Here is a 101,214-nt window from a genome sequence, read left to right on the forward strand (position 1 = left end):
AACACCCATGGTCCCCAAAGCCCCATCACATGGCCCCGCCCCAGGAGGGACCCTTGGCTGAGCTCTGCTGGGGGTCCAGACTGGAGGTGCAACCCTGGGGCCTCCAGGAAGGGCCAGCTTGACCAGAAGGTCTCCTGCTGTCTGAGCTCACGTGGCGCAAAGCTCCAACCCCCAAATACATTGGGGGACCAGGCGAGGCCCATGGCACCCCCACCCAGCCCTCAGACCCCACGGAGGAAGAAGCCGGCCTCAGTGGGTATAGATAGCTTTAATCTTCGGTGAGAGCGTCCTGGCCTTGCCCTCTAGTGTCCAGGTCACCACTGCTCTGCCTGAAAAGTCTTTCTCAAGGGGAAGGAAAGAGGGTCACTGTGCAAGTCCACACCTGGGTGTGTGCATGAAACATCTCCCTGCAACTCATATTTACAGCTACGGTACCGTTGGGTGATGGACAGAAACAGATCCAAGTCTGTGTCACGGGGGCAGGGCTGGGCACGGAAAGCAGAGTTCCAGTATTTATTATCATACATATATATATATATATTTCATGTGTATACACAGATAGTTTTCTCTCTTGGAAGTATTAAAAAATTGATCAACCTTCAATCTATAAAAAATACCTACTCTACATGATAGAAAAATCTCTCCTCCAAGTTTACACTGATTTACACCCAAGGCTTTCCCCAAAATGTACAATACGAGGCAACATCTTAAATCTTAGTGTAGAAGGTGGGCCACACGGAGGATGGAGGGACACAGGGCAACGCGCGCGCGCACACGCACACACACACACACACACACACACACACGCACGCCCTCACATACGCACTTGCACGCAGCAGTGGCCAGTCTGTGTGTGGGGTCTTGACCCACCTGGAGCACCCAGAGGCTCCTGGACAGTGCTCAGGCGCAGGGTGGGGGCAGGCCCAGCAGCCCCCATGGTGGTGCAGTGCCTGGTGGTGGTGGCACAGAGCCAGGCAATGGCTTCCTTGAAGGAACCCACAAGCTGCCAGGAGGGCCTTGCTCTCTGCTCCAGATCTATGTACTTAGAGAACCCGCACCACCCAGCCTCCTCCAAAATGCAGCTCAGGGAAGGATGGCCACTTCAGCGACTTCAAACTCCCAGAGGAAACGTGGTGCCAGACATGTGGACTCTGGCCTGGGAGACCGGGACTTCACCCAGAGCAGCTGAGACGTGCTCAGGGAGGGGAGGGCTCCAGGAGGCCGGGGACCACACCCATGGGGAAGCAGTTTCTCACCACGATGCTGCCACACCTGGAGTCAGAGGGGCCCTGAGACCCACCCTGTGCAGGGAGCATGCTCCATGTGGTGGGACTCTCAAGTCCTGATTTTGGAGCAGAGGCTCGGCCCCAGCCCCGTTACCGCAGCAAGGGTTTGGGGCATGGGGACAGCTGCGTGGCCAGCTGCAGAGCCCCTGGGTCTGAAGCTGGACTGCGGTGCCCTCTCTGGATGGGTGGCTGGGCGGAGCAGCTCAAGAGTCACAGCCCCAGGAAAGCCGGGGTCCTGCAGCTCCCGGCCAGAGCCTGATGTGCACCACCTTGCCTGGCAGTCCTTCCCACGCCACCACGTCTGGTGAGAGGGTCCTGGGGCCTCTGTGCCATCCAGGTGAAGGCCCCTGAGCAGATGCAGATGGCAGTGTCCCGGTGGGGACGAGTCCTTCCTTTCTTCCCTGACAAGTAGGGCAGCAGAGAGGTGTGCCACATGAGAGGGAGCTCGCAGAGGGGTTCGCCTGAGCTGTGCTCCCCACATCTCTGCAGAGAGCAGGCCCAGCCCCACCCTCTCCTGCGTGGGCCCTGGCCCCGGAGCTCCTGTTCCTCTTCCCTGTGCAGACCCTTCTATGCACCCCAGCCTAGCTGCTTGTCTCGGCTGTGTGTGCGCCGTGGCCATCTCCTGGGTGCGGGTGGGGTCCTGGGCCCACCGAGCTGGGCCTTCTTGCCTCTACTTGACCTCCAGGATGGATGGGTTGGTCTCCATGATGGCCACGATGATCCGGTCAATGTAGTCCTGCAGGCGGAAGTTGATCTCCTCCTGCTTCTGAATCGCATCCATGAGCTGTGGGAAGAGCAGCGGTCAGTGCTGGGTTGGTGCACAGACTGTGGCACATCCCGGTGGCCGGGCCTGGATGGGCCTTACCTCATCTCGGGAAACGGAGCTGATCTCCGCAGCCAGGGACTCTGAGAAGGACGTGGAGAAGAGGTTCTTGGCACCCTGGATGCTCAGGTTGATGATCTGCCCATTGAGCTCATCATTCTGCTCCTTCAGGTTACGGTTATCCTGAATAGGGGACACGACAGGGTCACTCCCGGGGCGGGGGGCCCCCACTAGTGGCTGAGCCCGTACGGGGAGTGGCTGGAGCGGCCTCTGGCTCGGGCACCAGCTCCCTGCGTGCCCCCTGCCCCATGCCGGGCTCCTGGAAGCTTCTGCAGGGATACAGGGGTGTGGCTGCCCGCACCTGCTTCAACCTGCGGACCTCCTGCTCCAGCTCGCTCTCGCGGGTGCGGCTGTTGTACTCCTGCAGACCCATGCTGCTGCCCCGGCCCCTCCTCTGCTCGGCCTCCAGCTTGAAGAGCTGCAGGTGCTCCAGCTGCTTGCGCAGGTCCTCGATCAACTGCAGGCAACCACAGGGTGAGCAGGCCTTCGGGCACCCGAGGCAGCAAGTGCCAGCTCAGCCCTCAGCTTCAGAACCTCTGAGTCAGTCCGAGCGCCACGTCCGCGTGGGAAGACAATGCCAGCCACGCTTCCCAAACACCATCTCACGCCCAGCACCACGTGGCCGCCGGCTGCAGGTCTCAGGATGTGGAGGGCACAGGCACGGACCCCACGCAGGGACGCAGGTCCCACCCCTACCGGGTGCCACGCTCACCTCCTGGGTTGCCTCCTTGTCCCTCTGGAACTGGTGCCTCTCGTGGCTCAGCCTGTCCCCCAGCTTCCTCCTGTTCTCCTGCTCATCACTGAGCCGCAGGGATAACTCTTCCATCTCATCCAGCAACTTCTGCTTCTCCTGTGGAAATAAGCCTGCCTGCTGCCCCAACCACACAGCTTTCCCGAGTCTTCTGTGGCCCCCGGGCTCAGCCCACAATGGCTGCGTCTCAGCCATCCCATCACCCGGGCATGGTGCTCCCGGGGCAGTGCTGACCCCGAGCACCGCGCCTGCAGGTGCGCCTGGGGTGCTCTTGGCGCAGGGTGTCTGCACAGGCCACAGACACTGTTCCTCAGGCGAGGCAGGGCAGAAAGGATCCATGCAAGAGCAGGATCTGACCCACGGCTGCCCAGAGGGAATAGTTCAGGGGAAGTCAGAGCCCAGGTGGTCTTAGATGTTCTCCGGGTTCGGAGCTTCCCAGGGGACATGTGACCGGGAGGGGAGAGGAGGGGAGGAGAGGCTTCTCGAGTGAACAGCTGCAGGACAGGGCACGAGGGGTCCAGCTGGAGTCAGCCCCTGGAGGACATCATCCCTGGATTCGGACCATGGGTTCATCTAAACTGAACTCTTGGATCCGTGAGAAAGCTGGGAAGCCAGGCGGGGACCGAGCTGTCCTTGTCCTCATCATATGGGGCCGGTGGGCCCAGGGTAACAGCTTGCGCTACAGAGCAGCATAGCTTCCTGGCCTCTGGTCACACCCCGTGGCTGGCCATGTGGCTGCCTCGCTTCAGAGGACCCATGAGGTGCAGAGGGTGGCAGGCCCGTGAGCCGGCCTGGCTGACCGCGTATCCACGTGTGACAGGGCTGGGCTCCGCCCACTCTGTGCTCCCCACTGACCGCTCACCTCTTCCAAGCGCTCAATGTTGGCCTTCAGACACGGCGTGCAGGACCTTAGCTCTCCGTTCTCCTCATCTAGCTGCTGCAGCCTGGGACACAAGAACAAAGCTGGGACTTCAACCCAGGAAACGTGGCTCCTTGGGGCAAGGGAGACCCAGTGTCTTGGCAGCCCTGCCAGGAGCTGCCTAGGGAGCCACAGAGGCCTCCTCAGATGCTCCGACCCTACGTACCACTCAAGTGCTCTGGGCCCAAGCTTTCCCTTACGCTGGGATAGTTATTAAATACACTTGGGGGGTCAGGGGCTCAGTCGGTGGAGCACCCGAATTTGGGTCATCATCTCACAGTTCACGAGTTCAAGCTCCCATGTCTGGCTCTGTGCTGACAGCTCAGAGCCTGGAGCCTGCTTCTGATTCTGTGTCTCCCTCTCTCTCTGCCCCTCCCCCACTTGTGCTCTGCCTCTCTCTCTCTCAAAATTAAACAAACATTAAAAAAAATACCCTTGGGGTTGGGGATACTTTGGGGTTTACAGAAAAGTTGCAGACATGGCGTGGAGTCCCTGTGGGCCTGGCCAGTACTGCTTCCTGCATGGCATCTGCCCGTCATGTGGTCACGTGGCGCCTTTACCACAGCCCTGCGGGGTATACTAGTCATCAAACCATGGACTTCATGTCATCTCCCAATCGTGCCCTCCAGTCTCTGGGCCACACTGCACACGCTGCCTCGTCTGCTTTGTCCCCTGGGGTCTGTGGCAGTCTCCCAGCCTTTCCTGACTTTTCGTGGCCTTGACCGTTCTGAGCAGTTCTGGTCACTTATTTGGTAGTGTCCCTCACGCTGGGCCGATCTGGTGTTTCTCGTGATGAGACGGGTCATTGGGGGGGAGGTGCCCTTCTCGTCACCAGATCGGGTGTCTGAGTCCTCACGACTCCCCGCAGGTGATGCTGACCTGGATCGCCTGGTGAAGGTGTGTTTCCGGGTGTGTCCTGTGTCGGGTGCATTTTCCCGTCCCTTCTCTGTCCTCTGGAAGCTGGAATCTGGGCCCGGCTGAACCCAGAGCAGCACCCCACTGTGTCTACATGCCAGGGGGCCTCGTGTCCAGGTGGCTGGCACAGCCCTGCACGCAGCCCCTCCTGCACCCCTACTCTTAAAAACGCACAGGAGCTCTTCTCCAGTAAAGTCCAATGCACCCCAGCATTAGGAGTGGGGGAGGGACACTCGGGCTGCAGAGCCTGGAAACCCACTCATCTAGTTACACCTGCTGTGTCCCGAATTCGGGAAGTGGCTCCGGCTCAGCTATGAAATGAGCCATCAGATGCCCTCGCTCTCTCTGACCTTGGGGAGGACCTCTGGGGAGCTCTCAGACGGCCTGTTCAAGCATTTCTCCGCTGACGGACACGCGGGCTCTCTCTCCCCAACGCTGTAAGACCCCCGCTCACAGAGACAACCATACGCATGTGCCGCATGTCCGGCCTACACCCCGCGTGGTGGCTGCTGCTGCTCCCGGGCCTTGACAGGCTGTCTCATGCAGGGCGTGCAAACCCACGCTGTTTTCCCCACTTTTCCTGACTCTTCAAAGGTTCCTACCTCCGGAGCAGCACAAAGGCACTGCGTCAAGTTGTCTGCAAGAGGCCTGGAGTTCTGACTAGGAGAACCCCAACTAGAGACGGACTCAGAAGGACATCCACGTAGGGTCAGTCTTTGAATTGTGACACTGAGCACTTTTACAGCTTTCCTCGCGCGGGCTTTCCCTTTCTCTAACATCGGCTTTATTCTAAGACACCGGATGTGCTGGGAGGGGCAGCCACCGGGGCTGCACGCCCCACCTGGCCTGCAGGCTCTCCACCTCGATGCTGCGCTCCCGCTCCATCCTGCACACGAGCTCCCGGTGCCTCCGCGCCTCCTCCAGCGCCATCTCACAGGCTCTCAGCTCCTGCTCCTTCAGCTGCTCCTCAAGGGCATTGGCTCTGTGAAGGCGAAGGGAAGGAGGGGCAGCAGAGAAAGAGAGACGACCCCACCCCCCCAACAGCTCTGGTCAAGGATGGATCTGAAGGAGGGGTCGTATCCCCCAGACAGCCTCGGCCTCCCATGCCCGCACCCGGGGCCTCGAGATGGTGGCAAAGTTGTGACAGCAGGGACGGTCTCCAGCGCTCTCGGGAAGCTCACTCGGCGTGTGGCCGGGAGACCCTCCCAGGGGCACGAGCCCACCAGGTGTCCGCCCCCGGGAGCACCCTGCACGGACACTGTAGGCTGAGCACCCAGGTCACCCATGGGAGAGGCACGGGTGGGTGTTAGCAGTAACCTGAGACAAAGGAAACGTGCACATGGGGGCCCTGACCCCGGCACCTTCCCAGACCACCACGCCCACGTGCAGGAAGCAGGGAATGCCCATCCCAGAGAGAAGGGCTCGGGGCCCTGCTCATGGAGCCCACATCCACAAGCTGTCGATGCACACAGGGCTTCTCAACCTCCTCGGGGTGCCTCACACGTAAGAGTGAACGGAGAGCCCAAGATCACCAGACACCATGGGAAAGGTGTTGACACAAAGTGGCCAAAGCAAACAGAGAAAAAGGACCTCACGCAGGAGAAAGCCCTGTAACCCAGGCCTCAGAGCAAAGACACTGCTTCCGGGAAACAGGAACAGGACACCAGAAGGGAATTTACAAAGTGATTCTCAGAAATTAAAAACATGAGAAGAAAAAATTTTAAATTCAACAGGAGAGCTGAAGAAGAAGAACAAGGATATTAGAATTTTAAAAGACGGAAATGACAAAGAGAATAGAAAAGTAAAGAAAATGAGAAAGTCCAGAAGGTCTAACGTTAGATTAACAGAAGTTCAGACAAATAAGAAAATGGAACAAGCCGTGCAGAGAAATAATTCTAGAAACCTTCCCAAAGCGGAGGCACAGCTTCCAGATTTAAAGGTTGGAAACCACGTGCCAGCACAGGAAACGAGACCCTTCCGGCATCCAGGCAGAGAACTCAGACCCCACAGAGGGCAGGAAGAACAGGAGCGCCAGGCTTGCAAGTCACAGTGTGGTCAGAAGGCCCAGAGCCTGCCTGCCAGGTCCCGGACAACCCTGCTTTGGAACAACTCCAGACCCAGTCACACTGGCAGCGGACACGCACGTTGCAGACACACGAGGCCTCACAGAACCTGCTTCTCTCCGCCCGCCCCAGGTGATCATCCGGGGTGGTGATCCAGAAAGTACGAAGCTGAGCACCAGAACCTGCGTGGGGTGGGGTCGCTGGGACAGCGGGAAAGGCAGCAGAAGCATGCTGTTTTTAGGAGAGCTCAGGCAACACCTAAAGAAATACCACGGGTTTGGACGTGGCAAGCCCCGGGGCACAGCACGTGGACTTTCCACTCCATACGTGGATAACTGATAAGTGTCATCAGATCAAATGAAGCCTCACCGGTCAGCTTGAGAAATGAGTGCAGTGGCCCATCCACGTCCCTCTGGACGCGAACAAGGAGGGAGAACACGCGCCTCCAGAGATGTGGCAGATGCTCTGTGCAGCACTGGAACCAAGCCCCTCCACGAGCGTGCCGACCCCACCCAGCTCTGCGGCAAGGCCACGGGCAGACCCTCCCGTGAGAGCCTGGAGGGCGTGCAGCTGCCCAGCCCAGGCCCTCGACTACGTAGGGAACCTGTTTCTACTGTTAAAGTGACATACGGAGTACGTGTGCAGTAACACGACTCGTTCTAATTCTCAGCATCCAAAGAGGAGACCGGAGGACGGGTGGGGAAGGTCGGTGCCTTCCAGGATGAACATATCACGGCAGGGGCCAAGCATCCCCTGGAGCCGTGAGTGCACGTGGGCCCGTGTCCTGCCATTGGGGGCACTCACAACACCTACTCAGAGGAGCCTGAGATCACAGAGTGTGTGGCAGAGCCAGGCTCAGGCCCGGGCCCAGGTCCAGGCCGCCCGGTGAGGAAAGAGCCTCCAGCCTTCCCCCCGCCTCCAGGGCCCCCCCACACTGTCTCGTCCCCACAATGCTGTTTGTGTCCCCGTGACACCCAGCTGCATGCAGGCACAGCCCAGGAAGCCGACGCTCCTGAGCCAAACTCCTATGCTGCAGGAGACGCGTCTTCCCTTGTACTGGGCGTGAGGCTACATGGCAGGAGTGGCTCCCAAATGCAGACAAAACAACGGTGGGGGAGCTCGGCGCGGATGCCCAGCTGAGCCAGACTGTGCATCCCGTCTGCCGGTGGCTCCCGCTCTCCTCCCGTCCCCGCTAGAGCCCGCGTGCTCCAGGGTGGGTCCAGCTCCCCGGTGCAGGAGCTCTGGAGGCCCTACCCTTCCTGGCCCCGCTGGCCGGCTCTGACGACGGCCTGTGCCTCAGTGTCCTCGCCTGCGAGATGGCACATTAGGTGGCATCTGCCTCACAGGACACGGCAGAGGGGACGATACGGGTGCACCAAGCACAGCAACAGTCACAGAGCAGCAAGCCCATCTCCAGGCATATCTGGGCCAGGACAGGTTCTCGGAAGCGGGGACACACATCGGGGACCCTACCAGAGAGTTCCATGACTCTCCACATGCAACCTCCGCCTCTGCCAGCCTCTCCCGGACACTCTGCGCAGGCAGCTTGGGTGCTGGCCGCCATACTTCTGAGACGTGAGCTGGTGCCTCCCTTTGGTCTCCCCTGGGGCCGGCCACACGCCGGGGGGCGGGGGCAGCACTAAGTGGGAACCGCGCTCGGGAGGCCGCTGGCACCATCCCCTGACCGGGCTCCCGGTGGCTGGTGGAGGGGCACTTCCACGTGTGAGCCACGTCGTGGCAGCAAGGGGGTTGCGGGGGCACACGCGGACAGGCAGCCAGGGCCACGGACGCCCTCCTCACCTGTGCACGAGCTGGAGGTTCTCCTGCCGCAGCCGGCTGTGCTGCTCCCCGCTGGCAGCCGTGTCCTTCTCCAGCTCCGACACCCGTTTCTCCAGGAAGACGACCTCGAGAGTGACACAGGGGCTTCAGAATCAGGAGGCGGTGTCCACTGGGTGGGACCGAGGTCCGTCCAGCTCACGGAGGAAGCAAGCAGGGACCCGGGAAGAGCTGCGGGTATTGTGCCACTCCTCCTCATTTCTGGCTGAGCTGGCCCTTGAGAAACTTGGGGTCGCTTCCACAGCATGGCTGTCCTGCCCCAAGGAACCCCCCACACGGACTCTCTGGGAACTCTGACTCCACACGTTGTCTGGCTCTGTGGTCACCACCCTGAAACCTCGAGCACCCCCAGATTCTGCCTCCAGGAGTCAGGCGAACAGAGTCCCTGCGCGTCGGTGCAGCCAGATGGGCCCACAGACAGATACGGCTGACAACCGGCCTCTCCATGCACAACGGGAAACGCTCCTTCCACTGCACAGTCACTGGGGCCTCTGATGAGGCTGGCACCCCCCCACCCCAGCATGGCCTGCATCCTAAGGCGGCAGCACCGTCGCATGTCCTCAGACCTGGCTGTGCCATCTGCAGGTGGTCCAGGGCCTACCTTATCAGCAATGTCCTCTTCCATGCCCTCCACGGGGTCTGGGGCAGGGTCCTGTAGGGCCTCCACGGTCAGGGCCCCTGACTGGTGCAGGTACCTGTGGAGAAGAAACAATAGCCCAGTCCAGAAAAGGTCCTTCAGCAGAGTACAGCAAGGAAAAGTCACTAGCTCTATAAACATGAGCATCTGTTGGGCTGAACACCAGAAGCCAGCACCACGGGCCCAGGCTTCCACCAAAGGGGGTCCCGGCAGGACACAGCCACCCAAGGGCCACAGGATAGCCCCGCTGCTCTTTGGAACCTGACGTCCTGGCCACCTTCCTGGGAAGCTAATGGATGAGGGTACTTTGTCCTCGGGTAATAAAACACGACTTCATTCCTCTCTCTGATATGAACTAATCTCCTCTCGGCCACAGGCCCGTGAAACATTAATTCGGGATCATACCTTCTGCATGCGGCATCACCCACATGCACTCTTGCTACCTGGTTTTCAAACACACTCCTTACGTGGCAGTAACAGCAAGAGACCAGGGGTCTCTTTCAGGGCCACGCGTGGAGTTTCTCCTGGGGTCAAGCTTGGGAAGACGCGCAGACGCAAGCACCCCTGCGGCCACAGCCCCGCACTGTGGACCACGCCAGGTGGACCTGCAGAAGTGCCCTCAGTACCCTCAGAGCCCCTCCTTCGTTCCCCAGCCACTGGCGCCCTAGCAGGTGCTCAGCAAACTATGTTCACAGTCACCCCAGAGGCAGTCTCACTGGCTACGGTGACACCGTATCAGCTTAATTTACCTGCACTTAAAACTCTCACACCATTTGCACAGAGTCCCGGCAGCAAGTCTACCCACGCTGACCCAGGCTCCAGACTCAGTAGCCTGATGCTCAGAGCTGTGTGGCCTTGAGAAAGCCACTTACCTCTCTGAGCCTTACTCTCCTATAAAATGGGGATCACGAGCTATTATGAGGTGTAAATGAGGCTGTATAAATAAACAGCTCCTTTTAAGGACACAACACAGGATAAGAATTCAATAAAATGCTATTAAAAACTACACTGAAGATTTCTACGTTATCAAAGGCATGAAATTCTATTTCGTTTTTAGCACTGACTGAGCTGATACATTCCTTAAATCTTTTTCCAGATATGTTCTAAGGGGAACAAAAAAGGAGGACATCTTCACCCCTGGGGATCAGAAGTCCAGCGGAGGTGTCCTGGGTGGGACACTGGGCACCTTTCTGTGGATTTCATCTGATTCCCTGAAGGGTGCTAAACCCAAAGGGCCATGCTGTTTTTGTCCAACTGCTGTGTTTAAATACCTCTCCATGGCTTTGGCCCCAACATGGGTTCCTAATATGTGGCCTCACCGTGTGGCCCCTTTAGGCCTTGTTTATCTAAATCCACCACCACGCAGGAGACCCACCAGGAGAGGGGGCTGTGGGAGATGCCTGATGCACCCCAAGGGTGCCTTCTGTGCATGGCAGCCGTCAGCCCTATGGCCATCCCGCTGGTGCTGCCCCGTCCTGAGGTCGGCTGTGCTGTGTGCGGGTTCCTCCGGGTCCTTGTACGCACACTGACCCCAGAACCACTTCCATCTAGGCCAGGCACACAGCCAGGTCTCAGAGGCCAGAGCTGGAGGTTCCAAACCACACGGTCCAGTGCCACATGCAAAGGGTTGAGACAATGTGAACAGCGAAAGCACCTGCGTCTGAGTTTTCCTTTGAATTCTAGTGGTGGTTTGAAGCGTAAAATGGCAGATTAAAATTGTGTGTGCGTGTGTGCGTCTGCGTGTGTAGACTGTAAATATGCTGTTTGTGAACCAAACTATAAACAGTCGCAGACTAGACCTTTTCATACCAAATGGTATCTGTGAAGGAAAGATCAAATTCTCAGAGGGTATTTCAAAGGAGCAGGCAGAGAGAGACTAAGAGCTGAGGTAGCACGGGCCCAGGGACCCCAGGGCCTGTCCACATCCTGGATGCAGGAGGCTGGGGGGAGAGCTTTTACCTTCTTTCCTGTCACCATCTGTAGGCCGTCTGGGGTGGAACATGGTGGGGAGGAGGAAAGCAATGTCAAACTTGTAACAAACGTGTAGTTTGGACTACACGTTATGTTCCCTGGAGTCTCGATGCTCCTCTACAAGGGGGTTGGTGAGAACAAGTGCAGAAAAGGGTTGACAACCTTCACCTCTGCTTCCACTAAACCCCTAAGACACTAGAAAAAGAAACACAGGAGGTTCCCACACCAAGGGCAAAGAAGAGACTAGGCCGTACCAGAGAAAAGGTGCCCACGCTGGAAGTGGGTAGGAGGGCTGCGGCCGGCCAGGGAGGCGCTGGCAGCCAGCCCGTCGCTCTGGAGAACCCAGGGAGGCCCAGCACCTGAGACCACACAGGAGTGGCTCCAAACCACACCCTTACAGAGGAGGAGAGCCGCACACACGGGCCCAACACAGATCCCCTTCCGGGACACCAGCCGGCCCGAGGCCTATCCACACCACACGTGGGCCAGAGGCCACCTGCCAGCTGTAAGCAACCACAGCAGCACGGACAGCAGCAGCCCCAGTTGTGAGGGAAAAGTCTCTAGAAAGATGGCCCGGACCAGGACGTGGGGAAGAGACACGGAGAAAACGCTGTGGCTGTCACAGGAGGAACCAGAGCAGAGGCACACAGGGCAGCAAGGAGGTTCCAGAGGGAGGATGGGGGATGGATGAAGCTATCCAACAGCCTAAGAAAGGTCCACGGGACCAAGGGGTGGAGACTCCCAGACCTAAACGGTCTATCATTCTGTCCAGCATAATTAATAGGAAGGACTCATGAGACTTATCACAAAGTTTCTAAACTTCAGGGATAGAGAAAACACCTGAAAATTCAGCTTCCAGGGAGAAAGCTGCGAAGAAAACGTGAAAGCCTCAGGGCCCTGGCAGCAGCCCTAGCGCTGGGAGGTACTGCATGGTGTGTGCACAGCTCCTCAGAGGAGGGGCTCCCAACCTCAAATTCTGTATGAAGTCACACACGGGAGTCAAGTATCCAGCAAGGTCTCAAAAATGTATCTCCTGGACACCTCTTTTCTCAAGAAGCTACAAGATATGCTGAACAAAAAACATGTAGATAAAAGAAGGGAGACGGGTTCAGGGAGCAGCATGACCCCAGCCCTGAAACACACACTTAGCGCAGGCTGGGGACCACAGTGCTACTGCCCACAGCCGTGGTGCCCATGCAGAGGGCAGAGGCCCTAGCTGGGCAGGGGAGGCAGGGGTGCGGCGAGAAGGTGAGGCAAGTGGCAATATCACAGCCATCACTGAGTCCAGAAGCGGCGACTTGTCGGAGAAAGGAAGTAAATGAGCATTCCATGGCTTCCTGTGAGAAACGCTGGCATCAGACAAGCCCGGTGAAAACTGGTGAGCCAGCCCTGGGGGGCACAGGGTACTTGTGCGTGCTGCCACCTCTTACGCAGGAAGCCGACAGGCAGACCCAAAGCTGGGAGGTGGAGAAATGGCCACAAGAGTGTGTTCTTCAGAAACTCGGCATTTGGCTCGCCTCCACCCTCTTCTCACCTTGGAGAGCCAGCGTGGGCGTGAAGGGCAGAGCATCTGAAGGAGGCCGACCCGGACCAGGACTCCGCCATGACCCTCGCGGATAACACCGTGGGCTACCTTACAGCAGACATGACATGTGGGGATGCCAAGGGCCGCCTGAGGACATTTCTGCGAAGACTTGGTAAGATGGGCACAATGCCGGAAGCTTTCAGCACAAACCTCCCTGTCACAAACCAGGGTCTGATCGTGGCGTGGCGGTGGAAACTGGTTTCACAACCCATCCCCAAGAATTATGTTCAGTCCCAAACCATGAGAGGTGACTTCCAAAAGTTTTAAAAACTTATCTTGGAAGATACTATTTTCTAAACACGTTTTAAAGAGCTATGATTAATGATACATTTCTGAACATCTCCGTAAATAACCAAGGGTCTCCTACCTTGCCACCTTCCTGCTGGAGAGCCGCTTCGCTGGACTGTGCAAAATCAAAATAAACAGGAAAATCGTGTCAGAGAACAGGGAGGAAGGGGAGGAAACAGGAAATTCAGGCTGAAGAGATACGGGGATGGGGCATGTTCACAAGCATGCAGCACCCGCCGAGACCAGCGCCATACACAGAAAGGCCTGCTCAGCAAAACATTCAGGGACACAGGGGACAGTCCCAGGGCCTCGCCAAGTCACGTTTTCCCACTCCCAGAGGTCCCAGATGGAGCCGCGACCAGACCTTAGCTCCGAGGCCGAGCCCAGCACCACACCCACCGGTGGGCTGCACGAGTGCCACGTGCCAAACGCTTACCCTCCAATCACTTGGCCGTCAGAGGCCCCACATGAAATGTGACGTAAGCCTGTTTGTGACAGGAAAGTTCGGACTCGAACTTTAACTCAGGCACTGAAACCTCATGCGCCTGGGCAGTGATCTGGAAGCCCTTTCCATTGCCGCCTTGGGACCCATCGTCCGGCTGACAGAATCCTCTGAGGTGGCAAAAAAGGCCAAACTTACCTTACCTCTCATTTCTGAAGTCCGAGTTTTATTTTCAAATGTAACTGCTAAGCTACCGGCCTCAGCCCACGAGAAGACACACGCCCTCTTCCAACACAAGGACAACCCTCGTCTCCCACACCAGGAACCAGACCCATGGCGTCTCCCTTCAGCTTGCTCATCTGAGACACACCTGCGATTCCCGCAGAGTTCGGGCAGAAAAACCTACACTGTGTCAGTTACCAATTTACGGCCGCCCACTTCCAGACTCTTCCTCCCCACTTATTCTGTGGAAAAGGATCGGGGCGGTTTTCCCAGTCTTCCTTTGCCGTGCTCTGCCAGCAGAGGGTGCTGGAGAGGGCCCTCGTGGGAGGGTCCCCATGTGTCCTCGGCTACACCTAGCTTCTGAGAGACACTGGTGGGGCTCACCCCAGATCCTGCCTGACAGCTTCCCCAGGGGCCAGCGCCTCCCCGGGCAGTTCTGTCATGGAGCGCCTCCGGTACAGGCCGGAGGGCAGATTTCCATCAACTTCTAGAAGGTAAATTCCCAGCAAATTCCACTGGTGTGCTGTCAGGCTGACACCCGCCGCCTGGCCTCTTCACAGCTGCTGTTCCCGCGGGGCCCTCATCGCTCCGTCCCTTTGGGGCTACTCACTCATCACACTCCTCACGCCCACTCCTGTGTGTCCCCTCTCCTGGCAGGGCCCCGACTCACACCACGTATGTCACCCTAATATCCTGGGGACTCCCTGAGGCTGATGGGACAAGACAGACTCGGTTTACTTATTCAGGGGCTGCACTGCCAGTCCAGTTTTGAGGTTTATAATTTGTAAACAGACCTTATTACTCTTAACTTCTTCTTAGTATTCTTCCTAATTTCTACAAAATGAATTGTTTTCATACAGGCTGTAAGTACCTGGAAAGTATGATCACTGTGGGCACATTCCGAGGTTCACTGGGTAGAAAATATAAATGACATCAAAGCTTCCAAACACAGTTGGGACTAAATCACCTTTCACCATCCACAAACCATAACCAAATACATTTATTTTGAGACAATTTCTTGGAAACCAACAAGCAAGATTTAGATCTCCTTAACTTCAGTGTTCAGGACAACTTTCCTGACAGTTGCGTCTTGATGAGAATAACAATTTTAATGGCACATGAACCCACCGTGGTAGGGTCTTTCTCAGGGAATGGCTCAGACTGGACAGAAGGCCCCACTGGACTTGCCGGCCACACTTAGCCACATCCCAGACTCCCCCTCTCAAAAGTGGACCCTAAGAGAGGCGACCCTGGCCGTTATGCGGCAGGTTCTCAACACGGCAAAAGATCACTTCTGCATCAAAAGTCTTGAGAAATGAGAGATGAGACACGTCTTCATGCTTACTCTCAAGAACAGAGATGGCATTCCTGTACTCAAACCCACTTAGCAGGACAGCAGTCTCCATTTGGGAAAGACAGGTGACCCCACACCAGTCGGGTGGAGGGACCTTCCCGGAGCACTGAACACCCAGCTAACCACATACAAGAAAAGAAGACTAGTTTTCCCTACGGAAGAGCCCAGTGGGTCTTTGAAATCCCTAGTTGCCACAGTTCCCCCAAGTCTCCCTGGAAGGCTAGGTTCTCATCGGTAATGCTGGGACCTCCTCCCAGACTCCCCTCTGAGGCTTCCGACTGGCCACAAAGAATCTTCTCCACCCAACTGGGCATTTGCTGGATTGCAGTCTGTGTGGTGAGTACTGCACAGAACGTAAGAAAAAGGGGTGAAGACATCAGATGTCCTGAGCTGGAACTGGAGGCCGGTCGGGAGCACAGCAGGGCTCTCAGCCACGGGGACCCACCAGGAAGACCGAGCTGCCCTGGGCTGAGGCCCTAAGGGGGCAGGCTCCTCAAGACAGAGGAGGAATTTTTAGAAGACTACTCCAGGGGCGCCTGGGTGGCTCAGTCGGTTAAGTGTCCGACTTCAGCTCAGGTCATGATCTCGCGGTCCGTGAGTTCAAGCCCTGCGTCAGGCTCTGGGCTGATGGCTCAGAGCCTGGAGCCTGCTTCCGATTCTGTGTCTCCCTCTCTCTCTGCCCCTCCCCCATTCATGCTCTGTCTCTCTCTGTCTCAAAAATAAATTTAAAAAACGTTGAAAGGGGCGCCTGGGTGGCGCAGTCGGTTAAGCGTCCGACTTCAGCCAGGTCACGATCTCGCGGTCCGTGAGTTCGAGCCCCGCGTCGGGCTCTGGGCTGATGGCTCAGAGCCTGGAGCCTGTTTCTGATTCTGTGTCTCCCTCTCTCTCTGCCCCTCCCCCATTCATGCTCTGTCTCTCTCTGTCCCAAAAAAATAAATAAACGTTAAAAAAAAAAAATAAAAAAAAAAATATAAAAAACGTTGAAAAAAAAAAAAAAAAGACCACTCTAAACAGGCTGAAGCTGTCAGGATGGCTTGCCCTTCTGCCACATTCTATGTAACCTCCCACCAGCCATGTCCCCTCTTTTTCAGACAGCCACTTGAGATTGCTGCCTGGGAGCCCACACCACTGACCAGCACAAACCATCCCTTCCTGCCCAGTGTGAGAGCTCTTTGTGGGTCACTCACCAACTCTGCTGGCCTGGGGCCTAAATCAACAATATGCTCCATGGACGTCAATATGGGCAAGCTACTCAAACATGTTTTCTTTAACTGGAGGGTGTGAAGTTGTGGGGATCCAGCAAAAGGAACGGTCTCCTTCTGGAGCTCCAACCTGAGTAGGGCTGGGTACAGATGGCTGAGAGGGAGGCTAACACTCTGACACAAACCAGAACTGGGAGACGGGGAGGAGGGACAGACTGGGGATGACCAAGGCCAGGGAGCAGCAGGCACATGCTGGGTCCCGGTTGCTTATTTTAAAAACAGGGTAGCAAAGTTGGCACCCTGAGTGTAGAGATTACTTAAAAATAAAAATCTTAAGGGCACTTGGGTGGCTCGGTCGGTTCAGCATCTGACTCGTGACTTCAGCTCAGGTCATGATCTCATGGTTTGTGGGTTCAAGCCCCACACGGGCTCTGTGCTGGCAGTGTGGAGCCTGCTTGGGATTCTCTCTCCCCCTCTCTCTGCCTCTCTCCTGCTTGAGTGCATGTGCTCACTCTCTCTCACAATAAACTAACAAACATTTTAAAAAATATATTTAAAAAAATAAAAAAACTTTAAAGAAACAACATATAGAGGGAAAAAAAACCCAACAACAGAAAATAATAAGTTCAAGGAAGAGCTCACTGGATGTAAACATATACTCCTGAAAGCTGTTACGAATTTGTTTTTTTTAAAGACCAAATCTCACTTTAAATTTCCCAAAGCTCTTTCATGTGACTCCCAGTTAAAGAAACCTTTTAGTAAAATGAAACATGTATCTCTTTCCGGGTGCAGACTCTCTTTCCTAAGTTGGGTTCCCTCTCCCAGGACACACAGCATGGGAAGGGAGTCTCCTCCCCTGGGAACAGAAGCAGTGGCTCAGGCTGCAGCACACACCCAGGGTGGCACATGCACAGGGCGAGGAGGGCAGACGCTCAGCACATGCAGGGTTGGGGTGGGGGTGGGGGCAGGGGAGGGGTCCTGCCTCTGGGCTGCGGTTCAGCCCAGCCGAGAGAGCAGCGCCTCCAGCCAGACCCACTGGCAGGAGCTGTGGGTAACTGCAGTCTCCCTCCCACTTGAACAGAGCAAGGCCAGGCACTAGTCAGTTACCTATTCTTTTCAAGATCGTTCAGGCGAGCAGAAAGATCCTCAAGGCGGTTGATTTGTTTGTGGCACTGGCTACAGTAAAACTCAAAAGCCTCATCAGTGAGGATGCTGTGCAGCTTTGCGGCAAGCGGATCAGTGCTAGAAAGACGAGAAGTGTCAGTTCAGAAGACAGCGAGGACCCGTCAGGTTATCTGTGACCCCACAGAGGGGCTGGACAAAAGCACTGTGTCAGGCTATGGAACATTCTGGCTCTTGCTTTTAGACTGCTGTGAGCCCACCTCCCTCAAGCGTCACCTCTAGGACCGGTGGTGACACACACCAGCTGGCCACACATCTGCTCCTTCCTGGTCAGGTGCTCAGAGGAAATAGGTAGCCCATGGGCTTCATTGTAAAACACAAACTCTTCTTTAACAAGAAGCGAAATGACTGGAGATGCTGCTGCCTGGTCCTTTGTCAAAAACACACCAGTGTGAGAGCAAAGCACACGTCTCCAGGTGGGGCTTAACTTACTGTACTGCAGCTCCTTTACTCGCTGCTCTAAAGCCCACCAGTGTCAGAATTATGCATGGATGATGATCACCAACAATTCTGTCATTTTTAAGGCCTTCATTAAAAACTCAGGATTCAGGGGCACCTAGGTAGCTCCAGTAGGTTGAGCGTCTGAGTCTTGACTTTGGCTCAGGTCATGATGCCACGGCCCTAAGACTGAGCGTCGGGCTCTGTGCTGAGCACGGAGACTGCTTGGGGTTCTCTCTCCCTCTCTCTGTGCTCCCGCCCTGTACATGCACCCACTCTCTTTCTCAAAAATAAATTAATTGGCTAAATAAAATAACTTAAGATTCTGTTTTCCTCCCTGTGATCTAATTTAAATGGACTTTCACAGCACTGGCGGGACACCCACTACAGGAAGATGAAAGCAGGAAGGCAGTGATGTCCTTGAGACATTAGGACCTGCTGGCTTTTGGAAGCTGGTTTGGAAGTTCCACGTGAAGACAGGTTGAAGGGAAATATTAGCGGTAGCGCAGAAGTTACACCTGAGACAGAAAATAGTGAAAAGGCTGGCTGGGAGGCACAGACGAGCAGACCAGAAAGACTCCCCAACTAGACAGACACGGGGTTAGCAGCGTCCAGTCCTTGGCCTCTGCCTCACACCACCACGAACACGCACGTGGAAAGAAAAGCTGCTAAAACCACGCACATATTTCGCTCACACCAACTCCCAGAGGCTCGGCACAGAGGCCCTCTCCCGGGCCGCAGGTCCTCTGGGCCAGGGCAACGGTCTCGGCAAAAGAAGGGCCTCACGGTTGCAGGTTCAGAGATACTCGGCTTCCGCTGTCGGCAAATAGAGAGGGTTTGAGGAACCTGGCGCCAAGCGGATCCGCGACTGGCGCAGAGCAGCCTCTGAGCCAGGCGGGACCTCGCCGGCACAGGCAGGCACGTCCTCAGATGGGCCAGTCACCAGCAGGCCCAGAGGCCCCTTGTTTGGACACACGCGGAGCCCTAAGAGAAAGGTGGGCTGGAGAGGCTCTACTCCATGAGCGAAGGTCTCACCCTTTAGACCTAGCACCTCGGCCTACTCATGCAGAACGTTCCAGACAATTTGGGCATGAATCCAAAGAATCACTTGCGATGTTAAAGCCCCCGCAGAGGCTGATCAAAGGGTACAAACGTGCAGCTGCAAGAGGAGTAAGGTCTAAGGCTCGAACATAGAACATGGTAACTACACGGTATCATGTACTTGAAATCGCTGAGTAGACTGTAAATGTTCTCTCTCACACACACGTGTACGCACGGATACATACACGTATGTTCTCACACACATGTACACGTGGACACACAGGTGTTTTCTCTCACACGCACACACACACACGTTCTCTCACACGTGCACACAGGTATATGATGTACATGTGGTCTCTCTCACATGTGTACATACATGTGCATGTTCCCACACATGTACACGCGATGGTCTTCCGCACGTGTGTACACATGGACACACACATACATGCTCTCTCACACGTGTATGCCGATACACGCATACATGTTCTCTCACACACGCACACGTGGTCTCACACATGTGTGCACGGAAACACACACATGGTCTCTCATGTGTTCATACGGATAGTCACACATTCATGTTCTCCCACATATGTGCATACATGCACACATGTTCTCTGACATACATACATGCACACGTTTCCTCACACGCGTGCACGCACACACACATGCCAGGGCAGTGCAGGGCTGCATTACCTGGGGGTGAGGAAAGCGGGGTCTCTGCAGTCATGCTCCCCATTGCAGAGGGTCTCCAGGGACAGCTCTGCCTCACTGCCCTCACCATAGTCCTCAAAATGCTCCTCGCCACCTATCACCGTGACGACGGACTGGCTGTGCAGGTGGGATCTGCAAAGGCAACACAAAAGCAGCGCACTGTGACTGGTGGCTCCAGAACCGATGTTGTGATGGCACCTTCCAGCAGAGATGTGCTACTAGCCACAGGCTTGGGTTCAAACATTGTAGTAGCCACATTAGAAAGAAATAAATGAACAGGTGAGATTGATTTTAACAATATATTTTAACATATCCCAAATATCATTTCAGAAGCAAGACTCTTTATTCTTTATTCTGTAACAAGTATTCGAAACCGGGAGTTCACCGTACACTTCAGCGCGTCTCCTGCAAATGCACCTGTGCCCCTACCAGCAGCTGCTGTCTTCACACAACTGCTGGAGAGTGTGCGTGCAGACGTCTGCTGGGATGTGGAGTTCAGAACAGCAGGATTCCAAGCAGGGAAGGTGAAGGGTTTGCTAGCACCCATCCTTCTGAGAGAGAGGTCACTCCTGCACACCCGCTTTCCAGAGCTTCCAGAGCACTAGGTGCCCCGGCACCGCCGGAGGCTGGCAGAAGCGGAGCCAGTGCTGGGAGGCCCAGCGCTTCACCAGGGACGACAGGAAACAGCTGTGGCTCCACCAGCACCTCCACCAGGGCTGGATTAAGCTCATCACCACTAACGGGCACACGAATCTAAGAGCTGCCCCTTTCCAAAGGGGAAAGGGGCCTCGGGGAACCAAGTGAGGGTCTCACAGGCAGAGTCAGGGACAGAAATGGGTCCCTGTGCACGCCCCCAAGACCATCACGGCTGCTCAACCCTCGGAGCACGCGCCCACTGCCCACCCAGAAATGCACGTGCCCACAGAGCAGTCCTGAAGCCACTCAGGACAAATCCCGTGGTCTTACACACACTCGCTTTCAGGAACAAGGAAACCTGAGTAAACGGAGATGGGGATGATCTCACTTCTCATCATCCTGAGGCATATACATAAATGCATTGAAATTCAGATACGTGGACAGAGATACTATATTCAAAGACTGAAGATCTGACAATGTGAAGATGTTGATTCTCCCCAAATTCATCTATAATGAACACAACCCTAACCCAAATCCCAGCGAATGCCTCTGTCCTGAAACCAACAAGCTGATTCTAAAACCCACATGGAAAGGCCAAAGGGCCAAAAGGCACCAACACAGCCTTGCAGCCTTGAAGAACAAGGCTGGAGGACTTACACAGACAGTACAATCTACAACACGCTGAAGTCCAAGACTATGTGGTACTGATCTGAGAATGGACAGAACAGAGTGCACAGTCCAAACACAGCTCCACACACTCAGCCACCTCACCTCGCAGGACCAAGGTGACACCAGACAGTGAGGGAAGGAGGAATCTTTTCAAAACTGAGGCTGAATTGAATGGATACCCATTTGGGAGATGACCCCTATCTCACACCACACACAAAAAGTCAGTTATGGGGAGATTACAGATCTGAACACAGAGGTGAAACAAAGTAAACATCATAGTTGTGTGAAATAAGCAAAGATTTCTTTTTTTTTTTTAAATGTTTGTTTTGAGAGAGAGACAGAGAACGAGCACGAATGGGGGAGGGGCAGAGAGGGAGACACAGACTCCAAAGCAGGCTCCAGGCTCCGAGCTGTCAGCAAGAACCCAACGTGGAGCTTAAATCCAGGAACCATGAGATCATGACCCGAGCCAAAGTCAGACACTTAACTGACTGAACCACCAGGCGCCTCAGTAAGCAAAGGTTTTTAGAACAATACAGAGGTGCTAGCCACAAAATAGGAATGGATGAACCGGGCCACAGTAAGATTAAAAACACATGTTCCTCAAAGACACTAGCAGGAAAGTGCAAAGGCAACCTACAGAGTAGGAAACACATCCCTGTTATACATATCCCAGAGAAAGCACTCATATCTAAAATATATACAGAATTCCTACAAATCAGTAAGAAAAAGACAACCCAACAGATCAGGAGAAGCCAAATCCCATCCATGGCCTGTTTCGGGAAAGTAGGAATGGGACACAGACACGAGCTGTGCCACTTTCCACTTCACAGCAGAACTTGGCTGCTGAGACTATACAGCTTGCAAACCAGAAAGTATTTATTATCTGGCCTTTTACAGAAAAAGTTTGCAGATCCCTGCAATAAATAAGTGGGGCAAAAGACTTGAACGAGCACTTCACAAAAAAGGATCTTCACCAAATGGGCATTAAACGCAAGAAAAGGCACTCACCAAGGAAACGCGACTAAGAATATCCCACACCAACACTGAGCTCCATGCCCTCTGGAGAAGGAACATGAGAAAGCAGCGCAGCCCAGGCGCTGTGGAGGACGGGGAGTGACCAGAGCCCCGCAGGGGGCTGGCAGGCAAGCAACTACGAGAAGCCCCATCCGTACCTGTGAGGACTGCAGTTGGTGGGGCAGCCTCACAGCCCAACACGCACATGCAGCACTGTCCCACTCCTGGGTACAAACAGGCCACGAGACACGTGGTGTTTATAGGAACTTTGCTCACAGAACCAAAGCTGTAAACCCGACCCAAATGGCCACCAACAATGAATTAAAATAAAAAGCTGCAGCACATTCATACAGCGGAAAACTCTAGTAATAATGAAAACAAGTAACTGACAACTATACAAAAATTTGGATGAACCGCAACAGCCACAACATGAAGCAAAAGCAGCCAGGTGTAACAAGGCTACAATCCTGTGTGGTTACTTTTTTAAGTTTATTTATTTATTTTGAGAGAGAGTGTGTGCACACATGAGTAGGAGAGGGGAAGAGAGAGAGGGAGAGAGAAAATCCCCAGCAGGCTCTGCACGGTCAGCATGGAGCCCAATGCGGGGCTTGACCCCATGGACTGTGAGAGTAAGACCTGAGCAGAAATCAAGAATGAGCCACCCAGGCGCCACTGGGTAGTTACTCTTCCTAAGCGCCAGGCAGAGGGCGCCTGTGAGGCTGCTGGCGGGTCCGTATACCTATGACGGCTGCACTCACAGGCCAGTATGCCATACTTCAGTTAAAGAGAAAAAAAACAAAAACTCTGTGAGGGCCAAACAAAAAGTGAAATCAAATAAAACAGGCAAAACAAAATAAAACCAAACCACTTCCAAAGCAGCTAAGTATGATGGCTTCCCACGCAGCAGAGGCAAACTGCCACCCAGAACCTGTCAGACCCTGCCCTCTCCCCTCGCTGGTCTTCAATCACAGGGGGAAGCCTGGAGCAGGGGCGGGGAGGGCGGAAAACAGATCTGGGCAGGGGTGCAATAAAGACAAGTGGGTTCTAAGATCCTGCTGGGAGATGTGCCCTGAATATGGTGTCCTGCCCTGGTTTCTAAGAACTTCGGTGAGAAATCCAGGATCAGGTTTCTCTCTACAGCCAAGGAAGTTGTGCAACAGGTCTAGCCAGGGTCATCTGCGGCCAGCAGGAGGAGCACCTCCAGGCAGGGAGGTCCGTGGGGGCTGGGAGCCGGCTCAGGGCCACACCGAGCATGGGCTCATCCCACAATGACTGCATAGCTCTCTGACACCAACCCGTCCACAAACCCAATCTGCCCTTCGGGCACAGCCACTCGGTTGGTGTCTTGCAACCAATGCTCGTGCTGTGCAGGGGCAGGGTACTGACCTCCCTGGGAGCAGTAGCAAGGCGCCGTGGCCAGGCTCCTCCATGGCGTCCAGGCACTCGGAGGGCACAGCTGAGCCACCGGCGCTGTCGGCATCCCCTTCGGCTTGCAGCTCAGGGTGCACCAGGGTGCTTGTGTCCTCGTCGGTGAAGGTCTCACACTCACTGTAGGTGCTCTCGGAACCCATGTATGCGCTGTCTGTCACCTCGTTGGCCTAGGAGAGAGCGCCAAGGGTCAGTCCCACACCCTGAAGTGGTCACATGTCAGTAAACCCCGACGCTCCACACAGTGCTCTGCTGCAGGCATCGAAGAGACAGCGTGGAGAGGCAGCCTCAGGCAGGGCCCCCAAAGCACCTCTGAGCAGAAACGTTAGCTTACAAAACAATCCAATATTTTTGAAAACTGAAACATAGCACATGTTCCAAAGCAGAGTAAGTACTAAAGCAATTTTGAAAGTTAGTTGTAGAGGTTACCCAAAACAGGAGGTATCCAACACCACAGGATTAAATGTGAGTGGAACCACCCATATGGCTACCAGCACTGAAATTATTTCTATCCAAAGAACAGTATAAGAACATACGTTTTTCAATTAAAAAGTCACCATCAATATGTGTTATGTATGTTCAGGTTACTGCTTTGAAATTCAAGTACGTGGTCTAACCTCAAAATTCTAACCCATCAATTATTTAACCAACCCACTGTGTTCACTGGTTAAAGATCTTTCCACAGAACCTACCTTTATTTCCACTCTTATGGACCCAGCACCCAGCACAGGGTCCGGCAGCGCAAATGACTTAAATCCAAAGAACTATTCAACAGGCCATTTTCAATTTATAACCTCAGTTGTAATTCCAATGCAAGTGCACTGGCTAGGGAAAGGAGCCAACATTTCAGGCTCAAAAGAATCTGAGGTTAACCACTTGCAAACAAGTGAGATTCGAGAAAAGGAGTTGGAAGAAAGTGCATTCTGTCCAGTTGCTCTGGTGTCACAAGGGGACAGTGTGCTCAGATGTGCCTGGTAACAAAAAGCCCCCCACCCTCCGCTAGCTTTGAGGGCCTCTCCTGGCTGCATTCCCGGGGTGCCTTGTCCCATCGAAGAGGCGTGAAGGGCCCAGGTCGAGCTGGCAAGAGCCGAGCACGCCAATGACAGACCAGGGTCCATCCGTGGCCAGCCCATCCACCAGCCCAATGCCCCTGCACTGGGGTCCCAACCACTCTGAGTCCTGTCAAGTGGGACTGGGATTAAGAGACCACACAGGCAGGTACAGAAACTTGGAGGACTGTGGGGCCCGCGAGTCCCTGGGGAGGCAGAATCCCTGCCCAATGTCTGTAAGGCCAGAATGAAACAGAATGATGTGAGAGCAGGCACTCATTGACGTTACCTCGTTACCTATGTTTCCAAAGGAAAATCAAAACTTCCTTGGAATCTAAGGCAACTAAGGAACTCCTAAAAAGCACTCACTTCAAAACCTGAAACCAGGAAATCCTTTTCAGAGGCATGGCCTCTAATACTGTTTAACATCACCATCAATGAGCAGGTACCACTTTCTGCCAGGCTCAGGACTGGCTCTTTGCTCCACGGATGGGCAGCATGGGCAGAGACGGGCAGGGTGAGCTAGGCAGGCTCCTCAAAGTCGGGGCTGGCCCGCAGGGTAGGCACAACAGAGCAGGCACAAAATTCACAGCCAATTCCTGGCTTCTGCTGAGGGGTGGCTGCTGGTTTACTGCCCAGGTGACACCGCACACTCACAAAGGGGGGGCTGCCCGAGAATCACCCAATGGCGGGAGGAAGACCTCCCCCACCCCCTAGACTTCAAACAACAAAGACCAGTGTTGGCTATTAGTATCCAGACGAAAACTCCTAAAAGAAAACACTTCCTCATCTGCAAAACAGTCCCATGCAGCCCTGCTCACCTTGACTACTTAGTCCTCACACCTGGGAAGCCAGCAAGACCCACACCCTCCAATCCCCACCAAACAGGTCCATCAAGGGGCCCCCAGACACTGACTGGGGACCCTGAGATGATTTCCTAGACGGAACAGGAAACAGGACTTAACTCCTGAGGTCAGCTTTTAAAAAAAACAACGAACCAGCACCTCTGAAAAGCATGACGCTCCTCTCTGGCCCTCATTGACTCCATGCCCTCGATGGGCAGCTTAGCGTGTGCCAGGGGGCTGAGCGCCCTTTCCCCACAATGCTCCTCTCTGGCCCACATGGACCCCGAGCCCTCAATGGGCAGCTCAGCGTGAGCTGAGGACCCCCAGGAAGGGAAGGAGGGTCCAGGCACTCGGGCTTGTCTCTTCTGTGTGCAAGGAGCCCACCCGAATCGCACAAGTGAGGCTGGGGCTGTGGCCTAAACCCTCCCTGGGGCTTGGCCAGGACAGTTGTGGGTGCAAGTCCCTGTCCACGGACACAGAAACAAGGAGGCAAAGGCGTCACAAAGCGGCCTGCCGCAGGCTGGGCATGGAACTCTGCTCTAGGGAACTCACTCACCTTTTAAACAGGTAGGGTAGGGCAGGGCAGGGTGAATGTTCCCCTCCACCCTCCACTCCTTGTTCCTCAAGCAAAGCCATTCCTCCGACACAGAAGGAGAGTCAAAGAGATGAGCCCTGTTTCCCATTTCACTGAAGGCTTCATGTCTGCACTTACACTCCAAATTATAAATAAGAGGAGGTCGGGTCCTGGAGTGTCAGGCACCAGCTGGGGGTGCTGAGCTGCAAATAGCCTCTCACCTGGCAGTCAGAGCCCCAGGGCACAGGAGCTGCGTGTTCTACACCTCCCTCCTCACCCCCTGAGGGTCAACTTTTATGATTCAAGAATGCCCTGAAAAAAATCCCAGCAAGCCAGGCAGTTTTCCAGAGTAGCAAGGTAAGCATCTGTCTTTTCAGAGAAGCAGGCAGAGCTCACCTCGGGGCGGGGGGCAGTCTAAAGACATGGGACAAGCTCACAGACTTGCCCCATCAGCTCAAATTTGCTACCACAAGGGACCCAACTTTGCCCGGAAGCACACAAATCTATGCTACCCACTTTCAGAGTACTTATAAACTCACAGGCTGGGACGAACTCACTTGAAAATCAAGTGCACCTGGACAGCTGTGCCACACGCTAGCAATGATGTCACCAGTTACAAGGAAGCAGGGTTCAGAGCCACCGGCGAGGGGCTCCCATGTGGCCAACATTGCCCAGGGTCTTCACTGTCCAGGTCATGGCCCCTCTGTGGGACGGTGACTGTTTGTTTCTGTGACCTGCGGGCGCTAGCCCGGGCAGCCTCAGTGGGCTCCACGCACCAGCCCCAGGAAGGGCGTGCTCTCCGAAACAGATGCCCTCCCCCCAGAAAATACTCAGAATTCCTCCCACGGAAATACTGGGGACATCTGTCCAGATCAGTCACTAGTTTCGTTCGACTAACCTTGCGGCCTTCCTATCTGCAAGTGGTGCTGGCGTTTCAGCAAAACCTTCGTGCTCCCCTGAAGGTAACGATGAAGCCTCGGAAAAAAGTTTAACCTGCTCCCAGACACGCTCCATTAAGCGTCCTGCTGTGCTAACTGACTGGGGGAAGGGGGACAAAGTTCAGGAAGTGTCCTTGTTGGGTTTTTAACAGTCACTCCTCAAAACAGTGGCTTTTGTTCTTGACTTTCAAACCTCTGTTGTAACAGTTTACAGAAAAGGCACGGTCGCCATCATTTTATTAAGGCAGCTCTTTCCTCTAGGGGCCTTGGTAGGAGGAGGGAGGGACAGAGAAGGCACAGCAGGGACAGTTCTTATCATTACTGTTTGTGCCAGTTCTCTGACCCTCCCATGGTCATGGCCCTTCCAGAAACCCTGGGGGCAGAGCTCCACCACCCCCCCCCCCCCAGCACGCTGCAGGGCCTGGGGCACTCCTCCCTGCATGCCTGCCTCGTCCCCTCCCCTCCCCTCACTGCTGCCCTCACCCCTCCCCCACTCCTCCGGGAGGCCACGTCGGGAGGCCACGTCGTAACTCTCCTAGGGGTGACTCGAGCTCGAGCAAGGAGCCCACAGGAAGCGGGGGGGGGGGGGGGGGGGAGGGGGGGGAGACCCCGGAGCAGCCCACCAGTGGACTGCAAAGCACCCCTGCCCCCACACTGTTGCGTGCTGGGCCAGAAGTCATTACAAAGCTTATTTATCTCTGAAGGTCACCAGAAGAGGGTAAGATTTGCAAGTAATGCCCATATTTTCCACCCATATTTTTACCAAAATTTTTTCTTTTAAATGTTTGTTTTTGAGACAAAAAGTGTGTACGTGCACACGAGGGGGTGGAGGAGGAAGGGCAGAGAGAGACAGGGACAGAGGATCCAAAGCAGGCTCTACACTTACAGCAGCGAGCCCAACATGGGCCCGAACCCGTGAACCACGAGATCACGACCCTAGCTGAAGTCAGAGGCTCAATGATGGAGCCACCCAGGCGCCCTTGAACTTGGAAGATTATATGACATGCAAGCTTTTTTAAAAGAACATCTTTCTAGAAGTTTCACAGTACCTGGTTCCAGTCCCCTGAAAGTTACACCTAAAGATCATAAAAAGACACGGAAGAGCCTTTTTTTTGGGGGTGGGGGGGGGCTTAAATGCACATTACTAAGCAAGAGAAGCCAGGCAGCAAAGGCCACACACTGGATTCCAACTCTGTGACATTCTGGAAAAGGCAGAACTATGCATACAGCATAAGGTCAGTTGCTGCCAGGTGCTATCGGGGAAGGAAGGGTGAGTCCAGGAAGCAGAGCGTGCGGAAGGCAGTGAAACTCCTTGGCAGGATACTACACAGGGCACACATGACCTTGTCCACTTGTTAAAACCACCATGAGGGAGCCCTAGTGTACACAGTGGGCTTTTGTTAACAGCAACAGATCTGTACTGGATCATCAGTTATAACAAATGCACCACACTAATTAATGCAAGACATTCATGATGAAGGAAACTCTGTGTGTATGTGTGTGTGTGTGTGTGTGTGTGCGCGCGCACGCGCGTGTGTGTACAGGGGAGAATGGGGACTCTCCGTACTATTTGCTTCATTTTCTGAAAAGCTAAAACTGCTAAAATACAAAGTGTATTAATTTTTTTTAAGTAACAAAACATAACCTTATCCTCCTTTCTGAAAAACAAATTAGCATCCTTTGAAATTTGCATTCTTTGAAACATCAGGTTCCCACCATGCCTTCCAAAGGTGACAAGCGAGCACAAGGCGGGAGCTGGTACCCCCAAGGGTACCACACTCCTGTGGGCCTCGGGGATCCACCTGCACAAGGACGGGAAGATGCAGAGTTGGACAGGACCCCCGGGTCTGCTCTGCTCAGGGTTCAAGAGGCAGCCCCAACATCAGAGGCTCCCACACTTCTGGACCAAATGAACTCTTGGAAGTACAAAATGTGTTGATGCCTCCTACTACCCTGAGTGACCCTGTATCAGTGTCCTGGGGCAGCCACATCAAATGACCACAAACCGGGCAGCTTCAAACAACAGGAATGTATTCCGGCCAGCAAGGGTAAGCTCTTCCTGAGATTCCAAGGGAGGCTCCCTCCTGCCTCGTCCAGCTCCTGGTGGCCCCGACTGCATCTTTCCAGCGTCTGCTGCATCAGCACACTGCCCCTGTGTGTCTTCTCCTGGCTTCTAAGGACACCAGTCATTGGATTCAGGGCCCAGCCTACTACCCAGAATGATATCATCTCGAAACCCTCAACTTATTACATCCACAAAGACCCTATCTCCGGGGCGCCTGGGTGGCGCAGTCGGTTAAGCGTCCGACTTCAGCTCAGGTCACGATCTCGCGGCCCGTGGGTTCGAGCCCCGCGTCAGGCTCTGGGCTGATGGCTCAGAGCCTGGAGCCTGTTTCCGATTCTGTGTCTCCCTCTCTCTCTGCCCCTCCCCCGTTCATGCTCTGTCTCTCTCTGTCTCAAAAATAAATAAACGTTAAAAAAAAAAAAAATTAAAAAAAAAAAAAAGACCCTATCTCCAAATAAGGTCACGTTCACAGGTTCTGAGTGATCGTACCTTTCAGGAGACTACTATTCAACCCACTGCACCCACTATGATGATCCAGCAGAAACCTGAGACAAGGATAGAGCAGAAGATCCTGATGTAGGTGCTCAGGCTCCGCTGGGAGGGGGACAGAGGTCTGATGGTCACTGACTGCAGAAGTGTTGTGACCCCTCAGATGCTCTAAACAAGGAAAGAAAGACTCCCCTGACCTTAGGTACATTCCTGGAAAATTCAAGGTGTGTCAAACTGCAAAGAGGCTTCTCCACCTTGCTGGAAAGGGAGCCAGCCCCGCTCCAGTCATGAGAGCAGCCACCCTACATCACAGGGTCTGGCAGCCCATCTGAAATGTGATGCATCAGAATCCTGCCCTCCTGCAGCCCCTACTTGGCCACACATGCCCCATGTGACATCTGGTGCCCAATGCCAGGACCGGGCCTGACACCCCACAAAGTCACACGCAAAATGAACACACCAACCTCACCAAACAGGATGCAAGGTGGGGTGGTCCCTGCCCTCGGGAGGCTCACACTTGGCTGGTACTCTGGGACAAAGCTGTGGTGAATGCTCCCAGTTGGCCCAGAGGTCTATGCCAGCAGAAGAGATGGTCAGAAAGTGAACCTAGAGGCGCCTGGGTGGCGCAGTCGGTTAAGCGTCCGACTTCGGCCAGGTCACGATCTCGCGGTCCGTGGGTTCGAGCCCCGCGTCAGGCTCTGGGCTGATGGCTCAGAGCCTGGAGCCTGTTTCCGATTCTGTGTCTCCCTCTCTCTCTGCCCCTCCCCCGTTCATGCTCTGTCTCTCTCTGTCCCAAAAATGGATAAACGTTGAAAAAAAAATTAAAAAAAAAAAAAAAAAAAAGAAAGTGAACCTATGTTATCTGAGGTCTGACCAATACCTGGAGCAGCCTCTCAGAGCCAGGACACAAGACCCCAAAGGAAAGTAGTGAGTCCCTGTGGACTGTGAGAAGCCACTCTGTGCAACTCCCTCATTTTACCAAGGCACCAAGGCTCACAGCCACCGGGTCACAGCCTGGCCCTGTTCCCTGCACCCCTCTGAGCAACAGAGGACTGAGGGGCTGGTGGCTACCATCACCACCTTCCCCACAGCTCTTCAGGCGCTCAGGAGTTTCAAATGTATTTTTTTAATAAGAAAAAACTGCAGGTCCAGCCACATGGGCTGTCCCAGCATCTACTCACCCCTCCAACCGGGGGGGGTGGGGGGGACGGACGGACAAAACTGTGGTAGCCTCCTGTGACTGTGCTCACAGACCTCTGCCCTGCCATGCAGAGAACAAAACACCCACAATTACAGGTGACACCATGTAACCATAGCAACCCTAGAGGCAGGTGGCAAAGGAGCACGAGGTGTTACAAGTCCCTAAACCCCAAAAACGACTTGAAATTCGGTAACATGAAAACCTTACACAAGACCTCTGCTCTGGCCTTGCTTGGCAGCCTGGCAGAAGGTGACAGCAATAGCACTGGAGAGCCCTACCAGCCCAGCCCAGCTCTCTGCTGACAACAGGCCCCAAGGGGACCGCCGTCAATGATCTCAGGTGAGCAGTGGTGGAGCAGACACCTGCCGACCCTCTGCCGCAACCAGGAGCCCCCTCCAGAACCCCTGGCCGCGGACACAGGGCTGCAGAGTGAGCCCTGCCCTGCCCTCCCTTCCACTTCCTGCAGAAATATCCCCGGTACCACTAAGTGGAGCGGGATTCAGAGGGCAGAAAGGAAGACGTGTCACATCAAACTCCCTCTCAGCCCCTCAGTGAGAACCACTTGCCTCAAAGGTAACGAAGTCGTCGAACTCATCGGGGCAGGCGGGCGGCTCCTCGTCCTGGGCAGGTGCAACCCCGCACAGCTGGCCATCAGACTCTGCAGGAGAGAAGACCCAGTACTCAGCAGGAAGCCTAGACCAGCCCCAGAGGCCATGGGGGAAGGCGCCATAGGGGTGAAGGCGAGCCCTGCTTGGGACAGCCAGTGAGAAGCCCAGGGGAGAAAGCAGCATGGTTACGACGGGGAAGCACATGCCCCCTCCCCCCAGAGAGGTGGTGTAGAGGCAGAATGATAAAACGTTTGTTTCTTTAGACCCCCAACAGCACTGCAAAAGAGAAGGAGCAAGATCTCAAGCCCATGACACTGTTCACGGGCTTTAAAAAGTATCAGGTACCAGATTTAAATTTTTTAAAACTGTGTGTGTGTTTGGGGCCATGTAGGTGTGATGGAACTATACCAAAATAGCATCTTGCACTCGGTGTTGGGCTCGCTGGCAGTTTTTATTGCCTTCATTTTCGCTGAACTTTTTTTTTTTTAATTTTTTTTTCAACGTTTTTTATTTATTTTTGGGACAGAGAGAGACAGAGCATGAACGGGGGAGGGGCAGAGAGAGAGGGAGACACAGAATCGGAAACAGGCTCCAGGCTCCGAGCCATCAGCCCAGAGCCCGACACGGGGCTCGAACTCACGGACCGCGAGATCGTGACCTGGCGGAAGTCGGCTGCTTAACCGACTGCGCCACCCAGGCGCCCCTCTGAACTTTATCTTTAGCAATAAATGTCTTATCTCATAATAAGGAAAATTTTAAATCCAAAATAAAGGGGTGAGTGGACACACCAACATACCGGGAGGTGAGCGCAAACTCCATGGGGTAGAATCCCCTGCGTTCCAGACCCTTGCACACCTCACCCCATATACCTCTTCATCTAGCTGTTCCTTTGTAACCTTGTGAGTAAACTGCTAATGGTAAGTAAAGTGTTTCCCTGGGTTCTATGAGCCATTATAGCAAATTATCACACCTGGGGGAGGGGTACTGAGGACCCCGGATTCATTGTCAGGTCAGAGAGAAGTGTGGGTGGCCCAGGAGGGTGAAGTGGGGTCTTCACGAACTCTGACAGTTGGTGTCAGAGCAAATTAAATTGTGGGACACCCAGCTGGTGTCCCTAGAGAACTGGAGATCTCAGAGAACTGGAGAATCACTTAGTGAGGAAATCCCACATACTTGGTGTCAGTGTTATGAACAGAACACAGATCATAATAGGAATTACTTATTTAAAATACATCACTTAGGAGCGCCTGGGTGGCTCAGTTGGTTAAGTGTCCGACTCTTGATTCTGGCTCAGGTCATGATCTCACGATCTGTGAGATTGAGCCCCGTGTCAGGCTCTGTGCTGATAGCGCGGAGCCTGCTTGGGATTCATATTCTCTCTCTCTCTCTCTCTCTCTCTCAAAATACATAAGTAAACTTAAAAAAAATATTTTAAGTACATAAGTTATTTAATATATCTCACATGATCTAACGTAACATCAGTCCCTTATTTATCTTTTGAAGTAAGCTCTATGCCCAGCATGGGGCTCAAACTTGCAACCCCAAGATCAAGAGTCACAAGCCCTTCCAACAGAGCCAGCCAGTCGCCCCCAGAGGACAACTTTGCCAATGGGACCACATGGAGAGAATGCTGCTAGCCATCCCCATGTCCTCCAGCCGGGCTCTGAAGACTCAGTGGTTTGACGTTACCGCAAGAGCCCTGGTAAGCAGGGAAGGGAGAACAGATACTGAAGGGCCCTTCACCACACGGCAACGGCAGGACCCACAGCCATTCTGTCCTGTCTCTAAATGACTCTCTTGGGTTGCTTGAGTAGCTCAGTCAGTTAAGCATCCGACTTCAGCTCACATCATGATGTCACAGTTCGTGGGTTCGAGCCCCGCGTCCAGCTCTGTGCTGACAGCTCAGAGCCTGGAGCCTGCTTAGGATTCTATGTCGTCCTCTCTCTCGGCCCATCCCCTGCTCACGCTCTGTCTCCCTCCCTCTCTCTCTCTCTCTCTCTCTGTCTCTGTCTCAAAAATAAACATTAATTTTTTTTAATAAAGGACTCTCAATTTAAACAGAATAATGCTTTCCCTTAACAACAGTGTAAATTGAAATATTTATGTATCACGCAATTATGAGATGCCTTTGTCAACTCAAAGCTACTTTGCAGTACTGATCAAAGCCCTTATGCCAAAAAAAAACTCCTATGTGGCCTTTAAGAATCACGGGCACTTTTGTTGCTGTTGTTTCGCACCATTTTCCCCAGCAGTGTGGTTAAGTATCCCAGCGGGGCGGATGGCAGCAGGCAAGGAGGCGCAAGGGAGCCCACACGCCGGGGCCCCTGTACTGGGAGGTGGGGTCTCTGGTGCAGGTGACGCGGTGAAGGTAGCTGTGGACACAAGTTTGGGGTTTCTGGGGCAGGGGGTGGAGGGCCCCAATCACCCCCGTGCACGTGTCTTTGTAAAAAGCTACGCTGTCTTTGGCCTATGTCCCCTCTCAGATGTTAAGTCTTCCCTGCCCTCCGAAGCCTGAAACCCAAAATTCAAAGCTCTCAAAACACAACCGATGGTTCTAGATGTGGTGGATTGTGCTCAGCCTCCAGAGGTGGACAAATGGTCTTGCCCCACACTGTGGAGAGGGGGCGTGGGGACAAAGCTAGTGCTGCCATATTCCTCATGGGAACTAAGTATGATTGTTCTGTAAGTTTTCTCCATGTGAATTCAAACAATTTTCAGTTAAGTGGACATTTTTAATGTGCATTCATCCTACTCTTCCAGAGCTTGGGGGAGGGCGTAGCCAGTGTAATGGCCTATTTGTAGCAATCTGCAGCGCCCCACCCCCCCGCCCCGACTCATTCTATTCCTGAAATAAGGCAGGTCTGTGGTATGACAGTGAAAATCTCCCTGTGCTTCACTGCAAACTGGGTCAACACACCGTGTCCCTTGCTGTGTCGCCCCTGGGTGCAGAAGAGGCCCGCCGGCCAAGTCAGGCCACCCGCACGCTGGAGGAGCACCGGAGACAGCTCCATGGAATGTGGGTCTGTGATCACATGCTGCACCCTCCCAAATGCTATCACGTCACAACTTCAAAATCAGCTTTGACTTGCTTTCATTATGATTTTATTTTCAGTCTTCTTTCCTAATGAAACTTAAAAGATGAAGTCAAACTACAGAGAAAAGAAAAACAAAGCCTGAGTCCCTGATACCACCTGGCAGTACGTCCGATGCAGGTGGGGCATCCCCACCAACACGGCCTCCCCTGAGCCCACATGGGCTGTGGACACCTGGAGGCCCAGCGCCTCACGCCCACTCTAGGATGTGGTCCCCGTGAGCTGGCACTGAGCCCAGGGGCCAGTCACTCACCCACCCACCCTGTGGGGAAGTCCAAGTCCTCCCTCGTCGCCCACAGCCTGGCCGTGTCCCCAGTGCCTTCACCTCCACCTTTTGACCCCGCCTGCCCAACCTGGCCACGGTGGCCTCCCTGCAGCCCCCAAACACGCCAACGCGCCGTACTCAGGCACCCCCACCCCTGCTTCACCCTCCTCCTGTAGCTGCTGTGCCTCGCTGTCTGCGGGCTGTCCTCTGCTGGAAAGCCAGCTCCCAGGGGCAGGGGACACTGTTCTTCCACGTGGGCTGTGTCCCTGGAGCCTAGATCAGTCCGGCTCGATGATATCTGTACCCGCACTCCTCACGGGCCTCAGCCGTGCCTCCCTTGGCTGTGGCCCTCACGCCGCCCGCTTCAAGCTCTCGTCGCCACAATTCCCCTCAGCCCAGCCTCTGGCCAGAGCCCCTCTGCCATGCACCCTGGCAGCAGAATGCGCCCCCACGGCCCACCACCTCACTTCGGGAGCAGGGGTCTGCTCTGTGCAGGCTAAATTCCAGGCAGGGGGACATCACCTGCAATGTGGCATCGCATTGAGACCAAGCCTCGCCCTCTGGGGACGCTTCTATTCCAGAATGTTCTCGCCAAAGGAAAACACACAGCACTATATTTCCTGGAGCATGCATGCTAACTCTGGGACTGACTGGGAGGTTTTTGTTTTTAATTAAACCAAAGTGGAACTATTACCAGCAAGAATGAGAAAATACTGAGACTCAAACAATTCCTGTGGGTGCTCTGTGTGGTGCGTGGGCCGGCCTGAGGCAGGACTTCGCTGTGGTATCCTGACTTAGAAGCTCAGAGCAGCGAGGCACTGCTCCTAGGTTCAAAAGGCAGTGCAGCTGCAGCACTGGACACACAGAACACAGCTGGCCAGGTCCCATGAGGGTGGGGAGGGACCAGGTATCCCTGGTCAGGGGAGCCAAGAGAGGGGGCCCCAGGGGAGAGCGGGCTAGAGCAACTCCAGCCAGCTCCTCTCAGGCACAGCCCAGGACCCTCCCAGGGCCTCACCTCAGGCTCCCCTCTGCCAGCTCCTGTGACAGACACAGGGGGACAGCCCACACAAAGGCAAGCAGGAGGGAGGAGGGGTGGCAGGTGCAGGCAGAGGCCCTGTCTCAATGAGTCAGGGTGAGGTCAGGACTCAAGGACACAGGCCACTTCTCACACCACACTGATACCCATGTGCTCCTTGAGTCACTCAACTTCAAGACACATGCAACCCACGAGACGGCCCCACGGGGCAATAGCCAGCAGCCCCTCCTTCTCTGCAGATAAAGAATCAGCCTGTGCAGGGATGGCTCTTCTCCCCTGCCAGGCGTCAGCGGGTCACAAGTTTTCCAGGAGCGCTTGCTGACTCCCAGGTCATGACCCTCCAGGAACTCCTCCAGCCAAGCTCCATTTTGCATGAACTGTGCCTATTAGAGCAGACCAGCCACCATGCCCACAGAATCCTGGACTGTGGCTGAGAGAGGGCCTCAGAGCCACACGGACAGCACCGGCCACCTGGCTGGCTGCCACACTGGGTTCTTTCCTGCCCAGACCCACGGGACCAGCTGCCACTGCTGTTCCCAGCCCTGACTCTTCAGAGGAATCTGTGTTGCTCAATCCCCTAGACCCAAGGAAGCCCATGGATGCTGCTGTGGCTGTGCCATCAGTAAGCCCACACATCAAGCTTCCCACCTGACAGGCGTGACCAGCACGCTGTGCATCTGCGGTCACCCAGGGAGATGGGTTCCTGTCTGTGACGGACAGTGGTCACGACAAACCTAGGGGGCACACGTCATCACTCCTGGGGCCGGAGAACGGAACGGCGCTGACAGGCTGAGGCAGCACAAGGCAGTCCTCACACCCTTAGCCTGTCATCCTTGTCCCTCTACACAGTGTTTCTAAGTAGTTCCTGTGAATTCCTGGATTCTAGAATTTTCTTCCAACATCCTGCATAGTACTTGAGGATTTTAGCATTAGCTTCTCCACCTTCCCTCTCCTAACCTTCCAAAATGGTTAAGTCCCAGTCATTGGTTACATAAACGGTTAATCTGTTTAATTACTATGACTGTGTAAAACGGCATTCATTGCCCAGCCACGCAGTATTCTAGAAGCACGTTTTCCATCTTTTTAGGCTTCTTGGTTTTCCCGGCAATGTTAACTGCTTTCTGGGGACTTAGGCTTGGCCTCTGTACATCTGTCGCCTTCTTACCCCCAAACCATCAGGCAAAGCAGTGAAGCCTTCTCCACTGACCTACCGGTTCTGAGCTCCTCAGACTCCATCACCATCAAACCAGCACGAGGGTGAAATAAAGCCATCTAAAACTAATGATGCCACCACGTTTGTGAGACGTGCGTCTCCTCCCTGTGACACCGAGATCAAACAGACAAACACAGGAAGTCTCAACTGTACACGCATGAGCCCGTGTACTCTGGTCAGAGGGTAAGTATTCCACCAAGCACACACACAACACGTGTGAGACCCGGCTGTGTGGCACACCACGAGATAAACTCAACAAGGAACAGAGTGAAGAGAGAAGCACGCCTGGATGGCTCAGTCGGTTAAGCACCCGACTTTGGCTCAGGTCATGATCCTGTGGTTTGTGGGTTCGAGCCCCGCGTCGGGCTCTGTGCTGGCAGCTCAGAGCCCGGAGCCTGCTTGGGATTCTGTGTCTCCCTCTCTCTCTGCCCCTCCCCCAACTCCCTCCCTCTCTCTCTCTCTCAAAAATAAATAAACGTAAAAAAAAGTGAACACAGAGATCCCATTCTCTATCACACACAATTAGGTTTAAAACTAATGACAAGATTTTTTTCAAGTTTTCTTCTTTTTTTAATGTTTATTTATTTATTTTTGAGAGAGAGAACACGAGCAGCGGAGGGGCAGAGACAGAGACAGGGAGACAGAGAATACAAAGTAGGCTCGGGGCTGACAGCGCAAAGCCCAACACGGGGCCAGAACTCATGAATCTGACATCACGACCTGAACCACAAAGTCTGATGCTTAACCAACGTAAGCCACCTGAATGCCCCTAATGACCAGATTTTTATTTGTTTGTTTAGCGTTTACTTATTTTTGAGGGAAAGAGAGAGCATGAGCAGGGGAGGGGCAGAGAGAGGCAGAGACACAGAATTCGAAGCAGGCTCCAGGCTGTGAGATTTTAAAATACCTTTTGAAACCAGGATGCCTGGGTGGCTCATTCAGTTGAGCATCTGAGCATCCGACTTCAGCTCAGGTCATGATCTCATGGCTCACAAGTTCAAGCCCCACATCGAACTCTGTACTGACAGCTCGGAGCCTGGAGCCTACTTCGAATTCTGTTGTCTCCCTCTCTCTCTTTGCCCTTCTCCCACTCATGTTCTGTCTGTCTCTCTCTCTCAAAAATAAACATTAAAAAAAATACACTTAGAAATTAAAATAACTTTTAAATAATTGATGAGTCAGGGAAATCATACTGGATTTTAAAACACAGAGGAAAAAGCATATACTTGGATTTCCCCCAAAGGTTACCGAAAGTTGTTGGAGCACAAAGCCATTCCAAGGGTCCTGGGCACAGGTGCACTGGCCCAGGGAGGTCCTGAGGAGCATGGCTGGGGGCAAGTGAATGTGCTCCATTCAGGAAGCCTTCAAAGGCACTGGAGGTGGAGCAGAGGCCAAAATGTGCATGAAACCACCATCAAACTTTTTGTGCAAAAGGGTGAAGGCTTAAACAACTTCCTGTTTTAACTACATGTCTAGCCTCAGAAAATCACCTAAGGATTACAACATACTGGTTACAAGGGGAGAGACATAGGCATGTGGTGCTAAGCCTAAACACTCCAAGTTCATCTGAGGGCTCTCTTCTTCCTCCCTCTGCCCGCATGGCGTTACCCACGTCATCCATCCCCTGCTAGTACCACCTCCCAGAGGGTCTCCTGCCTCACACTTGCTCTACATGTCTCTCCCCAGGCCCCATCTGCCCAGGAGATGGTGGCATCCTCACCACGGCCCCAGGGCCTGCAGACTTTCCATCAGTGGGCTCAGCCAACCTCATCACAGGCCTCAGGACAGCTCCGCCACCTGGACCAGACCTCACTCCAGCCACCCTTACCTGGCTCCTCTCCGGCCCTCCTCACGGAGGGCTCCTACCTAGAGCCAGGCTGTATGGTTCTATGGCATGGCCCCCTGCCACCATACGGACCATTCCCTCTCTCGATATGTGCTCTGGACCCAAAGGACCACAGGGCCCCCAGACTATGGTAGTATTCACACAGGTCCCGAGACACAGAGCACATCTCAGAACCACCTGGGCTCAGCATCACAGGAAACCCAGTTTCTATAGGACACCGTTGGGCAATACAGTAGACAGACAGAGGACAGACAAGATAGGTGACTCTGCCAACAACTGCTGATAAGACTTGGAGTCCAAGGGCCTCCCCTGACCCAGCCACTGCAGGTCCTGCCCCTGTTCTCCCTCTTCCTTCTCTGACAAGTGCAGGAAGAAGGGAAGGGCCTGCTTGCAACCAGTGCCTTTCGGCCACCATCACCCCCACACACCTGGCTGAAGCTGGGGCATGAAAAAAAAGAGGGCTCTCCAGAGCTCCAGAATTCGACATGAAGGGACAGCATACGGGCAACTTGAGTGCACGTGAGATCCTAAGCTCACACCCAGAAGGCCAGCCATCCCACTCCTGTGTACAGGCCCCAAAGGCATGAAAACATGTGCCCACACAAAGAATTATACACAAATGTCACTAGGACCTTTACTCATAACAGCCCCAAACTGGAAACATACTAGCCCCAAAACAAGTGTCCACCCCTAGGCAGAGAGAAACGACACATGGTACAAGAATACAATGGAACTGCTCTGCCATCGAAACACAGACCCCAACCGTGCAACATACGTGCGTCTCAAAAACGTCACACGCAGGGAGACACCAGACGCAGAGCACATACTGATCATTTCCTTTGTGTCAACAAAGCCCCTACGAGGCAAAACTGACCTAGGGTGATGAAAATCAGCCAAGACGGTGCTGAGAGGGCAGAGAGGCCACGTGGAGGCCATGAGGAAGAGGTCTGCAGGGATGGTAACACTTGGTAGAGATTTGCATTATTAGACATAAGAATTTGTCAAAATTCAGACTGGCTTAAGATTTACTTAAGATTTGTGCATTTCACTGTAAATTTTTACTCAAGGTAAGACTGCAAACAAATATTGAACTGTAGGTAATGACTGGCACACATGCTGAAGTGTTTAGGGTGAAATGTACAGGAGTATGCAACTTGTTAGGGTGAGTGTACGTACGGGAGTATGTGATTTGAAACGCATCCCATTAAAAACAGGATGGCTTGTCGGCCAGACAGAGGAGGGACTGATACACAACAATGTAAATACAGCAACATGCGGCCTGTAGGGCACCAACGGCAAGGATGCACGTGGGTGCTCACATGTAAGCCTTTCGATATTCTGGTATGTCTGGGGAAAGGGGCAGTAGCTTTCTAACATTATGGATAAGAGACCGAGTTAGACAGTTCTCTAAGATAGGATGTGTGAGGAGCAAAGAACAGTGAGAGAGCACCCTGAAACCGGAGTATTTTAGGGGCTTTGAGGAGAAGGGAAGATGTTAAGCCCAGCCAAAGGAGCCTGAGGAGTGAGGGGTATTCCTAAGGTTGGCTGAGGGCACAGCAGGGCAAGGGCTGGAAGAGAGAATGCGAGAAGGAAGCACAAGGTGGGGTAGACTGACCTCCATTCCTGATTGCGGTGATCCCTCGGTAGAAGTCCTCAAAACTGATCACGCCAAGCCCGCCGGGGTCCAAGTATTTCGTTAAGTCCTTCACCTGCAATTGTCAAGTGAGAGTATGTTACCCAAGCCGTACAAAATCAGAGGGAGAGTACACCAGGTGTCGGACCCCTTCACCACATTCAGAGGAGCAGCCTTCTTGCAAGGTGCGGTACTGAAAATAAGAGCCATTTATTCCTCTGATCCGAAGGCCACCCACAGCTCCAGCCAAACACAAGTGGCCTCCCAGCAGAAAGCTGCCAAAGGCACCTGGGACCATGAATCGTGGAAGTGAAGGCTATGCTCTCAAAGGTCAATAGTCATGCTTCTTGGGCACCTGGGGGGCTCAATCGGTTAAGCGTCTGACTCTTGACTCAGGTCATGATCTCACAGTTTGTGGGATCCAGCCCTGCATTGGGCTCTGCGCTGACAGCCTGCTTGGGATTCATTCATTCATATCCACCCACCTTCCCCCTGCCCCTCCCCCACTTGCGCTCACCTGCTCTCCCCCCACTCCAAATAAAAATAAACTTTGAAAAAGAAATTAGTCATGCTTCCTAATTGTGAAGATTGGAAGTGTCGAAGTTTTAGATATTCTAGCCAGTATCTAGATTATTACTACAGCACAGTCCCACCTATCCATTCTGACATGCCTTTCCAACTGTGCAGAGTCCTTAGTAAAAATAACTTAGGCAAGAAGATGCTGGATATCAAAAATCTTAAGTAAGATGATTCACACATGGATGTTAGAGAATGAAACTCTTCAGAAAAAAGATATATTTATACTTTCAAGTATAAACTGTGTTTCATCAAAATTTAAAACTTCTGCGCTTCAAAAGACACCATTAGTAAAACTAAAAGACCAGACCTAGACTAGAAGATATTTGCAAATCATATATCTGGATAAAGGACTTGTATCCAGAATGTATAAAGAAAACTTACAATTCAACAATACCACAATTTTTTTTTTTTTAATGGGCAAAACATTTAAACAAACATTCTACCAAACAAGATAGACAAATGGCTGGGGCGCCTGGGTGGCTCAGTCAGTTAAGCATCCAACTTGCAGCTCGGGTCGTGATCTCACAAGCAGGTGGGGTGGGTTTGAGCCCGCATCGGGCTTTGTGCTGACAGCTCAGAGCCTGCAGCCTGCTTCGGATTCTGTGTCTCCATCTCTCTCTGCCCCTCCCCTGTTTATGCTCTGTTTTTCTCTCAAAAATAAACATTAAAAAATAAAATAAAAATAAATAAATAAGATAGACAAATGGCTGATAAGCACATGAAAAGATGCTCAAGATTGTGAGTCCTCAGGGAAATGCAGATTAAAACCGAGACATCACTCACCAGAATGACTGTATCCAAAAAAACCAACGACAACAGGTGCTGGGGAGGGTGTGGGGACCTGGAACCTCACACAATGCCAGGAGGAAGGTAAGACGGTCTGGTCAGTGGGGAACACCATTTAGCAGCTGAAAAGTCAAACACAACTACACCACACAACACAGCAACTCCGCTCTCAGGGATGTCCCACCACACATACAAAGGTGTGCATGCACATGTTCGCAGCAAGCAGCATCACTCCCGCCAGGTAAGAGGAGAAGGAACCCACTGTCCATCACGTTACGGGAGGAATGGGTAAACAAGGGTCTAGCCATATCATGGGCCACTATCTGGCCCTAAAAAGAAATGAAATAGTGACACATACAACATGGATGGAATCTCAAAACCATTCCGCCAAATTAAAAACCAGACACAAAAGACCACAAATTATATTCTTTCATTTATAGAATGCTTTCGGAAAAGACGACTCTACTGACATAAAAAGCACATCAGCGGTTGCCTGGAACCGTGTGGGGTGGCGGAGACGGGCTGCAGGCAGCATGAGGGACCTTTTGGGGTGTGGAAACACTGAAGTAGGTTGTGGGAGCTGCACGATCCTATACGCTTACTAAAATTCACTCAATCATATACTTACAATGGGTGAATTTTATGGCATGTAAACTATACATCGACAGGGGCACCTATGCGGCTCAGTCGGCTGAGCGTCCGACTTCGGCTCAGGTCATGATCTCACAGTTCGTGGGTTCGAGCCCCGCAACAGGCTTTGTGCTGACCTCTTGCTCAGAGCCTGGAGGCTGCTTCGGATTCTGTGTCTCCTTCGCTCTCTGCCCCTCCCCCGCTCATGTTTTGTCTCACTCTGTTTAAAAAATAAATGAATGTAAAAAAATTTCAAAAATATTACACATTGACAAAGCTTTTAAAAATAAATGGATAAAGGGGCGCCTGGGTGGCGCAGTCGGTTAAGCGGCCGACTTCAGCCAGGTCACGATCTCGCGGTCCGTGAGTTCGAGCCCCGCGTCGGGCTCTGGGCTGATGGCTCAGAGCCTGGAGCCTGTTTCCAATTCTGTGTCTCCCTCTCTCTCTGCCCCTCCCCCGTTCATGCTCTGTCTCTCTCTATCCCAAAAATAAATAAACGTTGGAAAAAAAAAATGGATAAAAAGATAAAAAGGATTCAAGAGAAAGTGACAAATATTGAAGACAAAGACAATTTACTATATTGTGAGAAGTGAGATGATTCATTTTCAGAAATACCAAATAAAAGCTGTGCTGTTTAGTTAACAATAGGTTTACAACCTACTGGAAATATGTATGAACCCCCCCCCCCCAAGCCCCCGACAGTGAAGTCCCAAACCCTTACACACCTGACTTCCTGGTTCTTCGTCCCCTCTCCATTTCGCGGGCTTTGCAATGAGCATGTGCCACCAAACTGATGTCTCTGCGTCACCTCAAGGAATGTACACTTGTTCCATTCAGACTACTTTTTGGCCTTCCGTGGGCACAGGCGACATCCGGGTAAGGCCATAACCTCTGTAGCACTCAGCCAATAAGGAACCAGGGGAGGGACTTATGTGCTAGGAGATAAGTTGTCTGCTATAACCACTGAGTGTCCCTGTCTGTCAGACACCTGCTCTTGCAAGAACGTCAACTAAAGCCTCACTTCACTGTGCTCCGAGTCTCCTTGTCCCCCTTTAATTGGGGTGGAGGGCTTATTTCTCACAATATGAATAAAAGAAGCCCCAGAAAAGAAAAATCAAAGGGACAGAATATTAAAACTATATTTAAGAAAACTTCTTTAAAATAAAAAAGTAATTTTAACTACATATTGAAAGAGTACATTGGGTATTGAGTATCCAATCTCACTCACTCTGGTGAGTTTCTTGGACTTTAAAGGACAGAAAATCCTCTAAAAAGCTATGTAAAATTCAAGTGACTATAAAAGAAAATTTGATTATCATTAAACTTTTCAGCAGCAATACCCAGTAATAAGGAATATGACAATTCTCTCATTTCAAGCGTGGTTCAGAACAGGCACCCTCACGTGACTGACAAAGAAGCAAAAGATGTCAGAGTGAAAGTATTAAGCAAACACCTCATAATAATGAATTTGAATCTGAACTACCACTGTGAAGTATCACTCACGATGTACGAAAACAAAGTGAAGACTTTCCAATTCTGTCCAATTAAAAGTAAGCTGCCCTAGAATCCAGACTGTTATATTCAAACCCCACTTCCCATTCAAAGGAACCAGGACCCACAGAGACGTGTCAGGAAGTGTGCAAGCGGAGCCTAGAACCCAGTCATACCTGAGAGCAAAGAAGCTATCAGAGACTCACTGGGTCACATCCAGTAACTCAGAGGCCAGCCTGAAGACGCTTTCACAGCCCAAAACGAGACAACACGGGCATGGGTGAGCGTGCTGGCTCAGTGGAATGAAACACAAACATACCTCAAACTGTGCAGGCATAATTATGGTAAAACAAAACAAACAAACAAACAAAACCAACTGGTCATCAATGAAGGACACAAGTGAACCAGGTTATTACTGTGAAAACAAATAAATAAAGGGAAAGAATCAAGTAGTTACAGAGCATCCAGCTAGTAAATGGGGGAAGGAAAGAGACCAAACGTCACGCCTGCAATCCTCAGTGAAGTAATGCACAGTCAATGACCCTCAGTGCTTCCTGAGGCCACAGAAAGACAGATGGCCAGACACCACACGCCTCCTGACCGAACCCTGCAGCACCACCTAAATGAAGCCTGAACCCAACTACCAATTTGCAGGAAAACACAATGATCAAAGCAACACGTTTCAACAACATTGCACGGATGCAACTGACAAATCCAGTCCGTGAGGCCCCAACAGACACAGATGAGTGACCTTCTGCTTCCAAAGCATAAAGGACAGACAGGAAGCCCTCACTAAGGGACTCAGAACACACAGCACTCTGTGACCTGGAGGGGCTTTCTGGATCTTGATTCAAATAAATTGCTTTTTAAAATCATGTTTAGAGGTGCCTGGGTGGCTAGTCAGTTAAGTGTCTGAGTCCTGACTTCGACTCGGGTCATGATCTCACAGTTTGTGGGTTCCAGCTCCACATCGGGCTTTGGGCCGACAGTGTGGAGCCTGCTCAGATTCTTTATCCCCCTCCCCCACCCCTAACCCCGCTCACATGCACCACTCTCTCTCTCAAAAATAAACAGTCAAACAATTTATACAAAGGTGGAAAACCAGGGCTAAGACTTAGGCAGGCACGAACCACGGCTGAGGGCAAACCCACTAATCCACGACATCCACAAACGTCCCCAGGGCCTCCTCGGCACGGGGCAGGCTGGAGGCCACCATGTTCAGCCCCCTCACCACTATTCAGGTAACATAAAGTCAGAGTGGAATAGGCCTGGCTCAAGCTGACTGATCCTGAGGGTGTGGGGCCCTCAAGCCACACACTGAGTCCTGCCTTCTCCCTCTGCTACCTGGAGAAGGCGAGGGCCACCGACCCTCCAGGGCAGGGCCTTTGGGCCACTGAGATACAGGTCTTGGAAGTCCATGCATCCACTGACTTCTTCAAACAGCTGAATGGGAATTATTTATAAAAGGCCTCCTTCCTTATCACACAAAAAACTTCATTCCTAAAGCACATGATGTCTAGTGAGAATCTTGCTGGATACATGAACGGGGATCTAACCTGGAATCCATACTGACAAATCTGTCCTTAAGATTCCTAAAAATTTGGGGGCACCTGGCTGGCTCAGTCAGTAGAGCATGTGACTCTTGATCTCAGAGTCGTGAGTTCAAGAGTTCAAGCCTCACATTGGACATGGAGCTTACTTTAAAAAAAAAAAAGATTCCAAGAATTTCAACAACAAAGCAACTAACGAATTGAACACAAAGTACCAAGCTGCTCATTCTGAAACATTAACCCAATGCCTTTTAAACAAATCATTAACAAGGAGTAGAATTTTTGACATGTTACCATGTCAGTATGAGCAAAGAGGAATCAAAGTATACATTTTTTTTCAATGTTTATTTATTTTTGAGACAGAAGGAGACAAAGCGCCAGTGGGGGAGGGGCAGAGAGAGAGGGAAACACAGAATCCGAAACAGGCTCCAGGCTCTCAACTGTCAGAACAGAGCCCGATGCGGGGCTTGAACCCACGAACTGTGAGATCATGACCTGAGCCAAAGACAGACACTTAACCGACTGAGCCACCCAGGTGCCCCAAAGTATACATTTTTGAAGCCCACTTTAACTATGCTTTCTTTATAGTTTGGAGAATAAATCAATTTCCATGTGGCTGATGATTTGGGGATGATTCTAATTCTCTAAGCCCAAAGTACTCCATTCAGAAGCTTTCAGAAAAAATAAGGTGACTGTGAAAAATAAGAACATGCCCTTTCTTGCACAATCCAGCAGGGCCAAAAAACAAGCCAAGGGACATGCACTTGAGTGGTCAAAGCCAGCCCGTACCCTCTGCAGGATATGGATTCAGTAAGTTACAGAAACACCAGGGGAGAGAAAACCACCCTGCAAGCAGCTTCAGACAGATACCGCTGGTCCCTCCCTACAGGGTTCCTCTGAGAAACTAACAAATCATACTATTTCTACTACAGATGCGGACACACAACGTGGGAGGAGAAGCCAGAGCAACTTTGCTGACCACAGTCAGCACCAGCTGAAGAGGCAGCTCTCCCAGCAATCACGCTGAAAGCACTGCACGAGGACAGGACAGACGACCCTCATTTCTGCACCTTCTTGTTACTACCATACCTAGCTGGTAATATTCTCAATCAACAAAGCTCTTCTTATGGAAAGTCACCTCCAACTCACACTTCTAGAACACTCCAGACGAAAGGAGTGCAGAGTAACATACCTCTAGAGCCCACAGTCTGAAAACAGAAAACGAGTTCCAATACATTTAAGATGATTCAAACCAACATCGTTAGTCATTAGGGAAAGGCAAATTAAAACTTCAGTGACGTGCATATCTATTTGATGGGCTAAAGTTAAAAAGACTGGCCAAACCACGCACCCCAAGGGTTTGGGAGGATGCAGAGGAATTGGAACTCTCAGGCACTGTTGTGAATGTAAAATTACACAACCACTTTGGAGAACCATTTGGGAATCCCTTTCATACATGAATGATCAGAGAAGCTTTAGTTGCAATGGTCAAAAGAATGGTAACAACCTAAATGTCCATCAACATACAATGCATGAACAAACTGTGGTTTTTGGCGGGGGGGGGGGGGGGGGGGGGGGGGGAAGCCATGAAAATAAGTACAAGGTTCCTGGGGCTCCCTCTAGCTATTCATAAACTTCAGGTCAGCTGTGTGAGTGGGCAGGAGGGGCTAGGGAGGGAAGCAACTCCCAAAAGCCTGATTACACATCATTTCTGAACCTCACCCACCTTCTGGCATCTGCACTTCTTCCAATAAAGCACATATACTCTGGGTTTTCCCTGCTGCTTTGAAGAAGCCCTTCTTGCTGTCCTGAGATGCACCAGCCGGGGCACCCCCACCGGCGCCCACCTGCAGGGGACAGCCAGTGCCCCAGGCACCCAGAGCTCTCTGCCACAGACAGCCCCACTGGCCTCTGCACCCGGAGGTGTGAGTCACAGCAAGCACCAACACTCAAGACGCCATTTCCAACTTTCCTTACTTAGGGATGAGCAAAAATTAAGTCATTTTGATAAAATGAGAAATACCAAATGTCATATAATTTTCAAAGTTTATAAATAGGCATCAGGAAAGATGTTTATGTTTTGCTTCTTTACTGACATCTGTGGAAATAAGCCTGGCATATTTTAAGTAGACAGAGCTAGGATTCTCAGTAGACATTTAAGGTTGTGGTTCTTCTGGGGGAAATGGAGACAAACAGGTGAGGAGGGAAAAACGCTGCATGAGGCTGCAACCATGTGTGTAGGGTGCTCTGTTTTTGTTTTTTTTTTTAATTTTTTTTCAACGTTTACTTATTTTTGGGACAGAGAGAGACAGAGCATGAACGGGGGAGGGGCAGAGAGAGAGGGAGACACAGAATCGGAAACCGGCTCCAGGCTCTGAGCCATCAGCCCAGAGGCCGACGCGGGGCTCGAACTCACGGACCGCGAGATCGTGACCTGGCTGAAGTCGGATGCTTAACCGACTGCGCCACCCAGGCGCCCCTAGGGTGCTCTGTTAAAAAAGAAACCCCAAAACAGCGAGATGGTAGCATCTATTTACCTTTGGGTGGTGCTGACAAAAGAACTGATAACACCAAGGAATTATTTTATTTTTTATTTTTATTTTTTAGGTAAACTCTACCCGCAACGTGGGGCTTCAATTCACACTGTAACATCAGGAGTCACATGCTCTACCAACCAAACCCAGCCAGACCTCCCAAAGAATTATTTTAATTATTTAGATGTGATACTTGTATGTGATTTTTTAAAAAAAGAATCCTGGGGCGCCTGGGTGGCGCAGTCGGTTAAGCGTCCGACTTCAGCCAGGTCACGATCTCGCGGTCCGTGAGTTCGAGCCCCGCGTCGGGCTCTGGGCTGATGGCTCAGAGCCTGGAGCCTGTTTCCGATTCTGTGTCTCCCTCTCTCTCTGCCCCTCCCCCGTTCACGCTCTGTCTCTCTCTGTCCCAAAAATAAATAAAAACGTTGAAAAAAAATTTTTAAAAAACAATCCTTATTTTTTTGGAGGTACCCTAACCCTAACCCTAACCTAAATAATCATATTTAGTATGATATTAGTATCATGATAAAGTATTTAGTATGATATTAGATATTAGTATTTAGTATTTAGTATGATATGAGGTCTAGGATTTCCTTGAAAACACTGATGGCGGGGGGACAAGACTTTCGGGAACTGACAGTTTTGCAGAGCAATGGGCACACACAAGTTTATTACACGATTGTCTTTATTTTTGTATATGTTGAAAATTTCCGTAACAGTAAGATTTTTTTTTAAGTGCAGAATTACATACCTTAATAAAGCAAAAAAGGAGGAGGGAGAGGCACAAAAAAGCAAAAACTGGGTGTGGAAGTTCAAATTTGCCAAGCATTTGCCATTTTCTATTAGATTATTAAAATGATGGAAATTTTCACGTCAGGTAAGTTCTTTCCTGCAGAACAAGTTTGAATTGAGAGGACATTTTAACTGACTTAAATTGTTCAAAAAAAAAGCCCCAGCTATATAAATCTAAACCTTTTGATTATCATAATCCCAGATCTATTGTTACTTTGCAGTCTCCACTCCCCTCCTGCAACTTATTAATAATCAGCTTTTTGGCAGAGTAAAAACTTCATCCAAGGAAGGAAACAACTTCTGATGTGGGATAAGAAGAATCCTTTATTAAATTCAGGCAGGCAGCAGGAAAGAGCCGTGGACGGGACATTCCCACTTGCCACTTTTCCAGGAATCCCTCCCATTCTAAAGAGCCCACCAGAGGCCATCACCCAACCTTCAGGTTCACTCCCAACCGTGGGCTCCTGAGGACCCCGGCATTCCTCGCCAGAAGTCTCTCTCCACACCTAAGGGAGCCGACAGGATAGGTACAGGTCCTAGGAGTCACATCTCTTAAGCATTAAACGAAAGAAAAGAAAAGAATAGTAGTGAATTTTCCATGTCTGGGAGAGGCAGTAGGAGTATAATCCAAACTTTTCAGCACTACGTTGGTTTCCTTACTGAACAGTATTTCTTACAGGAATCTTACTGATCACACAGTAATTATGTCAGATACAATGACCCTTAGAAAATCTAAGTACCAGAGATGGGTTAAGAATTCATACGATCTCACGGTTTGGGAGTTCAAGTCCTACAGTGGGCTTCATGCTGAGCTACTTAAGATTCTCTCTCCCTCTCCCTCTGCCCCTCCCTCCGACTCTCAAAATAACTTGGAAAAAAAAAAAAAGAATTCACGTGATGCAGTAACACAGACCCCTCAGGGGGTACCTGGGTGGCTCAGTAAGTTGAGCACACGACTTCGGCTCAGGTCATGATCTCTCAGTTCGTGGGTTCAAGCCCCACATTGGGCTCTGTGCCAACAGCTCAGGGACTGGAGCCTGCTTTGGATTCTGTCTCCCTCTCTGTCTGCCCCTCCCCTGCTCACACTCTGTCTCTCTCTGAAAAATAAATAAAAATTTAAAGACAGACCCATTCTCAAGGCTTATTGCTCTAAACAACTGAGGAAGAAACTACAAATTCTATTTAGTAGGAAACATGGTGCTTTCTGCTACATTTGGATAAGAGTGAATATGCATCTCCTGTCTATCCACAATTTCATGTGCCTCTGCTGACTGACTCATCAAGGCAGGCAGTCAGGGGTGAAATACCAAAAGCCCTCCAAGTCCCAGTTTGACAAGGAATGTAATATTAAAAATTTTATAAGGAATTCTTTCTAAATCCTGTGAAACCTAATTCCACCTTTCTAAATTTTATGTATTTATTTTTCTGACTTCAATAAATTGTTAACTATCTTCAGATTTTTAATAAATGTATATATCTTTTTAAAAAATAAAGACAGACCCATGAGAAGAGTTGTGGACAGATGCACAGAGCAGGCACAAGCAGACAGTGCCCATACACAGTAACACTGTTCCCTGTTCCCCTCCAGCACAGAAAACAACTTCTACTGATAGATTCAGGTATGCCACACACAGCCAAATCACTAGTAAAAATTCTTTCTGTAACATCCCCCTGAAAATAAGTTTCAAATCCCACAAGCACCAGGAATCAATGAGTCATTTATTCTAGCTTAAACTCCGAAGAAGCTAAAACTCTTGATATCGGTAATCATGAAGAGTACAGATATGCACTTGAGTAGGGGGATTTTGCTGGTTGGTTCATTTTACTGGAGATAACTGAAGGAATCTCAGAAGTGTAAAGATGCTTGATAAATCATTACAGTGACACACTTAATACAATAAAAGCTGAAAAAGCTGTGTGCTCAACCAGAGTGGGCACTGGTTTGAGTTCTTAGACCAGAAAAATAAATAAATAAATAAGAAGAAATGTCACAACTTTGTTCACAGAGCCTTTGAAAGCGAGGCATAAATAACAGATGATTCCAGCTTCCTTCTCTTCCTCCTTGTCTAGAGAACCAACAAAATGAGAGAGAGCTTCCCATATGTTACACTCCCTAAGCCTACAGGACAGTGTCACATCAGGGCTCTGAGATCTTGGATGCAGAGCACCACAGAGGACTTTTTAACCCTAGTAGGTCTGCTTTGCACCAACTATTATATCAAGTAACTTTTTCAGGGATCATGCTTGACAATTTATACTTGAAGACCCTGTTCACAGATTTCTCCAGGTGAGAAGGAACACTTACTTTTTAAAAAAATCGGCCAGGTGTGTGAACATAAGATAAAGACGTGCTGTCGCCCTAATACCTAAATCACTTTGGAATTACTGTGTCCGGCTGGGGAAAAATGAAGTCATTTCAGTAAATCGAATGTCTAATTTGGGGCAACTTAAAAGGCAACGTAGGTTTACTTCTAAACTTAAATTTGAAATTAAGACAGTTTGAATACGATAAATTTTCCAACACTGAATGTGCTCATTTGGAGCTCAGTTTTTCTTTTTCTTTATTTTTTAAAAGATTTTATTGGGGCGCCTGGGTGGCGCAGTCGGTTAAGCGTCCGACTTCAGCCAGGTCACGATCTCGCGGTCTGTGAGTTCGAGCCCCGCGTCAGGCTCTGGGCTGATGGCTCGGAGCCCGGAGCCTGTTTCCGATTCTGTGTCTCCCTCTCTCTCTGCCCCTCCCCCGTTCATGCTCTGTCTCTCTCTGTCCCAAAAATAAATAAACGTTGAAAAAAAAAAAAAAAAAGATTTTATTTATTTATTTTTTTAAGATTTTACTGTTAAGTAATCTCCACACCCAGCCAGGAGCCCTGGAGCCCAGTTTTTCTGCTTGAAGTAAAAGAACACCTTCCTAGATCTGTGATGATGGGCATATTAATCATCCCTAGTTTCATGGGGGAAGGCTTAGAAAATTCTACAATAAAGGCATCATGTTGGTCTTACATGTTAAAGGTCATTCTATATGTCCCCCAAGAGGCGTGTATCACATTCAGGAATCCCTGTCTTTCAGAAGTAGGTGCCAAAAGGTCACCAGCCGTGCCCCTCATCAACAGGAGCTTGCCTGCACCCAGCTGTAGCCATGACTGGCTCACTCCTCCTGACATGCTTTGGGTCAGGGGCGTGGGCTGTCTCAAGCACCCAGAAGCTGCCTTCTCCTTACATCTGTCATCACTGGGATTTTGGCAGATCGCAACTCTCCTAACAAGTTCATCATCCACTCTGAAGCTTTCCCTGGTGTGGGAGGGGAGGCGAGGCAGGGAGGCCGGCAGGAGGCCCAGGTCTGGGGCAGACTCCCAATGCTCAGGGGCGCGCCAGTTCTGACTCTGTGTTATTTCTGTTAATAGCTTTATGGAGACACAGTTAACATACCATACAATTCACACATTTACAGAGCACAGCTCAGTGTTTTCTAGTATATTCACAGAGTTATCTCCGTGTTATTTTAAAGACAATAAAATCTCAAAATGTACATGAGAATACTCCAAAAACAGTCAAGTGCATACATTCAAGTTTTATGCAAACATATTGAGGAAATAACACAGACTTCATAAAAATAACTAAAGAACACATACATGTGACTTGTACATAACCACATTAATCAGAGGAAAGAGCAAGGCATATCTGCATTTCAGGTCTGTCGTCAGAAGTGTCAGGGGGACCAGAGAAATGGAAGGAAGTAGCTCTTGCTAGGACTCTCCTGGCCCTGAGGCCCCCTCCAAGGGGCTGGGAAAAGGTCCCCTCCATGGCTCTTCTCTGGAAAGCTACCCAAGTTCAGATCACAGAACACTGCTCCAGCCTCCAACCGACCCCCTCACCTCGCTGCACTCAACAGAGAACCCAGACATCCCTCAACTCATGGCCCAACAGAGACCCGAGAAAAAGTTCAGTTATCAAATACCGGCACACGGTGCAAAATGTTACAGCACAGTAAGGCCTGGAACACGCTCGCCCACCCCCACCCTGCTCCCTGAAGCCCTTCTTTCTATCTGCTGTCTAACTTTGGGTAGTTTGGGAGGGATCATTGCCTCCATATCTAATTAATATGCTTCTGGTGCTATTTCTTGGCTTTTCAAAATTTACATGCTGTGTTTTGGCCTCCTATGGAAAAATATGAGAATTCAGTGTCCCCGCTTCCAAGCTTGCCTAGGTCTTCTGCCGTGTTTACATCATTGACTACATAAATGTTTTTTGCTGTTGATCATTTAAACTACACGGCCACCTTTCTTGTACACTTTTTCCATACTTAAGAATTCTCTTGCTTTTTGTTGCCTTTACTTTCTGCATCCCTATTGCTCTAACCCCCCACAGGACTGCACACCCCTTCAAACCCTCCCCACCATGACCTAACCCCTAGGTGTTTCCCACGATGCCCCCAGGAGCCTCCTGTGCATCCTTCTGTCTCGGTGCCCCCTCCTCTCAGAGAAACGGCTGTAGCTCCTGAGACGGGGTGTACAGCATGCACCTGGGACCCTTCTTGCCTGCAACACCTTGCACTCTTCCCTCCACAAGACAGGTGCCCATGCACAGAGCTGCAGGTGGGAAATCCAGCTCCCTGGTGCCGGAGGGGTCAGTGCCCCGCTTCCACTCACTCCTGCAGGTGCCACAGTGCCTGCCACCATCCAGTCCTAATGCCCTGTGTGAGGTCTGTTTTAATCTCTGGAAGCTGTGGGGAACCTCTGTATCGGCACGAATTGCCTGTTTGCTGGGGGTACTTCCTCACTGTTCTCACCACAGGAAAAGCCCTTTCGAACAGAGACACAGTCCTCGGGCTCTGTAAGCCTTCCTGAGGGAGCCTCCGATAGCATCTCTGGCCTGCTCCCTGGCACATCTGTCAGGTGCTATGCCTCGTTAATCATGTACTTTCCTTATCTTTTCTCTCTTATTCTCTATCTTTTAGAGGACTTTCCAGGGTGGGGGCTTGGCTGGCTCAGTTCAAAGAACATCTGACTCTTGATTTCAGGATCATGTGTTCGAGCCCCACAATGGGTGCAAAGATTACTTAAACAAAAAGCTGAAGAAAAAAAGTAACTTTCTGGAATATATTCTTTTTTTTTAATGTTTATTTTTGAGAAAGGGAGGGGGGAGTGAGGGGGGGAGAGAGAGAGAGAGAGAGAGGGAGGGAGGGAGAGAGCGAGCACGAGAGCATGAGTGGGGGAGGGGCAGAGAGAGAAGGAGATACAGAATCCAAAGCAGGCTCCAGGCTCTAAGCTGTCAGCACAGAGCCAGATGCGGGGCTCGAGTTCACTAACCGCAAGATCATGACCAGAGTCGAAGACAGATGGTTAACCGACTGAGGCACCCTGGCGCCCCTCTGGATTTATTCTTGACTTGACCTTCTAACCTTTCAACTGGATGCTTTTATTTCATTTTTAATTTCTGAGGATATGTTTTAGTTCTCTTAATGCGATGTCTTCTTTAACCGGATATAAATCAAGTTTTATTTTCCAAGTTTTCTTCTGCTCTCTGCACTTTCTTCCCTTCAAGTGCCTTCTACTCTTCCTTCTTTTTTGTTTTTGGTTATGATCTCTCCCTTTCTCGTTGGAGTCTTTCGTCAATTATCTGAGGTCCTTGATAGTGTAAAAGTTAGTAAGTAGCCACTTTATAGTTAAAAGTGACCACTTAAAGGTTGATTAAAAGCTTAATGTGGTCTGCATGGTGGGCAGGCCTTCCAGCAGGTACTCCTGGTGGCAACCTGGCTCCTGTGTTGTTGGCTGCTCCGGGACTGGACACTTTGGAGGCAGGACCCTGGGAGGGCGTGTCAACATGATGGGAGAGCTGTGCGTGGCCAATGTGGTGAGCCAATCTCTCTGCGCACACATTAATTGTGGCAGAGAGTGGGCTGCAAAGCAGTGAGCTGTCGTGGTGTGTGAGAGGGCCAGGCGCAGGTGGCTGGACATGAGGGGAGCCACTAGGACTTAAGGCTGTTGCCTGCCTGCAACCAGCAAGAAAACAGGGATCTCAGCCCCACAACCGCAAGGGGAACTGAATTCTGCCAACCGCCTAATGAGTGTGGAGGAAACTCTGAGCTCCAGGTAGAAAAAGGCCAGGAGAGACCCTGGACAGAAGAGATGTGGGAGTGTCCCTGGCAGAGGGCACAGCCAGTGCAAAGGGCCTGAGTAAAGAGGTGTGCCTGTGGTACATAGGGACTCTCCAGGAGGCCGGGTGGCTGGAGCAGAACAGGTGAGGGGGTTGGCAGTAGGAAGTGAAAGCCCTAAGCACAGGCATTACATGATTAGGCTTAAGAGTGTTTGGTTGCCTGTTGAGAACCGGCTGGAGGGTGGGCTGGTGGCAGTGACAGCATGAGGAGTGCTCCCCCACACACAGAGACATGGTGGTTCACGTCAGGGAGTTAGCAGAGGAGACCTGAGACATGGTGGGATTCTGGATGTGTTCTGATGTGTGGCCAACAGGGTTTCCTGATGGACCAGATGTGAAAGAGGGATGGCCTGCATCCCCAGAGGGTGGGACTGCTGTTAACGGAGATGGTGGCACTCAAACCTTCGGCCACTGTGTTTGAGAGGCCTATCTGATATCCGAGTGTGAGCCTGGAGTTCAGGAGCAGGCCGGACTAGAGGCATGAAGTCGGGGGCTTGAGGGCACACAGGACACCTTTAAAGTGAGTCCGGAGTGAGTGCAGAGGAAGGGGTGGGAGGCCGTGGGCCTGGGCCCTTGGTCCCTGGTGAGGATGGAGCACCCAGGCCAGTGAGAGGACGAACCGAGTGCCAGGCGGAGGAACAATGGGCCGCGCAGGCCCCGTGCGTGAGGGCGAGAAGCACAGGCGGGCTATAACAGCAAGGGTGTCGTCATGAGGCAGAGCCTGTGCGGACAGCCCTGTGGCCTTCCACGCACCTAATTTAGAACCAGGGTGGTTCTGTCGACAGCCTCACTTTCTGAACGTTTTTAATGCCTACTGCTACTTTATTTTCAGAAAGGCTATGACAGTATTCTTTTAGACGTGTGTTTTTGGGTTTTTTTTATTGTGGTAAGTGCACGTAATCGAAGTTTCCCGCCTTAAGCGTTTCTAGGAGCACAGTTCAGTGGCAGGAGGCACATCCCCGCTGTTTGGGACCACGACCACCGCCCATCCGCACAGCTCTCCCACGGCCCCAAACGGAAGCTCTGTGCCCACCCCTCCCCGCCTCTGGGGACCACCGTCTCCTTCTGTCCCCAGGGGCACCCGCACTGTCTTCCCGTGACAGGCGTTATGTCACTGACCACAGCATCCTCGAGGTCCATCCGCGTCCGAGCGCGTGTCGGAATCTCCTCCCCTTTAAGGTACAGGACTAGTCTGCTGCGTGGACAGACCACGTTCTACCCATCCGCCGATGGGCCCATGAGCTCCTCCCGCCTTTTGGCTGCTGTGAATAGTGCTGCAGTGAGCGTGGGTGTGGAAATATTTAAACTGTACAAGCAGTGTAATTACAACACAGTGGTATTAAGCTACCTGGGTAAATACTATCACACGACTTCTCCAAGTCGTCTCCTTTACATCCTCTTTACATCTTCTACGTGTAAAACGGTAGTGGTCTCTGCCCACTTCCAATCCTCCCTCCACAGCTATTTGAAGTGCTCTGAATTGAGACCTCTCTGCTGAGACTGGCTGTTTCCCTTTCTTGGAAAACCGCTTCCTACTGCTCCTGTAACAAATTACCACAAGCTCTGTAACTTAAAACAACAGAAACTTCTTCTCCTACAGTTCTGAAGTCTGAAATGAGGACAGAACTGACCTCAGTGGCAGTGCTGAGGTGGCAGTGCTGAGGTGGCAGTGCTGACTCCTTCTGGGCGCTCCAGGGGCAGCCCGTTCCCCCATTCCCGGGTCCCCCAGCTGCCAGCCTTCCATCGCTGGTGGCGGGAAACTCCAGACTCAGCTTCAGTCACCACATCACCACCTCCTCTTCTGCACTCAAATCCCCCTCTGCCTCCCTCTCAGAAGGGCCCTTGCAATCACACGTAGGGGCCATCAAGAAAACCCCATCTCAAGACCTTTAATTTATATATTTTTTAAGTTTATTTATTTTGAGAGAGAACATCCCAAGCAGGCTCTGCACTGCCAGCACAGAGCCCAAGGTGGGGTTCAAACTCACAAACTGTGAGATCATGACCTGAGCCGAAACCAAGAGTCAGATACTTAACCGACTGAGCTGCCCAGGTGCCCTAAGACCCTTAAATACAACAGCCAAGTCCCTTTTGTCATATAAGGTTGCATTCACGGGTTCTAGGAAGTGGAACCTGCAACTTTTGGGGGGGCCATTATTAGCCTATCACACCCACCTTACTTTTTTTTAAAATAACCGTTTTATTGAGCTACGACTTCCATCCTGTTTTTTTTTTTTTAATGTTTATTTATTTTTGAGACAGAAAGACAGAGCATGAACAGGAGAGGGTCAGAGAAAGAGGGAGACACAGAATCTGAAACAGGCTCCAGGATCTGAGCTGTCAGCACAGAGCCCGACGCAGGGCTTGAACTCACGGACTGCAAGACCATGACCTGAGCCAAAGTCGGACGCTTAACCGACTGAGTCACCCAGGCGCCCATCCTACTGTTTTAAATCAAATAACTCTATTTAGAACAAACTCAACATATCTAATATTGGCTTTAAACCTTTAATGTCACCCCTTTCTGCGGGCCGCTGATGTGCTCAAATTGTTCACATTAATCAGTGGTTTTGAGCACAATTCTCAAAAACTTCTACAGTAAGATACATGTAGGATTTTAGTTCAGGCTTTGATGAACGTCAGTCATGTTAACTTTAACTTGATGTCATCAATGTGTACCTTTTCTTCGGGCTAAACTTCAGGTGGAGAATTTTATTTTTCTAAACATGTTTCTGAGAATATAATGGAATAAGTGGAAAAATGATTCATTCTATAAAATAACCTTTAGAAACATATCTGTTGTGTTACTAAATCCTGTTGCATTTTATAGATACAGTGCATCTAAAACAATGAGAAAATACCTGGGGTTTCAGTCACTTTGCTCACTGCTACACCCCGCAGGCGAGAGTCGCCTCTGGCCCACAACAGGTGCTCAATGAACATTCACTCAGGGAAAAGAGGGATCCATCACCACAACGAGAAGCTGGAAGCAACAGCAGGAAGCTGGTCAAGAGACTCATCGGTTTATCACTACGGCGGGACTGACTGTGGCCATAAGAACATCTGCTTCTCCTGGAATGGGCGGCTGTCCAGAGTCAACTTTCATGTTTCCCTTTTATGGGGACAGACCCCCACCTCCCCATTGGGGAACCCAAAGCCCTCCTGGGCCCCACGCTCTGCCTCAAGGGAAGGCCTGTCTCTCCTCTGGAAGAAAAGGGACCCCAGAGCTGCCCGGCAGGACAGCCTGCCTAAGATGCCAATCACAAAAGCGCAGACTCATAATGGTACCTCCCCGCCCAGAGATGAGGCGGTGCTGAATGCCTGCAGTAGGGCCCAGCACAGTTGTCACGACTATAATCAGGACATGGCACAAACACTCGCTCTGTGTCCTGGGAAGGTACACACAACCACAGAAAAGAACTGGGAAGACACACACACATCTCAGGGCTCTCTAGCAGGCAGGGGAACACGCCTGGGAACATGGCAGAGCCTCTCAAGGGAGTGTGCCTATTTTACTAGGTAAGAACAGACACAGCTATGTAGGTATGTGAGACAGATAAGACTCACTACCGTACAGTACCTAACGACCCACAGCCCCAACTCAGACCCCCGTGAGTGTGCCGGGCGTTTACAACCCGACATGTTGGATGAAATGGGTGAGGCCACATTCTGCTCTGCATCTCCCTCGGGTCTTCGGGCAGAGCGTTTCTCCCTGCAGGAGACCCAGTACGGGGGGGACCCACAGTGCAGCCACCTGACTGGGGATGACGCCCCTCAGATCTCATTCTCAACACCGGACCAGATGAGAGCGATTCCTGTATAGCTTGGGGGTGGTTTGTGTTTTAGTTTTTTTGAGATTCGGTTTAAACCTAGAAGTGACAGTTCCTAGATTGGAACAGTGTCTAGGATCCAAAGTTGAGAGGACTGAAACATTCCAGAAATTCTAAAATGCTCAGCATGAAATCTTGGAGCCTCAGACCACCGCCAAATAAAGCGAACTGTAGAACCGACCTCAAGTCTAAGGGATAGTTTGGGTAATTATCAAGAGATCATTCAACAGTGGAGAAAACGTTTAAGTCCATACAAAAAGAACATTCTTTGAGTTCTCATTGTGTTCAACATCATGGTATTTTTCTCAGCCTTCATCTTCTGCACACGGCTCTTTAAAAGCAGATTGTTAAACCAAAACAAAGTCACTATTTATTGCTTATTTAATGATATAGATCAATGGCCTATTTCTGAAACTTATAAAATAACACAATAGAAAAGAACTCTACGGGAACTTGTGACATTTTTTAGATTTTTCTCCCTCAGATTTTAGAGCGTGCCTGAGCTGATCCCCCAATCACAGGTGAAGGAATGGAGGCTGAAGGCCAGCCAGCTGCACAGGATGACACAGAAATACTTGTTCATTAACACTTTAGAGGAACATCAAATACCGTCACAAGAAACATGCAAATTGAAGCAGTCAGTGGTCATCGTTTCTCCTGTATCACACTGGCAGTACATTCCTAGAGGGCAATTTGGTCACAAAAAATAAATCCTTAAAATCTATATTGTTCCCCCAGCAATTCCATTTTTAAGACTTTAACCTAAGGAAATAATAAAGATTGTGCTGGAAGATTCAGCTACACGAAAGCCTATAATGTTGAAAAGTGAAAATATACCAAAGACAGAGAATTAATCAAATTCCAGCACATTCGTTCATATGACGGAAAACTACCCACTAAAATCATGTTGTGGAAGTAGATATATGTTCACGAGATGCTAACAATATACTGATTTGGAGGAGGTTAAAACTATAATTATGACTCTGGTTTTGCCCATCAGTCATATAAATAATAATTTAAGAGTCTAGAAGTTTAAAGATTCACAGTGCTAAGTTTTTGTTTTCTCATTTATCTGCACGTTTTTATTTAAATGAACATTATTTGCCTTTTTTTTTTTTTTTTTTTTCTTTTCAAGTTTCTTGTTACTGCTTTAAAGGCAGTAACAACCGGGGCACCTGGGTGGCTCAGTCGGTCAAGCATCCGACTTTGGCTCAAGTAGCAATCTCACAGTTTGTGGGTTCAAGCCCTGCATCAGGGTCTGTGCTGACAGCTCAGAGCCTGGAGCCTGCTTCTGATTCTGTGTCTCCCTCTCTCTCTGCCCCTCCCCTGCTCGTGCTCTGTCTCTCTCTCTCAAAAATAAACATTAAAAAAAAATTTTAAGGCAATATGAACCAATGAGAACAGGTTCTTGATTCACCATCACAAATGCTAAGATTCCTCCTGCTAGAAAGTTCTTTGGTAAAGGAGAAAGCCAAATGCTCTCTAGGTGCTGATTAAGCCTCACTAACTGGTACGTCTGGTGAAATGCATAAAGCAGGTTCCTTGAAGGGGGTTCTTAAAAATGAAATCACTAAGAAGAAAGTGTTTGGGACTTTGTGGCCTTTCCTCAGCAGCCAGAGTGAACCACACTGAGAAGGAAGAACTCTCACAAAAGGGCTTTTTGTTTCCCACAGCAAAAAAATCCAGCCTTGTTTCTCTAGGGTTCTAGTAAAGTAAACCAGCACACCCCATGCTGGAATGACAGGGCACTGTGTAAACAAGTAGGGGGAGGGCAGCAAGGAGTCGGGGGGGGGGGGGGTGGGCAGACACTTGCACAGGTCACACTCTGAACCACACCCAACAAGAGAGACCGTCCACCTGTCCCGTTCTCCAGAGGGCCACCCAGTGAAGCAGTCTCTGGCCCACAGGGGGTCACTCACAGGCACTGCCCTTGACACCCAAGCACAGATGCAAAACACCTTCTGATCACACCTCTGTGCCTTCTAGCAGCTCAGCAAAAAAAAAAAAAAAAAAAAAGGCAGCTCAGCTCTGCTTCTGATCCAGAAGCAGAAGTCCATGAAAGCATCCAAACGCCTCCAGTGTGACCAGGCTGAGTGGAAGGGATAGCAACTCCTGAGCACAGCCCAGGACAGCCTTCTGGAGAATTATCAAAGGCTCCAGAATGAAAGGGGAAAAAATTTCTTTAATTCACAGCCTGTGCACCACACCAATCCTGTCCCCCTAGTTTCTCCCCCTTCACACCGACTGGGCCCGAGCCGGACAGGGGACAGGGCCCCACAGGGCACCCTCCACAGAGATAGCTCTCACCAACTATCTTTCCGGCCTCCTCAGAGCTGTTCATCAATCAAGCCTCCAGGTCTGAGGTTACAGTCCTCACCCACAACACAGTGTTCAATAAGACCCACACAAGAGAGGCACCCACACCCGCTCCAAGTTCAAGTGCTCCCGCCTGCTCCGGGAGGCCGGCTTTTCCGTCACTGCTGCGTATTTCTCAGCCTCGCAGAGGGGAGGTTCCGCCGCACTCCTCCTGCTCCTGCCCCCAGAGAGTAGGACTGAAACTGTGGCACAGCTGGGCCCCTTAGTCTGTAGCTCCTTGGTCAATTCTGTGTGTGGCCACAACTCCAGAGGGGACACTGCAGCACTGCCTGGGGACGCGCTAGGGCTGCAGACTCTCCAGCCCCAGCCAGGCCTTGCTGACAAGGGATGGGGATGCAGAGGGAGGGGGGCAGGCCCAGTCCCAGATGACTCTGGGGGATGAGACAGGGGACAAGGCTAAAAAGGAGCCAAAGATCCTTTTCACATTTGTAACTTCCATTTGTTTACATTTGTAACTTCCATCACCATCCCCAAAGCCCCCCCAAGACACAGACTGGAGAGAGTACTGACCCACTTCAAACAGCAGCGTCACACAGGGGGCAGACTGTGAACTGGAACCCAGGTTCTCCGTTCTCTAAGCACACAAGTCAGAACTACACGCCTGATCACCAATCACTCAAAGAACGTGTCACTACATGGTAGGAAGAGGAATGGTGCCTGCGTGGGGGGAGCCCGGGGTGCGCCTGCTCAACAGCAAGACGACAGCAGGACGACAGCGCGGCTCAGGGCAGAGCACTCCAGCCTGGCTGCTGCGCCAGTCCTGGCTCACGTTAGGGTTCATGTACACGAAACCAACTCGCGGCAGAAACCAAGCAGTGTCAGCTATGAGGGAGTATTTCATTACTATTTCAGGTATTCTGTCACTTGCCTACATGCGGGCCTGTAAATTAACGAGCAGCACTTTACGGGGGGCTGGGGGGACACGCAGAGAGAGAGATTCATCCCAAGTGAGAACACTCCCACTGCCAACAGAAACTGGGGAAGATTTCATGTCCTGTGGTGTACATTTCTGGAACCTTTGTTTTTTTTAATAATGGACAAATGAGTATGACGTTAGCTATGAGGAATATCAACCCAAGTTGTCCCCATCCATTTTTTTTTTAATGTTTTTATTTATTTATTTATTTTAATGTTTATTTATTTTTGAGACAGAGAGACAGAGCATGAACGGGGGAGGGTCAGAGAGAGAGGGAGACACAGCACTGAGCCTGACACGGGGCTTGAACTCACAAACCCACAAGATCATGGCCTGAGCTGAAGTCAGACACTTAACTGACTGAGTCACCCAGGCGCCCCTGTCTTCCTCCATTCTAAAGGAGGCTGGATGAGGAAGAAGGTGGGTGGGTGTGGATAGAGTGCCTGTTCTCACCTTTTTATGCCCTGCCTCACCTCACAGTCCCCAGCTGTGCCATCAAGGACACAAGGGAGCCTCCCTCCCCATCAACAGACTTCTCCTGATGTGGTTGGTCTCAGGCTCTGACATGTCCAGAGGCAGCACACCACCTTTTCAGAAGGCAGTCTTTCTTGACATAAAAGATAAAAAAAAGTCTCAGGGTACTTGGTGGCTCAGTCGGTTAAGTGTCCGACTTCGGCTCAGGTCACGATCTCAAGTTCATGAGTTTCAGCCGCACGGTGGGCTCTCTACTGTCAGAGCAGAGCCCGCTTTGGATCTTCTGTTCCCTTCTCTCTCTACCCCTCCCCTGCTTGCGTTGGCTCACTCGGTTGAGTTTCCAATTCTCGATTTCGGCTCAAGTCGTGATCTCACAGTTCATGGGTTTGAGCCCCGTGTTAGGCTCTGCACTTACAGCACGGAGCCTGCTTGGGATTCTCTCTCTCCCTCTCTTTCTGTTCCCCTCCCTTGCTCAAGCTCGCTCTCTCTCTCAAAAATAAATACTAAAGGGGCGCCTGGGTGGCGCAGTCGGTTACGCGTCCGACTTCAGCCAGGTCACGATCTCACGGTCCGGGAGTTCGAGCCCCGCGTCGGGCTCTGGGCTGATGGCTCAGAGCCTGGAGCCTGTTTCCGATTCTGTGTCTCCCTCTCTCTCTGCCCCTCCCCCATTCATGCTCTGTCTCTCTCTGTCCCAAAAAATAAATAAACGTTGAAAAAAAAAAATTTTTTTTTAAATAAATACTAAATAAAAAGACTGTGATAATAATACAAAAAAGATTAAAAAGTCTCACTGTGTCTTCTGAAAGTCTCTGTCAGGAAGGCACATGTCTGACCTCAGAGGCAACAGGCAGGAGTCTGGGGGCAAGGCAAGGTGCTCTCTTCCAGCAGAAAACATTCTTCGGGAAATTAAGATTGCCACCCAGGCCTACAGAGAACAGGAAGGAGGAGGACACTGCCTTGGTCCCCCTTGCCTGGTAAGCAGCTTCACCCCCCCCCCCCCCCCCAGTGGCATCCACCTCAAGCATTTTAAGCCACTTAGTCTTCAACACAATGAAAAGAAACACAGAAACTTGTGGTCCAAAAACATTCTAAGCACTTTCCCATTTTGGAAACTATCTACAAGTTCACCAGGTCATGTAATATATAATCTACTAATAACATAATATAAAAATGTATAACACATAGCCAAGTAAATACGCCATGTTTTTACAGCATGCCTATTTTTAGGAAATGAAATACTGAAAATGCTACTCACACGTACAGAAACAGGAACACAAGATTCCTAAGAGAGAGGATAAATACTTTTCACACAAAAATTAAATAGAAATCAACAAAAGGGGGAAAAAAATAAGGAGTGATCTGTTCAAAGGGTCCTAAATAACCAGACATTGCAAAAACAAACACACAAAAACCACAGACAAGAAATAGAGCCTCCCTTTGTTTTTTTTTTTTTAATGTTTATTTTCAAAAGAGAGAGAGAGAGAGAGAAAGCACACAAGCGAGCAAGCATAGGGGGAGCAGAAAGAGGGGAACAGAGGATCTGAAGTGGACTCCTGCTGAAAGCAGACAGCATGATGCGGGGCTCAAACTCACAAACCATTAGATCATGACCTGAGCCAAAGTCAGACGCTTAACTGACTGAGCCACCCAGGTGCCCCAAATCTCCTTTTAAAAGTTAGAAAGTACTGGGGTACCTGGGTGACTCAGTGGATTGAGCACCTGACTTCAGTTCAGGTCAAGATCTCGAAGTTCAAGAGTTCGAGCCCTGCATCTGTCCCTCTCTCTCTCTCCACCCCTCTCCCACGTGCACCCTTGCGTTCTCTCTCTAAAATAAATAAAACGTTAAAAGAAAAGTATTTACTCTTCCTACCCCAATTCAAACAGCCCCCAAACCATTAACTCCTAGGAGGCAGGAAACGTGTTTCCTCATTTCTTTTGGCAACTCCCATAAAAAGCCAGCCCAGAGCTTAGTACACAGTGGGCAATCAGCAACACCGACACATGGTGTCAGTAACCCCAAGCCACCCCAGGGCCTAGTTCTGGAGTCACAAGCCACAAATACACATGCAGTGTTTTAAAGTTCCCCTAGGATGTCCAAAAGGAAATTAAAGTCCAGAGAATATGGCTTTGCACACAGTGAGCCCTTGATCAGGCAGACTTCTTTAAAGAGCACTCCCCAAGGAGTGCCTGCCTGGCTCGAGCAGAAGAGTGAGCAACTCTTGATCTCGGGGTTGTGAGTTCAAACCCCACATTGGGTGTAGAGATTGCTAAAAACTAATAATAATAAAGAAACCTTAAAAAAAGTGTGTATACACACACACACACACACACACACACACACACACACACACACACACACACATATGATAAACTAACATCACTTCCCAAATGTCAGGAAGGGTTTAAGTGCTATACCTGCCTGGTTCATTGCTCACAACCACCTGTGAATCAGGTTCCCCTATGGTCCTCATTTAAATTTTTTTTTTTAACGTTTATTTATTTTTGAGACAGGGAGAGACAGAGCATGAACAGGGGAGGGTCAGAGAGAGGGAGACACAGAATCCGAAGCAGGCTCCAGGCTCTGAGCTGTCAGCACAGAGCCCGACGCGGGGCTAGAACTCACGGACCGCGAGATCATGACCTGAGCCGAAGTCGGCCGCTCAACCGACTGAGCCACCCAGGCGTCCCAGGTCCTCATTTAGAGAGAGGCCTACAGCAGCTGAGCAACATGGGAGGGCCCCCTTGCCTATCTTAAAATAATTACCGCCCCCTGCCCCTCAGCCTTCCTTCCCCCTGTCATTCCCTGCATACCCTACACCTCCTGCTGGACCCTGTCGATGGTGTTTTCCCAAGGTGTCCAGTGGGGTCTCCGGATGGCACCAGTGGTAACTGCTGGCTGGTTTCCAACACCACTCTCCACTTCTCCCTTGCCGACAGACTTCAATCCTTCTTTAATTCATCTGACTCAGTAATAAACAGCCAGGAGCACTGCTCCATGCCAGGCCTGCCAGGCACCTTCGTGGCACGTGGGTGGGAATGGAGACAGAGATGACAGATAGGAGAATAAGTAAAATATGGAATCTGTAGACAACACTAAGCTAGGGAGAACAGTAAAATGGGGAAAGGGGAAGTGGCAGTGTTGGAGGCAAGGGGGGGGTCCCAGCAGGGAAGGCTGACTGTAGCCAGGTCAAGAGAGCAAAGCTGACTGGTCTAATCACTGATGCCCACACTCCTCACACTCAAGGTGAATGCTGCATCCCTGACAGCTCTCTTGGCAATGTTGCTACTGCTACAGGCCCAGGGACAGCACTTGGGGAGGCACTGTTCAAGCCAACTGCAATGCCTCCAATCCCCCGACCCCCATGCAGTGCAGGGACCTGGCTGGAAAGCACCTGTGAACTGGCATGGCCAATGAAGGGGTGGGGGGCCGGTGGACCCAGGAAACCGCAGGGGAGTTTCTTAAACAGAGACAGAGGGACGGGGTCCTCTTTCTACCTCGGGACACTGGCGGCTGCAGCCACGACCATGAAGAGAGTGGCCAGCATGCTGAGTAGAACAGGCAGGGTCGGATCTGAACGATGTTGTCAGGAGTCACGTACCTATAGCTCGTCCTGTGTGAGGGGACTGTGCTGGGGTCCCGACTGCTCTCCCCCATCCACTCCTGTCCTCTCCTAACTGGGCCCTCTCTCTAAACAATAGATCCTATCACCTACCCCTCTCTCAGAGACTACAGGCCCGAATTCCCCAGCAGGTGCCGAGGTCCCTGCCTCTCCACCCCTGCAGCTCTGTGCCCTCTTTCCTCCCACACAGGCCTCTCCCCACTGCACCTACACCTGGGACCCTCCTTCCTCTGCCACCCTTTGCTTCACTAATTCTACTCAGCTTCAGAACGTCAGCTTAAGAGCTACCTCAAAAAAAAGAAAAAGAAAAAAAAAGAAAGGGACTCCCCTGAGGGAAACTCCTAACTAGGTCGGGCTCCCTGTTACACAACCTTAAATAATCTCTGCTTTTCTTTCACAGCACCTGGCAGTGCTGGCAGTTACCGAAAGGACACGAAGCATGCTGCTCTGGCGTATCATCTGTCCCCAGCACCTATGACACTGGCTGGCACGAGGAAGATACTCAATAAACACCACCATGCACATCTGCTGAGTGAAACAAAGCCCAGATCTGACTCTAAGGCCCCAACGACACCACTGTGCTTCCCTGAACGTACGCGACATCCCGCTGAGGGTGGGCAAAGACCTCACATAAATGGACACAGGAGTGCCACTGCCAGCGTGGCATCGGCCACAGCACCTTACTCCTCAAAGAACAGCCCCCACACACTCCACTCCCTAGCACGTCAAGTGTGACCACTTGGGGCCACGCTGGCCCCTGCAAACCGAACAGGGGGAGGAGACGCAGGCAGCAGGCGTCTTCTCAACTCACAGTTTCAGGGACTTCACTCATTCATTCGTTTTATTTATTTATGTATTTATGTATTTGAGAGACAGAGACAGAGAGAGGAGGAGGGAATGAGTAGGGAAGGGATGGGGCGGGGCAGGGGGAAATCCCAAGCAGGCTCCACACTGTCAGCAGCTCAGAGCCCGACACGGGGCTCAAACCCATGGACCTCACAATCATGACCTGAGCCGAAATCAAGAGTCAGATCCCTAACTGCCTAACCGACTTGAGTCCCCTAGGGGACCCTCAGGGACTACATTTTAGACCAGTAACAGGAAACTTTTGCTGAATCAGACGAGGGATTTCCCACAACACAGCCAAGGACGCTCTGCCTCCTTCCTCTACTATGCCACAGAAAAGCTCTAAAATGCTAAGAAAGCCTTACTACACTTCTTCCAAATATCTCCAATTCCAAAGCCCAAGACAATAACCTCAATCTTCCCAGCACAAAAATTAGGTCTTGCTAGAAGCTGTGACAACTAATCTGTATAGCTGGAGGCATACAGGCATTACTCCTGGTGGAGAAAAACAAACAATAAATACCTAGTACATCCATGTAATGGAATATTCTAGAGTTACAAAAACCTCATTTCATGCATGTGGACTCTGTCAAAATGTGAAAATTTACACACACACACACACACACACACACACACATGCAAGATAAGGAAACCCAAACCAAACCATTTGTTGGCACAGATTTCCCACAGACAATCATCAGGGGAGAAGGGACAGGGGCAGCAGTCTGTGTCCCGGCACTGTCCCCTAGTTGTGGGACACTAGTAAGTCCTGCTCCACCCACAACACGGACAATGGTGAGGCCAGGGAGACAAGCACTGAGCCAGTTTTGACAGGCGCACGTGCAGGATGTCGAGGAGAGAAAGGGCCTTAAATAGAGTTCAACGGAATGAATACCCGGGTTTCTCTCCACTCCCTCCTGGAAGTCCTCTGGAAAAACACTGCTCCAGAGGAGAGACGCTGACCTTCTGGAAGATGCACGGGGATGGATAAGTGGGCACTCACTTAGAGCAAAGAACACAGTAACATAATGGCCACAGAGAGGATGCCAGAGGACCAAGCAAAGTGCAGGAAGTAGAAAGGGCATCACGTGTCGTACGTGACGAGAAAAGCCTGGGTGAATGTCTGACATGGAACCTCAGGCAGGATACGGACTCAGGACAGACGAGCAGAGGTACTCCAAAAGTAGAACACCAGGCTGGAGGTGAGGAGACAAGCCCCAGCACGAGAAGAGGGGCCAGGACACAACAATGGAAGTCCAAGAGTTCATGCTGACTGGTGAGATCCCCAGCAGACAGGCTAGCAAGAACTACTGATGGGTACATGGAAAACAGAACACGTGAAAATGTAAACTAATGCGGTGCCTGAGTGGCTCAGTTGATTGAATGTCTGACTCTTGGTTTCAGCTCAGGTCATGATCTCGAGGTTCGTGGGATCGAGCTCCACATCAGGCTGTGGGCAGACAGTGTGGAACCTGCTTGGGATTTTCTCTCCCTCTCTCCCTCTCTCTCTCTCTCTCTCTCTCTCTCTCTCTCTCTCTCTCTCTGCCCCTCCCCTGGTCATGCTCACTCTCTGTCTCTCTCAGAATAAAAAACCATTAAAAAACAATGTAAAGTGATTCCAGGAGAAGCCTAAGTTGGCATTAGGCAGGAAATGTATTCCTGGCACACCACATGGGACAGTTGTGGAAAATATCTGCAATTAAAACAAACACAAAAGGTCTATTTAATCCGCATTAGGATTCACTATATTGAAGAACAGAGGAGACGGAAGGGAAATATGCAGGTGTACCTTCCCCAAGAGAAACACAACAGCAACTATCTAAACCTGGGGGACAGAACCCGAGAAGGAAAAAGCCAGGAGTCCAGGATCGGGAAAGGCAAGGAGACCACAGCTACCTCCTGTTGTGCAGCGTGCAGTACACCATTTGACTTTTCAAACTACACGTGATAAAAATTAACATTAAACTGAAATATAACATTAAAACAAGTACAAGAAACGAGCACAGCAAGCAGAAGTTACAGAGCAGCAAAGGTGGACCAAGGTGCACGTGGACTTCCCTATCCGAGTCCTGGCTTCACCTCTGCTTTTCTACCAAACAGAAAGCAGTGAGGGCAGAGGGCAGCCCTGAGGCCTCCTGAGGGGGCAGCAGAGTGGGCCCCAAGTAAACATTTGTGAAATTAATGTCGGAGTAAATACAGAGTGAGGCAGAGTGATGTTCAAATAGAACTGGGTCTTTAAAGAGATGCAAACTCTCTCCTTCACCTCTTCCATTGGCAGCGAAGGTGGAGGGTGCAGACGTGGCCAAGATTAAGGTGTGAGACCTTCCAGGCAAGAAGGGGGAGGAGGAGGTGCTTAGGCAGGCAGCCGAAGACTTAAAGGTGGAGCCGTCCCAGCCTCGCGTGGCCAAACTGACAGGCGGCGCGGCCTCCAAGCTCTCCAAGATCTCCAAGATCCGGGTTGTTCGCAAATCCATCACCTGCATTCTCACCATCATCAACCAGACTCAGAAGGAGAACCTCGGGAAATTCTACACGGGTAAGAAGTACGAACCCCTGATCTGCGGCACAAGAAGACACAAGCAAAACCCGAAGACCAAGCAGCAGCAGCAGCGGACAGAGCAGCTGCAGCTGCTGCAGTACTTGGACAAGGCCTGAGCGCTGGCTTCAAGAGAACACAGGGGCGCCTGGGTGGCTCAGTTGGTTGAGCAACCGACTTCGGCTCAGGTCGTGATCTCACGGTCTGTGAGTTTGAACCCCGCGTCAGGCTCTGTGCTGACAGCTCGGAGCCTGGAGCCTGCTTCGGATTCTGTGTCTCCCTCTCTCTCTGCCCCTCCCTAGCTCACACGCTGTCTCTTGCTCTCTCTCAAAAATAAATAAACATAAAAAAAATTTTATTTTTTTTAATTTTTTTTTTTTTACATTTATTTATTTTTGAGACAGAGAGACAGCATGAACGGGGGAGGGTCAGAGAGAGAGGTAGACACAGAATCTGAAACAGGCTCCAGGCTCTGAGCTGTCAGCACAGAGCCCAATGCAGGGCTCGAACTCACGGACTGTGAGATCACAACCTGAGCCGAAGTCGGTCGCCCAACCGACTGAGCCACCCAGGCGCCCCCCAAAATTTTTTTTAATCAAAAAAAAAAGAAGATGTCATTGACGGGGGCACCTGGTGACTCAGTTGATTAAGCATCTGGCTTCGGCTCAGGTCACGATCTCATGGTTTCCAAGTTCCAGCCTGGCATCGGGCTCTGTGCTGACAGCTCGGAGCCTGGAGCCTGCTTCAGATTCTGTGTCTTCCTCTCTCTGCTCCTCTCCTGCTCACACTCTCTCTCTCAAAAATGAATAAATATTTAAAAAAAAAATTTTTTTTAGGGGTGCCTGGGTGGCTCTGTCATCTGAGCATCCAACTTCGGCTCAGGTCATGATCTCACGGTTCGTGAGTTCGAGCCCCACGTCGGGCTCTCTGCTGACAGCTCGGAGCCTGGAGCCTGCTTCGGATTCTGTGTCACCCCCACCCCTCTCTCTCTGCCCCACCCCTGCTTGTGCTCTCTCTCTTTCAAAAATGAATAAACATTAAAAAAAATCTTTTTTAATAAAAAAATAAAAATAATTTTTTAATTAAAAAAATATGTCATTGATGTTGGGGTGCTTAGGTGGCTCACTTGGTTAAGTGTCTGAGTCTTAATTTCGGCCCAGGTCATGACTTCACAGTAGTGAGATCAAGCCCCATGTCAAGCTCTGCACTAAGCATGAAGCCTGCTTAAGATTTCCTCTCTCTCTCGGGGCACTTGGGTGGCTCAGTCGTTTGAGCATCTGACTTCAGCTCAGATCATGATCTCACTGATGTTGAGTTCCAGCCCTGCGTCGGGCTCTGTCCTGACAGCTCAGAGCCTGCAGCCTGTTTCAGATTCTGTGCCTCCCTCTCTCTCTGCCCCTCCCTGACTCATGCTCTGTCTCTCTCTCTCTGTCAAAAATAAATAAACATTAAAACAAATTAAAAAAAAAAAGATTTTCTCTCTCCCTCCTTCCCTCTGCCCCTCCCGTGTGCCCTCTCAAAAACAAATTGTCATTAATGTTAACATGTAATGGATTAATATTTAATTTTTTTTTAATGTTTATTCATTTTGAGAGAGAGAGGGAGATCACAATGTGCAGTGTCTAAGACAAAGAGTTTATGAACCAGCAGTCCAGGGCTTTAACAAGCCCAGCAAGGACTGACCATCACTAAAAGGTCACAGTACATAGTTAACCATATGGTTAACATATTTGTGGCATAAGCACAACCCAAACCACAAATCCAGTTTTACTGTACTTTGTTGATACCTAAATCCACAACAAAATGACCTCAGGACTTCTACGTGCAACACCCCATCAGAGACACCTCATTCTCTACAACAGCATCTAACTGAACATTTTCACACCCAGACAAAATGCAAAGCAGAAAATACATAAAGTTACCCTGCAACAGGAAATTAATTTTTATACACCCTAAGTATTTCAAAGCTCCTTTCACATATTTATTCAAACATGGATTTATCCATTTGAATACTGTCAACAGGGAGGGAAAAAGAGAGCTCTTTATAAATTTCGTTCTGAGGGAATCTGTACACTGGACAAGATATTTACATCTCTTGGGGAAGCACCATCCCTTCATAAATAAGGTTCAACGTACAGCTATTGTTAATTTCCCATTTCAACCCCTGTGTCAAAGGAAGGGGTCCTTTCATACCTTGTGTAACTGTCAATCAATAAATGCTACCTTGGCTGTGAAGTTAATAACAAGTAAAACCTGTGTGCGTGTGTAACATTCCTTTTAAAACATGTTTGAGAACAAAGGGTTTCAGGGTTATATCGTGTATTGGTAAAGGACACACAATCTAATGTACAGTACAAGACGAAGTACAGGTTATCCTCAATGAACTTCCCATATTGTACTTTTCCTTTTTATTTTGAAGTGAACCCACTGTAAAGTTCAAAGAAGAACACCTGTATATCCCTCCTCTATATTCAATTATTAATGTCCTTCCACATTCGCTTTGTATCTCTTTCTACACACCTGCACTTTAATTGTGGAACTATTAAAAATAAGCTGCAGAGGGGCACCTGGCTGGCTCAGTCAGTAGAGCATGCAACTCTTGATCTCCAGGTCTTGAGTTCAAGCCCCACGTTGGGTATAGAGATTACTTAAAAACAAAATCATTAAATCTTTAAAAAATTGTATTAAGGTACAGACATCACGATGCCTCCCTAAGCCCTTTCAGCGTATATTTCCTAAGAACAAGGACCGTCCTCCTATGTAATACCATTATGACCACTGATCCCAAGTTCATCTATATTCAAATTTTTCCAGTTGTCCCAATAATGGCCTTCACACTTGTTTTGTTTCCTTTTAAACCAGTTTCTAATCAAGAACCAGTCACGAGTTGTTACAATTCTCTCACCTCCTCAATCTAGATGGGCCCCCACCCTTCTTATGACACTGATATTTTCAAGTGTCCAGGCAACTGCAGAATGCCCTACATTCTGGGCTATCTGGTTACTCCTCATTACTTGACTCAGGGTAAGCATTTTTGGCAAGAATGTTGACACACACATCCCCGTCCCCGCCACTGTATCCCCTCAAGGGGCAATGTAATCTCCATTACTGGGAAGTCAGAGTTTGATCACGGTTTGATCAAGGTAGAGTCTGACATATTTCTCCAAATGTAAGGACTTTTCTCTTTACCTTTGGAATCAATCATCTGTGGAATGACACTTCAGACTGTTTTTGGCAACCACTGATGATCCTCACTTGAATCAATAATTACCTTGGTCATCACAAAACACTAATTCCCCCCACAAAAAAAAACAAACAACAACAACAACAAAACACCGATTCTCTAAATCTGTCACTTTCTCCTTCAAAGGCCATTTGTAAGGAACTACGCACCTCCTTTGGAGTGTGACTAGGACTGGTTGTTACTCACTGTATGCCAGACTTTTTAAATTCGATGTATCCGTTATCATCATTACTCTTTTCTGACACTCCCAATGTCCCAGATTTGCCCACTGGGAACCCATTCAAGCTGCTCCATTTTTGACACGTCCCTATCAATTTTTGAACACTTCCTTGCTTTCTGGTACAAGATAATCCAGGCTCGCATTGAATTTTGCCTGCCCCAAACCTGAAGTAAGTCACTTCTCCGAGGACCCCTGAGTGCTTTAGTAGGAAATGGTGTTTGTAACCGGTATCTGGGGGGCGAAGTGTTCTCACTGCTACTGGAGTGTCACTGCTCCTAAACTCTTTCAGAAGACAGAGCTAGGAATTGTTTTTTAAATCACGTATTCATACCGATACCCTCAATTTAAATATCAAGACAACAGGCTCTCCCTCACCTTTTCCATAACATATTTATTTTATTTTATTTTTTATTTTATTTTAGAGAGAGGGAGAGAGAGAACATGAGTGGGGGGACAGGGCAGAGGGAGAGAGAATCAAGAGTCAGAGGCTCAACCGACTGAGCCACAGGTGCCCCTCCATACCATATTTTTACCTCCTTCCTCCCAAAGAACCCTGGTTCCCAGAAGCAGTACACTTGTTTGCTCTGACATACAGCCAAAGAGATTTCAGAACTTCTATGCTGATCTATCAACAACAAACTTACTTTGTATTAAGTTTCTTTGTAGTTCTTTTTTTTCTTTTAAATACAACCCACTAAAGGAATACAGAGTACTGTGTTCATGACCCGTGAATTAATCTTTCCTACGTGGTTATATTAGTAATTCGACTCACTTTCGGTTTCCTTTGCTCCTATGTGTATTCAGTTTGGTTTCTATCATTGTCTTAATTTGTTTTCTTAATATGTAGAATATATGGATGGCTCAAAACTCAAAGATAATATAAAAAGGCAGACTCAAACAAGTTTCACTCCCACCCATATATACCTTACACCCTGTCCCCACCCACTTAAGTTTTTTAAATTGCTTTCTCATCTATCCTTCCTAGATTTCTTTTTGCAAAAAGAAACAAATATATACATTTTATTTCCTCTTCTAATTTTGCATTCTTTCTTTCCAACCTCTTCCCCCCACACCACCACCACCCTGACCTCCTTATAGTCAGATCTTGCTGGCCTAGGCCTGTCCTGGGGCCTGTGAATACAAAAACCTACTTTACCAACTGAGCCACCCAGGCGCCCGCCCCTCTTGCTTGCTTTCTTAAAGTTTATTTATTTTTTGTAATCTCTACACCCAACGTGGGCTCAAACTCATGATCCCGAGATCAAGAGTCACACGCTCTTCCAACTGGGCCAGCCAGACACCCTAAAGTTTGGTTTCTTATTCTGTTTGTCGATTCCCCTTCCTCTGAGCTAAAGTCATTCACTTAGGGTTCTGCATCTCAGATCCCTCATCTTCTTTTTCCTTTTTTTTTTAATTGTGGTAAATTAACCTTTTTTTTTTAAAGTTTATTTTTATTTATTTTGGGAAAGACACAGAGAGCAAGTAGAGGAAGGGCAAAGAGAGAAGGAGACAGAATCCCACACAGGCTCTGCGCTGCCAGCGTAGAGCACGGTGTGGGGCTTGACCCCGTGAGCTGGGAGTTCATGAGCTGAGCTGAAATCAAGAATTGGATGCCTAACGGAGGCATCCCTGTTGTGGTAAATTAACTATTTTTAAGTATACAGTTCTATGCCATTAAGTACATTTACGTTGTTATACAACCATCACCGTTATCCGTCTCTGGGACTTTTCCAACTTCCCCAACTCAAACTCTCCCCATTAAATACTAACTCCCCTCCAGCCCCATTCTCCTTTCCAGCTATGTGGTCTGACTCCTCTAGGAGCCACCTAGCAGGGGAATCACATAATAACCATTCTTTCTCACCACAAATTATGCATTCTACTTTGTACTTTCTTTCCACTTACTGCATGTTGGACATCACTCCCTACCAGTTTGTAGTAATGTCCCCCCCTCATCTCTGCAGCTGCACAGCTCTGTTTCATGAACAAACCTCAGTTCACTCTTCCTGGACGGACATTTCAGTTGTTTCCATATTTTACTCACAGGTAATGCTGCGATGAATACTGTGTGCACCTGATATTTTTATCTGTGGAGGTACACCCTCGGGGTGAATTACTAGAAGTGGGACTGCTAAGGCAAAAGGGTCAGTACGTCTGCAGATCCTGCAAATTCCCCTTGATAAGGGCCGTGCCACTTTGCACCCTCCCAGCAATATGAGAGCATGCCTATTTCCCAACAGCCTCACCAACAGAATGTGTTCAAGCTTTGACATTTTTGCCAACATGATGAGTGAGAGATGCAATCTAAGTGATTTTAATTTGCATTTATCTTTCTCATCATGATGAGCTGAGTATGTTTTCATATGTTTCAAGACCATTCGTGTATCTTTTTCTGTGGGATGTCTTCACATCTCTTGTCCATTTTTCTACCAGGTTGTCTTTTTTCCCCCCTTTGGCTTTCAAGAGTTTTTACATCAGTCTTTTATCTCGTGTTTTTAAAAAAACTTACTGAGAGTCCCTACTGGAGAACACAGTGGGGCCAAAGAGGTGTGTTAGGCTGGCTATGCTTTCTCATCTTCTAGATGAAAACCTGAGGTTCCTCCACAGATATGATCAGGGAGACCAGGGACTGGACCCTACACATAGCCCATAAACATTATCAGTGCTCTGAGGAGAACCAGAAACTGGCTACCCTCTGCTCAGACCTCACTCGAAACTCACAGCCTTCTACCATCCCTCATCTGTATTTCAAGTTAAAAAACGTTCTCTCGGGTCATGATCTCTGTCAGTGCAGAACCCACTTTGGATCCTCTGTCCCTCTCTCTCTGCCCCTCCCCAGTACACAGTCTCCCTCTCTCTCAAAAATCAATAAACGTTTTAAAAAATTTCTCTCACTTGGGGCGCCTGGGTGGCGCAGTCGGTTAGGCATCCGACTTCAGCTCAGGTCACGATCTCGCGGTCCGTGAGTTTGAGCCCCGCGTCGGGCTCTGGGCTGATGGCTCAGAGCCTGGAGCCTGTTTCCGATTCTGAGTCTCCCTCTCTCTCTGCCCCTCCCCCGTTCATGCTCTGTCTCTCTCTGTCCCAAAAATAAATAAACGTTGAAAAAAAAAAAAACTTTAAAAAAAAAATTTCTCTCACTGGCTGAACTTTTTAAAATGTACTTTAGCAGGCTTTCAAAGGAAACACTAATGTCTCTAGTCCATGTGGACTTTTAATTCCTTTCATTATGGATAATCTATTAGTAAAATTTAAATTACATTTAACTTTTAAAAATATGACTAATCAAGAGTGCCAGACTGGATCAGTCAGTAGAGCACGCAACTCTTGATCTCAGGGTTGTTAAGTTTGTGTCCCACGTTAGGTGGGTATTTTTACTTAAAAATAAAATCTATTGAAGAATATATATATATATATATATATATATGTATTCAGTTAATGAGTCACTGGCAGGCAGCTTAATCAAACTGTTTACAAAACACCCCTAGGTTGCTCAAGATGGTAAAATGCTAAGCACATTGTTTTGTTACTGACCCAATGATTTAGGGCAATAATGGTCCTTAAAGTGCTGAACAATTCCTCCTGTCTGAACATATAAATCACCTACCTATAAACAAACTTAGGCAGCCGGTACCACACATCAATCATAATCTGAGCTGGTTAAACTTGCTTAAAGAGAAGTGAGAACAGATCATGTGAAATGAAAAAGAACAATGAATCATTAAAGCCTCTGATACTGACAACAGCATAAATTCCCAATCCCATGGAACTCTAGCTCAAAACAGGGATCTTAACAGACAAGCTCACTTTTGACTACAGCAGGATGATTTAGCTTTCAGCACAGAAGGCTCTAAAACTTCTGTAAACTTTTTTTAATTATCCAACAAAAGAAAAAGTAAAATAGATCATTTAACAAATTAGAATTCCAGGAGCTGTATGTTCTTAAATCCTTCTGAAGGCATGGGTCTTTAAAAATTAGCTAGATCATAACCAGAGTAATACCAACTTGCCTAAAACAAGCATTAAATATTTGGACATAAAAATAAAACTGTACCCACAGAAAAAGTTTCTTTTCCTCCCTAACCATGATACTGAATCATTTCTACCACTCTCAAGAACTTTCAAAAATTACAGTGCAATTCTTTTCACCAGGAAGCTCTCAGAATTACTTATGTTATTAGACATTGATGAAACCACCATCCCACCTAGTAGCCAACCTTTAAGAATTACAGGCATTTTTAATATGCATTTTTCCAAATATCAACACAAATTAAGTCTATCTTCGATAAGCGTCTGAACATGCTAACTCAATATTCTATAAAAGTTCCTCAGAAAAACCTGTTTCTTTAGATGTGTTTTTTATTTTGATCTAAAGCCTTATCTAAGTCAAAATAAGACATGTAAGTATTTTATCTTTAGGGTATAATTTTCTATTTCTAAAGATTGTAATAAAATTTTTACTAGATTCTTTTTTATATGGTTTGAAATTTGTGATACATATACAGACACTACTTTCCAAAGTAAAATCAGTAAATGTAACAGAAAATGTGGCCTGTACCTCAAATGAAACCAAGCCCATCCCTACCACTCACCCCCTTCTACAAATATACCTCCCCAATACACACACATACACACTACAACTAGTTTTTAGTATTTCCTTCAAAACTTTTCCACATGGACAATTTTCACAGTTATAATAATGGTATACAATTCATTCCATCAGAAGCACTAATCTAAATTACTTTGGTAACTTTGTAATAACCACTGCTAAGGACCACATAATAGTCTTCAGTGGATGCCTAACTCTTGTGTCTGATATTTCAATTTTAACTAATGTTTGGACCCTGTTTCTGGAATTGAAACAAATAAGTATTTGGAAGGGAAGCAATTCATGAGTCTGGTGTGCTTTACAACATTGTCTGTGCGGTCTACATGGAATTAAATTCTTCCTATATGTCAGTTTCTGTGTGGGAATAACGCCTAACAATTCTGAATCTTCCTGGAAACAAGTAAACTGGTATCAGAGATCTTTAATTTCAAAAACAGGTCAAAAAGTGGGTTCAGAACAACAGACATGGGAATTACACCGTTTTTGTACAATGAAGCATTCGTTACATATATTTTAATTTACATTTAAAAATTTTAAGTAGTTACTCTGGGTGGTGAAATTATAGGTGGTTTTTATTTTTCTTATTTTGCTTACTGATATGACTTAGTCTCATGTTTTTAAACAATGAACATCTATAAAAATAATTTAGCTTTTACCCACTATGATCTCAATTGTGTACAAAGCTCTGTGTATGTGTGTGCTTGTGTGTACAAAAAAAGTCTGTAGGGAGATACACTAAAATGTTAGTGATATTTTTTCTCAGGAAAATAGGATTATTGGTCACTTTTTTTCTTTTATATTTTACATTACTCTTTGTTTTCACAATTTTTAATAAGCATGTGTTACTTTTATAATATGAAAAAGATGCTTTTAAAACACTAGCAAAATTGCCTGTGATCCAAGCACAGAAAGGGACCTCATCTGCCTTTTAGTAATTCATCCAACACACAGACCCAGAAGTATGCACGCACACCCCACTCCAGCTCCCACATGCACCTGCTCACACACCGGCATTCATTCTCTCTCATGTACACAGATACACCCACACTCAAATTCAAGGCTAGGAAAGAAACCAGGAAGGACACTGAGGCAACTGAAAGGTGCAGCCGTGTCTCTAGGGACTTCCAACTGCCCGCCAGCAGCATGGCAGGAACAAGAAGCAGGGAGACCTGAGCATCAACGCTTCCTTCAGCAGCCTACTCATGCAAGCACTGAAGAGGACAGTGCCTACAAGGTCAGTGAAGGGCATTCAGTCTTTCAATGTGTAGGTACTCTGGAAAGGATCAATAACTATTAAATGTAAATGCTGAAGTGAGTGTAGTAATAAACATGAACACAATCTTTACAGTGGTAATTAATTCCTTTCAAAAGTAAAGCCAAAAGAAACCAATCCTTTCTTATAATACTCTTGGAATTTATTTTGCCAATTCTGTTTTAGGATGAGTTGCTAGTGGCTACAAAAGCATCAGCCCTCTTAGTATGAAGGGGTCATGTCAATGAAGAATCTTCAGAAATGGTTGAGGCCTTAAAAATAACCTATTCCACAGATGCCTGGGTGGCTCAGTCAGTTGAGCGTCCTACTTCGGCTCAGGTCATGATCTCACGGTTCCTGAGTTCGAGCACGTGTCAGCTCTGTGCTGACGGCTCAGAGTCTGGAGCCTGTGTCAGATTCTGTTTCCCTCTTTCTCTGCCTCCCCCCCCCCCCCCCCCCCCCCCCCCGCTCATGTTCTGTCTCTCTGTCTCTCAAAAATAAATAAATGTTTAAAAAAATTGTTTTTTAAATAACTTATTCCAACTTCACGACTAGTGCCTATGAATTCCTGCTTCAGTAAGATACAACCAGAAAGCTCCACTATAGTCCTTTTCCTCCTTCCCTCTGCTGATAACTAACACTGTGTTATGTTACACCACACCTGATCTACCACCCAGATGATGTAAGGGGAGCCACACACACCATAACATTACTAAAGAAAGAGGGACACAAAAGCCTTCTGTATTATATATAGGAGCTGCTTCCATTAAAAATTCAGATAATCAGCTTAAATAATTTAAAATGCTTCCTTCAGGGGCGCCTGGGTGGCGCAGTCGGTTAAGCGTCCGACTTCAGCCGGGTCACGATCTCGCGGTCCGTGAGTTCGAGCCCCGCGTCAGGCTCTGGGCTGGTGGCTCGGAGCCTGGAGCCTGTTTCCGATTCTGTGTCTCCCTCTCTCTCTGCCCCACCCCGTTCATGCTCTGTCTCTCTCTGTCCCAAAAATAATAAAACGTTAAAAAAAAAAAATTAAAATGCTTCTTTCATAAACAGATTATTCAACGTGCTACCTTTGAAAATTTGACAATAATCAAGATAATGAGCTGCTATCATCAAAGACAGTAATGTGACCGGGGTAAGAGTCTCATGCACTCAATATTTTGAAATCTCAAGGTGGAAAGTACAAAAACTTATCGTTATTGCTCTTATCCACCTTATCTGTTCCTAGGGTTTTTTTTTTTTTTTAAATCACAAATGTTTAAAAAAAGAATCCCTATCTTTTAGAGACACACACTGAAATACATACAGATGGAATCTAATGTCAGGTGTGCACTTCCCACACGGTGTGAAAGAGGGACCTGACAGATTAGCCAAGACTAGCACGACTGAGGCGGGGGGTTTCACTAGACCATTCCCTCTATCTTTGAACATGCTTAAGACTTTTCATTTAAAAGTTTAAAAATACTCATCATGAGGCAGAAATCTTCACTTTTCCTTAAACGACTTCACCATCAGAAAATATTTCTTTTCTTTGCTCTTCTATAATGCATTCTGACATCAGACTTGGAAAAAGCAATCCTGAGTCATAATAAAGGCTAGCAAAGCTTAAAGCTTACACAGACACAAAAATCAACCTTTCATTACTCCGTAAATTATCTGCTCCAAAACAAGAGCTCTCCTCCACCATCCCAGGAAGTGTGTCCAAGTCAAGCTGAGATCACACCCAGCACTGCTTCTTCCTGCAGTCTGGGCCAGCAGACGAAAGGGGCAATGCCACGAGCAATCTCCGGATACTCGCCCATTCCACCAAACCCCAAGTCATCTGGCTTTGACGCCAAATTTAAAATTCCACCAGGAGCTATAAGAGCAAAGAATTTTGACTCATTTCCACTCTGTGATCACAAGAAAGCTCAACCCCAAATAGCACCCAAGTTTTTCCCACTGTGATAGACAAGGACAATTACAAAAGGTGTTTCTCAAATGAAACGGATTTTATGGCAGTTAGTAACACGAAACTTTGTGGAAACACTTTGAGCCACCAAATCTAGTAAGGTGAGAGCCACCTAAAGATTATGACTCAAAAGACCTAGTGAGAGTCCCTGCTGGAGCACTGACAATCTGTCAGGTCTTGGGAAAGTGATTCATCCTTCCTGGGCTTCCGGTTCCTTACCTGTGAAGTGACATGAAAACCACCTGCTTACCACCACTTCAGAAAAAGGTGGTATTCCAGTGAAAACATACACGAACTTCACACGAGCCACAGAGTCAGGTTATGATAACAAGATCAAATGTTGTATTTCTCTAAAATCGCTGCTTGGTGTAAAGAGGAAGGGTATGTTTGGGGAGGAGACACATGGCACTAGTCACTCACACACTCACACACTCACACACACACACACACACACACACACACGACAACCAAGGATGCCAAGGTGTCCTCCAGCCCAGTGGCATGAAGGAAAAGCATCAAAAGAAACTGAACAAGGGGCCCCTGGGTGGCTCAGTCGGTTAAGCATCAGACTCTTGATTTCGGTTCAGGTCACGATCTCATGGTTCATGGGATCAAGCCCCACATCCGGCTCTTCGCACCGCGCGGAGCCTGCTTGGGATTCTCTGCCTCCCTGCTCTCAAAATAAATAAACATGAAAGAAAGAAAAGAAGAAAGAAAAGAAAGAAAGGAAAGAAGAGAAAGAAAAGAAAAGAAAAGAAAAGAAAAGAAAAGAAAAGAAAAGAAAAGAAAAGAAAAGGAAAGAAGAAAGAAAGCAAGCTGAACCAGCAATCACAATCCATGCTGCCAATACGGGAAACTGCCAGTCCTATGATGTCTCTGTGCCAGTGACACTAAGAGATGGGAGGCCCATCCTCAGCAATGTCTTCCAACACAGAGCTAAATGCAGGCAGGACACTGACGCCAACGCTCAGGATGCCCACAGGGACGCGCACCTCTTCCCGGGCTGATTCAGGACCCAGGTCTTCACAGCTCAAGGCACCCTGTGAATACTCAGGGGGACACATGGGTCCCCTATAAAGGTTCATAAATATTATAACTGACACCCTAAACAGCACGGTGTCAACTTTACCTGTTTTCTTAGAAACCTCTAGTCCTAACCCTAACACCCACTTACCAAACGCGTGCACGTGTGAGAAGTCAATAAATTGTAAAAACTAGCAAATCAACCTCGTAGGGACTTCCTACGACTAAGTAAAGTATTTAACAGCAGATGTCAGAACACACAACCCTGACCTAAACGTTCCTAAGTGCCGAGACACAGGGGGAGGACAAACCTCGAGGCCCACCTTCTTCCGGAGCAGCCGCAGCCCTGGAGGCGGGGTGGGCCCACTGACACACGGCCCTGTGCATCCTGGTCACCTGTCTACACCACTCACCTCCAACAGGAGCGGAGTTCTCCAGTCTGCACGCACCACCCGGCTCTAGGGCCCATTCCCTTCCCCTGGGGTGTATTTCCTTCCTTCGGACACAGAGGATTAGACACGAAAACTCTGAGCGACCACGGTGTCCCGAACAGTAAACCACGGCCCGGGAAGAACACTGCCAACCACGCACAGTGAAGTAACTGTGCTCAAAACAGGTGTCCATCAGCGTGACCCTCGGCGGCGGGAAGGGCCGGAGGCATGTCCCCACGCCAGAAGCGCCTCTCCGTCTGGGAAAAACCAGCTGGTGTGGTGCGGGGCGGGCGGGGGGGGGGGGGCGCAGGGAGAGAAGGTGACTCCCTCGAACAGAAGAAGCTCCTGCAAGGCAGGAAAGGAAGTCCAGGGAAATTCAGGCAGAGCCGAGCCAAGAAGCCCCGAAAGGAGAGCGCGGGACGGCCGGTGTGAGCCGCTCACTCCCCGACCACGGCAGGGCCCGGGCGTGCTCGCCTAGTTACCTGCTCTGCCCCGTAGACCGTGGCGAACTGCACGAAGTCCTCGATGCGGACGAAGCCGTCTCCATCGCCGTCCAGGGCGTCGAACACCGCTCGCAGGCGGGGGCCGTCCTCCGGACACGCCGCGGGCTCGCTCGTTAGGGGGCACGTCTGGCTGAAGTCCGAGGGCCGGTCCGGGTCCTCGGGACCCACCTCCAGCGTCAGTTCGCCCACCGAGGCCGAGGGGAAGCAAGGGAAGAAGTCGACCTCGGGCCTCCTGTGCTGGCTGTGGCTGAAGCCGGGCACACGGAGACAGGCGCTGTCCGGGAAAACCGGGGGGCCGTAATCCTCGGGCTCTGCAGTCCAGGAAAGGAGCGGGCCGAGCTCTGGCAGCTGCCGGTCGGGCTCGGGGTCCGGGCGGGCGGCCGGGCCCGGCAGGAGGTAAGAGGCTCCTGGGCCCGTGGCCAGCGCCCGGCCGCTCTCGGGGCGCGCCTCCGGGCCGGCGAGCGGCTGCCGCCGCTCCAGCCCCGGGGCCCGCCCGGCGCTCAGGCCCGCCCCGGCATCCGCGCAGGCCGCGGGCTCCGGGGAGCCGACCGCCCGGCGCGGGGCGGGGGCGGCGGGCGCGCGCCGGGAGGCCCCCGGCCCGTCGGGCCCGCCGGGCTCCGGGTCGGGGCACGCGCCGCCCGCGGGGGAGGCCGGCCGGCCCGGCTCCATCTTCATGGGCGCGACCCCGGCCGCGGCGCAGGCCCGCGAGGCCAGTGGTGCGGCGGGCGGCGCGGGCGGCAGACAAAGGCGCTCAGGGCGCGGCGGCGGGCGCGGGCATCCCCGCGGCGGCGCGGGCGGGCGCGCGCGGGGCACCCGGGCTGCTCGGGCTGGCGCTCGGGCCCTGCTCCGCCCTCGCCCATCTTCGCGCGGCGCCTCAGCTGCCCTCGGCCCGGCAGCGCGGCGGGCGCGGGCCCATGTCGGCGGCGCGGCGGGCGCTGGAGGGCGCCGAGAAGGCGGCGGCGGCGGCGGCGGGAGGCCGAAGGGGCAGGCGCCGCTGAAGCCTCTGAGGACGACGCGGAGGAGGCTGCCGAGGAGGCTGAGGTACCCACGGTACCAGAGCAGACGCCGCCGCCGCCGCCGCCGCCGCCGCCCGGGCCCCGCCTTCCGTCGGGCGTGACGTCAGCGCGTCGCGGCTCCTGCCAGCCCCGCCCCTCGCCGGCCTGCCTTAAAGGCTCGTGCCGGGCGTGGGGGGGGGGGGGGGGGGAGCGCCTTGCTGGGTAGTGGGGTTTCCACGTATGACGCGCCACCGGGTGTCGTCGGCGGGGTGTCACGTCGCCGCTGGGGCGCGCCAGAACAGCCGCCCCCACGCGCTGCACGGATGGATAAACCGGACGAGCAAAATACCGATATATGCACCTGTCCCAAGGGGACAGGGTCCTGCCTGCGTAGAGCCTTCTCACTAATTGATAAGAGAGGAGCCCTGTCCTCCTGGGTCAGCGAGAAGTGCACGTGGCTCTAGGCATAGCCGGAGGGCGGGTGCGGCGCCCCCTGCACACGCCAGCCGCGCAGAGAGGCCCGGGGATTTACCTGCGGTGGGGCAGAGGTGGGCAGAGGCAACGGCCGCCCCGAGTGTGGGGCTGCCCCGAGAATGCGGTCCGTCTCATCTGTAACGGAAGGAACGCGAGGTGGAACACTGAGACCTTTTTTTAAACCTATGACTAAGTCTTTTATTTTCATAGGAGACCCAGTGTAAACCGCTAGTCTAAGCCAGGCCTCCCAAACACTGTGGCTGTCTTTGACAGCTGACATCTGTTTCTCTAGATGTCACCATCATCAGTGGGGAACAGGGCACCAGACAGGAACTCGGACACCCTGCAGCAGGCATGAAAGTGGAGACATGCTAGTTAGAAGCAGGTGAGCTGCCAGGCCCCAGGCGAGGTACTAAATTTAGCCTGCAATGAAATGTATCAAGAGAAAGTATGAACTGGTATTTTTATATGCGGTGGGCACACGCACCAGATATATTTCATAAGCAGTTTGGGCAAGAACCAAAGGAAATTGAACCGCTGTTTCCAAATGTACAGTGAGAAACAGTGTGGTAATTAACTGAGTCATCACCTATGACAGAATCCCAGGGCATGCAGTTCCAGGTTTTGTCAGGTTGGCATTGGGAAAAGAGAGGCAGGGGATCCTCCTCCCCAAACTCATCAATTCCTTATATGAGCTATATGCTTTCAAAACATCTACAGTTTTGGCAAGAATCTGAAATCAAGCTGATGCATTTGACCAGACATAATTTTCAGAGGTAGTTAGAGTGATGTGTCAACCTTTCTCAATAGCTGTGTTAATGTGGGTGAAGTAAAAACAACAGGAGGTCCTCCTGCCACTGTACCAGTACTGGAAAAATCTGCATTCCCTGGTTGGCTGGCATGCCCAAATAGAACCTCAGCATGGAAAGCATACACCTTCCTGCTTGCAATAGTTCAAGAGACTCTGTTCATGGAATATTAAAAGTGACAAGTTCCTGGGGTGCTTGGCTGGCTCAGTTGGAGGAGCGTGTGACTCTTGATCTTGGAGTCGTGAGTTCCAGCCCCATGTTGGGTGTAGAGGTTACTTAAATTAAAATAATAATAATAATAATACAATTTTTTTAAAGTGACAACTTCCTGGTCAGTCATTCCAACAGCATCAGGCATCCCTTCTGTGGTCTGTGGGCATTTTTGATGTAACATTCCAGATGAAATGAACTAGCTGGGTAAAAGCAGCCCCTGATGCCACTTGGAGGCGCTCTTCGACACCCACCCTATGCACATTTTAATTTAACCTGGTAATAGTTACACAGAAGAGGAGGAGGGAGGGAGGGAGGGTGGGGTTCAGTTCACAACTGTTGGATTTGGGGTCTGGGTGAATGTCTGTGAAACCTCTCTCTGTGACTCTTCTTTTTTTGTTTGTTTGTTTGTTTGTTTTGTTTCAATTAAAGTTTATTTATTTAGGGGCACTTGGATAGCTCAGTTGGTTAAGCATCCGACTTCAGCTCAGATCATGATCTCACAGTTCATGGGTTCCAGCCCCGCATTGGGCTCTGTGCTGACAGCTCAGAGCCTGGAGCCTGCTTCAGATTCTGTGTCTCCCTCTCTCTCTGCCCCTCCCCACTCACATTCTGTCTCTCTCTGTCTCTCAAAAATAAATAAATGTTTAAAAATTTAAAGTTTATTTATTTATTTTGAGAGAGAGAGAGAGAGAGAGAGGGAGAGAGTGCATGGGGGAGGGGCAGAGAGAGAGGGAGAGAGAGAATCCCAAGCAGGTCAGCACAGAGGCAGACATAGGGCTGCATCTCACAAACCATGAGATCACAACCTGAGCTGAAATCAACAGTTGGGCGCTCAACCAACTGAGCCACCCAGGCACCCCTACTTTTGAAAGGTACTTGAATAAACACTTATCTTTGGAAATCTCCAAGCACGTAGGTTTCCTTGATTCCTCTTCCCTGGTGGCATTTGGCTTGTGGGAAGAGATAGGAAGATGAAGACCAGAAAGGTGACTCAACAGAGTCCTGGAACAGCCTCATTGGACCCACCCAGGGGAGCTGAGGGAAAGTGGTTAAGAAACCTCACTTGGAAGGTAAGATTGTCTCTCCTGGGGTAAGGTTCCTCCACCACCTGGTAAGATTTGGCCATAGACGGAAGGAAGGGTAGGGTGAGCGACAAGGCTCAATTTGATCACAAATTTACTTTTACTAACAAAAAGAAAAGGATTTTATTTTTAAGTAATCTCTACAACCAACGTGGGGCTCAAACTCATGACCCCGAGATCAAGAGTCGCATGCTCCTTGGACTGAGTCCCCCAGGTGCCCCACAAACCTACTTTTTTTTTTTTTTTTTAGTAGGCTACACATGGAACATGGAGCCCAACGTGGGGTTTGAACTAACGACCCTGAAATGGAGACCTGGGCTGAGCTCAAGAGTCAGACACTTAACAGACTGAGCACCCAGGTGTCCCATATCTACTTTTTTTTTTAATGTGTTTTTTTAGAAGATTTTATTTTATTTCTTTTTAAATTTTATTTATTTATTTTGAGAGAGTGAGAGAGAGAGAGAAGGGGGGGCAGAGAAGGAATCCCAAGCAGGTTCCAAGACAGCACCCAGCCTGATTCGGGGCTCAAACCCAGGAACTGCAAGATCATGACCTGAGCTGAAATCAAGAGTCTGATGCTTAACCCCTCTACTTTTTTTTAAATGCAAGTTTTTAAAAACCAAAATTATAGTAGGCATTACATACGATTTCTGCTGTCTGTGCTAGTCCCGTGAATTTAAAATGGCATCTTGTCTTATTTGAACTTAACTGTTAGTGTGGTTGAGTATTTTTTGTTGTGTTTATTGACCAACTGGGATCCCAAATCTGTGAATTGCCCAGTCGTAGCACTTACTTGTTTTTTTTTTTTAATTTTTTTTTAACGTTTATTTATTTTTGGGACAGAGAGAGACAGAGCATGAACGGGGGAGGGTCAGAGAGAGGGAGACACAGAATCTGAAACAGGCTCCAGGCTCTGAGCTGTCAGCACAGAGCCCGACGCGGGGCTCGAACTCACGGACTGTGAGGTCATGACCTGAGGTGAAGGCGGCCGCTCAACTGACTGAGCCACCCAGGCGCCCCAGTTGTTTTTTTATTAGATTCTCTGACATTATCTACAGATAAAATCAGTCTTTAGTATTGCAAATATCTTCTCCCTGCCTGGGGGTTAGGGCTTCAAATAATGAATCTGTGGGGCACAGTTTAGTCCATAGCAACTTGAAAGAGATATTTAGAACAGATGTAATTGACAAAGGATTCATTTCCAGAATACACAAAGAATTCCTCAAAAACCAAAAGAACAGCAACCCAGCAGAAACATGAGCAAAGAATAACAATAAGCAGTTTCAGAAGAGGAAACTCAAGTGGCCATAGACACGTAAAAAAGATGCTCACCCCATTGGAAATCAAGGGAATTAGTAAAGGTATCCTTGGACACCAATCAGTGAGAATCAAGTCTGAACCCGGCAGAGCATGCGGAGTCGCATTACCGACACAGCTGAGGGTCTATGTACCCTTCGATTCCGCACTTTCACCTCCAGTACCTCTGGGGAGAAGTTTGCACAAGCCCATGAGGAGGCAGGAAAGGGGTGTTTGACAGCACTGGTGTTCATGCTCGCACGAAGAGACTGCTGAATGGCTGAGGTGTCGTCGATGGTGAGGGAATGCTTCGTAGCAGGTCTGATGGATGAACCACAGGTGCACATGTCAGCGTGTGCCGACTTCTGAAATGCACTGCTGATAAAAAGCAAGTTACGGAACAGAGACTGTGTAATACCATTTCTGCAAAGGTTAAAAATGTGGTCAATGACCACAAATTGCTGCAAATGCGTTCATTTGTAGTAAAAATAACAAAACAAGAGTGGAGTTGTGTTGAGGGGCTGGAAGAGGAAAGGGGCACAGGGTAAAATTTTAGCTATATTGCTATGTCCCTGCAAGACACAAAGGCTGAGCACGCATAGGACAAAGGATCAGCATCTGGTAAATGTGGGTAGGGAATACCTGGATGTCTTGTGATGTTTTCCAGTCTGGTCCATATGTTTTGAGAATTTCACTGGGGCGCCTGGGTGATTCAGTCGGTTGAGTGTCCGACTTCAGCTCAGGTCGTGATCTTGAAGTTCACGAGTTTGAGTCCCACGTTGGGCTCTCTGCTGACTGCTCAGAGCCTGGAGCCTGGTTCGGATTCTTTGTCTCCCTTGCCCTCTCTGCCCCTCCCCTGCACTCGCTCGCTCTCTCTCTCTCAGAAATAAACAAACATTAAAAAAAATCGAAGTTGTAAACAGTTAAAATTAGGTAAATAAATATTTTACCCAAAGTCTCAAAGATACCTGTCTATGGGGGCACCTGGCTGGCTTGGTTGGTAAAGCATGTGACTTTTGATCTTGGGGCAGTGAGTTTGAGCCCCATGTTGGGTATACAGATTATTTAAAATATTTTATTTTTTTTAATGTTTATTTTTATTTTTGAGAGAGACAGTGCACTAGCAGGGGAGGGGCAGAGAGAGGGGGGTGGAGGGCCCAAAAGAGGCTCTGAGTTGACAACAGAGAGCCCAACATGGGGCTCAAACTCACGGTGAGATCATGACCTGAGCCAAAGTCAGATACTTAACCAACTGAGTCACCCAGGTGCCCCTTAAAAAATATATATATATAAAGATATCTGCCTGTATTTATAGTTTTTCCTTTTGCAAGTATGTCTTTAATTCATTTGGAATTTTTTTTTTTTCAACGTTTATTTATTTTGGGGACAGAGAGAGAGACAGAGCATGAACGGGGGAGGGGCAGAGAGAGAGGAAGACACAGAATCGGAAACAGGCTCCAGGCTCCGAGCCATCAGCCCAGAGCCCGACGCGGGGCTCAAACTCACGGACCGCGAGATCGTGACCTGGTTGAAGTCGGACGCTTAACCGACAGCGCCACCCAGGCGCCCCGTCATTTGGAATTTTTTTATTTTGATGTGATGTGAGATAGAGACCCAGCTTTATTTTTCTCACTTAATAGCCAGTTTCATCAAAACTATCTGTTCTTTCCCCACCCTTGTGAGGTCTTCTCTATCAGCCATTTTATTTTCTTTTTAAAAATTTTTTTTAATCTTTATTTTTGGGAGAGAGACAGGGCAAGAGTGGGGGAGGGGCAGAGAGAGAGAGAGGGAAACACAGAATCTGAAGCAGGTTCCAGGCTCAGAGCTGTCAGCACAGAGCCCGACGTGGGGCTCAAACTCATGAACCGTGAGATCATGACCTGAGCCGAAGTCGGACGCTCAACCGACTGAGCCACCCAGACGCCCCGTATCAGCCATTTTATTTTAATATTTGAAAGTCATTTGTGTAACTTGCTGGGGAATAAGGAGGCGTCAAAAGTGAAGGGATGATGAGAACACGGATCAGAGAACTGGGAAGCAGGCTCTTGGGTAGCGAAGGCTCTTCCCAAGGTCCTTCCCTCAGTGAGCTCTGGGGGCCAGGCTGCTGCACATCTGTGCTCAGAGCCAGCCCTGAGTCCCAGAGCTCAAAGTCCAGGCTGGAGCCAGCCAGTGGTCAAGTGAGAGCCTTGTGCAGGGCATCATGGGGCAGCTGGCACCCCAGGAAGGCCATGAGGGTGGCCTGGAGATGGGCACAGGAGGAAGGCGAAGCTCTATTCTGGGGAAAGAAGGGACCGGCCACAGACCTATGATGGGGCCAGGGTGACAAAGGAGCAGGACCACCAAGCAGACCTACACTCGGTGCTCCAGAAAAGGGCCCAGCACCTCTTCCTACTGTCCCCACCTTTCTCTCGAGTAGCTCCCCTCCTTTCTGTCTGGTCTCGCCTTGTCCTCCCACGCCCTGAGCTGTCATTCCGGACAGGTCATCTAAGGGCAGGGGCATAGGTAGAGGTGAGAGAGGATTAACAAGGGGTGGGAGGAAACTTCTGCAGGTGACGGTGATTGTGGTAATATTTTCATGGATATAGACCTAGAGAACTCTTCAAATTATACACTTCACATACAATTTATTGTATGTCAGTTACACCTCAATCAAGCCATAAACAAAAACTTCAGGCCAACTATTTCTAATTCTCAGTATTGAAAACTAGATTAACATTTTGCACTTGGTAAGTAAACTTGGAAGTAAATTTTCGGTCTAGATCGCTCCCTCCCCCGCTAGCCTCCAGCAGTGGAGAGCACAGAGCCACACTCGTGTTTACTGATATTTTATTCAGTGGGGAAGGATTTTTTTCATCACCTTCAAATTTAGTAAAGTACATTCCTCAGAGTAAAAATAGAACATGAGTTTGTAAAAGCACAGTCTAATTCCTCCTGACTCGGCGGAGGTTTGGATGGTTTTCTTATTTAAACATTTCACTCTGACGTTGTCGTTACCTGCTCACATCTTCCTGTGATGACGGGCCTCGCCAGTCCCCGCAGCCGTGCCCAGACCGCTTTGTAGCCTACGGTCTGCACCCACCTCACCTCCCCCCGGGGCCCAAAGCATGGCTGGGGGATGGGCGTGAGGAGCTAGCAGGGAGAGTTTTGTGCGGGATTCAGAGCTTCTTTTCTTTGGCCACAGGTCACGCTTTTTGAAGAGTTGAAGATGTAATTTCCATCATTCTTCTCCCATCACGTAAAAATTGTCCAAGTTACATGTGGTGGCAGAAGAGATAATTCTGCGTATTTCTTTTTTTTTAATGTTTATTTATTTTTGGGGGGGGGGGGGCAGGGAGAGAATCCCAAGCAGGCTCTTTGCTCAATCTTGCAAACTGTGAGATCATGACCTGAGCCAAAATCAAGAGTCTAGGGCTTAATCAGCTGAGCCACCCAGGCGCCCCCCAATTCTGCAGATTTATGACAGACATCTCTCATCCCTCAACCGACACCTGTCAGGTACTGTCTCCTCGAGATGCTCTGACGTTCGGATCTGATGAGGTGCCCCTCAAACTCCAAGAACTGGCAATAAAATTATCCTCTGAGAGTTCAGTTAGTGAGACCCATATTGATTACATTTATTACTGGAAGAAATAATACAAGAGGTAATCAAAACAAATGAATAAAGAGTCATAGAATCCTCTGCTTGTTGAGAAAGTTATGTGGGTCTGCTCCCAAAGATCTGCACCAAAGTCCAGGGAGAACCCTGTGAAATCCATCAACTCTCTGTCTGGGGGGTGGGGGTGGGGGGGTACTGTTTCACCAAAGAACCGAGTTACAAAGGGCAAGGAAGAGGAAAGTCCAAAGAAAGATTCAGTCTCCACCATGGTCCCCAGGACAGAAAGGTTGAGTAGGGCAGAGCCCTGGCCCTGAGATAGGGGCGGGGGGTGTGGATAGAGCACAGACTTAGGCAATCTCTGCCATCTTCCACCCAGCCTTTGGATTTCACCAGAGGGAGACCTAAGACTCACCTGGTCACTGGAAAAGAGTACACACACACACACACACACACACGCACACCAGCACGCTAGGCTACACGTTGGTCTTTAGAGAGCTTCCTTGGTGTCAGTCAGGATCCACATGGGATGGTCTGCTAACACATTTTCTAGAAGCAGCCCCTCTCCAAGCCCGTGGCTGTAACGGGAGTTGCTGTGTTCATATGTGTGATCAAACCTCGGCTGTGGCTTATTGAAAAGCGCTAGACTCCTGATCCGAACAGAGCGAATGGGTACCTTTCCTCAGGACTGGGGATGTGACTCTGAGGGAAGGAAGGCAGCCCTTCTCTCCAGGGGTTGGGCTGCAGCTTGAACACACAGTGGCTGGGACCTGGTCGTAGAGAGAGCTGATGTGCAGCGAGGGGAATGTGCAGGTTCCCAGGGAGAGGGAGAAGTGGAAGAAGGAAGGGGTGCTCACCCCTGGGCCCTAGAGCCCTAGCACACCCACCGTTGGAGCCAGTGAAGGAGGCCAGGAGCGTTCTCACACATTCCCTTTCTTTGGATCTGAACAGCCAGAGTAAGAGTAGATATCTTCTTTTTTTTTTAAGATGCAATTAAAAAAAATTTTTTAAGGTTTCTTTCCTTTTTTTTTTTTTTTTAATTTTAACGTTTATTTATTTTTGAGAGAGAGAGACACACAGAGCATGAACTGGGGAGGGTCAGAGAGAGGGAGACACAGAATCTGAAAACAGGCTCCAGGCTCTGAGCTGTCAGCACAGAGCCCGACGCGGGGCTCGAACTCACGGACCGCGAGATGGTGACCTGAGCCGAAGTCAGCTGCTTAACCGACTGAGCCACCCAGGCGCCCCTTTAAGGTTTATTTCTGAGAGAGACAGAGTGCTAGCGGGGGAGGAGCAGACAGAGAGGAAGAGAGGCACAGAATCCAAAGCAGGCTTCAGGCTCTGAGCTGTCAGCACAGAGCCCCACGCGGAGCTTGAAATCGTGATCTTCGAGATCATGACCTGAGCTGAGCCGAAGTTGGACGCTCAACCGACAGAGCCACCCAGGCGCCCCCAGGGCAGATTTCTGATGCCAGCATCCAACACAGATAGCCTCAGTATCCTGAGGGAGATGCCTGAGGGGGCCCATGTGCCGCCAGGGAAACCCTACCCTGGAGAGTTCATCGACCCTCCTCCAGGGGACCTAGCTGCAGCGTGACTGGGCCTCTATGCAGGGCAGGAAGGAGCAAGGCCCTCCCCCCCCCCCCCCCCACCGGGGACCTGCTACGTAGGGTGGGGGCTTGACCGCCAGAAGCGGGCTTGCTCTAATCCATAGGATAAGGACAAGGTGATGTGAGGGTCAGAGGAGAGAGGAACATCTACTGAGCCTCCAACTGTGGGGGTTCTTGGGACTCCTCATTCTTCCCGCTTTACTCAGCGAGCCCACGTGCACAGATGCCGAGGCAGAGAGCGCAGAAGTTCAGGAGACTCGGGGGTGCCCACACCTCGGTCCTCAGCCAGGGTGCCGGGCACAAGCAGGAGCTCCGTGTGCACTTGGTGGATAGTGTGTGAGCGAAGAGGGGGATGGGGAGGGGTGAGGTGAACGACCCAGAGCGACCAGAGACAAACACGGGGAGGGCGTGCCAACCCAGAGACCAAGAGAAGGGCACGGCTCAAGTCTGGCTTTTGGGAAACCAGCCTTAGTGCCTGGTGCTGACCTCTGGGCCTTTCTAAGGTGACACCAAGGACAAAGCCAGCTCATACAAGCCACCGCCGAATTCTACCAAGTTACCATGACAACAGGAGGAGTGAGCAGAGAGAAACTCCCCAAATCAGCACTCCTTATCTCAGACCATTTCGAGGTTTCCTTTGCTTTCTGTATTACAAGGGCGAGAACACCCGAACGTCCACTGCATGGTGGGATGTCTCGGGAATAATCTGTGTGGCTCACACGGCATAGGGTGAATAAGCTGGGATTGGTTCATTTATTCATTCAACAGATAAGGCACGCACAGCTTTTCAAAAATGCCTATCTGCTCCCTGAGACGCTGGTGAAGGAATGGGAGAGGCTGGAAGGCTGCACTGCCTCTGTGGCTGGCAGTCCTCTGCTTTGGCTCCTGGTCTCACGTGGTTCGAAGGGATGAAAGCAGGACCCCCTCACCATCGAACGGAGCGCTCAGGGCGGCCCGGAGATCAGCTTCTATGGCGAAGGTTGCAGGAAACTCTGACCAGGGTTCACGTGCACGGAATTACCCGTCCTTTCAGAGAACCTGACACTTCCTGAGGGAATCTAGAGATGGCTAATGTGAAAGAGGACAACTTAGTTCTCTGTCAATCGCCACAGAGCCTGAGTGCCACTGCTGGGGCCGTGTGCCCGCACCCCCTAGTCCTCTCGCCAGCCTGTGCGTGGGGCCCACCAGCCTCACCACCAAGCAAGTGGCACCGCTGAGTGTGCCTGTGACCCAGGGGCCGCCAGCAGCCTCCCAAGACCCAAGGGACAACCTGGGTGGGTGCAGGGAGCCAAACAGAGAGGGTCTATCTCATAGCCAAATGACCATCACATGCAGGCAATCAACGACAGAGTAAAAGAGTTTTTCTGGGTGTTTCTGGAAGAGACTGGCGTTGGATTTGGTAGACTGAGTGAAGATTATCTGCCGTCACCAATGTGGGCGGCATCACTGATGCCATCCACTGATGGCCCCAGGAGAACAGACGGGCAGAGGAAGGACGACTCCCTCTCCCTCTGCTCGAGCTGGAACATCCATCCATCCTTTCCTACCCTTGGCCACCAGAGTGCCTGTTTCTCAGGCCTTCGGACTCGGACTGAATCATACCGCCAGCTTTCCTGGGTCTCCAGCTCGTACACAGAGAACGTGGGACTTCTTGGGGCTCCACAGTGGCGTGAGCCACCCCTCTAACAAACCCCCTCAGGTGTACCTCTATATATCCTATTGGTCCTGCTCCTTCGGAGAACGCTGACACAGCAGTAAAAGGCCTGGTCCTGCAACCTTCTTTCCAGACTCTGTCCTCCTGGAAGTAAGCCATTGTTGAGTCCCAGCAAGTGTTTTTTTTGTTTTGTTTTTGTTTTTGTTTTTGGCCAGATCCCCTGTGGGAGGGAGTTTGCACCTCAGCTGTGCGTCCCAGCCTTCAAAGGCAGCAGAGACCCTGGCCGTCAGCCTACCTCTGGCCACCACCCAGGTCCTTCGTCAAGGAAGGACCGCAACCCAAGCTCGGCCGGCGGGGGTTGTCTAATGACAGCCTCTGCCTTTCACTGGCCAGCCTGCCCAGTAACCACTCTCACTGCTTTGTGTTTCCACCCAGCTGCATGAGAAGGACCCACTCGTCTGCCTTGCTGACGGACATGATGCCACCACGTTCCGGTCTCCGTGATAAGAAGCACCTTTAAAGCAAGTGGAGCACCCTCTGCCAGATGGCTTCTCAGCCAGTGTGGTTCTGGGGCCTCCTTACCACTCCCCCGCATCTTCAAAGACAGGTACAGTCTCTTTCCACAGAACAAAGGCTCCGGGACAAGGGACGTGTGATGTGGCACCTGGGGCAGAGAACTGAAGCTCCGTGCTCTAACGGCGGCCAGCACTGTCCAGGAGCAAACCGGGACTTGCAGGGCAAGGCAGCCCCCTTGGGGACCTGGCTGGTCTGAGCACACCTCCTCCCACCAGGGAAGCAGGCAGCCTCCCAGTGCCTGTGCCTCAGGAATTATCAGGTAGGAGGCAGGAGGCGGCCTCTAAACCCCTCACCGGAGGAGGACAGGAAGGAAGCACCCCCCCACTCCAAATGACCAGATCACCCATGATTCTTTTCAAGCATCACCCTCTTCCTCCTAAAAATTTTTGCAGGGGCGCCTGGGTGGCTCCATCGGTTAAGCATCTGACTTCAGCTCGGGTCATGATCTCACGGTTTGTGAGTTTGAGCCCATGTTGGGCTCTGTGCTGACAGCTCAGAGTCTGGAGCCTGCTTCAGATTCTGTGTCTCTCTGTCTCTCTCTCTCTCTGTTCCTCCCCCACTTGTACTGTCTCGCTGTCTCTCAAAAATAAACGGAGAATAAAAAAACGTTCGCAAAGTCCAACAAATAGATGTTTCATAGTAAAAAGAGTCGTTTTTAAAATTTGTTTATTTATTTATTCTGAGAGAGAGAGAAAGCGGGGGAGGGGAAAAGAGAGAGAGAGAGAGAGAGAGAGAGAGAGAGAGAAAATCCCAAGCAGGCTGCACTGTCAGCACAGGGCTGGATCCCACGAACCGTGAACACCCGACCTGAGCCAAAATCAAGAGTCAGACCCTCAACCGACTGTGCCCCCGAGGCGCCTGAGGCCAGAATTTTCTGAGCCCTTTGGAACTGTGGGGGGTGCTGATGAAGACAATGGCCAGCTGGAGGACCTAGAAAGTAGTCTCTGAATGGCAAAGGACTAAGTCCACTAGGACGTCCCAGCAAAGGACAGACTGGCGCCAGGACAGGTGGGGAGCAACCCAGCCCGTGTCACCAAAGGCTGATAGGGATGGGTGACCCCCAGGCAGGGGATCCCGTATGCAGCCCGACACCCTGGTAAGGGGTTCCAGGATACCAGGCCTGGGGTGGGAGGGGTCAAAGATGCTTTTCTAGTCTCCCTGGTTTGGCTTCCTGGTTTAGCCGAATAAGATCCCAAAATGGAAGAGCCAGGAAGGGAAGACAGGGAGCCTGAAAGGCCCGCTTTCTGCAGCAGGGCTGCCTCGGGACACCCATGGGACACCCGCTTTCTGCAGCAGCAGAATGAAGGCCTCCCAGGCCGGGGCGAGGCAGGGCAGGCACGTGGGGCAGCACCTTGGCTGCATCCCCACTCCCGGGGCAGCTCTGGAATGTCAAAGCCCCTCTGGCGACACCCGCGTGGTGCGGGCAGCTCAGCGGGCAGCATCATAGCCTGGTCACTCCTGCCCGAGCGCGGGAGATGGGGCCGGGGGGAGGGAAGGTGGACACAGCATGGCTCCCGGGGGAGAGGCCAGTCTCGGATTCAGATGCCGGTGCACTGTCCAGTTTGATGCTCTCTGTGGGTGGGAGGCAGGTCCTGGAAAGAGCACCGCAGGAGGCGTCCCAAGAGGGGTTGTGGACAAGATTCCCTTCCGAAGGCCTCCTTTGCCTCAGACACCTGTCTGGAATTGCAGCAGACGCCAAGGTCACGGGGGAAGACCGAGGGGCGCCAGCGTCTGCCTCCCGTGCAGCCCCTGGCAGCGCCCAGGAAGCATGCCGCAGATCCCCGTCAGCGCCGGGCCAGGAGAGCAGGCTGCCGGGCCCCATGCGTCTCCCAGGGGGATGGACGCCAGCAACCCCTTCTGCAACCTTCCAGAGCTCCCCGAGATGAGTGTCCCTCAGCCCAGTGACTGTGGTGCCAGCCTGGGGCGCACTCCCTCCCGCTGCCCGGTCACCCGCGTGCCCCGGGCACTGAGAACGTGTCTGCCGGCAAGCAAACCACAGAGGGCCTCAGAATAGGGGCTTCTCAGCCTCACCTGTGCCCACCAACAAAGCCACCTCCAGGGTGGATGGGGGTCATTACGGAACCAACCGTGGCTCCATGCTGTAACCATACGCTGTGAGCTCCCGGGGTATCCCTCCACCACGTCCACCCCTCAGACAGGACAGGAGTCAGCAATGACCCTAGAATGTTCCTGCCCTCAGCCTGAAGTTGGGGACCCAGGAGGCTTGGGGGACAGAGGGGCTCAGAGGCACAGCCACCTCCTCAGCCTTCCTCAGAGGAATATGCTGCTCAGGGAACTAGGGTGAGCAGGCCTCAGAGGCTGGCCGCAGCACGGAGATTAGGGGGAGAAAAGGGGAAGGCACAGAGCAAGGGTACCCTCTCCCCATGCCTGCATGGGCCCAGCGGGCCCTCAGGCCTCCAGGGAAGGTCATCCAGGGGAGCTCCCAAAGAGAGGGGTTCCCATCTGCTTCAGGCAAGCATGCCCGTCCTGATTTGCAGAGAGGCCCTGAGGTCTGGGGTACAACTACATTGGGCCGGGCCCCCTCCCAGCACCACCGCACCAGCTCAAAAAGACGCCTCCCTGGCCTTGCCCTACCCACGGCTTGGCCTACTGGGGTAGTCGAAACCCAAAAGTTCCCAAGGACACATCTAGAAATACACCCAAGGGACGGAGGCGAAACACAACAGGGCCCAGCAGTGCCCATCAGCCCCCCGGGGGGAGTTTCGGGGAGGGGGCCAAGGACACGGGTGAACCTATGGTGGGAGCAGCACATCACCTAGAGCTTAGCAGAGAAGGATTCAAAATCTGCCAGTAACTTGAGGTCGTTAGGGAGTGTCAGCCACGCCCCGCCGTCCACCACCAGCACAGCGCCGGTCACGTGGGATGCCAAAGGGCTGGCCAGGAACAGCGCGCTGTGGGCAACGTCTGTCTTATTGCCCAGCCTCTGCAGGGGGATGGCCGGAACCTTCGTGCTGACACTGGCTTGGGGGCCACCTGGAAGGGCAGCAGGTGGCTTAGCACCATGAGCCCTGGGACCCAGGGCCCTCCACTCCCTTCTGCCCAGCTTTCCCTAAACCACATCTAGGAACACCGAGGGCAGGGCTGGCACAGGCAAGGTAAGAAAGAACATGGCTACAGAAGCAGCACGGGGCTTTCTGCCACACACAGGGTCAGGGTTCCGGAAGCTCTAACGGGTATCCCACTTTGTGTCTGGCTCATACACCGAGGCCAGCAGCCGTGTAGCCTCTACCTCCGAGGAACAGCTGCCCACGTCTGGCTGACCGTTAGTCTGTCACAGGTGTGCTCACCAATAACGGCCCAGACTTGGCTTGGGGACGGACTCTTTGCCAGCCCTGGGAGCCATGAGGAATCGGCCCTCATCGTGCGCCTGTCCCAGCCAGAACAAGCTCCGGAAGGGGCTTACCCAGCCGCCAGAACCCCTCTGTGCCACTGATGAGGCCAGGGGCGAGGCTGTTGACACGGATGTTCTGGGGACCCCACTCCACAGCCAAGTGCCGTGTCATTGCATCTGCACAGAAGGAAGGTAGTCATGAGGAGGGGTGCAGGGCTGCTCTGCTTTCTGGGGCGGCTTGGGTATGGGTCGGGGCTCAGGGCCAGGGCCGGCCCTCTCCACTGCCCACCACTGTGCTTAGCTTTACCAGGACACTGTGGGCCTCCAGGGACAGGCCGGAGAGGGACCCAACGGGAGCCCAGGCAGGCAGACCAGAGGGTGTGCCCGTACCCACAGCCGCCTTGGCAGAGCCTGCGTGCACTTGAAGCACCTGCCCCCGGCTGCCCAGGGTCGCGGTGATGTTCACGATCACCCCTCCATGGTCCTGGAACACATGGGGGAGCACAGTGAGCAGGTGGCCAGAAGACGCCTTTCCCACATGGAAAGGACGCTCACCCGGAAGAACTTCTCATAAAGCACACGAGACGTGTTGAAGGTGCCCAAGGTGTCAATGTCCATCACGGTCTTGAAGGCGTTGAAGGACAATGTGCTGGCAGGGCACAGGAAGTTTCCGGCCGCACCTGCGGGGTGCAAGGAGACAGTGGCTGGTGCTGGAGCTCCAGGCAGTTAGGACACAGGGACCCTCAGGATGGTCCAGGCTAGATGGGGGAGGGGCCCAAGCAGTTGGGTAAATTCTTGCATGACAGGGCAGGATGGATCTCCTGGGTTGGATTGTGCTCCTCAAACAGACACAGGAAGTGCTAATCCCTGGCACCTGTGAGTGAGAATTATCTGGAAATAAGCTCTTTTGGAGGCAATCAAGTTAAGATGACATCATCTTAGGGGGGCCTACATCCAAGGACCGGTGTGCCCCTGAGGAAAGGAGAAAAGACACAGACAAACACGAGGGAGGCCATGCAAAGAGGCAGGCAGAGACTGGAGCGACGCGGCCCCAAGCCAACGAGCACCGAGGGTCGCCGGCAACACCAGAAGCTGAGAGAGAGGCCTGGGACTGACTCTCCCCGGGGCCCGTCCGAGGGGCCGGCCCTGCCGACACCTTGGTTTTGGATCTGTGACCTCCACAAGTGTGAGAGAATGTATTTCCATTGTTTTAAGCCACTCAGCTCGTGGTACTTCGTTAGCTGCAGGAGATTTATATACCCCATGTTTCTAAGAGGGAATTTCAGCAAAACATGAACCTTGACGTGAACTACAGACTGGCTAATGATACCTATCATTCTGGTTCACCGACTGTAACAAGTGCAGGATGTTAACAGGAGGCCCCTGTGTGTGTGTGCGGGGGGTGCAATTCTGTGTACCAGCTGCTTGATTGTTCTGTACATCTTGAACCTTACTAAAAAAAATTAAGCCTATCTTTTTTTTAAAGGGAGAAGTTTGAGACACGAGAGTGCCCCAGCTCTGTGATCCAGCCAAGTTCATAGGATGTCCAACCTTCTCCGTGATTGCACTGACCCAGAAGGAGCCAGGGGCCCAGGACAGGAGTCCTGAGGCCCCCGCAACAGGGAGGTCTGGTACTGTGACCCATCAGAGGCCCCCGGGCCTCACCCAGCAGCCACTCACAGTTAATGAGAATGTCAATTTTCCCAAACTCCTTCAGTGCCTGGTCCACAGCAGCTGTGATGGCCGGGGGAGCGCGAACGTCCAGAGACAAAGGCAGGCATCGCTGGCCAGTGGCAGCAGCCAGCTTTCTGGCAGCCTAGAAGCCAGATGGGAAGAGAGGTGGACAGCGGCCCAGCGGCCTTGGCCTGGAGCCAGGATCCTCCTTCCACATTACCCTCCAGGCCACTGGTCACTGGTCGTGGGTCAACAATGGCCCCCGCTGACTTCTCGTCCCCGAGACCAGCTGTGGCAGGGGTGAGACTCTCCTCCCAGGTGGACGGGACCTGTGAACCACCCTCAAAATCCGTATGAGCTGAGATCTCTCTTGGGGCAACAATACCACCCAACATGAGGGCCTCCTCACGAAAATTAGGTTTTGTAAAAAGCCAGGGGTGTCCCTGGGAGGAGGCCACTTCCACTGAGGTTCCATATCTGGGGGAGGAACAGGTTTTAGTGTCACCATCCTCTGGGCCTCAGGACCCTCCAGGCACAGGCTCTGGGCCCCCACAGCTAGCCACGGATGGGGTGGGCACAGGAGAAACCCACTCACCATTGACACTCTTGGAAGGCTTCTGCTGGCGATGACAGTGTGGCAGCCGTGCCTGTAAAGCGTGAGAGCATCAAGGCACAAGGGACACGCCCAGGTGGGCTCCTGCCCGGTGCTCTAGGCAGAGCTCCCTTCCCCCAAGGCTCTCTTGGGCTGAAGCATCAGCCCCGGGCTGAAGGCACAGCTGGCAGAGAACACAGGGGTCTGAGCAGAGCCAGCCGCACCAATGGTGTCCACCCTGGGGTCTCCTGTCTGGGTCCCTCTGGCAATAGGGTATCCCAGCCACAGAGACATGTGGGCCGTGCCCCAAACACCATGTGCACAGCACTGAGGCAGCTGTGAGCCTCAGATGCACAGCCCAGGCATCTGTATGGGCCCTGCTGGGTCCCCCTGGCTTGGCCCCACGTGCCCTGGCCTCTCCCTGTGAAGTTGGAGTGAAGGACAGAGAGACCCCCTTCTGAGGCCAGGGTCCCTGCATTGCCTCGCCTCCTGACAAACTCAGCCTCACAGTAACAACAGCAGCTACTACCCGCTGAGTAGGTCCCATCTAATCCTCAAAAGGCCCCTCAGCACAGCTGGCTACACTCTGCTCAGAGCAGCAACATGCACCAAGTCACCAGCTCGG

General features: G+C 50.8%; 2 protein-coding genes across 11 annotated transcripts in view; both read right to left on the reverse strand.

The window, feature by feature from the left end:
* Positions 1-499: 499 nt before the first annotated feature.
* Positions 500-83,743, reverse strand: RAB11FIP3 (RAB11 family interacting protein 3). Of its 3 annotated transcripts, XM_086691743.1 has the most exons (15): positions 82,650-83,743; positions 40,313-40,406; positions 31,204-31,295; positions 23,435-23,646; positions 19,709-19,858; positions 17,462-17,596; positions 13,214-13,249; positions 9,255-9,348; positions 8,618-8,721; positions 5,596-5,736; positions 3,783-3,864; positions 2,882-3,019; positions 2,471-2,626; positions 2,152-2,292; positions 500-2,070 (listed from the first exon to the last, which is right to left on the reverse strand). In XM_086691743.1, the coding sequence occupies exons 1-15, from the start codon at positions 83,343-83,345 to the stop codon at positions 1,957-1,959; spliced, it is 2,385 nt and encodes a 794-aa protein (XP_086547869.1). In that variant the 5' UTR covers positions 83,346-83,743; the 3' UTR covers positions 500-1,956. The 3 variants fall into 3 exon arrangements, with proteins under 3 accessions (XP_086547869.1, XP_086547870.1, XP_086547872.1); XM_086691744.1 differs by lacking the exon at positions 17,462-17,596 and having other exon boundaries at positions 82,650-83,742; XM_086691746.1 differs by lacking the exons at positions 13,214-13,249; positions 17,462-17,596 and having other exon boundaries at positions 82,650-83,742.
* Positions 83,744-87,337: 3,594 nt separating this feature from the next.
* DECR2 (2,4-dienoyl-CoA reductase 2) overlaps positions 87,338-101,214 on the reverse strand; it is a 15,554-nt gene continuing 1,677 nt past the window's right edge. The window contains exons 3-9 of one of the 8 annotated variants that reach the window (XM_086691752.1): positions 100,593-100,644; positions 100,004-100,139; positions 98,879-99,003; positions 98,714-98,807; positions 98,396-98,500; positions 94,447-94,539; positions 87,338-87,914 (exon numbers count right to left, since the gene is read on the reverse strand). In XM_086691752.1, the coding sequence (XP_086547878.1) occupies positions 87,790-87,914; positions 94,447-94,539; positions 98,396-98,500; positions 98,714-98,807; positions 98,879-99,003; positions 100,004-100,139; positions 100,593-100,644 (730 nt within the window). In that variant the 3' untranslated portion in view covers positions 87,338-87,789. Of the gene's footprint in view, positions 87,918-93,466; positions 94,540-95,622; positions 96,649-97,747; positions 97,966-98,395; positions 98,501-98,713; positions 98,808-98,878; positions 99,004-100,003; positions 100,140-100,592; positions 100,645-101,214 lie in introns of those variants that run through there. The other 7 variants (XM_086691749.1, XM_086691754.1, XM_086691751.1 and 4 more) reach the window with 7 other exon arrangements.

Source organism: Puma concolor, chromosome E3 (genome assembly GCF_028749965.1).
Source record: "Puma concolor isolate L17-30 chromosome E3, mPumCon1.1.hap2, whole genome shotgun sequence".
NCBI lineage: Eukaryota > Metazoa > Chordata > Mammalia > Carnivora > Felidae > Puma > Puma concolor.

Coding starts and splice junctions, on each gene's coding strand:
- RAB11FIP3 (XM_086691743.1), bottom strand. CDS start 83,345: ATGAAGATGGAGCCGGGCCGGCCGGCCTCCCCCGCGGGCGGCGCGTGC. Junction 5,737..8,617: donor AACCTCCAGCTCGTGCACAG/GTGAGGAGGGCG, acceptor TCGCCTTCACAG/AGCCAATGCCCTTGAGGAGC. Junction 2,293..2,470: donor AGGTCCGCAGGTTGAAGCAG/GTGCGGGCAGCC, acceptor TCCCCTATTCAG/GATAACCGTAACCTGAAGGA.